Source organism: Channa argus, chromosome 17 (assembly GCF_033026475.1).
Source record: "Channa argus isolate prfri chromosome 17, Channa argus male v1.0, whole genome shotgun sequence".
NCBI lineage: Eukaryota > Metazoa > Chordata > Actinopteri > Anabantiformes > Channidae > Channa > Channa argus.
The window spans coordinates 14,672,857-14,793,250 of record NC_090213.1 but is presented as its reverse complement, the minus strand read 5'-3'; the positions used below and the strand labels follow the sequence as shown (position 1 = coordinate 14,793,250).

At 39.9% G+C, this 120,394-nt stretch overlaps 9 protein-coding genes and 1 long non-coding RNA gene across 21 annotated transcripts; 3 read left to right on the top strand and 7 right to left on the bottom strand.

The window, feature by feature from the left end:
- Positions 1-4,427: 4,427 nt before the first annotated feature.
- lrfn5b (leucine rich repeat and fibronectin type III domain containing 5b) lies at positions 4,428-16,442 on the bottom strand. 3 transcript variants are annotated; one of them, XM_067481006.1, is made up of 7 exons: positions 15,724-16,442; positions 11,524-11,727; positions 9,653-10,569; positions 8,677-8,851; positions 7,537-7,870; positions 6,286-6,586; positions 4,428-6,151 (listed from the first exon to the last, which is right to left on the bottom strand). In XM_067481006.1, exons 3-7 carry the CDS (start codon positions 10,541-10,543, stop codon positions 5,456-5,458), a joined length of 2,397 nt encoding a protein of 798 aa, XP_067337107.1. In that variant the 5' UTR covers positions 10,544-10,569; positions 11,524-11,727; positions 15,724-16,442; the 3' UTR covers positions 4,428-5,455. The 3 variants fall into 3 exon arrangements, with proteins under 3 accessions (XP_067337107.1, XP_067337105.1, XP_067337108.1); XM_067481004.1 differs by lacking the exon at positions 11,524-11,727; XM_067481007.1 differs by lacking the exons at positions 11,524-11,727; positions 15,724-16,442 and adding an exon at positions 10,906-11,504.
- Positions 16,303-43,093, top strand: entpd5b (ectonucleoside triphosphate diphosphohydrolase 5b). 5 transcript variants are annotated; one of them, XM_067481010.1, is made up of 17 exons: positions 19,268-19,491; positions 19,804-19,839; positions 20,959-21,033; positions 23,180-23,479; positions 37,376-37,623; positions 38,009-38,088; positions 38,360-38,503; positions 39,014-39,089; positions 39,578-39,613; positions 39,944-40,032; positions 40,127-40,209; positions 40,570-40,631; positions 40,988-41,089; positions 41,366-41,509; positions 41,805-41,861; positions 42,038-42,153; positions 42,520-43,093. In XM_067481010.1, the coding sequence occupies exons 5-17, from the start codon at positions 37,398-37,400 to the stop codon at positions 42,601-42,603; spliced, it is 1,299 nt and encodes a 432-aa protein (XP_067337111.1). In that variant the 5' UTR covers positions 19,268-19,491; positions 19,804-19,839; positions 20,959-21,033; positions 23,180-23,479; positions 37,376-37,397; the 3' UTR covers positions 42,604-43,093. The 5 variants fall into 5 exon arrangements, with proteins under 5 accessions (XP_067337110.1, XP_067337111.1, XP_067337109.1 ...); XM_067481009.1 differs by lacking the exons at positions 19,268-19,491; positions 23,180-23,479 and adding an exon at positions 16,303-16,434; XM_067481008.1 differs by lacking the exon at positions 23,180-23,479.
- Positions 16,490-19,071, bottom strand: LOC137102025 (uncharacterized). The gene is made up of 3 exons (XR_010911168.1): positions 18,812-19,071; positions 18,623-18,721; positions 16,490-17,610 (listed from the first exon to the last, which is right to left on the bottom strand). It is a non-coding gene; the product is annotated as an uncharacterized lncRNA (long non-coding RNA).
- On the bottom strand, positions 42,447-52,319 carry znf410 (zinc finger protein 410). 2 transcript variants are annotated; one of them, XM_067481013.1, is made up of 12 exons: positions 52,165-52,319; positions 51,713-51,801; positions 51,578-51,629; positions 51,315-51,447; positions 50,450-50,635; positions 49,389-49,610; positions 47,195-47,354; positions 46,314-46,495; positions 45,663-45,752; positions 45,398-45,517; positions 44,303-44,422; positions 42,447-43,420 (listed from the first exon to the last, which is right to left on the bottom strand). In XM_067481013.1, the coding sequence occupies exons 3-12, from the start codon at positions 51,608-51,610 to the stop codon at positions 43,311-43,313; spliced, it is 1,356 nt and encodes a 451-aa protein (XP_067337114.1). In that variant the 5' UTR covers positions 51,611-51,629; positions 51,713-51,801; positions 52,165-52,319; the 3' UTR covers positions 42,447-43,310. The 2 variants fall into 2 exon arrangements, with proteins under 2 accessions (XP_067337114.1, XP_067337115.1); XM_067481014.1 differs by having other exon boundaries at positions 46,404-46,495.
- A 3,584-nt stretch (positions 52,320-55,903) lies between these two features.
- On the bottom strand, positions 55,904-60,642 carry cipcb (CLOCK-interacting pacemaker b). Of its 2 annotated transcripts, none has more exons than XM_067481016.1 (4): positions 60,277-60,642; positions 59,469-59,651; positions 59,263-59,384; positions 55,904-58,419 (listed from the first exon to the last, which is right to left on the bottom strand). In XM_067481016.1, exons 2-4 carry the CDS (start codon positions 59,575-59,577, stop codon positions 57,508-57,510), a joined length of 1,143 nt encoding a protein of 380 aa, XP_067337117.1. In that variant the 5' UTR covers positions 59,578-59,651; positions 60,277-60,642; the 3' UTR covers positions 55,904-57,507. The 2 variants fall into 2 exon arrangements, with proteins under 2 accessions (XP_067337117.1, XP_067337116.1); XM_067481015.1 differs by having other exon boundaries at positions 59,200-59,384; positions 60,277-60,641.
- Positions 60,643-60,725: 83 nt separating this feature from the next.
- On the bottom strand, positions 60,726-65,908 carry pgfa (placental growth factor a). The gene is made up of 7 exons (XM_067481017.1): positions 65,563-65,908; positions 63,443-63,476; positions 63,162-63,358; positions 62,953-63,041; positions 62,821-62,850; positions 62,675-62,731; positions 60,726-61,807 (listed from the first exon to the last, which is right to left on the bottom strand). The coding sequence occupies exons 1-7, from the start codon at positions 65,641-65,643 to the stop codon at positions 61,771-61,773; spliced, it is 525 nt and encodes a 174-aa protein (XP_067337118.1). The 5' UTR covers positions 65,644-65,908; the 3' UTR covers positions 60,726-61,770.
- Positions 65,909-67,746: 1,838 nt separating this feature from the next.
- Positions 67,747-75,242, bottom strand: actr10 (actin related protein 10). Its single transcript, XM_067481487.1, has 13 exons — positions 75,025-75,242; positions 73,612-73,684; positions 73,440-73,522; positions 73,118-73,226; positions 72,866-72,973; positions 72,600-72,667; positions 72,330-72,409; positions 71,716-71,751; positions 71,237-71,316; positions 71,078-71,151; positions 70,194-70,275; positions 68,724-68,925; positions 67,747-68,415 (listed from the first exon to the last, which is right to left on the bottom strand). Exons 1-13 carry the CDS (start codon positions 75,099-75,101, stop codon positions 68,234-68,236), a joined length of 1,254 nt encoding a protein of 417 aa, XP_067337588.1. The 5' UTR covers positions 75,102-75,242; the 3' UTR covers positions 67,747-68,233.
- Positions 75,243-76,466: 1,224 nt separating this feature from the next.
- Positions 76,467-84,140, top strand: LOC137102223 (uncharacterized). 2 transcript variants are annotated; one of them, XM_067481486.1, is made up of 8 exons: positions 76,467-76,682; positions 77,546-78,587; positions 79,803-80,198; positions 81,057-81,206; positions 81,317-81,475; positions 81,626-81,657; positions 81,889-82,023; positions 82,177-84,140. In XM_067481486.1, the coding sequence occupies exons 2-8, from the start codon at positions 77,687-77,689 to the stop codon at positions 82,249-82,251; spliced, it is 1,848 nt and encodes a 615-aa protein (XP_067337587.1). In that variant the 5' UTR covers positions 76,467-76,682; positions 77,546-77,686; the 3' UTR covers positions 82,252-84,140. The 2 variants fall into 2 exon arrangements, with proteins under 2 accessions (XP_067337587.1, XP_067337586.1); XM_067481485.1 differs by having other exon boundaries at positions 76,468-76,682; positions 81,889-82,038.
- A 3,112-nt stretch (positions 84,141-87,252) lies between these two features.
- naa30 (N-alpha-acetyltransferase 30, NatC catalytic subunit) lies at positions 87,253-91,796 on the bottom strand. Of its 2 annotated transcripts, none has more exons than XM_067481488.1 (4): positions 90,720-91,795; positions 89,826-89,949; positions 89,445-89,500; positions 87,253-87,976 (listed from the first exon to the last, which is right to left on the bottom strand). In XM_067481488.1, exons 1-4 carry the CDS (start codon positions 91,575-91,577, stop codon positions 87,839-87,841), a joined length of 1,176 nt encoding a protein of 391 aa, XP_067337589.1. In that variant the 5' UTR covers positions 91,578-91,795; the 3' UTR covers positions 87,253-87,838. The 2 variants fall into 2 exon arrangements, with proteins under 2 accessions (XP_067337589.1, XP_067337590.1); XM_067481489.1 differs by having other exon boundaries at positions 87,834-89,133; positions 90,720-91,796.
- Positions 91,797-104,521: 12,725 nt separating this feature from the next.
- Positions 104,522-110,917, top strand: LOC137103039 (homeobox protein OTX2-like). 2 transcript variants are annotated; one of them, XM_067483045.1, is made up of 4 exons: positions 104,522-104,670; positions 106,947-107,063; positions 107,310-107,461; positions 107,891-110,917. In XM_067483045.1, the coding sequence occupies exons 2-4, from the start codon at positions 106,967-106,969 to the stop codon at positions 108,515-108,517; spliced, it is 876 nt and encodes a 291-aa protein (XP_067339146.1). In that variant the 5' UTR covers positions 104,522-104,670; positions 106,947-106,966; the 3' UTR covers positions 108,518-110,917. The 2 variants fall into 2 exon arrangements, with proteins under 2 accessions (XP_067339146.1, XP_067339145.1); XM_067483044.1 differs by lacking the exon at positions 104,522-104,670 and adding an exon at positions 106,668-106,783 and having other exon boundaries at positions 106,880-107,063; positions 107,891-110,916.
- The last annotated feature ends 9,477 nt before the right edge of the window (positions 110,918-120,394 follow it).

Sequence of the window (120,394 nt, the reverse complement as noted above, 5' to 3'; positions counted from 1 at the left end):
CATAAATTTGGGACCACTTAGAATATCTGTCAAATACACCCCCAATTCCAAGGGACACCCCCAAGGGACAAGGCCAAAGGTATAAAAACTGGATGCACATGATCTGTGGGCCATCAGGTGGCACTGCATTAAAAATGGGCATGATTCTCTACTTAACATCACTGTATGGGCTCAGCAACACTTCCCGAAATCACTGTGAACACTGCGCAAGTTCACTGCACAATACACAAATGTAATTTAAAGTTGTATCATGCAAAGAAGAAGCCATATGTCAACACAATCCAGCAACACCATTGTGTTCTCTGGGCCAAAGCTCATTTAAAATGGTCTGAGGCAAAATGGAAAATGGAAAACTGTTGTGTGATCAGATGAATCAAAATTTGAATTAGTTTTTGGAAAACATGGACGCTGTGTCCTGTCGACTAAAGAGGAGTTGGACCATTCAGCTTGTTGTCAGCAGACAGTTCAAAAGCCTGCACCTCTGATGGTATGGGGTGCTTTAGTCCCTATGGTGTGGGGAGATTACACATCTGGAAAGGCTCCATCAATGCTGAAAAGTACATAGAGGTTTTAGAGCAACATATGTTCCCATCCAGACGATGTCTCTTTCAGGGAAGTCCTTGTATATTTTAACAAGACAATGTTAAACCACATACTGCATCCATCACAACAGCATCGCTTTCCAGGAGAAGTGTCTGGGTGCTGAAGAGTCTGGGTGCTGAACTGGCCTGCCTGCAGTCCAGACCTTTCTCCAATAGAGAACATTTGGCTCATCATAAAAAGAAAAATCTGGTAACACAGATCCAGGACTGTTGAGCAGCTAGAATAATCCTGCATTAGACAAGAACGGGACAAAATTGTTCTCTTAAAACTCCAGCAACTGATCTCCACATTTCCCAGATGTTTACAGACAGTTGTTAAAAGAAGAGGGGATGCTACAACATGGTAAACATCACCTTCATTCAACTTTTGTGAGATGTGTTGCTGCCATTAAATTCAAAATGAACTAATATTTTCCATGAAATGGTAAAATGTCTCCGTTTCAACATCTGATATGTTGTTTATGTTCTGATGTGAATAAAATATGGGTTGATGAGATTTGCAAATCATTGCATTTGGTTTTTATTAACATTTTACACATCTTGCCAACATTTTTAGAATTGGGGCTGTAATATAGCCCATGACCTGCCAGCAGCATCATCATATCATCCATTACCAGAAGCCTGAAGCAATAACAAGATTAGCCTAAGCACTTTTATTAAGTCACTTTGAATGGGATCCTTGAAGAAGCTTAAATTGTCCCCTCTTCACTAGCAACTGGTAGCTAGTTATGAGATGACTAGCACATCTGCTTGGTTGCTGCACTGTTCTCTTAGTGATCTCCAACACTGGCAAATCAATCAGAGATCCATCATCAAGGATGCTCAGTGCACAGACAGAGAGCAAATCACTCCTACAAGCGATAGCAGCTATCAGGCAAATGGGCAGAAAATGGTCCCTAATGGTGCCTGGTATGTCTGGTATAAACTACAGCCAGCCTCTTTGTCGTCCATCACCCTGGAGCATATGTAACTGAAAAAGAGGAGGCGGCAGGAGAGGAAGTAGAAGAAGAAGCATCTGTTCGTTCAGCATGGGAACCCCTCAGGGGGGCAGTGAGATAATCTGGGTTCACGTCAAACAAAATCTTGTGTCTGTGCTGCAGGATGATGCTGTGTCACTTACTAAGTCTGCCTGTCAAACATTAAAAGTCACTCAGTCAGCACTCCCCCGTGTGTGACCTTCACTCGGCCGACTTCTCCACTTTCTAATGGGATTTCAAAAAACGCTCAATCATTTTCTGTCCCGGCTTTATCAAAATCCTGTTGGTAATTGAAGCACAGTTGACTCAAAAGCTGGGATGATAAAAAATGAATGACGCCAACTTTGTTCAATCCCCCTGAAGTGACAAAGTCAGGTGCAGGATAAAACTAGTCAAGAGAGTAGTAGGGTTGTTTTCAGTGTGTACAATTAGCATCATAAAAGGACACCTGGCAGCACTAGTTATCAGTCTTTAGTCATGAGTTTGACAAGACAGTAACAGTTGGTGCTGAGTAAACAAGGAAGTCTTTAGTTTGGATTTGACCATTTCAATTATCTCCCCCTATGCCCAGACTGCTGTTTTCCCAGAAACAGTGATCACATTCACTATTAATGAGCCATGATTTTCGTCCTGGACCCATTTACTTCTCTCAATAATGCATACTCTTTGGAATTGCCTGTGCATATTTTACACTGTGCCACCTCCCCTTGTGTGTGTTCTCCCCTGAGATGGACAGCAGTGGTCACATTTGCTATCTGGCCCCTGGCTCTCTCTACATATACTGCCAGGGATAATGCTTGCCAGGGAAACAATGTCTCATGTGTGATTCTGACTAAGACTGCCTGCTGGGTGGCCATAATAAAACACAGAGCTGCAGCATGTAGAGCAAAAGGTGCTAACACACTTGTTGAACAACCTCAGTCTTCTTTGATTAGACATTCCCATTACTCCGCTCCTAAGTGTGATTCTAATAGGCTCTTCAGTTGTTGAAGTAGGGCTAATGATCTCTTTAAATAAGACAACTGACCACAAATTGGACATATCAATGACCCACTGTAATTTTCTGCACATCATGACTGTCATTAAAGCACAGACAAAAAGTAGGGACTTGTTCTGTCAAAACCAACTAAAACTCACACAAAGGAACTAGCAATGACAGCAGAAAATGAATTTAATCGATGAAACATTGATGCTACTAGTGAGAATAGAGGGGGGGAAAGTCCCTTCTGACAAACAGTGGCATTGCAGAAGCATATCAAATCAGCCTGGACTGAGGAGGGATTTGGTTTGCCTGTTTGTAGAAGACAGGTCAGACTCAGGAAGACTGACAGATTCAGTTCTCAAGTGTACCAGTGGATGGGTGGGTGGTGTGGATTTGGAGGGTTGCTGGGGAGCACAGTGGGATTCTTGCAGCTGAGAGGAATGAGTCAGCATGATGCAAGACTCAAGACCAGATGTGTGGGGAGGTGGGGAGGTTGGGAGGGGGGGAGGTGGGGAGGTTGGGAGGGGGGGAGGTGGGGAGGTTGGGAGGGGGGGAGCTAGACCAGAGCCAGGAAACACATTGGGGTTTGGAAAGCAGGTCAGGCTCATGCAGTCTCGTGAAGGGGAATGTGTGGTTCTGATCTGGCCGCAGGACTCACTCCACTATGCTCGCTGCCAGACCTCCAGCCGAGGTCCATCACCCGCACTCACCCTACTGCTGGCCCTGCCTAAACCCCCCTCCCACCCTCTGGCCTTTGTGAAGGTGCAGTGAATACTGAAGAGCCGGAGGCTGCATGGCTCGCTTACAAAGGATGCTCTTTTCTCTGCCTGCTGCACTCCTCGTTCTTACTTTCAGCTCCCTGTGCCCTCTTACTCTGCTCTCTGTTTCTTAGTCTCTGAGCTGTCTCACTTTCTTCTCTGCGCGTCTCATTCTCTCTCTAATTCTTCATCCTCACCACAGCCTCCCTGCCTCCCACCCTCCTCGCTGTATTTGTTTCACAAAACCTTCCATCTACCCCTCTCTTCTTCGCCTGCTCTCCGCCCCTCGTTCTCTGTGTCTCTCTCTCCCCAGAAATGCATCTATTATTAACATACACCTCTGGCTCTCGCCAAAGACTAAACCAAGGTTCAGGCCAAGCTCCTCAGCATTTTAATCACTCATAATGAGCAAGAAATAACGAATAACAGTGCTTGCTTATGTAAGGCATTTGCAGCTCATCTTAACAGGTTTTTCCTTGTGCAAAGTTGTAATGTACTCAATATGCTGTATGCTTTGAGAGGCATATTATTGTATATACACTGTATAAAAAAATCAATCAGGGAGCATCAGACCACCAAAATACACAGTGAATAAGAGCTCAAATTCCAGCAGATAAAGCACATAATGACATGCCTCCTATCAGGGAGACGTTACTGTAACTGTAGAATCATTCGTGCATAGGTTCCCACTGCGGATGTTGCGTTTAACCTCTCCTGTGGCAGGTTTCTGCAGTGGCTGCCATGTGAGGGCACAGGCACAGTGCTGTCAGATGAGCACAGAGATGTGCTTTCGAGAGTCGTCCCTGGTGACTAGCATGGCCTCTTTTCATTGTATGCTTCCCTCCTCTCTTTGAACAAACACAAGGGCTCAGGTCTGGGATCCATCAGGGGTCCACCACTAACTGAGAAAGGGGAATAATGTTGCTGCAACACTAGCAAAGGCTCAAATTCATTAAGGTTTGGCTGGTGGAGCTTGCAGAGCTAAATGATGCAGCTTTTGTTTTTCTAAAACAACACAGAGATGGCCGTCCCTATTCCTGATGCTTTAGAGTGGGAAAAGATGGGCAAATTGACAAGGCAAGCTGGAAATAAAATAAATGTGAGTATGTCCCTTTTGTCACTGGTTTATTTATACTGGTAAACATCAAACAGAAACAACAGCAAAATCAAGAGCTGACGTCCTCCCATACTTGATTATCGTTTCTCTTACATCGACAAGATAATTTACAATGGTTGTCATTGGCGTGACATGATAACGTCAGCAAGTAAAAAATATGCAAATGAACCACTCCTCAGGACCTCATCCACACATAATATCAGATTACTTCCCTCACCTGTCATGCTGTTGGTGTTGGTTCAATTGTCGCCCAAATCAGTCATGACAGGAATCCTATCAGAGCTGAGTCTTTATGTAATTATGTGATAAAAATGTATTGATTCAAACCGGAGGGCAGTATTAGGCTGAGTCGACTTGTGCCACAAAAATGCTGCATTGTGCTGTGCTGGGAGTGTCAATGGTGAAAAGATGGAGTGCTATCTGTCTACTACATTCTGTTCCAACACCTCTGGGATGTAAAGCACATTCGTAAACTTCCCAAACTCTTGCCAATGTAATTAAGACATGTCACTGTCTGTCTGTAGAGCTGGAGTCAAGAATCATGTTTGAAGTCTACAGAGATTGTATCACTTTAAGTAACAGGCAATAAGACTGCAAGTATAATAATCACACCCAACCCCGCATGTATTTCTTTCTTTGTTATTTTACAGTTTGTCCAGGTTACTGCATTCAATACCACATGAATACTTATGGTTGTATTGAGATATACAGTATCTCAAACAACTAAACATTTTTATACATGGAGTTTTTTTATACATTGTTGTGCCTTTCATTAACGTTTGGTCAAATGTCATTATAAAGAAGACTTCGATAGATTATAATGTAGAAAATAAATGTAATGTGAAATGTTTCCCATAATGCTGTATGTCTGCTTTTCCCCCAAATATATGAGAGAAGCTTACAGCGCCCTCAATAGAGAGCACAAAAGCTCAAAACAAGACATAAAATCCCTGTCTGTTCCATAGTGGGCCACAAATCCAAACCAAGAAAACAAGAGAATGCAGGTCATAAACTCCAGATCATAAAGTGCTCTCCAGAAGCCACTCAGACCTGGAGAGCTTGTCCCTGGCACGGCGAATGTTTGTTGTACTCTCGAGCTGCGGCAGCTCTCCACTCATTGATAGGCTGCGCTTAGAGCGCAAACTGGCCCCAGTTTTGGGGTAGGCCACATAGCAGTGCTCCCTATATAAGTCAGCGTTGAGGGAATGCCTGCGGTTCACCCTCGCAGCCCCTGCTGGCACAGTCATGTAATGTCGAGGGGGCTGGTGGGGCTGTGGAGCCCTGGGAACAGAAGTCCACTTGATGGGCTGGCCAGGAACAGCCAGAGCAACGGCAGTGGCCATTTTGACCTGTGAGGAGTTGTTCCTGTTCATGTTATCGAGCTCAACATCTGCCTGAGCTTCCGCTAGGTGAACCTCTGAGGGTTTTGGTGGAGCACTGGAACGTTTGGGCCTCGGAGCGCCTGGGGAGGCCGGGTGCCAGCTGTGGCTGGCAGCAGAGGTAGAGACTGTGCAATCAGGGACAGAGGGTTTGGTGGTGGCTACAACAACCGGTGGGCGCTGCTTCGCTGGCTCTGGGGGCGGCAGGGCAACTCTAAGGCAGTCCTTGTCATTCTTTTTTGGACGTAGAACCTGCTTGGAGACAGACTTGGGAATCCCACAGCCCTGAAGCTGACCATCACTGCTGAGAGACCGAATATCCCCCATTTCTAGAGCCTAACATGGCAGTGGAGAAATATGGCAATAGAGGGGGAAGAATGAAAGTAATTGTATTAGACACCCCTGTCTCAATATCAATAAAGATAATAAACAAAAAAAGAACAAAGCAGAGGGAACCATGCCAAACTGACCTTATCTGTATCTCCTTGGTTACACACCCGGTAGCGCACAATGAGGAAGATGATAAAAGCTAGCACTGAGGCCACAATAATCCCTCCAATAATAACCACAATGGTGCCGCCAAGAAACTGGGACTGCATGAAATGGCATCTCAGGTACTGTGGCTCTGTGGTGAAATGGACACAACCTATCACCCTGGTAGCAGTTAGTGAGGTCACCTGGTCATCGTAGATAGCCAGCACACACAGGTCATACTGCGTACCAGCTGCCAGGTTGTTTACCAGGATGTTCTTACTGGTCGGCGGTATCATTCTATGAAAAGATGAAAAAAAAGAGCTTTGTGAGATCTGACATAGATTGGAAAGGGTTAAATGAAAGAAGACAGAAGCAAATCTGATTATCCAGCTTATTGTTTTGCAGGGATAAAATGATATGACACTCATTTATCTCTCAGGGGGCTATTTAAGATCTGTCTAGGCATAATGTTTTGTGACATTTGATTTATTCTCTCCAGCATCATTACTGATAAAGGGTTGCTTTCAATAGCTGGGGATGCAAGACAAATGTGTTTGCTCAGACTCAACTCTCTCAAGTTTATGTTGAATACAGTAGCTGCTGGCAAATACCACGTGTACTGTTAAATTCGAAGTTCAATTGGAAAAAAGTGATTCGATCGGATCTGTGCGCCGATCCTAAGGTAGCACACTGATTAGCACTAAATATCCAGTGAAAGAGAGGCTAGAGATGAAAGAATGCTGTGTGTGCTGGTTTCTCACATGGGCATAGACAAAGCTGCTACTCTGCTGCTTTTTGTAAGACACTGGCTTACTAGTCTTTCATCTTCCTATCAGTCCTCAGCTTATTAATGCTAACATTCTGTTTTGATTTTGTTGATTAGGCATTATCAAGGTTTTCCACATAGTATCTGGTACCCTCCAGTGAGAGGGGATTGTGATTCAAAGAATAAGAAGTCAGATACAGTGCATTAAATACAGACAGATACATCTGTCTTCCTGATAGGATTAATAGACACCACAAACAATTGTCGACACCCAGGTCCAGTGCTTGATGACTAAATATCCAATAGGGATTTTAGCTTTTAAAGGTAAAACTAGGGGTAATGGGAATGTGATATGGTTCCAGTCAGCTCAACATGTATTTACATACATTCACACAACAAAAAGAAAAGTACATTTTCTTTCCTGACTTATGAATCCATGCTTTGTATTTATATAGCAAGTGATGTGTGTATTTGTACTTACCTGTACACCAGTGAATCATCATAGCTCCCATTATATTGGATCTGAAACATGCGTATTCCAGGAATACTTCTCTGGAAGTTAAACTTGACCAGTGCAGAGGTGGATGTGGCCTCAGCAATTACTACTTTCTTCTCCTGGCTCGTCTTTGCATTGCCTAGAGGTACCCCTCCTGCTTCGGCCCCCGTCTTGGTCACTGTTGCAATATCTGATGATCCGGGGTCAGGCTCCTGCTCTGTGATTGTGCTGTTGGTGATATGAGGGAGTTTAGCAATAACCAGATCCACTGTCTGCTGGGCTTCACCGGCTGGGTTGGAGGCCACGCAGGTGAAGGAGCCTGGAACACAAAGTAATTAGATTATGTCCTTGCCTGATATTTGTCATTATGTAGTGATAAGTACTACATCATATCATATCCAGTCATCAAAAGGATAGTTTGACATTTTGGGGGGAAAGTATTTACTTTCACGCTGACATTGTGATGCAAATATTGATACCTCGTCATGTCTGCATGGGAAGTATTGTGTTTAGTCGAGAAAAGCAGCCAATTAACATAGCTAGCCTAGCTGTATCCAAGTATAACTAATTCCACATATCAGAATCTCTAAAGCACACTAATTAACACGTTGTATCTAATTTGTTGTGGCCACACAGAGACCTTAGAGTAAAAACAACAAATGCTGGTATTACTGGAATTTCTTTAAAACCACAAGGTTGCTCCCGGCTAAGAAATAGTCGTTGCAATTGCTCCATATAAAACAACAGAAATTTTTACACTTGTATGGATGTAACAAACAAGATGTATAGGTTGAGCCAGCTTTAGACTTGCTGTGTTAGCAAAACACGGTAAAACACTATCGTCCAATTGGAATCTTTGAGTAGCCAATGTGATGAATTCATTACTAAATCAGAAAAGCATGAGAATGCAACTTTGAACAGAAACTTAACCATCAAGGTTAAAAAGTCACTTTTTATTCTAGTGTGGCCTTTATCAGTGTACAAGCTGACACTCCTCCACACTCTAAACTTTATCATCTTGTGTGCCTGCAAATACTTCAGTCCTATAGGCTCCTGTGTACACAAGCAAACAACTAATTTTGTTCAGTCAACAATATAAGCACAGCCACCGGGTTGTAAACAAACCGGAGTCCTTGACAGTGCTGATGAGGATGTCCAACGTGCCATCTGTGTGGACCACAGTCCTGGAGGAGTTGGACATAAGGCGTCCGTCAGGGGCAATCCAGTGTATAATGGGGTCAGGGTCGCCCCTGGCCTTGCAACGAAGCGTCACACTCTGACCCTCCAAAGCTCGCAGTTCCTGAAACAGGCAAGGGGTGAGTTAGTGGGAGGACATATGTTAAATGCAGATACGCAACTTTTTGATACATGCGCTACATCCAAAAACTGTAAAAAACTTAAGACAAACACTACCAGTCCTCTGAGCTTCACCAAGACAGTCTGAATAACTGAGACATTTCATTCAATGGTGTTTTGATGATTTGTTTTATAAAGCTTTAGTCCAAGTAAATATAAACATCAATTGATCATTGTCATGGTATTGAATTAGCATGATTACTAAGGCAGAATAATCAATGTGGCAGTACATTGCAATGACATGATGAAAAGATAATTTTCTCTGCAATTATGCAAAAGAGGTGTGCTGAATATAAATGAGATTATATAGCTGCAGTTATGGGCAAGGATATGATCAGATAATTTTGTTTAGGTGCATGAATCAAGGGCTAAATCACTAAGCTTTCACTGTGTAATAAGAGCTTCACTGCAGATCCATCATAAACCTGCAAATAGCTTTATTAAAATGATAACACAAAATCCTATTAAAGAACTTCTCTTAGAACTCTCCACAGGCCTTGGTTTGATTACATTTTTTAAGTAAGTCCAATAAATTTAGAAATTTTGAGTTAGCCGTGTCCGGATGAGTCCCACAAGTCTTGTAAGTCTCTTCTGGCTTGCAAAGCTAATATTTAGTGTGACAGTCAGAGAAAGTACCAAGTGCCACCTTGGATTAACTGAGGCAGAATCCAATGTCTGGCTCAGAGAGTGTAACAGTAGCGAGTGTTATGTCTTAACAGTGCACAGCTCAATTCAGAAGTTATACCTGAGAGTGCCTGGTGATGAGAGGAGGCTCACACAGAAACTCTTCCTCTGAAACAGTCCAGAAATAGCGTCCAGAGAGGTGTTGCGGTGAAGCACAGGTCTCCAGATCATCCTCCCTTCGCAACCTCCGCAGCCAGAGCAGCTCACAGTTACACCTCAAAGGGTTCCCTCCAAAGCTCAGTGCAAAAGATGTAGGCCCCATTATCCCGGAGGTTGCCAGTACCCCTGCTCTTTGGAAAACAGGGTCAGGAGGCAGCTTCTGCAACTTGTTGGAGGTCACGTCCAGCCTTTTGAGCTTCTGCAGTCCGGAGAAGGTGCCTTCTGGGATGTAACTGAGCATGTTGTGGTCTAAATTGAGGGTGTGGAGGTTGGACATTCTTTGTATTGCCACCCATGGTGCGCTTTCCAGGTTGTTGTAAGATAAGTCCAGCTCTTCCAGTGCTGTCAGATCATTAAATGCTCCAATGTGGATGTGGGTGAGCTGGTTGTTGTTGAGGATGAGGTGGTGCAGCTTAGACATGCCACTGAAGGTGTCGTTGGTGATGCGTGTTAGTCTGTTGCTGTCAAGATGCAGGGCTCGTAGGTTCTCTAAGTCTTTGAAGGCATGAGGTGCAATGGTACCGATAGTGTTCCGAGAGAGGGTCAGGTCTACCAGCTTGGTCATGTTTGCAAAGTCTTTGCGTTTGATACTGGTTACAAAGTTATCCCCAAGACGCATCTCCACCGTGTGCCTGTCAATGTTTGGGGGCACAAACAGCAGCCCCTTTTTGTCACACAAAGTTGCCAGGTTGGGGTTAAGCACCTGGCAGACACAACGTTTGGGGCAGATTTGAACTTTGTGGGCCTTCACAGCTACCCCAAATACTATCAGATAGAGCAGGAGAGACTCCATTTTGCTTCTCAGTCAATTTAAAACACCTAAAAGTTTGGGGCAAAGAGAGAGAAAGAGAACCGTTTATAAAACACAAAAAATGCCAAACATGAAATCTATTGTTGCAATTTGTGTCAGCTTTTTGTAAGCTAATTTTGGAAGCTGTGTAATCACACATGCACTCAAAAAAACCCTCTTTAGACAGGGCACTGGGGAATTCTACTCTCTAAAGTCAAAGCTTTTACACTACATTTGCAACACTATCATTTGCAGTTCACAGCTAAGATTTACAAACAGTCCAAATTCTAAGCAGGAAGCTAAGCGAGTGAATGCCTGAACAAACAATAAATGCTGTGCAATTAGACATGAAACTAATTAGTCACCTGCCGACTTGAGAGTGAAGCATCCCCAGTTATCTTGTATGATTTTCATGACAGCTCTTCTTTTTACCCCCTGCTCCCTAGCTCGTACTTTTTTGATATGATAATGCCAGTCCTTTTATGTTTGTGTACAGAAGGATGAAAGTCTAGACTGGCAGTCCATGGCCTCATCAGAATTGGACTGATATCTCCCAGGATCATACTGCCAATAGGAAGGGATGATTGGGCCCAGTGCCTCTGTGAGGATGTGCTATGCCTTCCTATTGATTTTCTCTCAACTCTCTCTGCTGCTACTCTTACTTATGACACAAGTGAGATGGGGGATAAGGAGGGATCCATTTGATGAATCCTGAGACCTTGTCAGGGATATAGCATGTCATAAAACTAAGAAAGTGGAGATCAGATCACAGCTCTGTTGTTGTGCCAAACAATGTTCCAGAGCAACTGCGACATTAGCTGGGATTATATTTAGAGCTGAAATTTAGTGTCATTTTGGTTGAACATGCAATGTTCACCCCCCTGGGTGTTGAATTACAGCACACAGAAAGCCAAACCAATGAAATCAAACACAGAGAACAAGAGATTCAATCCCACAGCTGTAGTAAAAATTCAAAGGCTAACCTTTAAATACTGAAGAAAATGGCTGATGTATGATTATAGCTTTCTGTGGTTTGCTGGTAATACTTCCAATGTTGACGGTGGTTGTTGGAGAGTGTGCATTAAAATCTTGCCTCAGCAAAGAGCCTGCCAACCTTGTGCCTTCATACTTCAAACAGTTCGGTTGCATTAGACTTGTGGCATGGTGTAATAATCTTGTGTCAGAGTCTGAGGAAAAATGATCAGTTTAAAAAAAAAATCATCAGACAGGATGGGAATGACATGCTGCCTTGTAGAGGAATGTTTGTAACGTGAGAATGAGAATGGTGTCATCCACGGCTACATTTTGATAGCTGGGCAGAATGTATTGTAGCCTGACAAAGAGGAAGGAGAAAGGTTGCTATATAATGGCTCCTAATCGCAAGGGGGAGGAATGATATTATTCGAGGAAGCAAACTGGGTGTGACATTTTCATGATTATTGCTGATCAGGCAGCAATGCATCAATGTCTTTCATGGCCCACTTTTACAAGACACAACACAAGAGGGCTGATTTGACAATTGTAGTCTGGGTTGTAATGGTACAAAGATCTTGTGCTAAGAAATGGACTGTGGAAACATTATTATGTTGTCATGATTCTCTTTTAAGATGGCAGATGACTTGAGTGTCAAGCAGCGCTGCAGAGCTATGTGTTATGGTTTCAAAGTACCTGTGTGAAAAGTTATTCTATTTTTCTTTGTGTGTGTATGTGTATCAGAAGTCAGTCTCCAAAAACTGAGGTGTACGCTCGTGCTCATATCGGTGTACCTACCACCTTCTGTCCTGACACTGAATGGCACGGCCTCTGGATGTGCAATGAGCTGGAGAGGACCTGCTACTTCTAGACTCGAATAGCGCTGAAGACGTGATATTGATTCACTCTGTGGAGATGGAGCTTTTTTTTATAGCTGAAAACTCAGCCAAACGTGAAGAGAATGGTTGCAACTGTAATCCCTACAGGATTCATTCTGTGAGGACAAAAGGACAGCCCCTCACTGCTGAGACAGAGTAGGAAATATCTGTCGTCATTTCCCTAATTTGCATTTAATTATGGGTGTTCCATGTACATTTGCATAAAAGGTTGCACTCATCAGGTACATGAACAAATAAGTAGATAATCAATCAAAGCATTCATCAATCATCCACTTCATCTTTAAATGTCAGACCCCCCAAAAATCATTATCCTCCAGGTTGCGCTGTTCATTATAGTGAAGTGACTTGGGAGGGCAACAAATAAACAAGAAATTCGACTCTACTAATGCATTAACCATAATTTTGGTCTCAGTCAATCAAATGTTCGCTTACTACCTCTGAGCAGGTCGTTTCACCCTCAGAGAACAGAACAGACTGACAGCACACACCCACACACGCACACCAGTGGGTGGATTTGTGCCTAATAGAGGTACCTCTCTACACAACAACCCCCAGCTATGGAGACAGACATTCATGTACAGCAGCAACAGTAGCAGTATACTGTAGGAGAGGATATCTGTGGTCTCCCTGGGGCAGCATTCGCCAAGAAAAGCCTTATGCAGCATACTGCGTGCCAATCGGCCAGTGAGGTCATGGGGGATGTGTTTTCAGATGGTCTCACTTATGCTGTAGCTCATGTGAAGAAGCCTCTGCAATCCACGTTTGGGCAGGGTGTCAGGGAAAGCGTGCCTGTGAGAGGAAGTTAATGAGATGACGTCTGCTTGGTATGCCTCCACGCAACTTTACACAGTGGCAGGGTCTCGGCAGTGTCTTACCTGGGTTGGTTAGGAGAAAAGCAGCTGGACATGATCCTACTGCCAAAAAATATGCTCCGCTGTGTCAAGCGGGTTAGCTGATGCTGCAACATAAACGTAAAATGGCATCAACAAAGCAGTGAAAAGGGTCCTCAGACTGCCTTCTTTATGTCACCAAATGGAGCTACAGCAGCTGCTGTAGTGGATCATATTTTGACTGAGCGGGTAAAAATTCTATTGTGATGAGTAAATGCTCACGTAGCTCAAGTCCAAACATCCTGACCAAACACTGATGCTGCAATGGACTGTTCAGCTAACACATCTGTGTTTGTGAACGTGGGTATGTGCTGTGACACCCTTTTCCTACAGTCTGCCAATGTTAGAATGCGATAGCTCTTGGGTGACAGCCTTGATGCCATGGCAACACAGAAAACCTCAGTTTTGGGTGAGATGTAATCAGTGGCTCATTTTCAGATCACCTAATGATATTTAGAACAAAGAGTCCTTTTTGGAAGGAGGGACCTCGAGAACAGAGGATTTGGTTAAAGGCCGGAGCAAACCTGTTGTTTCTTTTATGACACTGTAGTGATGAGAAGAAAGCAGACTGTACACTCAGCCAATTGTATATTGGATTTAGAGTTTAGTGGGACTGAATTATTGCCCTTTTTCAAGAATGGCATGGAGGATAATAAAAAGCTAAATGACTTGATGGAAAACTGAAAAACAGTTGAAATTGTTTTTGAGTCAGACAAGCTTTTGTTTTAATGCGTGTGTGTTGTGCGTGTGTTTGTGTGTGCGTGTACCAGAGGGATAGCATACTAAGCAGACCCCACCGCATGAATAGAAGTGCTGTTCAACAGCATTTACAACTCCTCCGTGTAGTGTTTTCCCTCACACGGTATCATAGGGAAATTAGTGATACCTTGATGCTAGATACCTCATGGCCGGAGCACGAGTCCAACAAATAAACACACAGGTACATGCACACACTCACTCAAAGAACACTCTTCATATTCCAGAGGCTGCTGTCTTTTACTGAAGCGGGAGACAAATTTAGATGCTGATCACTAACTTTGGATCTTAATTCTGGCACTGTTGTGACGTGCCCTGATGTGAAGGGCTTATGACCTGGGATTTTCTTCTGGAAGGAGGAATGCAGAACACCACCACTGAATATCAATATGGCCTCCTCCCACATCACAGGGTCACAGGTCTATAGATTCTTAAATCTTAAATTCCCAAGTGCAATTTCAGATACAGGTAGTGTAAAAAAAAGTTAAACCCCTGCCTCTCTTTGTGATATACCATGCTCTGTTACAAGGTTTCTAGTTCCTGGTACTGTCTAGATGTGGAGAAACCAGACCAGCCAAAATGAAATCCACATTCAGTGCCTATTGGCTAATTTCTCCTTCTTTCAAAAGAGCCTCAGGATCATTTGTTTTATACCTTACACAGCAGCAAGATGACTAAATTATGTATAATCTTCTGTGTAAGCAGCACTCATACCCTGCACACACACACACACACACATGTGGACCAGGTGTGTGTGTTGTGACTGTCAATCTCACGGTTTCAAATCCTAATGAAAGCACTCAGCAAAAACAAAAGCTTATTCTGTGCCGAGTAAAAAATTAGGTCAGCGAACATGGAGCTGGTGTGCAGAGCAGCCTCGTTGGTGAGGAACCACATATCACTTCTCTGCTAGTGAAAGGTAGCAGCACATAAGCCTCATCACTGAGTGCATAAACATGGCAGTAAGAGCTAATAGAGGCAGCGAAATGAGGCGTGGGCCTGGTTTCACTGGTGTAGCAGTTACAATGGTGCCTCAGCCACTCATGAATAATAAGATATGTAATATAACTAACCCTCCACATAATACAAACTATTGTACCTCATCTGTTATACGAATTACTAAGACCATATTTCACCTGTCTTCATCAGTCACCTGGCAACGTGTCCCCCTGCCCACACTCTTATCTCTTATCATCAATTTTGTTACTGAGGCTAATTCTGACATGATCACAGCACACACCAGCACACAGCCTATCACTGGTTTTCCTGTAATGGTGAAATACACAGTAAAACACACCTCACAGTTGAAATCAATGTCAACGTGCACGTTATCAGAGAGCGGACTGAGTAACAGGCACATTACACTTGATTCTCTTTTTCACCTGTAGGAGAAAAACACAGAATGCAGCCAAGTGGGCTCTAAAAATAAAATTGCTATCTGACGGCGTTTCTTGGCAGACGTGGTGATTTTTTGACCTTGCGGTACAGTTCCTGGGCTGGTGGGTTACAGCCACAACACCTGTCACAAGAGAAAATCGGAACCCTTTCTGAGGGGTCCTAAGACAACTACTTCAAGTCAATATTGCGCCTCTTGTAAAACAAATCCCCAAAAGAGTTCAGAGGCTCCAATTCACATCATTTGCTGTCTATAAAATAACAAATTTACCTTGCAGATGAAACATCAAGTCAAGTCAAAGGAGGGTGGGTTTGAGTTTATTTCCTCTGAGGAGGGATGTGAGCATACTGAGAGTGGCTTTCCTAAAATGGGACCGACGGTGCCTCTTGGAGATAATTCAGGTGTCCCGAAACACGCGTCTTAGCTCCTATAACATGTGACGGCCTGCGAAACCAGCGATGCCCTTCAAGAAATCCATAGCCGGCAGATAACGGACAATTCCTCCGCGACCCCCTCACATCGGAGAACGGAACTCAGATTTCCCCTTTCGTCAAAAATGCTGGAAAACGCAAACTGAAGGGTCCCAGTGTGGCTCTGAGGCTGCAGCTGTGAGGGATCGCCTCTACTGCGCATCCGCCTGTATGCACCTCCAGAAGAGAAAACGCCTTTGTAGCGACAGGCTGCTTTAATATCTACGGCGCTGTGAGTGACTGGTGCTGTGGTGAATCCAGCCAGATGTTCGAATCGCTTTCACGGGCTTTTGCTGCCGACCCAGGGCTCAATGCGAGTTAATCCAGATTGACTGAAAGGTTGCTGCCATAATACACCCCCCCTTCAGCCCCCGGACTACTGTCAACCACCGACCCGGCTCCATTTCTGACCAGAGGTGCTGTGCTCGGAATGGTAATCGGTGCGCTCCGAGCTTCACAGAGACCATTTGTGTGCATAGACAGATGCAGTGCCTACCAGCCTATCTCACAGGCAAGCATCATAATTTATTCATGTAGGATGAACTCTACTGCATGAAAATGCAGCAAGTTTATAATGTTATCTAAAAATTTAAATCAATTTAAAAAAAAAAAGTCTGATTTAAACATGGAATAAAAATTACCATCATCGCTAAAGGTCTGAAGACCTTTATTGAAAATCCACCCATATGCTTAAGATAAAACCTTTTGCGGTTCTGTACATCTATCTGGATGAAGGCAATTTTACAATTATTACATAGATTACTGGCAAGAAAGTGTGGAGTTGGCAGAAATGGAAAGCCCTGGCTCCCTGTGGAGCTGCTTGGCACTTGACCCACCACTATCTGATGCAATGATCCTATGGCCTTTTGTGCAAGTTGGCAAAGCAGCGTATATGTGCTTAAGTCTAGGGTACAACGGGGCAATAGTCCTCATGGATTCGCAGATTCAGTGTTTTTCTTTATCCCCAAGAACAATCGCCTATACTGCTGCTGGGACCTCCTAGCACTTTGGAAATAGTTGTCTGTTGTTCTCAAGAGAATCATCCTGAGCATTTCTGCTTCAGACCAATAGCTCTATCCAGTTACAATGCAACTTGTGATCAATAGTAATAGCCTAAGTGGTTTAAGCACTCATAGTTGTCCAGAACAGAAATGGGATAACTTCTTTAAATCTGTTTGTTCTGTGCAAAAAGTCTCTGATATCATGTATGAAAAACTGTTCACTCACTTTATAAGACCTTTGGCCAGTTATTTCAGTTAATTTTCAGATTGAACACATGCTGTAAACCTGCACAAAACCATAATAGAAAAACGGATATATACTGATAACTGATATACAATAACATTAAAGCATTTTGTTGGTGGGAAGTGCAAATGTCAAAGCTTGCACATGACCTGTTGGGTCTCATCTGAGTCATCAGGGGCAGACAGTTGGTACTGTAAGATTAAATGAGAATGACATTTCTTGCTGTGCTCCTTTACTGTTCTGATTCATGTCGGACCCTATCACTCTCTTATTGATGCATGTCATCCAGGAAACGCTGAAAAGAGAGGTTGTCCGCCCGTTCACCTGTCCGACTTTTCTTCTCCAAAAACAGGCCCATGCTATCCCGCGGAGGGTCAGCGATGCTGCGACTCCACAGGGTCTCTGTAATCCCCAGTAGCTCACGCACATGAGCAGAGATGGCCTGCAGGGTGCACAGCAGGGTTGTGTCTTTTGATAAGGTGTATGTTTACAGTTTCTAACCTTTAATTCAAAAGAGACTGATACTGAGAGTGTACAGGCTTCCAAAATTGAGGCATCCTGATGCAAAATGTTTCAAGGGTTACATGCCAAAAAAACAAATGCACCTATGGGCTAAATGAATATAAATCTTATCCAAATATTTTATAAACAATTATTTACAGAGTATCTTAGTGTCAAGATCTTTAGTTTACGCTCACTAAGAGAGGAGAATTCACTGATAGGAACTTGATCCTTCTACAGTAACGTAAAAGTGAATACATAAAAGAGCTTTTAGCCAATTTAGCTTTGACCTCAGGGACAGATAAGAAAAACAATAGCTTTAACTGTAAACAGCATATGTGATACAGCTGATCTGAGGTGTTTGCTGGCAGGTTACAAAGCACAATATAATTGGATGTCACAGTGTTCAGATAAAAAAGTGTGCAAGTACCAAATGGGATGTGCAACTTTGGTGGTACAGACTAAATACCAGTTCTCTGGTCTTTATGAGCCACTTAGGGCTTAAACTTAATGGAGATACATTTGAAATACAATTAAATAGTGAAGAACTATCATTTATTCCTCTGGATAACCTCTCTTTTTTTTTTTAAATTAGTCTTTAATTAATATGTATTCAAAATAAGCAAAATCCAAAATGCCAAAAGTTGCTGAACTGAGTGGCGTCTCAAATGGTGAAAAACAAATGCTGCGTTCAGCCTTTTAGGAGAACTAGAATAATTACTTATCAAAATTTGAATCAATTAAAGCAAAGTCATTAAAGCAATAACAGTTTCAGCACCAGATGGTTAGAGCACGTTATATAAAGCAAAGCACTTAAAAGAATCCCATCATTATCTTGGTGCTCCTAGCGTTAAGCCTGTTTTAACTTTGGTAAGGTCAAAAGTCTCCATGATAAGTGCAATGTTTTTTGAAAACCAGAAAAAAGCTCAAGTTTTTGCCTTTAAAAAAAATACCTGCATATCTTTAAAATCTGTGATTCCAAGTCTTGGTAAGTAGATACAGTTTACATAAATGAGCTTTCTTCCAGTAATGAAGTTGTCCGTGAAACATGCCTGCGACAGCAACAAATAAGAAGGTCAGAGTTTCGAGAGGTGAAATATATCAGTTAATGTTATATCTGTTTAGTCTGAATGTTAACTTACTTTGTACTGTGGGAATCCCAAAGACTCAATCCATTCTGCAACATCATCATAGCTCCACTGCAGGAACGCCATGTTGCCCGCAAGCATGTTGCTATGGAAACGTTTACCTGGTGCTAGGTGTTAATATTTTTTTCTTTCATCCATTACAGTTCGTTTGAGAACATTTATACTGGTATGAAAATCGCTGTATTGTGGCTGCGAAGTACACTAAAACAGTTTGAAAAAACTGTTTGCACCTAAGTTCCCAAAGGGACTATAGAGCTCAGTGAAGCCACAAAAGGGTTGTTTATAGGAGCAGCCAATAATATTCCTGTAATTTAGGGCGGCTGGTAAATTGCGCCTAGTGATTGGCTTTGAATCGGGTCTGTTCCGCCCACATTGGACTCAAACAGCGAATGCCGTTTTAGGCAGTTTTTCACAGATTAACAAGTCATCTGCGCTGGTTCTAATCACCAGCATTTACTCGGAAGATGTTTTGTAGACTGAACCAAAGCGCAGCGTTCACTTCCAGCGCTCTGTGTGCAAACTTATGCTAGCTTTAGTTGTCTCTGCTCTCTTGTGCTTGGAGAGTGTTTCTCTTGTGCTTGGAGGGTGTTTTAAAGGTCTTCGGAGAAGGAAAAAGAGAAACTTGACTCTTCACGATGATAGCAATTAACCGCCGGTCTCCACTGAACAGGAAGGTAAAGCAAGTTAATACTCACCCTTTACGGTGTTCTTAGCCGTGTTTGAGGAAAATAAATCTCCAAATAGCTGGAAGCCTGGGTTGCAAGCTAACTATATTGCTGCTCCGCACAGTTCACTCGTCCTTTTTGAAAGCATTTAATATTTATGTGGTAGTTAAGCTTGGGGAGGTAAGGGCACGTATTATTTGCACCAGGTGAAAAGGGGTGACATGCCAATGCATCGCCCACCCTTTGTCTTTATTCATTAGATCCGATTAGCTTCGGGTAGAATTGAAGTCTACTAATGCCGTGGTGTTTTATTTCTTGCAGGACCCCCTCCAGCTGGGTGTAATCTCCTCGTCAGTGGTAAGAACTTACACTCACCAGCTTTCATAACACAGAAATGAATAAATGTTATGTATTCAACACAGCCTCCACACGATAGCATGACACGTGTGTGTGCTACATGTAGTTTCATTATGGATGTAATAGTTTTATACTATTATTATTGTAGGCACGTTTGCAGTGTTTGGGTTCTGTTGAAATAAACATTTCATGGGGTCATATGAAACTTTAATAAAGCTAAAACACTATATAGGCTGTATATATTGTCCTGCTATGAAAATGTTACCAGATTTAGACTTACCTTTGTAAACATTGCATCATAGACATTTGAAAAAATTACTACAGTTAGACAATATAATATATAAGTATGAAAACATGTCAACAGTATGCTTAAAGCTGAACATTATACATATATTAGGTGTTTATATGTTTTTTTCATTCACTTGTTTTTATCGATTATTCAGTTTATAAAATGTCAGCAGACATAAAGAATATGGTTCTCAGTGTCCAAGTTGATATTTTCATATGTGTTTTGTAAATCAGTGCAAAAAATAAACTGCTTTTGTACGTGATAAAGAACCAGTTAGGAAAGTTGTACTGTAAATGCAATACAGATTAACTTTTTTAAAGAGAGCTGTCAACAGAGTAGCGTGTTTGAAAGACAGATTGTTTCAAATGTCTTGTTTAAAATCAGAGATTACAATATAAAGTTGAAATTATAGAGTTGCAAAATTTGTTGAAATGTAAGAGACTGCAAATAGCAGTTAAGCTCTTTTTTTTTTTGTGCTAGGAAAATTTCGCAAACCAGTCGTTGATTATGGAAATAGTTGCTGATTCTTTCTCTGTTGCTTGATCAAAATCAACAAATTGTTGTGGTCCTAATCAATATCCAGACTTTGAAGTACTTTTGACTGACTTTCAGTGCACAAACACTGTTTTCTTAAAGAGCTGCTCAGGTCTTTATGATGTCATGGGATTGGGACAATTTATTGTGATACAGTGGGAACCAGTGAGGCTTGAATAGGCCAATAATACAACTCAGTGTACATGTTGTGGTGATGGATAGATATCTTCAGTGAACTTAGTAGTGATGTAACCAGACAGGGAGATATTTAATCATATGCTTCTCTGATCCTTCAGCCCACCACCAAGCTGTTCATTGATGGCAAGATTGTCGAGTCCAGCAAGACTGAATGGCTTGACATTCACAATCATGTAAGTACTCACAGATACATTACACCCAGCCAGCACAAAGGCTGCAGTAATGAGATCTGTACTAATGGCTGGCAGTGAACAACCAGTGCAACTTGGTATTTATAACTTGTGAACACTGGAAAGGGGAAATAAGTCTTGATTTGCCAATTTCTGATAGGCTAATTTGTAAAGTGAGAAAAGTCAGAGCCCACTTTTCACAGCCATTCATGTTTTGTATCTTTTGAAAAGGTCTCTCCTCTCCTGTCTGTAGATTCTTTAGTATGTGCCTGCAGCAGCACAGTGACTGCATTTGCATCCATTTAAGTAACCCTGTTTCTCAGGTTATCAGGGAACAAGGTGCCTACAGCGAATCTATCTATCTAGAAGATGTATGACCTTTTTTTTTTTTTGCACAGTTATAGACAAACTGCACTCCTTCTATATGGTGACTTCTCTGAATTTAAACTGAATTCAGACAATTGAATTTGTTTTAGTCAGCCTATACGTGCACTTTATTTAAAAACTCTTTCTCAGGATCTTTCTTTCATCCAGTAACTGCACTCTGGTCTGCTCCAGCCATCTGTCCAACACGAGCTCCTGTAAAAGGCTGTTTAGAAATCTGCATTCTCTAGGGGAAATCTACCTGGGAAAAAAGGTTTCTCAAATCCTATAATTCGATTATGGTAACCAGATTTCCCGTTTAGGTGACAGTTAAGAAATCAGCTTACTTAAGAAAGGCATGTAAAAACACTAAAAAAGGAGTGATTAATGCAAAATGCAAAAGCATCTATAACAGTCATCACATACAGTTGAAAAACTGTAAAAGACTGAAAAAAGCGTTTGGTTATTAATGAAATAATCTACTTGCAGTATTATTAAGTAATGATGTCCATTGCTGTGAACGTGTCTGCTCAGGCCTGTAATGAGGTGATGGGACATGTTCCCAAAGCAACTCAAGAGTAGATGCTAGCAGCAGATGCTTCAGAGCCTGTCATAGTCTAAGACCTCTATCCTCAGCAGGCAGCGGATTTTCCTGAACTACCATCAGTTTATCAAGGGCAAAATTGTAGGGAAATATGTCAGTCGGTGACATACTTCTGTCACGGAAAATGACTGAAGTTAAAGAACAAATTATAATGTGCATATTTTTTTGCTTTAGGAAGCTAATTGCTGATGCCTACATTTTATAATTTGTAATTAATATTTCAGAAATAATCCTTACCTTGGAGCAGGGCACAGCTTTTGCTGATGCAGAGGGAGATGTATTTAGAGGGCCGTGTAAGTAATGCATTGACTTGCTTTCAGCTGCATTATGGGGTTTTGATGTCCTGATTGGATTAGAGTGCTGGTGAATATATAGCAGAGATCAAATCCCCCTGTTGAAACTGTTGTCTGTATCTGTATCTCCTAATGAAAAGTCCTTAGCTTTGGAAACCCTTGATACTGAGGCTGGGGGAAAGTTTGATACTAAGTGGCTGCAAGGTGTCCATTATTTCTGTGCAACCAGACACTCCCTGCAAAAGTGACTTTCACTTTTAAATTGATAATGTGACCAATGTTTGGTCATATTGACATGCAGAAACTTGAAGTGCTTTTATTGAGGCTTTTAAAGTGTTTAGACTTAAGGTAACTGTATTTCTGCAACATTACATTGTTCCCAATGTTAAAGTGTGACTACCTAGTTTATTTTTCTGCCATCGTGTAAAGCTTGCTGCCAAAGATAATTATGCAGTTTACCTCATTTAGGTGTTAACTTTGTCAGTCTTGCATAAACAAGAGTGATGTTCAGAAAGAAATGAAGCTATATCTTAAATATTACAAGATGGGGTTGCCAAAGTATATTTGTAGTTGGATGCTGTTCCCTGTTTTGGCTTACTAACTGTTTAGCTGAAAGACAGCATATGTCTGCAAATGTTTAACAAGCATTAGCAATTTCTCAAAGTGCAGGAAACAATGGTGCCTAAAGTTTTCAGAAGTTCTGTTGCAGTTTAATTATTGCAAACAGAAATCAGTTAACAGTTTTTATTAGGTAGGAACTTAAGAATGTACATTGAAAATGCAAGTGGGAATGCGTTTTAATGTAGGAATTACAGTGTCTGTTAAATAAATTACCATATTTACACCCAGATGCATTCTTTTATTGCGTGTTCTGTATGTCTCCTCCCAGAGGTGGTTGAGCATGCCTGCAGCATTACATCCCTCATGTTGGGGAAAACCTTACCCTCCACCACCAACACATCGACACTTACTTCAATGGGCAGGTGCTACGTGTATGTGCTGGTATTGCCCATTTTTACTTCCCTACCATTTTTTCTTTATGGATGTTTCCTATTGGCATGGTGTGTGGCAACACCTACCTGATGAAGCGCTCTGCAGGTCCCTGGATGCACCATGATCTTGGCTAAAATGCTTTAGGATTCTAGAGCATCAGATGGTACCCTCAGCATTATCCACAGCTAGCATGCAGGTGTGTGTGTTTGTGGGTTTGTGTGTAACTGTGAGAGAAATATTCTTTCTGTTCATTAACAATAGAAATATAGTTGTTGTTGTTGTTGCATATACAAGTACATGCATTTCCACACACACAATCAAAGACATAGCCTAAACATGTTTATTCTTTCAACCATTTTTTTTCCAACTTGGTCACCATTTACTTTTCCTTTCTAATTTTTTCCCTAACAACTCTGTGCCATTTCTGTTTCTCCCTTTCTTCCTCTAGTCTAAACCCCTCTTTCCTGCAAACAATTTTACATGTTGTAGAAAAAAATGGAAATGCAACCCCTACCATGCAAACATGTTGTCAAGCTGCCAGCTGGCTTGCACAGCCCCTCTCTCATACCAACAGACATGCCGTTCATAACACAGACAGTAAATTTTAAAAATAAACAATGTTTAATTAACTCAGTGTTTTGAGTCATTGTCTGAAGTGATACTCTCACACACTTTGGCCCCCAATCTCTGTCAGATGACGCCTTACTCGGGGGACCCACGTAGTGTTTGAAGGCTGCATTAGCAGATGTGGGTTAAATCTTTAACTTATGAAATCCCAGCCTGGTGAAGCTGTTTAAATTGCTGGACAACAGTTGTGGCATTATTGTGGCGTGGTCGCTTCAGCACAACACCTGTTCTTGCAGGCCACTGATTTGTTTAAAACCAAAACACATTCAAATGAAGGATGTGGATTTACTGTTTTGCTTAGTGCAGTGTATTGCTTGTCGTCATTATGGTTTGTTTTTGCCAAGGTCATTTTTAGTACAGTTAGAAGCACATGTTAAACATGTTTTCGTCTTTCTTCATGCAGTCTCATCCACTTCTGCAGCTGAAGTCTAGTGGGAATGCTTCTCTTATTATTGTAGCATTAAAAAAACACATTTGAATAGCAGTGCTCGCACTTTGAAAATTGAGTTTTGTTAAATTGCAATATCGATTTTAAAAAGATTGTTGAGCCCTAATTTACAAGTATGTGGGGGAAGGTCCAAGGATGAGTCAAACACTTGATAGTTGCACCTAATATATGCAGCCTATATTGGAAATTAATTCATGAATGTTTGATGCAGAAAGATTTGAACCTCTGTATTCAAGGCCTCTGTGCTCTTTCATTCTGCCCCAAGGGTGCAGAATAAATGAAGAGATGGTTTACATTATCTGTTTGTATCATTTTCGTAGCGGTTAACTTAATCTGTGACCATTCTGCCAGCAAGGCCATCAACTTTGTGGGCTCCAACCAAGCAGGAGAATACCTCTATGAACGGGGGGCCAGGATTGGTAAGAGTGCAGTCCGACATGGTAAACCACAAATCACAGCACTCTAGTCTAATGCTGAGGTTAGTAAACATAGCCGAAACTAATCTTGGTTAATAAATCTTCACTATATGAAGATTAGCCTAAAATATTCGGTGCTTGTGGAAACTGTTTGTGAGATATGACAAACATTTTATATCCTGATAATGATATATATAACAATACGGCATATTTTCTGTAAATTTGTCTAAAGCTTATTTCCGTAATGTTTGACATGACTGTTGAGTAGGTGGTAGTGATGTTAGTCTGACAAGGGCGGAGGGGTGGTCCTGTTGGAGTGCAGTGATTATACATCTGAATCAACTCCTCTAAAAGTGTTTCTAACCAAACTGAACATGGCAACCTTCATGAAATGAGGATTTATTGTAAGAGTGTTCGATTAGACTGGCTTTGTTTCAGCTGGTAGGTATCCCTGAGAAACTGACTGCGGTTGCATAAATAAATAAATTTTCAGTTAAGTTAGAATATAGACCCTTAAATTAAACATACTCTGCATAAAATAAATATTAGTCCTCATATTGATGCTTGGGTGTCAATATTATTGATCCTTTTGTACCCCTCTGTATTCATCATTTGAGTTGTGAGCTGGTAGTCTACTTGGCAGTCTGGGCTCATGTCAGTAAGCATTATTCTGAGAGCTTACTTGTTCAACAGTTGGCACCTTATTATTATTCCTTAATGGATATTTGAGTCTTGGTTTAATGGTGTCTGTGTGCTATTTTAAATGTATAAACGAATGTCTTATGTTAATAGATGTGGATCTGCTTTTACCCAAAAGGAATTGCTCTTCTTCTTTTCCTTTCTGCTGTTCCCTTTCAGGGGTCACCAGATTGAATCATGTGCCCCCGTCTAACTATGTCCTCTGTATCCTCTTCTCTCACACCAACTAACTTCATGTCCTCTCTCACTACATACATAAATCTCCTCTTAGGTCTTCCTCTAGACCTCCTGCCTGGCAGCTCCAACCTTAGCATCCTTCTACAGATATATTCACAATCTCTCCTCTGAACATGTCCAAACCACCTCAATCTGGCCTCATTGACTTTATCTCCAAAACATCTAACATCAGCTGTCCCTCATTCCTGATCCTGTCCATCCTCATCACTCCCAAAGAGAACCCCAACATCTTAAGCTCTGCTACCTCCAGCTCTGCCTCCTGTCTTTTGCTTGTACTCTTTTTATCACACAACACACTGACACTTTTCTCAACCCATTCTATCCTGCTTGCACAGGAAGTAAGATTCAGTATGGAGACAAATAAAACAAAATACAAAATAATTATTTATTTATTATATATATTTTTTTATTGCGGGAGATTATCCAATTTAAAATATGTGTGTGTAGCAAAAATAAGTTACCCCTAGGGCTATCTGATTATTTAATGAGGAAATTAAAGTCAGAAATTTCATTCAATGGGAGGCATTGCTTTTATATGTATAAAAATAATTGGGGGCATTTACCGTTAGTCTGATCTTCACAACAGAGTTTAGACATCACCATTCGAGTTTCAGGCTGATCATGTACAAATAGGGAACATTCAAGTCCACTGTTAGCTCTCTCCAGGTGTAGTCAACTAAGAGAGATAACACTAAGAACAATTGCCATCTTAGTGATTGTTTCAGGGTGGATACTTGAATAGTAGATTTAAATGTGATATTTTTTACACTGAAAAAGGACACACTCACTGTGTTACTCCAAAAAAAACTCAAATAATGCTTTCTGCTCTTGTTCTTCATAGTGTAGTATATAGTAGGATTTCTACTGATCAGTGAAAGTATTAACACTCTTGGTGCTAATAATGTTATGGGGACTGCAGCTACGTCCCCTTATGTAGGGAGTAATACTTTCAGGCCATTAAATTCATGGATGTTTTTTTTTTTTTTTTGACATATCATGACTTTGAAAAGAGAGTAAATTAAAAATAACTAGAAAAGGCAATTTCCAAGGAAATTACGTGGGAGAGCTGTTAAGTCGCCCGGTAGAGGCCGACCGCTCAGAAGCTGCTGAGAGCAGAGGCGTTTGTACGTTCAAAGCCGCAAACGCTGAAGAGAGATAAATACAAACAAAAAGAGAAAGAAGAAGATGACAAGAAAAAGAAAAAATCCAAAATCCCAGGAAAAGTTGAATTCAGAAAAGAAAAAAAGTAGAAAGTAACAATGGAGGAAGTAAATAAGTAAAAAGTTGATATTTAAAGTGTAAAGAAACAGAAAAAGAAGCAAAGTAAAAAGTTCCTATTGAAAGTGTAAAGAAAAAAGTAAGAAGTGAAAAAGCAACAACTTGATTAACAAAAGTGGAAAGAAGTAGTAAGAAACAAAGGAAAAGGTAAATATTCCCAAAGTTAAAAGAAACAAAAAAGAAGCAAAGTAAAAAAGTTGCTATTAAAGTGTAAAGAAAAAAGCTAGAAGTAACTACTTAGAAATGAAGGAACCATTTTAATGCTGAAAAACTGTTAAAAAGTTGAAAAGAGCTTTTAATTTGAAAGTGTGTTTCCTGTCTGTGTGGTAGTTTGTGTGTCCACTGTAGGGAGACTTCAAAACAAACTTATTTTAGCATTTAAATGCTAAATAATTAAAATAAGAATGATAAAAGGCTTTTATTTTGAAAGTGTTTCCTGTCTGTGAGGGTGTGTGTAGGGAAACTTCACCACAAAGTCATTTTAGCATTTAAATGCTAAAAAGTGGATAAAATATTATGAAAGGCTTTTATTTTGAAACGGTATTTCCTGTCTGTGAGGGTGTGTGTCTGTGTGTGTCTCCACTGTGTATGTTGAGGGAGAAAAACTCAGGTAAAGTGTGTGGACACAGCTCTGAGGCTGATTACATTACGTCATGCAGCTGTGTCCGTTACCATGACAATGACTGCTGCCCGCTGCCTGCCTGCTGAGTCATGTGAGCCAAATGCAAAGGCAGGCTGGAAAAGTGCTGAGACTATGCCTCGCAAAATGCTCAAAATATGAAAAAGTATTAGTCCTATCGAAACAATCCAAAAACTGTGAGTGACAAAAGGCTTCAATGAACACACTGATGTACTTTATTTGAAGATACTCCATAAAATGAAGGCGTGGTGGCGATTTTAAAACAGCCCCCCGTTTGTGATTTGATTAGAATTTAAGAACCTCTGTTATAATGGGCTCCAATGGGAGTTTCAGACGGCACTCTCTCTGCTTCTGGACACTTGGTGAAAGAACCGTCAGTCCTGTCACTATGAGAGTTACATTTACTGAAAGAAGACAAAAATACCTACATTCTGATGTATAGTTTGTTTATGTAAGATTAAAGTTGACTGAAGGAAAGAAGGAAAAGAAGGAAAAAAGTTGCTAAAAGTGGAAGCTGAAAAGTTAGAGTGCGTGTGATGTCACCCACTCTAGCTGCTCCAACATTCCGCAATACACACTAATGGAAAAGTTGAAAAAGCTCCAAAAGTTGCCTAAAACTAAAACTGCGATTATTCAAAAAGTATAAAAGATACAAAGAAGCTGATCAACACAGAAAAAGTTGAAAGGGACTAGACCCGTATAAACTTTAAATGAAGTTTCTACTCCAAAGTATGACGACACAAGAGGCAGATGAAAAGTGGCAAGTTGAAGGGAAGTTTTAAGTGGCTTCCATTCATTTTCAATGGGAAGAAAAGTTGATAAAAAGTGAAATATAATAAAAAGTATAAAAGTTATTAATGAGAAAAGTAATAGCCCACATGTCCTAAAAGAGACCTACGATTAGGAAGTGGAACGGAGTTTCTACGACAAACCGTCTAGGAGGAGATAGTGACCGAAAAACGGCGAAATAAAAATAATAATAATAATAACTAGAAAAGGCAATTTCCAAGGAAATTACGTGGGAGAGCTGTTAAGTCGCCCGGTAGAGGCCGACCGCTCAGAAGCTGCTGAGAGCAGAGGCGTTTGCACGTTCAAAGCCGCAAACGCTGAAGAGAGATAAATACGAACAAAAAGAGAAAGAAAGAAGATGACAATAAAAGAAAAAATCCAAAATACCAAGAAAAGTTGAATTCAGAAAAGAAAAAAAGTAGAAAGTAACAATGGAGGAAGTAAATAGCTAAAAAGGTGATATTTAAAGTGTAAAGAAACAGAAAAAGAAGCAAAGTAAAAAGTTGCTATTGAAAGTGTAAAGAAAAAAGTAAGAAGTGAAAAAGCAACAACTTGATTAACAAAAGTTGAAAGAAGTAGTAAGAAACAAAGGAAAAGGTAAATATTCCCAAAGTTAAAAGAAACAAAGAAAGAAGCAAAGTAAAAAAGTTGCTATTAAAAGTGTAAAGGAAGAAGTGAAAAAGCAACAACTTGATTAACAAAAGTGGAAAGAAGTAGTAAGAAACAAAGGAAAAGGTAAATATTCCCAAAGTTAAAAGAAACAAAAAAAGAAGCAAAGTAAAAAAGTTGCTATTAAAGTGTAAAGAAAAAAGCTAGAAGTAACTACTTAGAAATGAAGGAACCATTTTAATGCTGAAAAACTGTTGAGAAAAAAAAGTTGAAAAGAGCTTTTAATTTGAAAGTGTGTTTCCTGTCTGTGTCTGTGTGGTAGTTTGTGTGTCCACTGTAGGGAGACTTCAAAACAAACTCATTTTAGCATTTAAATGCTAAATAATTAAAATAAGAATGATAAAAGGCTTTTATTTTGAAAGTGTGTTTCCTGTCTGTGAGGGTGTGTGTGTAGGGAAACTTCACCACAAAGTCATTTTAGCATTTAAATGCTAAAAAGTGGATAAAATATTATGAAAGGCTTTTATTTTGAAAGTGTTTTTCCTATCTGTGAGGGTGTGTGTGTAGGGAAACTTCACCACAAAGTCATTTTAGCATTTAAATGCTAAAAAGTGGATAAAGTATTATGAAAGGCTTTTATTTTGAAAGGGTATTTCCTGTCTGTGAGGGTGTGTGTCTGTGTGTGTCTCCACTGTGTCTGTTGAGGGAGAAAAACTCAGGTAAAGTGTGTGGCCACAGCTCTGAGGCTGATTACATGACGTCATGCAGCTGTGTCCGTTACCATGACAATGACTGCTGCCCGCTGCCCGCCTGCTGAGTCATGTGAGCCAAATGCAAAGGCAGGCTGGAAAAGTGCTGAGACTATGCCTCGCAAAATGCTCAAAATATGAAAAAGTATTAGTCCTATCGAAACAATTCAAAAACTGTGAGTGACAAAAGGCTTCAATGAACACACTGATGTACTTTATTTGAAGATACTCCATAAAATGAAGGCGTGGTGGCGATTTTAAAACAGCCCCCCGTTTGTGATTTGATTAGAATTTAAGAACCTCTGTTATAATGGGCTCCAATGGGAGTTTTGACGGCACTCTCTCTGCTTCTGGACACTTGGAGAAAGAACCGTCAGTCCTGTCACTATGAGAGTTACATTTACTGAAAGAAGACAAAAATACCTACATTCTGATGTATAGTTTGTTTATGTAAGATTAAAGTTGACTGAAGGAAAGAAGGAAAAGAAGGAAAAAAGTTGCTAAAAGTGGAAGCTGAAAAGTTAGAGTGCGTGTGATGTCACCCACTCTAGCTGCTCCAACATTCCGCAATACACACTAATGGAAAAGTTGAAAAAGCTCCAAAAGTTGCCTAAAACTAAAACTGCGATTATTCAAAAAGTATAAAAGATAGAAAGAAGCTGATCCACCCAGAAAAAGTTGAAAGGGACTAGACCCGTATAAAGTTTAAATGAAGTTTCTACTCCAAAGTATGACGACACAAGAGGCAGATGAAAAGTGGCAAGTTGAAGGGAAATTTTAAGTGCCTTCCATTCATTTTCTATGGGAAAAAAAGTTGATAAAAAGTGAAATATAATAAAAAGTATAAAAGTTATTAATGAGAAAAGTAATAGCATAGATCTCCTAAAAGAGACCTACGTTTAGGAAGTGGAACGAAGTTTCTACGACAAACCGTCTAGGAGGAGATAGTGACCGAAAAACGGCGAAATAATAATAATAATAAAGAAAAGGATCTCATAAGTGTGAGAGCTGTGCTTACAGCTCTCCCACTAATGAGAGCTGTGCTTACAGCTCTCCCACTAATAAAGAGAAAGGATCTCAATAGTGTGAGAGCAGTGCTTACAGCTCTCCCACTAATAACTAGAAAAGGCAATTTCCAAGGAAATTACGTGGGAGAGCTGTTAAGTCGCCCGGTAGAGGCCGACCGCTCAGAAGCTGCTGAGAGCAGAGGCGTTTGCACGTTCAAAGCCGCAAACGCTGAAGAGAGATAAATACGAACAAAAAGAGAAAGAAAGAAGATGACAATAAAAGGAAAAAATCCAAAATCCCAAGAAAAGTTGAATTCAGAAAAGAAAAAAAAAGTAGAAAGTAACAATGGAGGAAGTAAATAAGTAAAAAGTTGATATTTAAAGTGTAACGAAACAGAAAAAGAAGCAAAGTAAAAAGTTGCTATTGAAAGTGTAAAGAAAAAAGTAAGAAGTGAAAAAGCAACAACTTGATTAACAAAAGTTGAAAGAAGTAGTAAGAAACAAAGGAAAAGGTAAATATTCCCAAAGTTAAAAGAAACAAAGAAAGAAGCAAAGTAAAAAAGTTGCTATTAAAAGTGTAAAGGAAGAAGTGAAAAAGCAACAACTTGATTAACAAAAGTGGAAAGAAGTAGTAAGAAACAAAGGAAAAGGTAAATATTCCCAAAGTTAAAAGAAACAAAAAAAGAAGCAAAGTAAAAAAGTTGCTATTAAAGTGTAAAGAAAAAAGCTAGAAGTAACTACTTAGAAATGAAGGAACCATTTTAATGCTGAAAAACTGTTGAGAAAAAAAAGTTGAAAAGAGCTTTTAATTTGAAAGTGTGTTTCCTGTCTGTGTCTGTGTGGTAGTTTGTGTGTCCACTGTAGGGAGACTTCAAAACAAACTCATTTTAGCATTTAAATGCTAAATAATTAAAATAAGAATGATAAAAGGCTTTTATTTTGAAAGTGTGTTTCCTGTCTGTGAGGGTGTGTGTGTGTAGGGAAACTTCACCACAAAGTCATTTTAGCATTTAAATGCTAAAAAGTGGATAAAATATTATGAAAGGCTTTTATTTTGAAAGTGTGTTTCCTATCTGTGAGGGTGTGTGTGTAGGGAAACTTCACCACAAAGTCATTTTAGCATTTAAATGCTAAAAAGTGGATAAAATATTATGAAAGGCTTTTATTTTGAAAGGGTATTTCCTGTCTGTGAGGGTGTGTGTCTGTGTGTGTCTCCACTGTGTATGTTGAGGGAGAAAAACTCAGGTAAAGTGTGTGGACACAGCTCTGAGGCTGATTACATGACGTCATGCAGCTGTGTCCGTTACCATGACAATGACTGCTGCCTGCCTGCTGAGTCATGTGAGCCAAATGCAAAGGCAGGCTGGAAAAGTGCTGAGACTATGCCTCGCAAAATGCTCAAAATATGAAAAAGTATTAGTCCTATCGAAACAATTCAAAAACTGTGAGTGACAAAAGGCTTCAATGAACACAGTGATGTACTTTATTTGAATATACTCCATAAAATGAAGGCGTGGTGGCAATTTGAAAACAGCCCCCCGTTTGTGATTTGAGGAGAATTTAAGAACCTCTGTTATAATGGGCTCCAATGGGAGTTTCAGACGGCACTCTCTCCGCTTCTGGACTCTTGGAGAAAGAACCGTCAGTCCTGTCACTATGAGAGTTATATTTACTGAAAGAAGACAAAAATACCTACATTCTGATGTATAGTTTGTTTATGTAAGATTAAAGTTGATTGAAGGAAAGAAGGAAAAGAAGGAAAAAAGTTGCTAAAAGTGGAAGCTGAAAAGTTAGAGTGCGTGTGATGTCACCCACTGTAGCTGCTCCAACATTCCGCAATACACACTAATGGAAAAGTTGAAAAAGCTCCAAAAGTTGCCTAAAACTAAAACTGCGATTATTCAAAAAGTATAAAAGATACAAAGAAGCTGATCCACCCAGAAAAAGTTGAAAGGATCTAGACCCGTATAAAGTTTAAATGAAGTTTCTACTCCAAAGTATGATGACACAAGAGGCAGATGAAAAGTGGCAAGTTGAAGGGAAGTTTTAAGTGGCTTCCATTCATTTTCAATGGGAAAAAAAGTTGATAAAAAGTGAAATATAATAAAAAGTATAAAAGTTATTAATAAGAAAAGTAATAGCATAGATCTCCTAAAAGAGACCTACGTTTAGGAAGTGGAACGAAGTTTCTACGACAAACCGTCTAGGAGGAGATAGTGACCGAAAAACGGCGAAATAATAATAATAATAAAGAAAAGGATCTCATAAGTGTGAGAGCTGTGCTTACAGCTCTCCCACTAATGAGAGCTGTGCTTACAGCTCTCCCACTAACTAGAAAAGGCAATTTCCAAGGAAATTACGTGGGAGAGCTGTTAAGTCGCCCGGTAGAGGCCGACCGCTCAGAAGCTGCTGAGAGCAGAGGCGTTTGTACGTTCAAAGCCGCAAACGCTGAAGAGAGATAAATACAAACAAAAAGAGAAAGAAGAAGATGACAAGAAAAGGAAAAAATCCAAAATCCCAGGAAAAGTTGAATTCAGAAAAGAAAAAAAGTAGAAAGTAACAATGGAGGAAGTAAATAAGTAAAAAGTTGATATTTAAAGTGTAAAGAAACAGAAAATGAAGCAAAGTGAAAAGTTGCTATTGAAAGTGTAAAGAAAAAAGTAAGAAGTGAAAAAGCAACAACTTGATTAACAAAAGTGGAAAGAAGTAGTAAGAAACAAAGGAAAAGGTAAATATTCCCAAAGTTAAAAGAAACAAAGAAAGAAGCAAAGTAAAAAAGTTGCTATTAAAAGTGTAAAGGAAGAAGTGAAAAAGCAACAACTTGATTAACAAAAGTGGAAAGAAGTAGTAAGAAACAAAGGAAAAGGTAAATATTCCCAAAGTTAAAAGAAACAAAAAAAGAAGCAAAGTAAAAAAGTTGCTATTAAAGTGTAAAGAAAAAAGCTAGAAGTAACTACTTAGGAATGAAGGAACCATTTTAATGCTGAAAAACTGTTGAAAAAAAAAAAGTTGAAAAGAGCTTTTAATTTGAAAGTGTGTTTCCTGTCTGTGTCTGTGTGGTAGTTTGTGTGTCCACTGTAGGGAGACTTCAAAACAAACTCATTTTAGCATTTAAATGCTAAATAATTAAAATAAGAATGATAAAAGGCTTTTATTTTGAAAGTGTGTTTCCTGTCTGTGGGTGTGTGTGTAGGGAAACTTCACCACAAAGTCATTTTAGCATTTAAATGCTAAAAAGTGGATAAAATATTATGAAAGGCTTTTATTTTGAAAGTGTGTTTCCTATCTGTGAGGGTGTGTGTGTAGGGAAACTTCACCACAAAGTCATTTTAGCATTTAAATGCTAAAAAGTGGATAAAATATTATGAAAGGCTTTTATTTTGAAAGGGTATTTCCTGTCTGTGAGGGTGTGTGTCTGTGTGTGTCTCCACTGTGTATGTTGAGGGAGAAAAACTCAGGTAAAGTGTGTGGACACAGCTCTGAGGCTGATTACATGACGTCATGCAGCTGTGTCCGTTACCATGACAATGACTGCTGCCCGCTGCCCGCCTGCTGAGTCATGTGAGCCAAATGCAAAGGCAGGCTGGAAAAGTGCTGAGACTATGCCTCGCAAAATGCTCAAAATATGAAAAAGTATTAGTCCTATCGAAACAATTCAAAAACTGTGAGTGACAAAAGGCTTCAATGAACACACTGGTGTACTTTATTTGAAGATACTCCATAAAATGAAGGCGTGGTGGCGATTTTAAAACAGCCCCCCGTTTGTGATTTGATTAGAATTTAAGAACCTCTGTTATAATGGGCTCCAATGGGAGTTTTGACGGCACTCTCTCTGCTTCTGGACACTTGGAGAAAGAACCGTCAGTCCTGTCACTATGAGAGTTACATTTACTGAAAGAAGACAAAAATACCTACATTCTGATGTATAGTTTGTTTATGTAAGATTAAAGTTGACTGAAGGAAAGAAGGAAAAGAAGGAAAAAAGTTGCTAAAAGTGGAAGCTGAAAAGTTAGTGCGTGTGATGTCACCCACTCTAGCTGCTCCAACATTCCGCAATACACACTAATGGAAAAGTTGAAAAAGCTCCAAAAGTTGCCTAAAACTAAAACTGCGATTATTCAAAAAGTATAAAAGATAGAAAGAAGCTGATCCACCCAGAAAAAGTTGAAAGGGACTAGACCCGTATAAACTTTAAATGAAGTTTCTACTCCAAAGTATGACGACACAAGAGGCAGATGAAAAGTGGCAAGTTGAAGGGAAATTTTAAGTGCCTTCCATTCATTTTCTATGGGAAAAAAAGTTCATAAAAAGTGAAATATAATAAAAAGTATAAAAGTTATTAATGAGAAAAGTAATACCACCCCTGTCCTAAAAGGGACCTACGTTTAGGAAGTGGAACGAAGTTTCTACGACAAACCGTCTAGGACTAGATAGCGACCGAAAAACGGGCTATAATAATAATAATAATAATAATAATAATAATAATAATAAAGAAAAGGATCTCAATAGTGTGAGAGCTGTGCTTACAGCTCTCCCACTAATAATAAAGAAAAGGATCTCAATAGTGTGAGAGCTGTGCTTACAGCTCTCCCACTAATTATAACATATGTACTGGAAATAAAGTGGTTGTAGGTAGGCTGCAATTAAGTAGCATTATGTAGTTGACATTCGTTCATCCAGTGTATTTGAACCAGTTAAAACTTTGTCCCCTTGCCTTCTCTTGGGTCTTGTGGTTGAAGGTTAAGATATCTGGGTATTTTAGTTTGTAATTCACGTTTTGAAAAAATAGATTTGACTCAACAGAGTTCTGATTAGTTTCAAAATGGTGATCTGCTAACATTTCTAATTATTTATTTATTTTGTAGTTGCTGTTTACAAAAAAGACAACTTAGTAGGCTGTGTTTGAGCTTGAGTTCTTCTGGTTCAAGAAAGCACTGGTTGAATATCACTGTCTGGTTTTGTTTCGTAGTCAACATCTCTTATTTTGACAGTCAGCGGTGAGCGACTGAGCCGTGACGACGTCACGTGCAGTCATTCAGAAAGAGAGTAGCGCTACCGCTATTCGACATCATGGTGAGACTAAACTGTACTCAGCGTTCAGAAAATGCTTTGTTGCACTAGCTTGTTTTCATTTTTATTCAGTGTCATCGTTGAAGTTTCTTTTTAATTTTTCGCTCTATAGGATATTGATAGAACTTGCGGAAGCTAGCATTAGCGAAAGTGGGCTAAGTTGTTTTCAAACTTCCCCGGTCAGCGACACTAACTTAGCTATTAAGAAGCTAAACTGCCGTCACCGCTTATCTGCATTTATCTGCTCCACCAAGCAGTTTTCTCTTGATATATTGGGATATTTATATTATTCACCAGAGCAAAAAGTTGGCCAATATTGACTGTAAATCGGTTTCCTCTTCTAGTTAAATTGAACCGAGGACTAACGTTACATGTTAGCGTTTTATTTATAGTCAGAGGTATCGAAAAATCAGCCAGGGAAAACTGGTGGCGGGTAAAGATCCTGTCTGCAGTATGTGCACGGACACAGTTCCAATGCATTACTGGCTGGATTATTCAAAGAGAAAAGAATCTGCTGTTTGAATGGCGCTAAAAAACTTGACGTTTTGACACATATGTGTCACGGACCAATAACCTGAAACATACAATGCATCTTATACGGCGTTATATTAATAGGCCCAAAAAAAAAAAAAAAAAAACGCTAACAAATGTATAATCCTTAATTAGAAATTACCAAATTTTTCGCACATGCAGTCAATTTGTTTGTAATTGTGCAGATGCCACTTAGTACCGTTTAAATTGCGTTGAGCCTCATAATTACTGTTATTCAACTATGCAGCACTGTGGGAATCTGACCTTAGGAGCAGAGTCTCATATGCATTTGTGTGATGGCTTCAGCCACCAATTTTAAATTTAAGCTTTGTTTACAGACAGGTTTTTTTAAAAAGCACTGATTAAAATTAACTTGATTGTGAGGTGACTCCAGTAAATTAAGAATTTTGTCTTTGTTCTACCAGGCAGCCCAGGACAGTTTATTTTTTGGGGGGGTTAGCTCACAGCAAACAGTCCCTTTTGCAGCCACTGACTTAACCTCATATGAGTCACTAAAGAAAACCGTAAAAGCACATTTAAGAACAATTCTTGAATAATACAAGCAGTTTTCATATGTATCAGAATGTTATGTAAAATCTCACATATTCAGAATGTAAATGTGTGTAGGCTGTTGTATTTTGACGTTAAATTATTATTATTTTAAATTTCTTGAGACAGTAGTGCTATTGAAATCCATAAAATGTATATTTTAATTGGACTTGGAAGGACTGGAAATGACAAGTTTTCTATATTATCTGCAGAAGCTGACTAAGCAGTAAGAGGTTGATTTTTGGGACGTGTCCCTGTGGTTGGTTAAAAACTCTGACTGGGTGTGGCCAAATTACCTGGTGTAAATAACATGATTGCTTCTTTCTCCTCTGTTGCTTGTTATGATATATTTTAGCATCTCCCAGTCAGTCACATTAGTCAGCAACATTGGAGCGGTTTTCTTTAACAGTTAAAAACTATTAAACTGAATTTCACCTTTTCAGAGTTCTCATCTCCAGAGAGAAGATGAAGCCCACCGTGATGCTTGTACTCCTGATCCTGCTTGCGGTTGCAGGACTGAGCGAAGCCCAGGTCAAGAACTCTATCTTGGATTGGACCAACAGCATCAAGAGTATCCTGCCAAGCCTCAGCCGTCCAGCGAACCACAGCCGCATCTTCTATGCGGTGATGTTTGATGCAGGGAGTACTGGGACACGCATCCATGTCTATACCTTCATCCAGAGTGACTCAGGTAATGCGGGGCAAAGCTGGACACTGATTACTGTGTGCTTCTTTATTCCTTTAATCATCAGCATGCAGGAAACAGCTTTTTGGATTGTAAACCAGAGTAACAAATAGATTTCAGATCTTTTTTTTTTTTTGCTTTTTTTTTTGCTTTTCTCTCCCTTCTCTTGGCCTGTCAGTTCTTAAAACCTGTAAATTCTGTCAGAGGACATAGGCTTTATTTGACTTCATAATTTTTTTAGTAATAATCGCTCTTTTGAAAGAGTCAAGTCAATGTAACTACTTTTGAATAAGGGGTGTGTTCTGCATATGTATGCTTAGAAGATGTAAGCATCGTAATACTTTTAATAGCTGTTTCATATTTGATGTGGATGGATCTTGTATCTTTTTAGAAAAGCTGCCTGTATTGGACAATGAGATGTTCCATTCCATAAAACCTGGATTGTCAGCATATGCTGACTCCCCTGAAATGGTGAGTAGTTCATTGGTAAATCTAATCAATTATATTAAGCCAAAGACAAAAGGTCCACTGGCTCTACTTCGTATTCAGAAATACTGCCAATGGCATTTGTCTGTGAGAAATCATATTCCTAATGAAAGTAAGTAGGAAGTGAGAAAAGCAAGATGACAAACAAGTGAAGATTGTTACTGTGTTCTCACCTCTAACCAGTCGCCCTGTTCTGCAAAGTGCTGTTCAGTAGTGAACATTGTCTCTTTTTTTTTCTCTTCTTTTTTTTTTAAAGGCAGGACACACAGTGAGGATGTTATTGAAAGTAGCAAAGAAGACTGTGCCTCGCTTGGAGTGGAAGAGAACTCCAGTGGTTCTCAGAGCCACAGCTGGACTTCGACTGCTGACCACAGAGAAAGCTCAGACTCTTCTGGGCCAGGTAGAAGATTAAACTGATGTTTAGGACTTGAAATGTGATTGAGCTCTTGAGGGCACCGTTTACACAATAACAAGATTCTGTAGAGTGCCGTGCTTAATCGTAGGTGGGCTGTTAGGTGGTACATTTTCAAGGGAAAGCACAACCTATCCCATGAAGGGGCAAGTAGAAAAAAAGAGAACACTTAAGTACAATGAGAGGCAGTACAGAGACAAGAGGAAAAAACTATTGTTATCAGAGTAGTATGAGCTTAGTGAGGAAGGCTCTTGTGGAGGGGATAAAATAGTAATGGATGGCCCTGGGGCACCTTGGAAGATAAACGATACTTTATTAATCCCCCTGAGGGAATTAATTAATCCCTTCAAGCGGGGGGCACCTCTAGATGAGCTACCATTACAGTAGATAACATTAAGTCCATTTCTCTGCTGCTTTCCTTGGCTCCCTCATGCTCTCCCAATCCCCCATTTTCTCTCCCTGACTCACCCCTCCTCCCTCTTTTGTTGTTCCCATTAGGTTCAGCATGTGTTTGATGAATCTCCTTTTTTGGTCCCAGACAACAGCGTCAGCATAATGAACGGCACCAGTGAAGGTAACGACTGTGCACCCTCTGCCCTGACAAGCGGCATATCTCTCAATTATTATAGCCATGTTCTCGTAGTACTTCTTTGTAGGTGGCGTCAGTGATACTTCTGCCCTAGTTTTAGTTTGCAGTTCAAATTCTAAAAAGAGTTTTTTTTTTTTTTTTTTACTGCAGACCTTTAACTACGTTGTTGTAAAGTATTTCTGCTGATGGCACTTAAAAATATGAAATTACGTTTCACCACAAAGTTGTGATCTTAAAAGACTGTAATTACGTGGTGAAAAAATGTTATTGTACCACAAGTGTAATTCCTTTGTCAGCATTTCACCCTTATTTTTGCAATCATAATGCTCACTCATATGCTTGTAGGCCCTTTGAGCATAGTAATTTCTTTGAAAATTTGTCGCCATCTTTTCTAAAATGAACTTGTGTGTTTTACCTAAAATGATTGTTTGTTTTGTTTTTTGTTTCTATGTTTGCTAATTTTATAAATGTAGGAATCCTGGCTTGGATATCTGTAAACTTTTTAACAGGTACGTACTGCCTGCAGCATAAAACGAAATATTTGTGTTGATTACATTGTTTTCTGAGCTTATCTACACAGTAACCCAATTGATCTCAGGAACTGATATTGTCAAAGGCTATTTTTATAGAACTGTGTTCCCAGACAGAGGCTGAATGTACACTGCTACAATCTTTTTGCCTAAAGGGAGTTGCTCTGATCGTTATCAAGCTCAGAGTGGGGATTTTCTGCCTTTGGGTTGCACATGTGCCAAATAGGCCCTTTGAAGATATCATCTGAGGTATAACTGATTAGCACGTCTCTGTTGTGGTTGCTGGATTAAAGTAGGAAATGTTTTCAGGTCACCTGAATGCACAAACCAAGAAGACAGTGGGGATACTGGATTTGGGAGGAGGATCCACGCAGATCACTTTTCTTCCAAAACTGAGGGTCTGTGGTTTAATTGCATATGCAGAGATGTTGCAAAATAAAGTGAAACCTTTAGTGGTTACTAACCCACTATGTTCTTTATATTAACCTGCAGAAAACCATTGAAAGTGTTCCTGTTGATAATTATATTGCCAGATTTGACATCTTCAACTCAACATTTGAATTGTACACTCACAGGTAACAGCAAATGAAACATAATACTACATTTGAATAGTGTATGTCTGCATCAATTAAATTCCTGATTGAATTTTTATTAATCATTCATATTTAATAATAATAATAAAAAAATTCCATGTATTTTATACATTTAGGCCTCAGATATTGACTGCTGAGACTACAAATGCTGCCAACATTGTTGTTTTAACTTTATTACTTGGATCTGTTTTTAATTGGAAAAACTTCTATTATCTGCTTAGTCATTAGCACATGAATAATATGCAGACACCAGTTGTTTGGCCTATTTTCAGAGTGTGCCTTATTTGCTACATAGAGTCTGTTGTTACTTTTGTAGCATAAGAATCTTTTTACTCTTTTCAGTTACCTGGGAAATGGACTCATGGCAGCGCGATTGGCCACACTTGGTGCTTTAGGTGCAGAAGGTACTGTACATTACATGAAAAAGGATACTCTGCTGCCCTTAGGTTTGGGTCAGTGTTGTTCATTGTGCATCTCTAAAGGATACTAAGACACAGCATTAAATCAATGCTGTAACAGGTCTTATTTTTTTCTGTCCTGCCTTTTGATCCTGAGGGACACTGAGAGAAAGGTAACAAGAGAAGGATGTTTTGTGGAATGTAGTCAACGTCCTCTTTTCTAATGAACAATTCAAGCGAGACCCTCAAAAGAATAACAGAAGGGCTTTAGAAAATATTGTTAGTTCCTGAGTCTGTGTCCAGCCGTGTCTAGGTTTGATGCTGTTGAGCCAGTTAGATTAAGTCATTCTGTGCTCTTGCAGGGCTCGAGTGGCGGGTTTTTAAAAGTTCGTGTCTTCCAAAGAAGTTCCGAGATGAATGGAGCTTTGGAGGGCTAACCTATCATGTGAGCGGGGACACAGATGGTAAGATCTGTTTAAGTAGAAGCAGTCAACAGTAGAACAGATGTAAAGCTATTGTTTGGTGAGCAGAATATTTTGAATGTTTGTCTTTTTTTGTCCTTTCGGCTTATCCTGTAAATTCAGTATTGCCACAGCGAATCAGTGAATCGTCCTTCAAAATTCTCTTTCTTAGAAACTTTGCTATGGCATTAGCAAGGATGTTAGCATGGCTTATTAAAATTAACTTAGCTGAATTACACTTGATTTCATAATGTTGTTCCAATGCACTTATTTCTCCAGGTTACTCGGGATACAAGCTTTGTTATCAAGAAGTACTCAAGGTGGTGAAGGGGATCATTCATCAACCATATGAGCTCAAAGACAGCAATGTTTTCTACGCATTCTCCTATTACTTTGACAGAGCTGTGGATGCGGGCCTTATCGGTGAGTACATACGCACACACTATACACACCTTACATAATTATATAGAACCAGCAGGATGTTATTCCAGCACTAGACAGAAGCAGACAATGTGAGTCATCTGCACCTGTCTCAGTGGATTTGACAAGCTATAAGTGTGTAGTTATTAGAGAAATTGCTATCTTCTGCCAGTCGAACATGAAAGGCCACAAGCTCTATTATCATTATTATGGAAATGTGCATGTACATGTGTTCATATAATAATTGGTATAGCATTTAAAATATGAGTAAAATGACCCTGGTATCCCCTTGTTGCAGATGGAGTCCACGGAGGGATGTTGGAGGTCAGAGATTTCAAGAAGAAAGCTAAAGAGGGTGAGCTGAGCAAAGCAATGTATTGTTACCATGACAGATATGTGGCTCACTGTGCATCTCATTACTCCGAAGTTGTGTCCTTACTGATATCTCAAATCCTGCCCTCATCCTCTTTGCAGAATACAGATGACTGATTATCTAACCTAACAGATATGATTCCCCTTTTCTCTGCTCAGTGTGCTGTAAGATGGCCAAGAATCCTCTCATCACTCCTTTCCTGTGTATGGACATGACCTACATCACTTGTTTGCTCAGAGATGGGTTTGGGTTCAAAGAAAGTACGATGCTACAGGTGAGAAATTATTGTACACTATAATCCACAGGTTTGGGATGAAAACAGAATAGATGGGAAGTAACATTTTTGAAATGGTTGCAAGTTGCTATAACAAACTTTAAGTATGAAATAACTCACATTTAAAAAAGGGCATGGTTAAGTTTAAATTGGCTTCCCCTGAGCTCTTTGTTAACTAATGGGATACTTCTTTCACCTGACTAAGAAAAAAAAGTACATGTTAAGAAATCTATTACAGTGCCTCGTTACAAGGGGCAGAGTTTATGCTCTGACATGAATGAAAAGGGAAATCCTACATTAAAAATGTTTATTTCAATTAATACAAAAGGCATTTGATAGGTTTGGTGTTGGCTTTTTCCCTCTTAGTTGACGAAGAAAGTGAACAATGTGGAAGCAAGCTGGGCTCTGGGTGCCATGTTAGACCACTTCCACAACCTGAAGATCCACTGAGATGTGTCGAACAAACAGTAATGTGCACTACTTTATCAGCCATCTGTTACTTTTTTCATAAACTAACCTTGTGAGTAATTAATTCTTTTCAAAAGCTATTGTTCTGAAGTGTTAATATATTGAGCAGTAAATGAGCAATGTGTTGCCTTACTCAGAACTGTGGAGTGGAGCACTGGAGGTTGACATTTGAGAGAGTGATATAATTAACAATGCAGATTTTTGGCATTACTGGAGAGACTACTTGATAAATGTTTTACTCAGGCTGGTAAGTGGTTTGGTTGCAATGTGATACTATGTTAACTGGCAAGTGTTTTGTTATTACTAATAAGGACAAGAGCCTATACACACTGTCTGGTATATTTCAATTTTATGGTCATAATTATGGGTAAAAGTAACTGGGGCTCACTTCTCATTTGAGACAACTGTTTATAATGATCATGTCAGATTTTCATAAACCTTTAAAACCCGTCTCAGTATGTCTTTGGGAGTATTTGTTTTTAAAAAAACTTGAGAAAAAAGGCTGTACAAACTCTGCCATTTTACACATGTCAAAATAAAACAATCATTGGTTGCTAGTTACAAATATCTACAGGAGTTAAAGTCAGTGATTAACCTATTTACAGATACTGTAGATGTCTATGTATAATCCACTATGACTAAGCCTAGCACTGCTAAAATTCACAATTTGTGATGTTTGTCATGTTAGACTACAGCAGAGCCACCACATCGTCTCCATCTTCTCCATATGCATGGCCCTCTGTCGTCATGGTCACCAGTTCATGTGGCTGGGAGAGAACTACCACTGAGTCTGCAGAGCCTAGAGTAAGGAACACACACAAAAGCAGGTTCAAAGTAGACAAACTGCCTAGTGACATGAATGCTTCTTAACAGTAACACTCAGTCAACCTGTGTGCACCTACAGGAAGGTCATGTTCACATATTGTGACATGAAACTCCTTTTGTTCCAAACCCTCTATGCTAATACATCTGTTAACTGTTTTGAGGCTGTCACACAGTGATTAGTTGAGTGTGTCAAGCCAAAGTCCTGATTGTTTAATATTTCCAACATATACACAAGACAGTGCCGGTCCAAGCCTGGTAGAAATTGGGGAGGGTTGCATCAGGAAGGGCATCCAGCGTAAAATCTGTGCCAAATCAATATGCGGACAGTGATCCGCTGTGGCGACCCTGAACTCACGGGATAATTCGAAAAGATTAAATAGAAATACCCAAGACAGAATTAACACCTTAGTAAAAATTTGTCGCCTGTATACACAAGCAGCTTATCTTGTTCTACCCTAATATAATTTATCATTGCCACATACTGAAACACACAGAAATCCCTAAAAGCCACTGTCTGAACTGGTGGTCTATTTTTCCCAAGTGCAAAAGAAACTGGTCCAAGTCAAGACAACTACTGCTAAAGAGAAAAAGCAATTAACACATTAGCACCACAAGTTGACAGAATATTATGAGCTTCACTAAATTAGTCTTTACTTCAGGACTAGTGTCTGTTTCTGTCCTGTGTCATACACCCACTGGCCACTTTATTAGGTCCACCTGTACAATCTAGTAACAGTGGAATTATCACCTTTGACAGTTTCAACTTGATTCATGGCAGAGCTGCTGTATTGGATTGCATTAGTTTGTACAGGTGGCCCTAATAAAGTGGCCAGTGAGTGAGTGTGCATATGCCTACCTGGCGATCTCAGCATAGCATGATGAAGATTCATGGGTTGCACAGTTGTTGCCATTGTGACCATACTATTGCCATTCTCGCCATCTGCCTCCAGCAGGCTGCTCTGTGTCAGAGCTTCTCCTGTAACAGAGAGCATAGTCCTAAACACAAAACAAGTATGAAGTGGAGTGACACACTTTGTACATGATCCACAACCTTTGGGTTTAAACATTGTTTTTAATGTCTCCCCATTATTTCTGACTTTTTAAAGTTACTTTTTGACCCTTGACTATTAGTGCATGGTTTTAAGGGACTGTTCCAAAACAGTTGATTAAATTATTCATCCAAACGCACAGAAACGGCCCCTCTGTTGTGATGCTGCATCTTTCTTTGGTCTGCTTTTACAAAAGACCAGCCTATTTGAGGAGGCTGACCTGAATAAATTCAAGGTTTATAATTAGAGCTTTGACAGCACTTCCTCTGTGGTTATCCACTGCCACAGGAATGTAACAAGCAGGTAAATGTGCTGTCTGCTTTGATGGTTCCATACTAAAAAAAACTAAACAAACTAGTTTAAGATAATTTTCAACAATTAGACCATATGTTGGACTGTAATAAGCTCACTGAGACACATTTTAATCTGAAGAGGTAATGAACCTCCTGCTAAAAATGGACACAGGAGTGTCTGTAAATTTCCTACAGCTACAGTGGACTATTTACTCAAGCATCCACTTGTTTATCTCAGTAATTTATAAGGAGAGGGTAAAAGTGCATTTAGGAAGGTCAGGGAAAATAGTTACTGTGGCTTTTTAACTTGGAGATTACATACAGATCCCACCACACCCCACTTGACAGACCTGATTCTGCTGTAAAGTTGTGCTGTCTGCTCAAAGATATGGTCACTCTAAAGCAATTCAGTTACTTGCACAGAAAGTTAGTATTTTTTAATTAGGTTACTCAATTCAGCAAATGTTAAATATACATTAACAAATGTGCATAGAGTGGTGGTGTTTCATATGAAGACAAAAATATGGATAGAAAATTTCCATATCCGCCTATTACAATGAGTCTTGGTGGATGGGTGTGTGAGGGGGGGAAAAAAAGGGAGCAAGATACCAGTTTCTCTGCTTTCACTGCTGAGTCCCTCTTCTCCGTGTCTTTTTCTCATGTGGACATTTCTGCTGCCAGACTGAGAGAAAGTCTTCCCACAGATCCCACAGTGATGGGGCTTCTCACCTGAGAGACAGAGACTTACTATTCCATGATCCCTTCAAAAGTGGGTGATTGCATCAAGTCATTGCATATGATACAACACTATTTCTGCAGCCCAAGCATTACAAGGAAGTACTCAAAGTGCAGCTGTGAACTCTGCCTCACTCACCAGAATGTACAAGCATGTGTTTTCGTAGACTGGAATACTCTGCAAAGGATCGCCCGCAACCATCTGCTTCACAAAGAAAAGGCTTCTCTCCTGGAACCAGCCAACCCACATGTACATATTGTTTAACGCCACAATAAAACAGTCCAAGGAAACTCATTATGGTACAAATGAATTAAGTATTAGTGTCAGACATGAATGTGTTGAACGTGATGATTTCAATGGCCGAATAACACTCTGGAAGTCCTGAAAGCAGATTATCCTGTTTTCAGCTGACTGATTATGATGCACTAGAATGTAAAGAGTAGGAAAAAAATTTTCAATGGAACTTTGTGGATATTGAAGCTCTTCCAGATCTATGAGCAAAACATAAACACTGAATACTGTGGCGGATCTGCTAACTGGTCTCAAAATAGAAGCAGCAGGCTGTGGAACAGGCCTTCAAAAATCTTAATGCCACCCTAAATAAAATATGACAGAGTACTGTTACTCATTGCAGCAGGGAATTGGAGGCACCAGTTCTGCTGACGCTTCAATTTGCTAGCCTTGACTGCACCAAGGAAGCATTAAATGAGCACAGTCAAATGGTCTGAGTCAGTTATTGCTTCCAGCATGTTTTGGGCTTCTATACACAGATATCTACTGCTCCCCCACCTGTGTGTATGCGTTTGTGGTTCTTCAAGTTTCCTGCAGTGGTAAACTTCTTGCCACAGTTTTTTTCCTTACAGATGAAGGGCTTCTCACCATTGTGAGTCCTCATGTGAACCTGCAGCCTCTGCAGCACATAGAAGCTCTTCCCACAGCCCTCTGCACCACACCTGAACATTCTGTCATTCCTGGGAGTCAAGACAACCAAAACACACAAGCCTCAGTGTCTCTTGTGCACATGTTTCATTTTCAACAGCCCACCATAAGGTCAGACAGGGCAACTGCAAATAGATTTCCCAACAGAACTCATGCAGTACAAGTGCACATTTCCAAGTTTCAGCGTTGTTGCTCCTGTTGCCTACTCTCTCTAGCCTCCACTATAAAATAACCAGTGGTAAACACTAACGGAGCTGTGATCAATTAGTTTAAGTCCCAAAAGCCTTAAAAAGAAGGCAAGATGAAATGGATAACACCATACTCTGTTTTATCTGGTTCTACATGTCAGTGACACTGAATTCTGTTGCACACAACAGGTCCATAATAAAAACTGGATGTAAGCCCATGTAATGCAATGTTTAGGGTTAATGGAATAAAGCACATTAAAATTACACTTAAGTGTTTTAGACTTCAAATATTTTTGTAGGAGTTTGGTTCTACAGATAATGATGGATTAAATTTCAGTCAGTAGCTAAGGTTACACAGTACATAGCTACAATGTCTAATGTTTTGTATTAAAAATTGGGCACAGGATTAGCCTGTATGCTTATTATTATTAATCTAGAAAATGTACCCACATTAGCCAGGATTGCACAGTGATGCTTTGGCAATAGCATCTTCATGGGATTGCTGCCTAATTCCAATATCTTCCACTGCTGTGTGAGACTTACCGGTGGGTTTTGAGGTGGTATTTGAGATGAGCCGGCCAAGTGAAAGTCCTGCAGCAACCTTCAAATGAGCAGCGCAGGATCTGCTTGGAGAGTGGGCGGCTGGTCCGAGACGACAGCTCTCGCTTCTCCCCATCTGCTGTCAAACTGTGTGTGTGGTCACCTAGGCAACCAGAAGAGCAGAGTGAACATGGTTGTTCAAAAAACAATTCAGGCATGCCAGGTGGCCGGCCTCTGGAGCCCAGTCATATAAAAGCTAATCATGGAGTACTGACTGAGACCTCCCGAATAACGGTAGCCAAAAGAAAACAACCCGAAGCTGTATGCAATCACTTTCTCTAAACCTGCCTCGACTCCCTACTTTGAATGTCTTTATCAAGTCAATTTGGCTTTGCCAGAGTAATGCACTTATAACTGACACCCCACTGCTGAAGGAAACTTGTCTAATCTAATGCAAGTTAGTGGGAGGGCAGACATTACACTTGCTTTTACTGCCATGCTGAAACTAGTTAAGGGCGGCTGCAGATATTTTTATTAACCATGTACAAAATATTTTAAACAGTTTCTTAACTGGCACACTAGCATGAGTAATTATATTTCTCAGTATCCCCTTTTTGATTTTGGGACATCATGTCAAAGACCTTCAGGGTTGGTTTTACAGTCAAAATGTCTCATTTTCCCTGTCCCAACAAATTTTACTTGCAATATAATGAGGCCAAGGACAAATGGGAGAAGAACATTTGTGTCTTACGGGTTAACCTGATTATACAAGGTCAGTCTGAAACATCCAGGTTTCAATACTGGATGTAAGAATAGCTAAATTTTGCAAATACACATTACTTGCATTACAAAAAGAAAGCGGCTTTTCTCCACCAACATGTTAATATAGACAATGCATGTACATTTCAAGTTACTGACTGCCTCTAATTAAACATAAGTGAATTTAAAAACTTTCAGCAGGTAGAATAAAGGAGCATTTAGGTACTGTAGATAATCCTGGTTGGGACTGTGACCAAACAAACTTCTCTGCCATATCACTTTTTAAACCAGGAGCTCCAGCTGACCTTTCAGTCAGAAGGGGTTTAGAGATCAGAGAGGTAGCTAGGAACCCTACTGCCTTCAATGTCATGGGTAAAATCTATGAGGCTGCCTGCGGAGGGGAGTTAAAATGGGTTGTGATGTGGTGCTGATTCCTGGTGTGGGTCAGCAGCTTGCTAAGGCACTTTGTGCCACAGCAAAGACATTATTGACAGAGTCAGGAAATGAGGCTTTAGATTGCTGTAACCAAACATGGTTTGAATAGCTGCATTTGTTGTGTCCTGACATTTGTGACTGTTCAGTTTCTATGAGACCAGAGGACCAAGTACATAAAAAAGAACGAGGACATACAGACAGATTTATAAAGAGGTATATAGATTTTTATTTAACTTTATCTTTCCATTTATCTCCCAGCAAAAAAGTGAATGATATTTTCAAATAAAGGCTGATGTTTTCCTTTAAAAGAACCACTAGTAGTATAGACTAGTGGCTAGTCTATACTTCAAAATACATTTCCTTGATGCCTTTGTGTGCCCCCCGTCTTTCTGGTTACTTCTCTGCTGCTCTCTTTCCTCTCATCTAAACCGGGTCTGTCTTTCTGCCCACTGCAGCCTTCTGACCTTTCTCTCAGGCCTAGACTACATTAGCCATATTGCTAAAAGCACATTAAAATTACCACAGACATAGCACACCAATATGCACTGAAGCAAGATCAATGTTTCACAATAACATAGCCTTTGCAACTCCTCTTGATATTTGCAATCACACTTATAAAATATATCTGGACAAAGCTACAAATTGTTTTTGATTTAAAGCATTATGAGAAGTGTAGGACATAGTTTGAGTCAGTGCTGTTTACACATACATTCTTATTTTATCATTGGCCTCGTTTCTCTTCAGTTTTATTTTTTATTTAGAAAATAAGTAGACTAGCTAATGTTAATAAATCCTATCAGAAAATGTGCTCATTCCTGTATAAAACATTAAAATTTTTCTTGTTTAGCTTTTTTTAATGTTATTCTAAATCTTGACATTACCTCACAGACAGCTGGTGGCAGCACTACAAACCTACGAACATTAACATAGAAAAGTTAATCCCGTCAGGTTTGAGTTAGTATTAGTCATTTCTACCTGTTGACCTAAGACAAAGTGATTTTACCATTAGTGATGCTTGCAGCTCTAGCATCTTGGCTGGCCTTGGCATCTCTTGCAAGCTGTGCCCTCGTGGCGGCAATCAGACTGTCATGTGCCAGCTCCTGTACCCGTAGATACCAGGGAGCACTGCCGTCCATCCCATACTCCCCTGATGAGACACCCTCATCATCATCCTCCCCAGCACCATCGGCGGCAAAGATCAGGGACTCTGAGGATGCATTGATGCCTGAGAAGGGAGGAAAAACAGAATAAGAATCACAATAAATGCAATATTCCGCAAAATCATTAGTAAGCTTAGTCACTCCAGGTCCCATTTCTAAATTTAACCTTCTCACTCAGCAATTTTGGATTCAACCTTATAGCTTTAATGTGTGTGAAGTTGAGATGATGCTGACCAGCACACACAAAAACAAAAGCTCTTTATTCAGGATTTCAATTAAATGTCACATGAACAAATTGATTCCTTCAAATAAAAATTTTCTGTCCTTCACATCTCTCATTAAGCTGCAGACAGAATATTACACACTGCACAAAAGGTGTATGTCGGGAGACCAAAATTAATTTTATGGTCCTCCTGCCAAGCTTATGAACCAAGCTAATTTACCTGCCAAGGATCATTTTTTTCCAGCCACAATAATTTGCACTTTTTCGTAAAAACATGTCATCTCATTTCTATTTAGCACTGTGTGTAAAAGCGTTGTAAGAAGCATCTTGCAGATTTAGAGTTCTAATGTCAAACATTCTCACTCTAACTTTTATTAGAAAATGACTACATAGAAATAGGGGGCTTTAATTATTTTCATTATTATTATTTTTTTTTCTTTTCAATTGATCACTTAACCTAGAAAATGTGACTTCATAAAAAAAAAAATACGTTAATAAATTTATACCTTTTCTTTAAAAAAAAATAATGTTGACTTGTTCAATGCCACTGTGAAAATGTCAGCATTCAAATAATACCATCTTAGAAATTATAAATATGATGCAATTTAATGATTATATAGCAAATACTGCAACATTTTATTTAAAAAGGGATTAATTTCAAAAAGGTTAGTGTTGATTTACCTTTTGCGAGGTTCAGCAGGACATAGGACGTGCTGTCTGACTGCTGCAAGTCATGGAGGATGGGTGGGGGGCTTGGTGAGGTCCGTGGATGAGAATGTGTCTGGACCACCAAGGGGCTTCGCTCTGACACACCTCCAAACTCTGACAGAGAGGGAGAACTCTCAGGCTCATGGCTCAGGCCTCCATCTGCAGAGAAAAATCAGATTTTGTTTGCTTTTCCCCCCCATGTCAAAACATGGGATTATTTGCAATTGATTCCCCAAACAATCAGAGGAAAGTTTACGCTGTCAGACGATATAATTGCAAGGTGCTTGTTGCAGTCTGGTGAGAGTAGACGCAGATGTAGTGAACATGTAATGTTTCCTGTGTATCATGTTCGTCAGGATGCATGAAAAACAAAGCAACTTCATAATACTGAAATAAAGATTTAACAGAGCACCTTTAGCATCCAGTACATACGATAAGATCCATCTGCACTATCAAATGTTCTACAGGGACTGGCACAGACATATGCAAATCATGATTATGGCTTTGAATATTTAGATTCCAACTTGGACATAGATGTAGGTTGATAATGTGACTCAGTTCAGCTTTTTAATCACTAACTTATGCGTGTGGCTTATGACAAATATGTAACAAAAAATGTTAAAAATCCAATAGACTGATTACTGTGCTTTTTTTTTTAATGATTCATTATCTTGGAGTCATGTTTATTCCTCAGTTGCACATAAGTTGTCTTTGTCTACAAACATCAGAACTGTTTGTATTGTGATACCACTACCATTAACATCAAAGAACAAGCTACAGTACCTCAACACTTTTGTTGTGCTATATAAAAAAAAAAAAGGGAGCAGTAAGCTCTGACCTGCCAGCTCCAGCGGGCTGCACAGTGAGCTATCAGCTGGAGCCAGTAGAGGCAAGCAGGAGTGTTTGGATTCTGAGTCCTCCAGACCCTGCACCAACGGGATGGACGCGTTCTGCACAAACTGCACCAGCAGCTGAAAGGACAAACCGTGAGACAGGCATCCGGATATGAAACTTATGTCTTATAATTAGAAGACAAAGTTCCAAGTCAAAACTCGGAACTTTGTTTTCTGAATCTGCAATAAAGAGGCTGTGATGGGTTACCTCTGGTTTGGAGTCAAGCTCATCAGAAAGCATGGGTCACCGTGTATGGAGCCTACAAAACAGTAGGATCTCACTTATTCATCATACGTACCCACACTTACTACCACTGGCTCCAATTTATTAAAATCCATTTACCTCTAATTTGACCTGCGAAATATGAGATTCTCAGACGGTCATAGGTTCAAACTGCAGGTCATCTTTGAGTCAAAGCCATCACACAAGCTCTGCAGTCAAACAGGACAAAATGTCAAATTTATAAGTGAACGCATCGGTTTTGCTAGCTGACACCAGGTCATTACAAGTTAATACTAAATAATTAATAAATAAGCTAAAACCATAATGTAGCTAGCGTTAAAACAAAACCCTAGATTACAATCACTAGTATCACGAATACTCCCTCTTAACTGTGGTGGAAAGAGAGAAAAATGGCAAAACTTGTTAACGTAGCAAGGTTAGCAGGTGCCACAAGCAGCTATCGGGGCTACTAGCCAGATGTTAGCTGTCGGGTGTCAAAGCCTGGCGGCAGGATACACGATACACAAACATTTAATGCCATTACGTCTCCAGCATCAGACTACTCCACTTACCTTGTAACAGTGTCTAACAGAGTTATGGTGTGAGAGTAGTGTGATAATTATCTAAAAACAGAGCAGCAGGTTTGTTCTACGGAGTCTCCGATGGAACAATGTTAGTGCACTTCCGCGTTTCCACACACTGGTACTTGTATTATTGACGCCATCTAGTGGTCAATGTGCAAAATACATAAGGTCAGGTCAGGGAAACTTCACTGCTTATTTTTTAACCAAATAAATCAAACTTTAAAGAAATAGATAAAGAGCACGAAAAACCGAGAGTCACAAAGGGTCATACCAACTACAAAGTGTGACAAAAGTGGCCACAAAAGCTAAACACTGCATCCAACATGATATGCAGTACTATTTTTACTGCAGTGCTTTGCACGGTAAGGAGCAAGGATCAGTTACAAAATGACTTGTGACCTTGGGTTAAGGGGTCATAGAGTCAAAGGACCCAAAGCTGGCAACTATGTAATAAATGCAAAAAAATCTTAAGATCACAAGCACACGTTTTAGTACATAGGCAGCAGTATTGAAATTACTGGAGTGATTTAAATTCACCTTTTGCTTTCTGCCAGGGTAAAAGGTAAAGACACAAAAAGCCTTATTAGAAAGGGCACAGCACAGAGATCCAACTGTTGATTGGTATGCTGGCATTAAAGCAACCAATTACTAAACTATTAGCAATTAAGAAAACCACCACAGGTGTTACTGATGTTATACAGTCTTGACAGTGGAGGCTTGCATTTGTTTGGAAGTTATTCTGGGTTCTTTATCCACCGTTTGTACAATCCCTCGTTGTAATTTTTCATTAATTTTCTTCCCTCCATGTCCAGGGAGGTTAGCTACAGTGCCATGGGCTGTAAACCTCTTGATATAGCGCACAGTGGAAACAGGAACATTGACATCTCTGGAGATGGACTTGAGATTGTCCATGTTTTTCCTCAATTTCTTCTCTCAAATTCAAAGACCCCTCTTTACACTGCTTTCTTTTCTCCATACTCAGTTTCACACAACACAAAGGTTGAGTCAACCTTCCCCATTTTAACTGGTTGCAAGTGTGATTACTATGCTGCCCACACCTGTTACTTGCCACAGGTGTGTCTAAATACAAATTACAGGAGCATCACATGCTTGAAAAGCAATTCTTACAATTGTGACAAGGTGCCAATAATTTTGTCCAGTGCATTTTGTGGGTTCTGTGTGGAATTGTATCAGATTTGACTTTTCTTCTCTGTTTTTTGTGTTGTTGCAGTGCAAACAAAAACAATAAGCATGTGAATACCAAAACATTTGCAAATGGAACAATTTTCTGAGAGAATTGCCAGGGTGCTGATATTTTTTGCCATGACTGTACGTCCTTGTGTCCTTGAAGGTTTTGTGTAAGACATGAAACTGATGTTTTTCTAAATACTAACTAGCAAGTTCAAACAAAATTGATACAACAACAAAAAAACATTTCTGCATTTACAATTTAGCTGAAACACTATTAAATCACTTTTCTTCCTTCAGAATTCACCTAGTGATTAGAGTATCGCCTTAATGCTACTATCATTTGATACAATTTTGGCATTGCTAAAAATAGATAGATGAAGCCCAATTAAAGAAATCAGAGATCAATTACACATTCATTTACTTATTGTGAAAAATGACCCAATCATAAACATCGGTGTGTGGCACAAATATGTGATACCAATCCTCCAGTAATCAGAACGACCCCCCTTTGGATCAATAACTTCAAATAAAGGTAAACTGTTTATCAGACCTGCTCCTCAGCTTGCAGGGATTTTATTCCTCCTTACAGAACACCTTCAACTCAGGGGTGATGGTTGGATTCCTGGCATGAGCTTCCTGCCTAAAGTCCTTCCCTCTTTAGGGTTATGGTCAGGACTTCATTTGGTCATTCTAAAACATTGAATTTGTTCTGCTTTCACTAGTATTTGGTAGACAGACCTGTGTATTTAGAGTTGTCTTGCTGAAAGATCCCCTTTCTTTTGAGCTTCAGTTCACAGATGGATACTGGTACATTTTCTTGTAGCTGTAAAAATCAATTATGGCTCTATCAGTGAAACAATATAATGGCAAACTATCCTGAGGCAGTACAATAGGCTCAAAACATCATACTGCCACCATATATTACAGATGGGATAAGGTTCTTGTGCTGACAAAAAAAGTTTGGTTGTCACCAAACATAATATTTCTCATTAAAGATGAACATTATACTTTGGTCACATCGACCCACAGAAAATTCTTCCCAAATACTTCTTATTAAAATGGCCTTGAGAAAACTGTAGATGGGAAGCAGTTTACTTTTTGGAGAGTTGTGGTTTTCTGCAATGCACATCATTGTTGTTTGATGTTCTCCTAAATGGTGTAGTCAACACTGATAGTAGCTACTGCAAAACAGGCTGTAATCTTCCTTGTGACCTCATATTACACGCCTTGTTCTATGTGGGATATTTGTTGGCCAACAAATACTGGGAAGGTTTACTATGTTTTCCCTTTGTGCTCAAACTGCTAAACGTTTACTGGTGGAGTCTCTAAATCCTTTTCTGTAACCCTTTCCAGCCTGGTGAACATCAACAGCTCTTCTACGTCTTCAGGTAACAGGTAAATGTCATACAGACTAGCAACATGACATTAGATTCCAGAGCAACCAGAAAAAAGATAGACAGTAAAACCATGAACTCTAAAGGCCCCGAAATAAATCCACTCTCCCTGCTCAAAGCAGCCCTCCCTCTCCCTGCTCTGCTCCACCATGTTTTGCACAGGCCTTCAGGTATTAGTCATTTTCAAATTACAATAAAAAAAAAAAGTCTGCAAAGTTCATAAGCAGAAACTGTTACAATTTTATGATTTGTTATAAGGGCAGGTTCAATTATAGGAGTACCTCTGCCCTGCTCCCAGTTTTAGAGAAAGTCTGTATAAAGTGTAAATAAATTACTTACTGTAGCTGTAAGTTTGTTACTGATTTCATGTGGACAAAACAAAGGGGAGGGGGTTATGGCGGGCAATCAAACCATAATGTCAACAGGTATACATTTACCTGGGAGATATTGAGCTGAAAATACTGAATAGCACATTTGGACCTTTTTCCTGACAGTGGTGCACGGCAGCAATGCGTGAGGTATGTTAGATGACCTCAAACTACACATGAGGGCTGAATGTTAGACTGCAGGGTTTTGCAGCAGCACCTTAAATTTGGACAAAGCCATTAATTATTGCAGTGTCTGTCTGTTTACAAAATAAAGGCTTCAAGTTAATCAGTTTGCCCCAAAAAGTTTTAAGATAATATGAATCTGAGTTCAGCTGTACGTTAAGATCTTAGATAGAATGCAGAATATAAATGATCCATTATTTTAGATTTTGCTCATTAGGAAAATTAAGTCAACATTAGCACAGCAACTACACTATCAATAAATTAAAAAATGCAAACGTAGAAAATGTGCAAAAATATGAACTTACTGGTAGTAATAGTCATTTGTGTGCTCATGACTCACAATGCATGTTCACCAACTTCACTTTAAGACCCCCCACTAGAAAAAAAAGAAAAACTAATTCACCTTAAACAAACAAGCACAGCTGGCATTTAAGTTTTGCCCAGAAATTGATTTAGAGCTACTCTTAAATTATTTTAGTACAAATACAAATCTGTTACTTGCACTGGGTTTGTATATTAAGGCCATCATTTATAAATATACAAAAAGATAATAAGCAAAAACTTAAAAGACTAAACTACTGGTCAAGAAGGTAACCTTGATGGGTTTTCTTAAAGGATTCTATAAAGTTGACAGAAGAATTTTATACACATGGAAAACAGAAAAATTAAAACAGTAAAAGTTCACACTTAAATTAGATAACAATGCCACATCAAATTACATCCATGTGTAAATATTTTTACATAATGACAGATACACAGATACAAATAAAAGAATACATACAATCAGTCATAAAACATGGTTGTACTACAGGATTAATTATTTTACACTGTGGTGTTATTGGGGACGTATCTAAATGTGGCTGTTAGGAGCTTTAATTTCTTACAGCTGCCATCCACATGATTAGAATATTAAAGTTGCAAACATCGACAGGCGGCGCCAAATCTTCACCATTTTAGGCACATATTTGTCTGGGAGGAAACAATGCACACATTCGACTTGATTTCTTCAAGGAGGTCATAATCATAGATTTTAATTTCAAACCCATTCACTGTTTGTATAACTTACTGTGTTGCAATTCCCATTTTGCCCATGAGTGCCAATTAAATAATTTAGATTATGTATATCTATGTTTAAACTTTTAATTAGGTCTGTTTAGCATCACTGGAATGACCCACCATTAGGAACCTGATGTAAAAATGTGTAAACAATAAAAAAATGACCTCATTAAATTTCTATAATGACTGTTGTCAGAATATTTACTATACTGGTGTTTCAGCTTTATGTGAAAACACTCTGTTGTGAGGTGTTAAAGTTTGATTCTCTGTTGTGCACGAGATTGTAGTCATGGTCAGTAAAAGGGTTTGACAATAACTGTTTTGCTCACCAGCCACTGTGGGCTAGTCATTTTTTGCTAGTCACAATTTCGAGATACTTTGATATTTAAAAATCAGATAGAAATAGAGGTATTGAAAATCCTTAAAACAAAAGAGACCACCCTCCCCTGTTCACTGCCATGCATCCTCAACACACCAAGCCAACATTTGTCAACCAGACAGCCCTTTAAGTGTGTGGCTGAGCACTGTACACATCATTTACTGAAGACACTACAAGGTTCACATTCTGTATGTGACTGGACCTCTAAGCTTCTTGAATCAGCAAAAGAGGTGATTAGTAAGATTCACCTAATAAATCATCTGCAATGTCTCACTTAAATGCCAGATTAGGACCATTAAGTACAGCAATATTTGCAGGCTCCTTTAAAAGGCCACATCAGTATTCTCTCCATGTGATAAGACCACCTAAGCAAATTGAGTCATGCTGTGCTTCTCTTTCTGTGATGGTTTCTGAACTACAAATAAACTGCAGAGTAAAATATTACCTAAAACTCAGCTGCAGAACGTATGTGCATGTTGGTGGTCAACTGGTCACCCGCTGAAGTCGGTCAACTTTTAACAGAAGACATCAGGCAATGAAGAGTCTTCATCTCCAACTGTCTGAGGCTGGCATGGTGTGTCAGGGCCCCGAGGCAGATGGCAGAAAAAAGTAGGACACAGCACACTGTCTGGGTGTCAGTATATATTGTGGAGCACATTACTTTCGGTCCATCTGTCTCTGTATGTTTCAACCCCCAACCCTTGTCTTCCTTTCCCATCTCAGCCTAAAGGGCTACTTACTATTAAGCACTAGTCTAGGTCTAATCTCCAGTCAAGCTGCTCTGAGCAGCTCTCTCCTTCTCTCTCTCTTCTTCCTGAAGCCTGGCCTGCAGCTTAACAAAGAAACAAGTGTCACCGGTCCTCAGAGCCTGAAGGAAGAGGTCTGTGTGTTCTTTTAGCCGGTCTATGTCATTCTGAGTGCGGCGGTTCTGCCTGAGGAGCTCCTTCGTGCGGAGTGTTATGTCTAACAGCCCAGATTTGCTCAAGATGTTGTAGGTGTTGCAGAAGCGCTTCCTCTTTATTTCGGGATCACTGTGGTCTTGGTCTCCCAGTGAGGTATTCTCCTGAGAGACCACCCGGGAAACAGGGAGTGTCTGGTTTTTAAAGCCACTGGTGTGAGTTAAAGAAATTGAGGTGGTAAACTCCGACTGGCTGACGGCTGATGAAGGTTTTTCCTTCGCAGGACTACTGCTGGCACTTGTTTCTGGTGTGGGGAGAGACAGACTGCTCTGGAGCAGGGGAGACCTGATACTGGTGTTATTTGGAAGACTGGTAGTGGCTGAGGCAGAATTACTACTGCTACTACTTGGCTGCTTTGCTCTTTGACACTGTTCCAAGTTGTTGGAGGTCAGACTGCTCCCTCTATCTGATACTGAGGAAGAAGAGGAAGAAGAAGAGGAGGAAGATGAGGAACCAGTTCCTCTTCCTGAGGAACTGGAGCTGTCTCCTGGATGTGGAGCAATCTTGGGGTAGGATTTCAGGATAGGAAGAAACTTCTTAGGGCGCCTGTGTCTAGAAGTAGCCTCTTTGGAGGCCGAGGAACCTCGATGAGAAACCACAGGCTGGAGAAAGACCACCTGAGGCTGCTGGACCACAGGATGAACCACTGGCTGAACCACCTCCACTGTGGGACTAAACCCCCAGGGCTTCAGAGCAGGAGAATTGTCTCCAGGCTGCAAAAGCAATTAAAAAAACACAAGTTTTACAAAGTGTGTCACTTTTCTAATTATGTTCACTGCTACCAATGTAAAATATTACAAGACAATATAACACAGGTTCAGACATTAACCAGTTGGGTAACGGATCGCAGTTGATCTATGATCCACATAGACAATATGCACAGCTCTTTAAGTATGTGTCGTTATCAAATTAAAATAATGATACTTTTACTGTGTTTACTTCCACATTGCAATAATGGTTAGATGCTACATAGCTATGCCCAACAAAGTTCTCCAAGGGAGGGGACAGGGTCTGAACTTTATTAACCCATAACACAGAATTGGCAACAAATAAATAAAATACATTTTACATTTATTTAGTCATTTGGCTTTTATCTAAAGTGACTATATAGTATTTAAATAATGGTACCATGATGAAAGTAAAGTACTTCTTTTCATACATAAACAAAAAACGTTTATCACAATAAATACATACTGGTAACAGGTTTAGAACACTGCTTTGTTTTGCAAACTGTGGCCAAATATTTGTTATTAAATTAGAAATAGTTCGTTACAATAGCATGAAACAAGTAAATATTGTTTGTAATCATTGTATAATCTTGTTTTTCTATATTAATTTGTAATAAAATCTGAATGTAGCCTACTTTACTTTTGTCCCTATGTTTTTAGTTTGGAAGTATCCAAGACTAAGGGCAAAACCTCTGAGCAGAAGTGTATCAATAGAAAACATATGTGGAGGAGTTTATGTTTTAGATTTAAGAATTTAATGTGTACCTGCTTTAGGAGGACATTGTTCATGATGATCATGGGAGAGAGGTTGGAGTAGGAGCTACCCACCACAGTGAGCGGAGAGGGTTGGGGGGCCGTACCACTAGCTTGTGGAGCCTGTTGCACAGCAGGGTGGGTTGAATCCTCGGAATCTGTGTTGTCTACTGTGCCAATGTGCTCCGAGCTTGCATCTAAAGACCATGAAGAAGATTAATTGGGGTTCCACGATGCCTTATAAACAAAGCATTAAAAACGGTGGTGAAAGAGGGTCAAACCTGAGAATCCAGAGTCTCTCTCCGAATCAGCACGGGAGTCTCCAGACTTCAAGATGTGCGGTCTATTTGCCCCCCTTGAATGACTCACCGCCTTCCTCTTGGTGCTCATCTTCTTTCCGGCTGTAAGTTACTGACAATGTCCTTGGTTGATGAGCTCTCTCAAAAATACCAGCATAACAAAGGCTAGATCGAGAAATCAAAGAATAAATATGTTCCAACTGTAAAATAGTAATCCAATAAACATGTGTCACCCTGGTGTGATTGCAATACCCAGGACATCAACATCGGGTTTTTCTGAATTTACTGGACAGTTCCAGTGTGTGAAATAAACAAATAAGGTCTCATGTAATATACTATTTCGTATCTTTACAAAAAAATCATATCACCAAATGTATTTTATTATCATTAACGAATACACATACAAATTCCAGCTATTCTACACAAACACTGACAAAGTAACTCACCTACCCAGTTAGCTTAAATGAAAACCATCCTGAGTTTCAGTTGAGTTTGCTAATAATAGGTAACCTTACAATAAAATTACGGTGGTAGTTACTTAGTGTATAACAGTTGCTAGCTGAACGCTAACGTTAGCGAAAAGCAGCTGAACGCTTCAAGGCTATGAACAAGTAGAGAGCTTTATTTAGAGTTAGCGTTAGCACTTGGGTTAGCTACGTTACGTTACGTTACGTGTTGGGAATAAACAACCGAGACTGGACATTAGCTCGCAAACAGGCGATTCTTAAACAGTAACGCTAAACGCATAAAACACACAAAGGGTTACGAGAAACACAATAAACATGCGTACACTTTGTCCTTGGCGCTCCAACGACGTTATTTTCAAAGGTGAGGGAAACGAGTGTGTTCAGGCGTCTGTAAACGGGTGCGACTCCTTTTCCTCGGCGTGGCCGTCGCTGGTGTCCAGCTACCTTGACAAGAACGCCGTGTTCCACGGTAGTATACACGAGACCGACCGCCCCTCCCCGTCTGCTCGGTCACATGCAGAACACGGTGGCAACGTCGTTAAACTTTAATTGTCCTTTGTGGGCGTCAGCATGGTAAACTGACTATCGGCAGCCAAAACGCTTTCAGTCATCTACTGACAATTGTCCCTGGGCTGCAAAAACTGCAAGGAAAAGGGTATTCGTTGCAGCTACTCTGCCATATTTGGTAGAAAGGGGCGTGGCCACGTTGAGCGGTACCGGACACGTCACAGCCCTTAGACTGCTAAGCCCGCCCACCTGGTAGATTTCCAGGCCTCTGATTGGTCGTCCCAGCCAGCAGCTGAAAAACGTGACTGCTGCCAAATATGTGGCAAGTTCAGGACATTGTGTTCATTGTGCGGCTCGGAAGGTGTGTAGTACATTATTGTACAGTCCAGATATCTCAGATGTACCACTGGGGAATTCACTTACGTGAAGTTTCGTGTATTGCTCTGCTGTATTGTATATTATCATGATTGTCATGTAGCTAACCTAAGCTGAGTTAGTTCTGAGTTGCATGGTTCAAAAAGCAGAACTACCTAAACTACACTACATTTACTTGTAACCCAAGTGATACATGGGTACAAAATACATAAATTAGGATGAGATGGCTAGATTTTCAATGGCAACGTTTGCATCTAGTAAAAAAAAAAAAAATCAATGGAAAACAATAGCTCCCTGTGCTTTGTTAACAAATGTGCCTATTACAGAGTCTTGCCAGATAAAGAGCTTGGAGTGTTCTCAAATATAACAGACCATAATGATCTACAAATGACAGCACAGAGGTTCACTGTATTAGGAATACATTTTATTACACAAATGTACTGTACCCCATAATTTACATAAATACACTTTAGATAGATAAAGGAAACCATGTCTTATTCAATGTTTATAGCTTTGCACCTTAAATATACTTATGTCATAGCCACATAGACACTCTTCAGAAATCACAGTGAATATGGAGCCTCTCTGTAACAACTGCTTACATTTACAGTAACTTCACTGTGTGATGATAGGAGGCTTTAATTAATTTGCCTAAAGCATTCCAGGCATTGTCTTGACACCTACTCTGTATCTACCATTGTTTTCTATGCCTATTTTTAAAAACTGGCAAGAATGAAGTTTGATTGAAGTTTGATTTCATACTGACATTGTTTTAAAAAAGAGAACATCACAGACAAGACAGACGATCTGATATCTCATGTATGCACTGGATAATGAAAACAACAGAACATGAATTGTCACATGTTATTAAATTCATAGATTTGTTGCTTTGAAGTAGTCACACCTCCTAAATAAAGTTTGGACTGATGTGTGAATCAGTAAAGGTCGACCCTCTTTTTAGGGTCTCGGCATCTGGAAAGACAAAAATAACAACTAAGTTGAAATTGAAATACAGCAAGTCTAAAAGATACCTGTGTCTTTCTCTCTGTCTGTTTAACCAGACATGTTTGATTTCTGTTTACTTTCATGTCTTCCAACCAAAGTCTACTGCAACACAGCATTTGGTGTCAATTATATTTTTTTCACAAGTTTGTTTATTGTAGGCCATTCTCCCTCTACCAATAGAGTTTTGACAGCCCCAAATTACGTGTTTTATGTAGTAAGTTAAATTCCAGTGTAGTTTATAGTCAGTATTGACATCATATAATTTTGTCAGTATACTGAGAGAAATTAAATTCCCCTGCAACTGTGTGGTCTCTTGACCACTAAATATGAAGTGCAAGGGTTATGAGATAATGGCCTTATGGTTCAAAGATAAAGTTTACAAAGGAAAAGGCACCCAGTCTAATTCATATAAAAGAGTTTTGATGGAAATTATGTAATCCGTGCTTGACATGGTTTATGTAATGTGGCTGCCTGTACTGTGCCAGAAGACTTTAAATGCTCCATACTGAGCCCTACCACAAATCTTTACACTTATTATTTCCTGTTACTCGTTTTTCATCAAGTGAATGTGATTATTTTCAAACTAGTTGTAGATTATCATGCTACAAATGCTCTGTGTCCTAAAACAGAAGCACAAGCTCATCATAAATGTTTGTGGATTACAGGTCTGCCAGAAAGAAGAGCAACACAGCAGATAATGTATTGTTACATTGTTCAATCTCATCTATTCTTGGTAGTCTGGCAGCATGGAGGAAACAGTGATTACATTTAACTATAAACATTATGAAACTGTTCATTTGTGCGAGCACTACATGGGGAGAATCCATCCCTTACTTGCCGGTAGTTTTCCTATCGTTCTTCCTCCGAGGTTTAGTCTTAATAGACACAGCTCTGCAGTGAAGGAGAAGCAAAGTAAAATGAAGATGCTGATATATTTAAGTCACCAGATGAAAGATCAAGACAAAATGTATTCTGCTAACCTTTTCGGCTTTTCCATGTTCTGACGATCTCTAAAAACAGGGGGAGGGGAAACAGGTAGGTATAGCAATACTACAAAAAAATCTCAATTTGAACCTGGGGATTTCAGAAAGAATTGTCTATCAGTGATTTACCTGTATCCACATCTCTGATGCTCCACAAATGTAAGTTCCACTTCTTGTTGGTTACTAGGAGGGTAAGCTGAAGAGATAACCCTCTTCAGCTAAGAAACGATGCAAAGAGGAAGATTAAATGAATCTAGGACCGTATATATCAGGTAATCAGAAAGGGCATTTTTAACAGTTGCCTTTGGTGAAATTTCTGATTACAGATTTTGCCATACCTGTAAAGTGATGTTGCTTTTAAGGGTAGGATAGCATTCCTTACGTTCATCCCCACAGAAACCAGAGCATCTCTTAAGTGGGACACAATCAGGTATGTAGGTATACTCCACTTCTCCAGGGAATTCTTGCACCAAATTCACCAACTGCTCCATAGGCTGACATACACTCTTTGCATACACATCCATGAACTGTATCACTACAGGGCAAGTTGAATGTCAAAATAGTTAGAAGAAGTGGGAAAGTTTATTCAGTGGGGTATAATTTAGAGCACAGCCCTTACCTCTAGGAGAATTCTCTTCTGGAATGGGTGTAATCTGCAAAATATTTGGGAAAAGAAGTATAAAAAAAATAGCATCTACAATTATTTTACATTTCATTTGATAGAAGTCATAACACCAAATAAATGTGAGAGTAATGATGTAGAACCTGCAGACAATGAGATTAAAGTGGTTACAGCAGGAGTTTTGTTCTTTGAATAGTTGCAGAGCGCCCTCCTGAGGCAGAGAGAAAGTAGTGCACAGACAATGATCCAGTAAAAACAGTGACACTGCATGTCTTCAGAGGTGTACCACTGTGCTGCTGTTTGCACATCAGCAAAAAGCCATTCTACAAGCCCCCCAACAACAAAACCACATTTGATTTCTCAATTTATTGTAATTCTAGAAGGTTTATTTTCACAAGAAGTAAAAACCTTCAAGTATTCAAAGAACAACAGCAAAGAATAGCTACTGCCCCATCTCGTGGGACAGAGTTAAAACAAAGAAAGAAATGAAAACTATCATGACACAGCGTGAATTTTGTTAAGTTCTCACAAAACAGACTCCCACTCACAATGGCAATGTTCCCAATTATTAAAAGAGAAATTGAGCATAAACATCAGTGCAAAGATTATCTTGGCTCTGTTTTCCATTTGAATATCAACCATCTCTTCCTTGCTCTCCTCTTTTTGAGAACATAGTGATCAAAGTTAAAGCTTGGAAAACAGTATTTTTTACTGTGGGATTTTTATGTGTGCTGTAAGTTACTTAATATTTCTTTTAAATTCAATACAAATCTTGAGTCCTTGAATGTGCTACATCATAGAGTACAACAAATTAAATCCATACAATGTGATGTTGAAGTTGACACAATTAGCACCATAAGTCCCGAAGTCGAAAGGGACTCAACAGCTTGTCGTGGACTTCAAACCCGCAGCTTTCTGCATCCCAACGCAATGCTCTACCACTGAGCCACCAGGCCCCAATTAGCACCATAACTGACTGTATCTAAAACAGGTGGTAAAAACAGTCTACTTTTAATGACCCCTCTCCTCTCTCAATTATTCCACTTTAAATTTATAACTTCAATAATGTTTCATAGGGTAATGCAGAATGCTTTTCATTTTTTGTATTTTGGTGAACCATCACAATTATATTCAAGTTAAGTAAATGCACCAAACAGTTTCATTAGAAATTTAAAATCAAATCATTTGCCTTGTCAATTTAATCATCTTGGAATTTGTATTACTATTTGTTGTGTCATTTTAAACAGTCAAGAGAATAAAATCTTAGGGAGAGGAATGGATTACTATTATTACTAAATGCACTGCACACTATCTTAGAGGTGCAAACCCATCTGCAATCAACACTCCTGTGAGAATCATTCTGGACTGAACTCAGCATTTAAAACATATGGTCTTAATACGCAGTTCATATGAGAGGCACTTTTACTGGTTACTCAATTCAAATCCCATTAATAATCATCTGGGCATTCACTAATGTGTCTCCACACAAACACTGTGCAGTCAGTTCCCTGCTAGGGTAAACTGGGTTGTGGGTCTGTCTTGCCTGCAGTCAGATGCCATTACACCAAGAGGAGGCACCTGTGCAAAACCAGAACCAGTGTAAAGATTACACCCTTAACACTCGAGCTGCAGTGTCTTCTCTGTAACACAACTGCCCACAACTTTCTCCAAATTACTGATATATCTGTGGTTGAGCTCTGAGCTCCTCACATGTAGCTGGCAACTGTACATGTAAACATGTCTATTCCCAAACCCTTTCTTGTCAATGGCATCTTCATGATGAGGCACAGCCAGACAAAAAACAGTGTGTAAAAAAGGCTGGAGCGTTGAACAGAGTTATTTCAAGGCTTTATTGTTAGTTTTGCTTGAAGTGACTTTTGGGAGTCCGTAAGAAGAAAAGTCTTCTAGACTGTTAAACATTCCTTGGCGTGCAAAATATCACAATATAAATCAAATTTCTAAACTAATCACTTTAATAAGATACAATCAAATTGGCTATTGCACTTGAATACAAAAGCAAATGCTTCCAAAACATGTGAAAATTGAACTCTTAATGAGAAAAGCACGGCGTGGCGTTATTACAAATAGCCCACTGTGTGGCGTGTTGGCGGAATTACCTGCGCAAGGACCGGCTGCAGCAGAAGAATCAACACAAGATGCGATTCAAAAAAAGATGCGAGTCCGTTGTAAACCTGCATAGTGGCGGGATGAGTAATCGCCTGTGGTGTCGAGTTGGCCAAAAGGGAATTAAAAAGTTATAGAGATTGTCGAGCGGTTGGAGCTTAGATTGGAGCGTCCTTCCGTTGCGCATGTACCGAGCTGGTATATAGAGCGAGCACCAACATCACTGAATATATACTATGATTAAGAGGAAACACTATTGCAAAATGCGTTCAGAGGAAAATGATAATGACTAAAAGCTGTCTGCCACACACGCAAACACAAACCAAAAGGAGCATCACATGTGCATGTCTTAGTCACACCGCTGTGCATTACTTATTTTTAATTATATTTATTAAATAATTTAATTATTTTATTAAGCATCCATCCATTGACTTTTGTAATTAAACTGCACTTTCTCTGCATAACTAAACAAGTGCTTGCAAATACATTTTCAAATAAGATAATTTAATATAAACCACTGAATCCATAGAGCTCAGACTTGAATATCACTGTTATGAATTGTTAGGATACTCAGCTAATTGAATTGTATACAGTATAGCAATGAATAAATGTTAAAGTATTTATATTTAGCAGAAATATAAAAAAAAAAACGAAAATATAAAACAGAAATGGTTTTAGGATTTCCCTTCATTTCTGTTTTATATTTTCGGTTTTTTTTTTTATATTTCTGCTAAATATAAATATTTTCCTTCATTTCTGTTTTATATTTTCTAAAAATTAACAAAAACAAGAAAATGGCTCCTTATTTAAATTCCCTTGTGCTGATTATGGTGGGAATTTACTGGCTGACGGTGAAAGGCCACATCACAATGAGCTGTCTGTTTCTCTGTGCTAACACAATCAAACAACTACTTGGAAGTGCCAACTTATTGACGCACTTAGAACAACGCGATACCTGCCTTCTTGTGGTTTACAGGTCATTTAGAATTTACACATATTTCCAATTATGTTCACTTCCCAAGATATGCAGCTGTACCAGCTAAATTACAATTGTTGTTGTCTGATTCTGCAGAGCATGGAGAACAAGCACCAAAGTGGCCTTTAATTTATTAGAATGGCCCAGATGTGTGTGCCACAACCAGAATAATTCATGGAGCAATGGTGCTGGTGTGTCTTGAAGACCAGCATCTGTGGAGGAGATAACGTGATGGATGATGCCATCCCTCTTGCAACCTTAGTTTGTACAGGCTGTAATGAAGGCGTAGTTTGGTGCTCACGTTAAAAACAAATCATGTCATCTTGAACATGACATTAATAATTCTAAGAAATGAGAATTCTGCAGTATTCCTGGCACAGAAGTGTAGAAGAGAAAAATGTTACTCAATCAAGAACAGAGAGCTGTGGTGCATCTAACTGTTAAAGTCAAGCATGCAGATATTCTTAAATTATCTAATGCAATGCTACGTGCTTATTCTCAGCCTTTAATATGGAACATTTCCCACCATTCCCCTTCCCTGTCTGATTACGTGAGATCAAACAGCTGCTGTTTCCTGTTTCTGAGAACCACACCCAGTTTCAGTTCTCACCTCCATTAACAGGAGCAGAGGGAGCAGGTGGCACTGCTATGCTCTATAGTAAGGTCCAAAACAGGGTCATTCAATATGTCCAGTTCCTTAGATGTGTACAGTTAAATAAACAGAAAACAATAATCTGCATTCACAGTAATTTGAGAATATGAAAATTAAAGTAACTAAACTTCCATTTTCTTTTTCAAAAACAGCTGGGGTTCAGTTGGGTTGTCAATGAACAAGTCAAGAGAGGAAAAACCTTTCTAAATATAATTTACACTTTGAAGATCTCGTGCAGCATCACAAATTAACCCAATCTATAGCTTTTACAAGTAGGTTTGTGATCCGTTTCTTGATTAGGGATACATGAAAAAAAGACTGTTCACACTTTGTGGCTGTGAGCTTACTGCAAACAAACAGAAGCTATCTCCCAACAGTGTGTTTTTATTAAATCAATTACTAATTTTACTATCTATATATTATTTACTTGCTGTAGGAGGAAAACTTATTTTTTTCCCAGCTTCAACTTGAGAAGATGCTAATTATCACAAATAAGTGCTGACACAAGTTTGAGCTGCAGTGTGTGTTTAATACAGTACAAACAATAAATAATTTTTTTCTTTTATTGAAAAAGCTCATGGGAAATTACCGGCATTGTCATGTCACTCAAACGTAGCAATATTTTGTGACTCAGCTATTTTTCTGTAACATTTCTGCGGAAGCAAATGTTTTACATTTTTAAACAAAACTAACTGGTGAGACAGTGAGAGTAAGCACGTACAATTTTAGCGTCTTGCTCAATGAGACTTTAACTTGACATGGCTGCATGAAGCACAGAGTTTTCACACTGAAATATTGTAAAACCCCAATATGAGCTCCATCTGCTAATGTCAAAATCCAGCCAAATCAAGTCCACAGTCCCTTAATGTAAAACATAGGTATGAATACTAGACAAACAATTAGAGTAAATTACGTGGTTACACTTCTGAAGTACATTAACCGGATTTCTGTGGAGATATTACAATAAAGATTACCAAACTATTCCATCAGGCAGAGGAATGGAGAGTACACTGTTTAAATTATAATGCAGGATATTCTACTTCTCTGTGGAGAAGGCTCTTTTCATTAGTGGAGGTGGGGTCTTCCCTGCTTCGTACACAGACTCTGGAGGAGGAGAACTCAAGCAGCACCAATCTGGGATACGACCCGTCTGGTTGTAGTAGTCCCGTGACACTGACCTACTGCCAAGGATGTCCTGAAGAGCCCCAAAGATTGCGCCTGTTGAGGAGAGGACAATATGAATGAACAAAAAGGGGTTTTCAAATGACATAAGAGGGGGCAAAAACAATCTTTCTACATCTTCTCAACAATGCTAACAGGGTGACTAGAGAGCAACTCTGTGTGTGTGACTGAGAATCGGTGAATGCGAAGCAGTGTAAAGAGCTTTGTGTACCAATGAGGTCAAAAAGCATTATAAAATGCTGACCGTTTACTGTGGTATTGAAGAGTAATGCTGGAGAAATACTTCTTTCGAATGTTGAATGGAAACTTTTAATTCAGTAGGCAGTGATAAACCTTTGTCTAACCTCCAAGCCAGGCAGTGCAGTTGGGCTTCGCAGGTGGAGTGTGTATGCGGAAGTTCTTGCTGGCTAGCACATTGCTGTACTTCGGTTTCTCCACCAAGAGGCGAATCTCTGACAGCAGACGGTGCAGGAAGCCGGGCAGCATGGCCGTGCCACCTATTACTATGAGGTTCTCCGAGAGCACTTTACGGGTGTCAATTGGGCACTATAGACAAACACATGACACACATTTACCAAATTTAGCGATTGGGATTATCATCTGCTTTTTTGTACCCTGATAAGATAGATTAGCTGGGAAAATGAATGAAGAATCTGACAAGGTAAAGTGCAATGGTTTACTTTTTTCATTCCATTATGCATTATTAGTAAAGAAGACAGCTTATATAAAAATGATGAAACCAAACAATAATCCACCACTTATTTAAAGCTCAATTTAAGTGCTGCAGGAGAAAAGATGAGGCCTAAGGACACCCTCCTTTAGTTTGTCAGGACAGATGCAGAGTAAAACAAAAAGGAAAGTTGCAGTGGCGAGCTTTCCTGCAGGGCCTTCTCTGATTGTAGAGCTCCACAGTTGACTGTGGCGCAGGAAGGTAGAGCGGCTGTCCACCAAACTCGCAGTTGTTGGTTCGATCCCTTGCTCCTCTTTTCAGGGTCGAAGTGTCCTTGAGCATGACACTGAACCCCCACTTGTAGTTGCTCCTGGTGAGTGGTGGCCAACTGCATAGCAGCTGCCCCATCGGTCAGTGTGTGTGTGTGTGTGTGTGTGAATGGGTGAATAAGAAGCAGTGTAAAGCGCTTTGAGTGCCCATAGGTAGAAAAGGGCTATATAAGTGCAGAACATTTACCATTCACTGATGCCTCAAGAGAACTATTGTGTTTCAATACATTCTGAGTAAAATACTGCAGACTGTTTTTAAACATATTGCTGTTGCTGTATATCTGACACTGTGTATGTATGTGCTATACTGTTTGAGATTAATTAAGGCTGCCCTTGGCTGACTTCATTCTCACATGAAACAATAAAACTGCCCCATGATTTAAAAGCCCCCGCTGAGTGTTACAAACACCAAACTCAGTGGCTGTGACATTTGAACTGAGGGATGCATACCTCCGATGGATACTGAACAATTAAAGCAAAATACTTTGGCATAAACTAAAACAAGTTAAGGTTAATGAGCAGCTATAAGGCACATAAAATGGTGAATGCTAAAATAAATGGGGTGGACTATATAAACACCTGGCAGTGTCTTGCAATTCAATAATTCAATTTAATGGTTGTTTTACAGTTTTTTGTGTTTTGTCAACTTCTATTTTTGCTTTAAGATGTGGCTGAGCAACACTTTCAATCCAACCCAAACTTTATAAAATAAGCAAAACAATTATATTGTTTTCCCCCAAAAGTGAGTAGTAGGCAGCTTCCCCAAAACACCTTGCCCTTGCACATTGAATATGATATGAATGACTTCATTCTACCTTGACCAGGCAGTCAAGAATTAAAGAGGCCACACTCTTCTCCTCATTGTCCTGTTCAAACAGAATCTCCATCACAGAGTCTCTGGAGAAAAAAAAAACAAAAGAAAAACATCATGAGTCAAAATGAAACTGCTTAATGATTGACATTACAGAAAAGACACTACATAAATTCTGGAAAGAAAAGAAAAATTCACATTCATTCCCACTCATGAACAGTGGGGCAAAAAGTATTTAGTCAGCCACCAATTGTGAAAGTTCTTCCGCTTAAAATGACAGGAGTCTGTCATTGACATCATAGGTACACGTCAACTGTGAGAGACAGAATGTGGAAAAAAAAATCCAGGAAATCATATTGTAGGATTTTAAAAGAATTTATTTATAAATTCCTGGGTGAAATAAGGATGGTGGAGTTTGGAGTCTGACTGTTTGAAACTGTGGTAAGTCGTCTTTTATACAGATAACAAGTTCAAACAGGTGCCATTAATACAGGTAATGAATGGAAAGAAGCACTTCTTAAAGAAGAAGTTACAGGTTTGTGAGAGGCAGAAATCTTGCTTGTTTGTAGGTGACCAAATACTTATTTTACATAGGAATTTATATATAAATTCTTTAGAAATCCTACAATGTGATTCCTGGATTTTTTTCTCTCCAAGTTGAAGTGTACCTATGATGAAAATTAGAGACCTCTATCATCATTTTGAGCGGGAAAACTTGCACAATCGGTGGCTAACTAAATACTTTTTTGCCTTACTGTAATTATGACACAAACACACTTACACAATTAAGATAATGTGTGTTTGTGTGTGTGTTAGACTTTCTAGCTCTATGGAGAAATACAGAGGAAAGCCAACAGAAAATCGAATTTGAATATTTTGATAGACTACCTTATTGATCCTTTGACATGGAGAATTTTCGCCCCATCTAGAGGATAATCAACATCTGGAGGAGGAGCTGGACGCTACAAACGGATACAAGAGAAAGTGGAGTTTCTCAACGATAGAGGAGGATAACTGAGATACCTAATATGGGATCATATCACTCACCTGTGCTGTACCATCCAAGTTAAATTTGGCTTCCTGGATCTTGAGACCTCTCTGCAAGTCACTCACAAAGCATGTTCTCACTGCAAGAAACAAAACATAATTATACACTCACTGGCCACTTTATTATTATTATTTTTTAGGTACACCTGTAGAATTTAATCATCAGCTGTGCCATGAATTCTACATTTACAAAAATATACATATACTTTTGACAGAGAATAAACATTTAGAATTTGTTAATTATAGTATAAATTTTGTGGGCCCCTTATATTCTTGTATCAACAAAAAGGATAGCAGCCTATAGATAATACTATCAGGAACAAAATGATTAGGTTGCTCACACATCCTGAAAACACAGTTAAGGGGAAGAATGATTAAACAAATAGTTGTCACAGTAAATTTGTAAAGTAAACATGTCCCAATAATATTTTTGAATCATTTATTTTCATCTGCGCATTATAAATATCCGTCAAACCTACCCTTTATATCCTCTACAGTCTCTTCTGGGATGGTCCCTGAGAGGAAAAAGAAAGAGATAGAAATTTTAAATAACTAAATCTTTTTGGGTGGACTTATGCACATATCAGTGATTTCAAAACTCTTCAACTTTGCCTTTGAAATTAGAATTATGATGAGGCTAAATCATCTTTTGAAAACCGTAGAAGTTGACACAGCGGCTAAAGACATTCGTTGGTGTAAAAGAAGCCTGGTCCATTCCAGACTGCAGACTTTCCGTACTAACTGCAGAGATGCAGTTTGTTTAACAGTCTAGTTAACTGAATGGGCCTGCTGTTGCTCTTAATTATTAATGTATCTTTTCTCACTCAGCTGCAGCTGTAGACCTCATGGCTCAACACTATAATGTGATTTGTTACATCAAGAAAAAGCGTGGAGAAAGAAAACTGAGAAGGGGATTGAAGTTCACTGAAACAAGTTTTTACTATAAACATTAAATGAAACATTTACAACTGCATCAAACCATTATATTTTTCTGCTCATAGCTTTCCAAACCAAATCAGACATCTATATCAGAGTTACAAATGGTACCATATAAGATATAAAGACACAGTGTATCGTATTTTCTTGCAATTACCAATGACAACTGGTACACTCTGGCCAGTGGTGTTGTCTGTGTCCACAGTGCACTGCTCCACAAGAAGCCCATCTAATTCTCTACAACAGAGAAAGAAACAGGGATGGGAGGGAACAGGCACATCTACAAATGGTTTCATATTACAGTCACAAAGTTGAAATGAAATGCAAAAAAATGTGAAATAGAAGTTTTCTTCAACCACCAAGTGTACACAAAATAGGACAACTTCATGCAGAGTCACACACTGCCAAATCTGTTAAAGCTACTTACTTATGGATGGCTTTCCCTCCCAAAGGCAAAGCCTCCCAAGTTGGCAGAACAGGAGTGCACTCATAAACCTGACTTCACTGTTAGGTTGGCAACATATAATAAAGCTGAGTGTTTACACTAACACTATACACCTTTGTCATTTTAGCCCACAACAGAAATAGAAATGTTTCAATTGTAAAAAAATTCCATGTGCCACAGTATCCAATTATCTATCTTCTCAAATTCGATGTAAGAGTCAAAGACTACAAATCCACAGGAAAGGATACAGGCAGCACAAGTGTCTCTGTGTATCCACAGTCCATCACCAGAGCAGAGTTAATGCCTAAAGTCATTATAGCCATGAGGTGACTTGGAGCAAACAGCACAGATGGCACCTAGAAAACACCATTAAAGATTAAAATTCCAAAAACTCACCACAAACTGCAGATTGTTTTTATCTTTTTATCTTTATCATTTACAGACATATTCTACATTGGCTCTTTTTCTTTTGTAAAACACTGACTTGTCTGAAGCGGTACCTCAAACTGTTTGAAGAAAACCTTGGTGAGAGTCTCCCTGAAGTGAGATGGGCAGAGGATGGACTCGATGATGACCACCCTTCTGTCGCGAGGGTTCACCAGCAGGTGCCTGTTTGAGACAAGAGGGCAAAGTTTATTTCATGAGGGTGAATCATTGCTTTCAGCTAATAGCAGTATATGTTCCATTTATCAGTTGTTGTTATTAGACATATTTTTGCCATTAACAGTTTGACTATAAATATTAACCTCCTAATTCATAAGTATCAACATATTATTACTTAGATGCTTATGATGATGTATACCAAAAGTAGTAGAGTCTTACCTGAAGTACAGTATATGGATAAACTCTTTGAGGATGACATAAAGCTCTTCTGTGTTGATGTTGTACTGAACTACTTTGATGGCCTGGAAAAGAGGACATCACAACCATGTTAAAACATTTTGTGTTTCCCACATACACATGATCAAAGTCAGCAGAGCTAACAGTGCCTCACCTGCTGCTCTCCTGGTTTCTGGATCTCGCTCGGAATTATGAACCTGGGCCCAGTTTCCCCTGCAAAGCCACATCTGCCAAAAAAGTAAACTTTCAGCTGAGCTTCAGTACTGAAGGATGTGCAGATGATATAAATATTTTGATTTAAGATCGTTAAAATGTATCATAAAAATCAGAAAATAAATCAACAGGAGTAATGATTTCCTACTTTTTTCATTGGAGGCCCCCAACCCATATTAAGGAACTGCTGAGCATCACACATGCAAACACCAAAAGAATAATAATGATTGATTATGAGTGTTAGCACCCAGACGTGGAGTACAGCTCTAAGCTAGATTTCCTGCAGATCAGATGAGACAGGGGAAGTTTGTTGCATATCCAGATCCAAATGCATATCATGTGAACATTAGTTTTGATACTGCTATGATTCTGTATTTTTTACATCAAGAACAATCAATAACTTATTTTTCCATTTTCTTAACAAATCAATGACCACCTTGGCCTGACAACCTCACACCCAAGACCTTTATGCCCCCCCCGTGATCTTTGGTGCTGGTTTGGGAACCATGGCTCTATATACAGCTATCCAAATACAACTTTCCCATGGGGATGAACTTTTCTTATTATTTTCACATTAATAATGCAGTGCATGAGAAATTGTTCTGGGACAGCAACAGAAATAAAGACATCACTGTTGGGACTAACCCTTTCTCTTGATGCCCATGTGACTTGCCATTGGCCATTTTTCCCCCTCTTCCTTACTATTTACAAACTTTGACTAAAATTACAGCAAGATAACACATATTATGAACCAACAACAAACAGAAGCAAACAAAAAAGAAACGTAAAAAATAATCTTGAAGTATGCTAACTGCATAACTTACATATGGAAAGATGTGTATGATGAACTGAGTTGTAATATCCGCTTCAACATTACCAGATGGCTTTATTAAACTATTAGGGTCATATAATAATGAAATGCTCGTCAAAGTGTGTGAAAAAAAAATGTTAATAAGCGTAGGTTTAGCATTAATTGGGCTCGTTGCAAAAAAATTTACTCATATTCGCTTTGTACGGTGTTTAATTAGTTTTTTTGTTGCTAAGGCTTTCTTACCTTATTGAATCTTAACAAAATTTGGCATTAACCTAACTAGCTAACGTTAGCTGAACAGTGCCAAATCAAATTAACAATGGCTTAGCTAGCATGGATTTACCAACTAACAATCCTACAGTATTTACGAACAGAATATGCCCTTAGCAAGCCCTTATGGGCATTATACCTCTGTTACAGACCTGAAGTGCTAATACTTTAATATTTAACGTAACGTTGGATAAGACAACACAACACATACACACAGTGGAGTATTATGCTAACCTGAAGGCTGCGTTAACAAGGCTAACGACTGCTACTCACTTTGTGTATGCTGCTCCTAAATCGATGACAATCGCAGTCTTCTCTCCTCCACTTCCCAACCCATCAAAAAAGGGCATCTTATCAATACGTTCGCCTCTGGGCGACGAAAATATGAAGAATTATCAATAAAATTCCTAAACTAGCATCTTCTCAAAGCAACGAGCAATGAGTTGTTTCTCTGTTAGGCTGGGCTGGGTTTTGTCGAGATGACGTCATAACGCCGCCTGATCAAAATAGTGCAAATCTCGTGGGAAACAACTGTCAGACTTATGGAGACATCTATTACTACATAATAATAATAATAATAATAATAATAATAATAATAATAATAATAATAATAATAATAATAATAATAATAATAATAATAATAATAATAATAATAATAAGCTATTTGATTGTCATTCAATATAGCCAATTATTTTTGTATATTGCATATACAAATTTGCTCTGACGTTTTCATATATGAAACACCGAAAGCTCTACACCCTGCTCTAAAGAAAAAATGAACGGCTTTTGACTTGTCCCTTCAGGGGTCGCCACAGCGGAACATGTTTAGGCTTGTTACCGGAACCAAGGTGGCTCTTCACACCTGGTTGGTTGGGATTCGAACCCGTGGCCTTCACCCGCGGTCTTCTGGTCTGCTCTGAAGAAAAGCTGTATCCCTAAGAGTTGCTGTGAACATTTTAGTATGTTGGCTGTTTCAGAGTTGACCAGTTATGCAGAAAATGAGTAGTATACATGTAAGAACTTGTGATTATATGTTAATACACAGCATCTAATTGTGTACCAAGTCTACTGTCCACCGGTTTCTTTATGCAAGTACTACAAGAGCATATATTTGGTCACAATATCGAAGCATTATGGCATATTAAAGCTTAGAATGCATATGTTAAAACCAAGTGCACAATCACTGACACCTTCTTTGCCCCCTCCTTCTTTCCTAATATAATTTTCATTTACACCAAAAAGAGCTAAATAACTTTAATATATCATATAGTTACTCCTCATGGTAACGTTTAATTTATTAACCCTCTTTTTGCAGGCTCTTTTATTTTCATTTAAAAATATGAGACACACGAAGTCATGCTGCACGTGCTTTGTCCAAAATACAACTGCAAGAACGCAAACTCAGAAAGAACATTTGTATGTTTAAAATCAGAGGTAGTTAGCCTTGACAGCAAGAGTGAACGCAGATAGTATGGATACTTGTACATGTCATGTAAATGTCATGTCATTAATTAAGAAAAAACAATACGGTCCTAACGTATTGTTTTTCATTTTTGTATTTGTATTTGTATCTTATATATATACTGTATATAAAATGGAAAAAAAAACCTCTTCAAGTAGGCAGTGCAGACGAAAAATACGTTTCTGATTATAAAATAAAGGATAGACGAACGGATTTGTACAGCTGTATTTTTAGTAACTCCTGCAGATCTGAAACATTTGGTTACAGCACATCAGGAGCAGGCGGACATACGTAGAGAAGACAGCGACTTTCAGTTAGTGACGCTGAGCTGCACCACAAACCTTTCCATCAGCTTGCTTTCCACACTCGTCTGCCCTGAATTTGTATCTGTACCAAATGCATTTGTTTGCACTCTGCAAAAGAAGCTCCACGTCCTTCAGGCACAGCAATCCGTCATGATCTCTGTAAGGTAAAGGCAGCTTTATATTCAGAAATGTGCGACTTTAATTGTTAACTTACGTAATTTACGCTCTTAGTACCAGGGTGCGTTTGGTGATGTGATGTAGGAGACGCATTTTAGTCTCTGTGAGGCTATGATTAGCTCAATCATGGTCATTCTGTGCAGTGAGATTGGCCAAATATGATCAACACTGCAGTGTGAATTTGTGTACAATCCAAATGTCCGAGCGATTGTGCTATCAGGTGGTGGATTGCGAGAGCATGCTTCCTCAGTGTATTTAACTGTATTGATCACAGGGGCGGGGTGCTGGCAGGAAAGTGGGTTACATTGTGACATTGTTGGACTGTGCATCATTAGGGCAGGATAATGATTTCTCTTAGACGCTTGCCCTGTTAACAATGCTTGTCGTTTCTCGTCATTTTTTTACTGCAGTGATTACTGAGTTGGCATCATGTAAAACAACAAATGCGCAACACATAGTTGTGTGATTGGTTTTTAATCCACTTTATAACATGATTATGCACGTATCACACGTGCAAATTGGCCTGAATTTAGACAGATTCAGATATGTAGAATGTAAAAACATTCATGCATTATGTTAGAGGATCCTAGAGGATAAAAACCTAGTGCTATTTATAGGTGAAGTGCGGAGGGGTGCGAAGGATTGCTGTGTCAGATTCCCTCTCCCTCTCTGTCACTTTCCCTCTGTGTGTGTGTGTGTGTGTGTGCAACTACAGCATCAAAGCAATGGAAAGCATAGAGTCTGAGTTAATCCTGTTGTATGTAGTTATCACAGGCTATATGAGGTTCCCATTCAGTCCTTGAATTTGCAGTTGCACATCTTGTTCCTTGTCACCTGTCTTCCTTCTCAGGGACCACCACCTCTGCGTTGTCTCTCTGTCCACGTCTCCTCAGTGACAAAGCATAGAAGCTGCAGATAGGGATTGCTCACACCTCAACAACACCATTTGTCATCTGTATTGACTTCCAGCTGGCACTGAAACCCAACAGAAATGCAGATGCTCCATCAATTCCTCTTGGCTGCAACCTGTTTATGCATCTATGGAACCCCTGTCCATCTCCCAACCATCACTCCCACACAGGACAGTCGCTGTGATGGGCAGTGTGTAAGCTCAGTAAAAACTGTTAGGTTGGTGCATAGCACATATATAAAGTCTAGACCATCAGATTCAGAACATGTGACTGGCCTGAGTTTGAATATAGGTGTAGGAGGAGCAACTGGCCCACAAGGACGACCTCAGGGGATAAATCCAGTGACGCACACAGAAAATGGGGACAGCCTTGATGACAGATTTGGGCAGGGTGAGGGTGGCAGAGAAGTGTGGAGCAAAAAGAGGGAAGTAAAGAAGGTCAGGAGCAAATCTAAGATGGGAGATGCTGAAAGCCAGTCAGAGGTTGCTTCAGTACTGTCTGTGGAATCGGAGACTACTGAGGAGGCTGTACCTGTTATCAATGAGCAGAAATCTTCATCTACATTTGGGAAAAAACAGAAGGACATAGACAAGAGTACCCCCAGATTGTCTCTTGGGAAATTTTCAGCTTTCTCTTCATCTCTACCAGAGTTAAGCATAAACTCTAGAGAAACAATGGACAGAAGTGAGGAAGAGAGATCAAGACTCCATGGTGAGGGTGATTCCCACTACGGTAAAGACCCAGAAACAAGTTTGCCGTCTTCAGAACCTCCAAATCCTTCAGCTCGGTTCCACAGAATGACATTTCATAGCTCCACCCCTTCCTCTATGTTTATCTCCACACCTTTGACAATTTGGGGTCATGATGGACCTACAATATCTCCACTCCCAGACCTTCTGATACCTGAAATTGGACCAATCCTGATGCCCAGAGAGGATGGACCAGAAAGCCTGTGGACTGAGGCAGCAAGAACTGATGGAGGTAAGTGTGAAAAATTAAAAAATAGATTGATAGGACACAGACTTTTGTAATTATTAATTGTAATTAATCTCTTGTGTGCAAATTTAAGCCCATTGTCACGCTATACAAATTCCTTCCTCAACAAACTGCAGTTTCTCGTTTGCTAGATTTTGTAGCAGTTCAGCAGGAAGCGTCATTAAAAAGTGCAGCAGAAATAAAAACAACACTTCTTGCAGCAGAGATCGCCTTTGATGATCACTAAAGAAGGCTTCCGCTTTTTCACACTCCACTTTGAACCCCAGCTGGGACCCATGGCAGTCTAATTACTTTCTATTCTTGAGTTGAGTTAAAAAAAAAAAAAACGGAGATCACAAACAAGTGCGGGGAAAAGGCTGGTGGCAGAGTGTGTTATAAAAGCCTTTGGAGGATTCAACCCTCTTCTCTTTATTTCTTTACACTACCACAAACACCTTCTCTATCTTTCCCACCAGTCACACTCCTCTTCCCAGACTATTGTAAAGCAGCAGACAGGTTATTATTCAGTAAGGCAAGAGACGGAAATGGATTAAAGGAGTCTGTCTGAGCCAATATGTGTTCCTGCTGTCCAAATGGGGATTGTCTGTTTGATGAAGATTCTTCCCAAAAAAAGAATGTAGGAAAAAAACTCAATTCCCATAACAGCATTACGTAAAAGGATCGTAGTCTTTATAAGCATTTTGCAGACTTCTTTCAAAATGCTTTGGACTAAAGAAAATGTTTGAAAGATATGCAGTATCAGTTTATCTGCTGACAGCCTGCTCTTATCTAGAAAGAACCCTCTTTTTAAACAATCGTCTTTACATTGTGTCTTCACTGCGAACTTGGCTCTGAGAGAGTAGTGTTAATAATGAGACAACTGCATGTGTGAAGAAGTACCCATTGTAAAAAGCTGCATGTTGTCATAAATAGTAAATAAGCTATATGCTGAACAGACTTTCTGCTAGAGAAAAAAAATTATAAATTTTTCATATTGGCTGTTGGCAGTTTCTTTATGTTGTGCATAAAGAAACTGCACGACTCCCAATGTATCACTATTCATTTGCCCAAGTTTTGTTCCTGAATTCCACACACTGTAAATAAGCTGCAGAGTTCACTGACTTTCACCATAAAGTCCAAACACATCTGTCTTTTCTCCTTCTCATGGTATATTTCATGACCTTCATTCTGTATCTGTGCTTGTGTTGACACAACTTGCAGCAGACACTATGGTCCCGCTGTCCCAGGATGAAGCCACCGAGGGCACCATGTCATCAGAGGCCTTGCCCCTCATTTTTGAGCCTTTGGAAGATGTCACGCTAGAGGGGGCTGCAGCAGCGGCAGTGGTCACACTTATGCCCGGCAGTATGCAGCCTCCCGCTGCCATGGCAACCAGAGGAATGCCTGTGTCAGAAGTGGACCTGGACCAGCTGGTCCCTGTGGAGACAGACAGAGATGGTCCCACACACACCCAACTCCTGCTGATGCCAGACTGGACGTCACCTTGGCAGACATCCGGCGCTGAGCTCCTGGAGCCAATCAGCTCCTTGGGTCCATCTGTTTCACAAAGGCAAGCAACAGCTGAGCCAGAGGATCACTCTGAGAGTGGTGACAGAGGTAGTGTGACCTTTTTACTAGTGTTTTACAATCTGTGTGTACTTTACTAAACATTTATTAATGTGTGATACTGCTACAAATTTCAAACATTTCAAGCATCACTAACATTATTCCCACCAGGCATCTACTGCTTTTACTTCATTTTAGCAGAAATTTGACACTTGTTTTTAAATACTGCTGGTAATATAAACCAGCATTATAGTGGACATTGGCATCAAACCCTTAAAGTGCTTAGCCTATCATTTTCAACCAACTAACTCTATGACTTCAGAGTAAGTTAGATAACAATAGTGTTTGTGTTTCTTTGGCTTTGACTGAAACTGACATTTCCCACTAAAACCCTGATTACCTGTACTTGTAAATGTCCAATTCACTGAATTACCACAAAGGCAAGTCATGCAAGCTGTAATGAGTGAAAGTCTCATAAGGTATTTAATACAATCTCTCACACATCAGATGTTTAAATGGCAGCTTCACTGATTTTCAACTTACTACTACTAATGGTTTTCGATTAGGGAAAACATATATATGAATAATATTTAACATTCCTTTGCCTTGCATATAACAAAATATCTCTCTGCCTCTAGCTGAAACACTCCTCCAGATTATTTCATTTGTCTTTATACAGAGGTTTTAGATCTTGGTAAACACACACCTTGTCCAGATGTCATCCTCTGAACTGAAAAGTCCTCTAGATTATGTCAGTGATGTTGTACTTGCTGAACTAAAACCACATAAAGGAAGTTGTAAATTAGTAAAATCATCCTTTAAGTGAGTTGTGAAAAATCTGCTGGTCAGCACTATGTGACAGTCTACTGTCTTGCTTTCTCCTTGTGCTATGTGATTTGTGACATGTAGTTGCTGTCAGGACGCAAAACCTTGTAGACAACTTGCCCACCAGAGGCCCCTCTCGATCATCTTTTCAGCATAGTATGACAACAGTTACCATGACAACCCGTCATCCTGAGCATAAATCCAGAACAAGGTTTGACGAGATGGAGTCTGAGGGTAGGATGAGTTTTATCATTTAGGGCAAAACCAATTAATTTAAAATTGTCTTGTTTTTCCCCCAGTATGAGACTTATTTGCTGCTTAGTTAATATTTTCTTTCCCCACAGAGGAACCTGATGACGATGAGGAGGAAGAGAACTCAGAGGAATCTGTGGAGGAAGAGAGTGAAGAAGACCTAACCGAAACACCTAAAACTTCCTCAACACAGCCCCCGTATAGCTTCATCCCTCCACCTCCTGTCTGGGTTCAACGCAACCAGGGGCTGAGTATGACAACATAGTTTCTAAATCAGCTATTTGTCACAGCTGAAGCATATCAGATTAGCGCTTTACTTAACATTACATCACAAAACTAAACAACATTAAAAATCGTTTTGTATAATTTTGCCCCTCTAAATCTATGACTGCTTTTTCTAGTGCGTAGCTGGGTCGAGCTAATCAGAGAAAAGGTAAGACTGCCACCTGCTGTCCATGAAAGGTCTTAGTTGTTAGTCTAAAAAGGGGATTTAGTTTTGAGTGGTGTAACTCATTTCTTTCATAGCATTTGTTATCGATGATCAAAGTACAGACTTAATCTTTAAGGGCTGTTAAATACAAGTAATAAGAGGGATGAAATTAATTTATCTTGATTGGCCATGTTCCAGTGTGACTTGTGACTTGTGTGCCTCCACCCTCTGCAGGCGGGATATGTGTCTGGGATGTTGGCCCCTGTGGGCATCGGCATCATGGGGGCCCTGCTAATCGTTGGTGCCCTCTACAGCATAAGAATGATTCACCGCAAAAGGAGGAACAGCTTCAAACACCAGAGGAGGAAGGTCAGACAGCCAGAGGTCAATACCCTATATTGTATTAATCACTTATTCATTTGTTATTAAAGGCCAGTCACAATGCCACCAGCAGGTAATGTGGTCAATAAATGTGGGTCTCAAATGCACTAGGTTTAGCATTTTGTTAATTTTCTTCTCCAGCAACCTCGAGAAACTGGCATCAGCCAACAGGACCAGGCCATGCTGCTGGCTGACAGCTCTGAAGATGAATTCTGATGAGACCCTTGTGGGCTCGTTTCTGTCAGTGACCAACGGCCATTCCTCCTGTAATGGAAGCTCGACGAACATTATCATTGCTATGACTACTCCAATCACCCTGGGCTGTTTGGCTATGACTCATCAAATTCACGGAGTGTAACAGAAGTTAGGGCACAATTTCAACAGGCTGTTCAATGGTCGGCTTTGTATTCCGATCTTTTCTACCAACATGAGGGTTTTTCTGAACGATTTCAGACTATGTTGACTGTAAATGCCTAGCAGGGCTGGTGTGATGCACTTGTACATAAAAATGTGCAAAGTAGTAAACTAGTAATATTGCTGCTCGTAAAAACAAAATGCATTTGCACAGACCTGGCAAGTGTTGCTGACAAAGAGACCATGCAAATGTGGACCACTAGATTTTCTGTTAAATAATAAGAGCTGAGGAAGGTGCATTACATAAACAGTGTAAATATATGTACTGTATATCTAGCTGACTTGAGGTCAGTTGAGTTACTGTAAATAAAGCTTTTTGCTAAACAGCTACGATAAAAAACTCAAGAAATTGTGAAAAATACAATCGATATCACTATTGTGGACCAATATATTTGTTAGCTGGAGCTAGCAGACTACTATCTTAACTTAAAAATTCATCCACCTCCAAGATACTAAAATCTGCCTAATACATTAAACATTACTCTGTAAATAAAACTGAGTCTAAAAATTACAGGCACTGTTGGGCAGGTTTTATTACCATGAGGTGACAGGCTCACCATTTTTCCAAAAGTCTTCATGCGGAGCTCTGACATTAGCTTTATACAGTATGTGTAAGTGGTATCAGTCTAAATCAACGGCATTTGGCTTGTCTTTTCCTTGGTCACCACAGCCAAATGTGCTCTGCACGTTGATTTAGTGTGAGTGTTCACGTCGGATTCCCTTCCTGCCGCAAAGCTCCCATTTTTTTTTTCCTTCTATGGGCTCCGGGCCAGTGACAAGGTTACCCTTGGTGGCTGGGTGGGACCACACCTCATGGGGTGGGATTAGAACCCAACCCAATGCTCTGCCACTGACCAACCAGACCCCCTTTAAGTGGTATCAGTCTGAATACGTATATTCTGCAAACTGTCAAACCATTCTTCCTGCGGAAATTTCCACCCATTTAAGAAACTGTCACAATTAATCTGATTTAAGTTGGGTTAAATATAAATGTTGTGCAAATGCAGTTATTTTAATCAGTCATTTGTTCATAAACATGAATATAAAAAGCACATGTGAAATAACATCATCCTATGAAAGTAGGCTATGTAGCATTTAACAGATTTTGATGTACAGCGTAAGTGATGACTTCAATATTTGGCACTTGGAAATGTTTTTTCTCTACACGCATGAAATCTATTCATTTGAAGACCTATTGCTAGTGATTCTTTTGGCAGGAAAAGCACAAACATTTAACACTGAGGCAGAAATTAATATTTTCACAAGTCAAAGCTGTTTTTAACTAGCTCAGTTTGCACGTGTTTTCTTTGTGTAGTCTGGTTACAAAAAGGGCTGATAAAGGAGACATTTTGCCCAGCACCGTTTACCAGGGAAGTCCCATTGTCTAGATGCAATGACCTGTAATCAGATCAAGTTTTGCAATTTTACTTTTTGATAGGATTCATTTGATAAAGTCTCTGCTGCAGTCTAGATTGATGAAATGCAAGTATGAGAACACTATTGTTAAATTATTATCTCTTTTGTTTATAATAAATATTTTTTCAGTAATTTTATGAGCCATCTGACATGCTTAATGTACAACCCGTTTATATGCAATAATAGTTTTAGGATGTGATTTAAAAAATAGTGACATTTTTGTCTCTTTGTGTATGTATGGAACAGGATGTGACCAAATAAACCGTTCTTTCAGACTTTTGACTCCGACTCTTTCCTGCAATATTAAATACTATGTTCATTTAGAATGAAAGCCATTCCAGACAGTAGACAACTCAGTTTACAGCATTAAAAAAATCAAATAATTTATTTCTGTGTTTTTTTTTTCTCCACATTAAATAAAAGCTATTGGACATTTCCAAATCAAAATCAAGAGAGGGGACAGGGAAGAGGAACAAGGGGAAACAGAAATCTGACATGCAAATAAACTTTCTGCTCTCCCCTTTGCACACTTTGAAAATGGCGTTGGAGGCCGTGCTGGCTGCCCCAAAGAAACTGCAACTGTAACTGTGGCTGGTTGCAGGGACCACAGTGATGACAGCCAAGACAAATGTGTCTGGGGGGAAAACAATCATAAATGTAGGTGTCACCCTAGGTGAGGATGAAGATTTGGGTTTGGGATTTGTTTTTGTTTTAACAATAAGCTACCTAAATGGTCCGTTTGTGCACGATGAGGAAAAGACTGCTTCTGACATCTGAACACTGAGCTGGCATGTCAAGTCAAACCTGATTCCAAAAGCTGGGTACCACCCATCACCACAAACCGTTGCCATTACCTGTTAATAATGACAAAGCCCTTCTGCTTGTGATCATAATTCAAATGGAGCCCATTGGCTCACTGTAGCAGGCTGTAAGCAGTTTCACAGGATTAAAACAAAAAACAACAGACCTTATGCTGCAACATCTAAAACACTTCTGCTTGGTGACAACTAATTTAAAATTATAAGACAGGTTAATTTGTCAAGATGAGTGTATCAAAGAAGAAAAGGTCCAGACAGTGAAGGGACACAGAAAAAGGAGAAACGAGCATCCTGCACAAGGACTGAAGTTTTAATCCCCCAATACAAAGCAGGAGGAGTTTGAATGGGGTGATAATTGAAATCCAGTCACTGTCAGATGAGCAGCAAAGATAATAGTTGGATAGTTTATGTATGCTCGTCACTCTTGTAACACCTCTGGATGATCTTAAGCACAGAAATTAAAAATAAAACTAAATCAACCAAAACCACTCCCTTCCCAACAGGTGATTCACAAGAAACAAACAAAACAAAAACACATGCTCTCAAAATATCCTAAATATAACAATACTTGTATACAAATCTGAAAAAATAAAATAAAAAAATAAAAACAAACAAACAAACAAACAAAAAACAGATGATTTCATCTATTGTTCCAAATGCACACAAACTTGCATACACAGGGTGTTTTTGTGGATTTAACTGTAAACATCTACTCTCCCTTCTAGCCCTGGGCTCCTGGGATGAAAGATCTCAGCTGAAAGGGAAAATAAATCTTAAGTAGGAACAGTCCTAGCTACAAGACTAGGACCGTCATTCAGAGAGATTAGGTCATCCGTCCTTAAATTCTTAATTTGGTCTGCAATTTTTGTTTTTCAGTTGAGCGCACACAGCAGGGTCTTTCAGTGCTTTCTAGTTTAAATATTGTATACAGGATAAACTCAAACAGCTGTCCAATTGCATAATTTTGGCTTCAATGAGGAAAACCAAAAATAGCATTAATGACCTGTGATGTGGGTTGTTTTACAGTTTAGCTTTGATGATTTAGGTTTTATTGTCCCCTACTTCAATCCGTCTCCTCATCCAATACCACAAACAATCTAAATCCTGGAAAGCTTAAAAGAAAATAATAATAATAAATTAAATTAAAAATGTTTTAATTAAATATAAAAAGTGTGCTCTTGTTCCTTCCTATTATTACTTCCTGTAGTCCTTAATAGGCCGGAACAAAGGCAACACCATAAAGGCTCTGATTTTACTGTAAGGGGGCTTCTGAAAGTAGAGAAATAAAAGTTTATCAGAACAGATCCACACCATTATCAAATAACAGGACAGACACATTCATACATACACATAGACAGTGCAGTAATTTTCCAAAGAACTACACCCGACACTTTGTTCATTTTACTTACAAGAGAAAGAAAGTGGCCAAAGCCAACTGTTTGTTGCCTCAATTAGTGTGAACTGAAATGTCTGAGTGCATCTATGATGTATTCCAGGCTAGAAATCCTAAAATGTTAGCGAGCTGGGTTGTGCATCGAGTTTGGGCACCTGGGAAGTGCATTGTGGACTCAGCTGCTTTCAGCAGCATGAGGTTATACAGGTGTATTGTAGTAAATCTAAATAAACTGAAAGCAAACAAAAGAATAAAATATAATCTGCTAAGAATACTTTTCTATTTTCCTTTTTTTTTTTAATTAGAGAACACACACACACACGCGCACACACAATGGTCATACAGGATCCAGCATATGTAACACTTCACCTCTAGTCTGGTGCCAAGGGTAGACCAGATGTGGGCCAAGGCAGCAGTGCAGTCACCTGTAACTGTAGTCATGGCTCTAAGTGCCAATGGCTTGAGGAGCACTTGTAACGAGGAGAAACAGACGAATAACTGAAATGTAGTAAATTGAGATGATTAAGCCATGTTTGACATTTTTGAAAGACTCCATTTTCTCCTTTTCGCAAGTTTTGCATCTGCAGGCAGTGCTTTTAGGGAAAAAGTTCTGATCTGCAGGACAGGAGAATACAATGAACTCCCCCCCCATATTCTGCCAGGGTTTGCCGAGACATTTAGTGAAAATGCTGAAAAAAAGGGTGGTAAATCCACCAACTGGTCAAAATTTGAAGTTCATTTGGAGTGATTTGTTTGGATCAACTGCTCTGCACCAACATGCGTACAACAATCAGAGGAAGGTGTTTGGAGGACGAGCCTCAGACTGGGTTAATCAGCTCTTCACGCTTATTCCCGCACTCACATTAAAATAAATGCATGCATATCTTTACAGGTTTCAGTCCCTGGAGGCTGAGGCAGGTGATGGAAAAAACAGCAAAAGCTGCTGCACCCACCAGACAGGGTGGGAAACAAAAGCACACAACAGTAAGCACAATTCCAACCAAGCATGCACTCAGTCACAACAGTCACTCTCACAGATTCACTTGCTCACAGTGATACCAACCACACCACATTCATGTGCACACAAAAACAAGCCACCCCTCCCCCCCAAAAAAGAAAATACCACAAAATATGAGGCCGTACAAACACGCAGTCATACTATAGCTTTTTCAATCCCCCGTCCAATTTACAATTTTAAAAAAGAAACACAAAAATAAACTCCACAGATATTTACTTCCCAGTCTGTTTTTATCGCCCGCTCTCGTTTCAGATGGTGTCTTAGTTCTATTTTGTCCTGTGTTCTGCAGGAGGATGTGGTATGGTGCCATGTCTTCTTGGGTTTGGAGGCTTGTCCTCACCTGAGCTGCTTCACACACACCCTGCTTGATGCTGCATCCATGCTTGAAGGTCAAAAGGTCAAGGCCCCAGTCAAGGTCATCCCAGAGACCACCCTCACATGCCCCTTTCTCATCACAGGAAGTATCAGGGGCCTTTTGTGAAAACATTAGGTGGGCTTTCAGTCTTTTTGTCTAAACAATGGTTCAGAGGTTAAGGACAAAGAGTGTGTTTGCATGTCTATGCATACCTACATGCATCCTCCTTATGTTGTACACAGGTGTGTGTCTGTGTGTGTGTGTGTGTTTGTGTGTGTGTGTGTACACAAGTGTGAAATGGCCAGGGCAGAGCTGGGGCTGTCAAGCAGACAGTGTTCGAGGTGAACAGCACCGACTGTCCCATCCTCCCCTGTCCCCTATTCTTTCCTCTAGCGTAGCCACAGTTTGAGCCGCAGTGCGTCTACTCCGTTCAGGTAGTATCTGAACAGCCGCTTGTCTCTGACAAAACCCAAGTTCTCATAGAGCTTCAGGGCCGATTTGTTGGTGATCTCAGTCTCCAAGACCACCTGGAAACACACAGATGGTCATGTCAGGGCTTTGTCTTGTAAGTGAGCAGACTGAAAGATCCATGATCGGTTTACTTTCCAGTACCTGATACAAAACATGTATTTGGTTGTTCCTAAAAATAATTATTACATACTTGCAAAAAGTGTACAAAGCAAGCAAGGTTTCCTGTAGCCAACTGACTTTTTAGATGATGTATAGTTTAATAGTTCAGCTATTGTTGGTCCAGAATAACTTCAATTAGTAAGCTTGCTAGTAGTGACACCACCAAGTTGCATGTTCTATTAATAAGTGTGCCAAATAAACACATAAAACATGGAAACATGATAGGTTCAGGAAATGCAAAAAAATCCTTGACTGAGAAAGGCTTGCTGTTCCTTCTTCCAGTCTTTATGCTATAGGTGTGTACGGGAGGCTAAATTAGTAAGGTAACAGCTGTATTTAACATAGGAAAAGGAAGTCTAGTTTCCCTACCCGTCACACAACATTACTCACTTGATTTTTATTGTATTTACATCTACTGGGATTTAACCTACTAGTAAAGTATAACTAAAAAAGCTTAAGAGCATCATCTGAGCTACAAACAAATAGCAATTTGATCTGTAATTTAAGCAAATGCATATGCTTTGGTAAATAGATGGCAGCTATAAGCATAAGGGTATTCTATTCAGCTTTGAGCAAACACATAACAGTGGTGCCTGTATTTTCGCTTCCAGAACCAAATCATGGTCCCTTGTTAGGATACACTTAAAAACAAACTTAATCATCATCATTAAAGCTGAAAATGCAGCTTACAATACAATTACAGTGTTTGCATTTGAATAATGGATAAAGAAAAAAAAAAGCTTGAGCCAACATGAAAAAATGTTATGTATCACAGTCAGTCCCCTGGTCTTTGTCAACAAAGAGGTTGGACTAACACCAAATGTCATTTTATTCACAGGCATCAGCTACTTCTCTTCAGAGATTATTCAGATTATTTAAATAAAATCTACTGTATATGTATGTGTGTGTGTGTTTGTGAGAAAAAGCAAGTGAAACAGTTTTGAGTAGATCTATATATTTTACAAAAAGGCTTGTAGTAGCTGTAAACCAAGGTTACTTGTGAACTCTGATAAGTGAAGGAAAGGGCAGGAAAGAATATTTATAGAAACAAAACCTAAAAAAGAAAATAAAAACAACAAAAAAAACAAATGTCATAATTATGCATCTGTTTTACACAAGTCCTGTTCCAATGTATAGTCATTTTATGGATTACAACATTTATTAGGAATTTCTGGAAAAAGCAAGACTGCCATCTATTGTACGTGTTGATACAGACTTTATTCCTGATGGTGGCATCAAGTCAGTGCATGGTTGCAGAAATACATTCACCATACTTTATTGAAAACCTTCATCCACTGGATAAATGTACGGTATCAAAACGGAAGCTGTGTGAAGTCAAATGAGTACCCCCTCTACAGATCTTACCTCATCACAATCACCTTCCACCATAGCATAGATGGCCTTTTTCACCAGATTAGTACCTGGAACAGAGTAGTGTAATTTAATAATGGCACACAATAAAACAAAACCTATTTGCTGTAAAGAAAGGCAAACCTGCATTTTCTATTGTTTTTTTCTGATGTTTGACATCAGAATGAATGTAAAGGATTAACTACCCAGCTATAGGTTTAGAATATAATGTAACACTTCAGGTCAGAGTTTAGAACTTGTCTAAATGTCATATTTGCATAAATAGATTTGGTTGTCAAAGGGAGCACTACGGAGCACAATTTGAGTCACAGTGTACTCTGCATTGTGAGAGGACTTGCTCTATAGAGTATAGGTGCATCGGTGCACAGATCTCACCGATGCTTTTCCTTCTGTGTTTTGAGTCCACGGCCAGCATGGCAATGTAGCCACGACGAAACATCTTCTTGTGCATGTCAAGCTTACACACAATGGCTCCAACGCACTCCTGCTCCACCATGGCCTATGACACACATACACACATATTAGGACCCGTGAGTGTCTACTAGTGTAGCTGACGACAGCCCAGCAACAGATCTTATACAGTTCCTGTCATCCAGTCAGTTCTCTGAGCTGACTCCTGAACTATATGTCATGGCATCTCCGCTTGTCACGTGCAGCCCTGCATGCAAAGTGGAGTAGAGTTTACTCAACAAAAAAAGTAAAGAACACAAAATAAAAAACCCTGACTGGATATTGTTGGTGCAAGAAAAATACAACACATACTCGAAGAGCATTGCCCTGCACTCAAACTGTAAGGTAGGGGTTTTGAATCACTGCTCACCCCTACATTCCTCTGCACAGATAACTTGACAACAGACTCACAAATATCAAAAATGAACATGATCGTGCCATTTCTTCATTTGACAGCTGTAACTTCTGACTGAAATCCACCAAGCTAACAAGGATAAATAGGGCAAAAGTAGCTATAATTGGACACATGAACTAAGACTATATAAAGTCTAAACTAATGTGCTGTTACATTTATTTATGTGTGTGCGTGTGTGATTAGCCTGAGCGTATGTACAGTATTTTCAGTACATATCACATAACACTCTGCTGCCTTTCAGACACACTGACAAATGATGCAAAGTACTGAGCACAGCGTCACACACCCAACCCCAATAATACCAAGAGGCTCACACTTTAGTATAACTTGATGAACAGTCATCAGAACAATTAAAAGATTTTAGAATTTTCATTACATTGATAAGGTTTCAGAGTAACACTCACCAGAAAGCAGAGCTGCGGCCAGTTGTGGATGAAGTACCTGTACGTATAAATTGAATAAGGCTCAGATAAGTCCTTGGTGATCAGCCTCATGATCCACGGCATCTGCAACTCGGACTCGTAGCGGACATATCGGATACCGTGGCTCTTCTCTTCAGCACGGGCGGGAGAGCAGCTCAGATCTAGGCGAGCCAGCTCCGCGGTTGGCGGCTGCTGCGGGTTAGCGTGGCTCTCTTCTCCGCCGGGCCCGGCACCGTCGGGCGTTTCGTCACTCGCCTGTCTCAGTGGCACCGTGTGGTCAAAGTCCTCTTTCCCTTCATCCTCAGGATGATTTTGGGCGGCCTCAGTTCTTGTGAAACTCGGCATCCCGTTCATGCTATTGTTAACCAGGGGCGAGTGATTGCCGTTTTTGGAAAAGGGACCGTGGCCTTGGTGTTGGCAATGCTCACTATTGTTTCTAGCGGCCGGTGCCCCCTCACTGCTGCCACTGCTGCTGCTGTCACAGTTGTCCACGGACGGTCTCGGATTGTCAGGCCGGTTTCCTGTGTGCTGGTGGCCGTCAGCGTCCTCTGAAGGGCTGGCCAAGCCGTTCAGCTGCTGCTCTCGTGCTTGCATTTTGAGGTGCAGCGGTGCCGGGCTAGCTCGCGCTAACATGTTTTTCTGCTTCTTCTTGACCGACCTTTTGACTTCCCTCACTGGCTGCGACTTCTTCCCTGTGCCGGCAGGGACACCGTCCTCTCTATAGCAGTCCGGTTCTTCGTCTTCTCCCAAAAGCTCCGTACTCCCAGCCCCGGGGAAAGGAGGAATTTCAGTCGGGGATGAGGGCAGTGCGCTACTAGGCCCAGGCGTCACTGTAGCCATCCCACCGCATTAAGGTGGAGATTCACGCTTGGAAAACGTCGAACACAATCTCATCCACAAAGCGAATGGATATACAAACAATATACAAGTTAGTTCACCGAATTATGTGTAAATCCAAGGATTGTTTCAAGCGATAACGTATCCGCTGGCGACGTTTGTCGCTGCTTTCTCCTCGATTTCCCTGCTGCCGCAAAGTGCTGTCGCAGCAAGCGCCATTGCAACAGCAGCTAGACACGTTTTACGACAGTAGTGTAACGCATGACCGTTGATGTTCATGCATGGCAGATGCAAGTTTTTCTTCAGATTTGAGGCCAAATTAGTTTCTGTAATAAACTTACAATTTGCATACGTAAATATAATGTCTTCCCTTTTAGACAAATGAAATTAGTTCTATTTAAAAAAAAAAGATAATTGATTTCAACAACAAGACAATAGTGAGAACAAAATCTCTAGAGGCTTTTTGCATAAAGGCTTTAAGTAAAAGAAAAACAAAACGAGGACAACTAGGCACCACCTTTAACGCCTCCTAGATAATCAAATTAATTAGTTTGCAGCATATTTACAACAACAAATGCATGGCATTTTTAGATTTGTGAAAAGTAGGCTAATTTCTGGTTTGCACAACATCTGAATTTATAGACAATAAAAAAAAAACGTTGCCTGAATGAATTGCACTTAATGCACGGACCTTATTCCATAATATATGTGGAGTCAGTTTAAACTGTATCATGTACTAAATATTTAAAACATCAAAAGTGATTTAGGACTTTGCTGAAAAGAAAAGTTAACTCCTCTGAAAGCAGTGTTGATTTTTCCACTTTCTTACCAGTAGATGATGCCATTGTGAGGATTTCAAAAGAATAATTTCTTTAAACTTGCAAAAATGCTTTAGTTTATCCAGTAGGTGTCGCAGAAAGATACAATCGGTTGCCCAGTCCTTATGAGTTCACTGCTTCATCCTGCACACTAAGCACAATTTTCTTTTAATGTACAATGTGTAATTTTTGTTTTTGCAATTAATACTTCCACCGTACTAATTTACAGAAAAATGTTGCACCTTCCACTCCATCAATTAGGGGATCTGACATTTGTACATAAATGTTAGGCCTATTTGCTGACTAAGGTACCAGTACCAGTCTGCTCTTGAAAAAATCTAAATACAATAAATTTGGGATACAGATAGAAAATAAATAAAACAACAAGAAGAACAATTACACCACATGGCCAGTTGACTTTTTTTTACATATTATTCCTGAAAATCAGCTACATGTGAGTGGATTTAACCTTCAAGATCAGCACAGCAAACTTTAAGCATTACTGATTTGTAGGCAGGACATCCGATATATCTAGGTGGGAGAATTGCTCTGTTTTTCTCAAACACTTCAATGAAGTTTGAGGATCACCAAACACGCTCTCTAAATGTGTGAAAGCAGAAGAGAATAGAACATATTTCCTCCTGCCCGTTTTTCTGCCCTACATTCAGGTACTATAATTGTGTGTGATTTTTCTACATGGAAAGACAGAGAGATAGATTAATAGAAACGACCCTTTGAAAGCTAATTCTCTAAGAGCGGGAATCAGACACCATCAGTTCCCCTTTCCCAATCTCTGTTACATGCCTCTCTACTTGAGCAGCATTCTTTTAATTGCTTTCTCTATCACTTGGCAAACTGGGCATGAGACTAGGCGCAGCCTTGTCATTGTTCTTGTTGAAATGCTCCAGTTAAGGAGTCTTTGTGACTGAAGCTCTTGTGCTTGTGACTGATGCTCAAACAAGTTCCTCTTGCTTCAAAATCACAACAATCTTGGCTTCATCACCTGTCTCTATCTTATGCAGGCTTACATTGCGGTGTTACACATGAGGTCATAGTGTGTTTTTTGTCCTTTCAGCTTATCCTGTAAGTTCAGGGTCGCCACAGGGGATCGTTCGTCCGCATGTTGATTTGGCACAGTTTTTTACACTGGATGCCCTTCCTGACACAACCCTCCCCAGTTTCTAATGGGCTTGGGATCGGCACTGCATGGCTGGGGATGGGCTGTTGGGGGTTCAGTGTCTTTCCCAGGGACACTTCGACATGTGGTTGAGAACAGCAGGGCGTGAACCTCCGAGCCTATGGTCGATATAGGTGGCCACTCTACCAACTGAGCCTGAGCTCAGAGTGTGTAACTTTTCTAAATGTTATATTAGGATAAAGATATCTGGTTGTCAAAGAAAACCCAAATTGGTGTATGCTCTGCATTGTGACAGCACCGACTTTATGATTAGCCTTCATGGGACTTTCATTGCAGAGATCTTTTCTCTCTGAGGACACATGCCAGCATGGCAATGGCTTTTTTTGTCTCTTGCCAAACACATTTGGCTCATTTGAACACACATTTATATATCTTCTTTCCCAAAATCCCATCCCATACCTTTTCTCCTTCTCCCCTTCTCTTTCTCCTCCTCCTCCTCCTTTTTCCCTCCTGCATTCATTCTACACTGCTCTTGCCTCTCTGATGCTCTCTCCATCCTGTCTCTACCCTTTTCCAAATATCTCCAGGGTGTCAGTTGCATCATGTGACTGGTGTGCTTGTGATTACAGCAGTTGGCACCTGTACTCATCTTTGAAGAAAAATCCAAAATACCTTGAAAAAGACAGAATGTAAAGTAGTATAAGGTCAGTATGGAGGTTGGGACATGTAACAACATGACGGGCCAGACTGAAAAAGTATGACCCTCCTCCTTCAAATCTCTACCTGTTCCTGTCTGAACTGAAGTTAGAGGATGAAGGGCAAGCTTTGCATCTCTATCCCCCCATTTTATTTCTGCTAGTCACTTTGGCTGCTATCCTGCTTGCTCCTATGTGTCCTCTTTCTCCTTCTTCTTCTTCTTTATTTGACTGGCATCTGGTCCACTAGAGCTGTATTTAATTAGTTTCTCTTGGGTTAATTAGAGGCTAAAGTTAGGGGGTCGGACGAGAACAAAAGCGGGTCAGACTGGACGGATGCAGGTGCTATAGAGTGGTTGCCAGATTCCACCGTTCAGATTAAGATGGCTGCAGATTGTCTAGAGTATTGGGGAGAGAGAGAGAGACCAATGAGAGGAGGGAAGCTTTTCACCATACATGGAATTGGAGCTGTTTACAGTAAAATATATGTGCATTCTGGCATCACTTTTAATTTTTGATAATAAATTTCAACATGTACTTTTGTACCAGAAACAATCATATATTCACACAGTTTCAGTTTCTTTCAAGTTTTTTTTCTCATATTACATTGGCACATGTCACACTGAGCTGATGCAATATAGGGTGTGTGTGAAGCCTTTGCCAGTCTTTTCACCATTGCCATACAAGGTGCTGTGTAGTAAGTTCCCATTTCTATCACTCCCAGCACTCACTTTCCTGTTTCATCCACGAGTGGAAGATATACCCTATTCCCTTTGCTTTGTTGGTTGGATGTGTAGGATGAAAAAAGCATGAGGCGGACATCAAATGACCTAACGAGACAAGTGAAGTAAACATAAAATGGATAGCTCAAGCAAGTGAAGTGTACATCAGTTGCTTAAATGTAGTGATCATATAAATGAAACAAATGAAAAGAGTAGATGCGTCGAGAAAAGCTCAAGGCAGCAGCACTTTGAAGGTTACCTGTTAAAACACTGACTTCTTTTACAGATTACATGAGGAGAGCAGAAAAAGACCCAACTTGACCTTTTCTTATACCCTGTGGAGATGAAGACAGACTGATATGAGCCGAAGAGGATAGAAGAGGAAGAGAGGACATCTTTGGCATTGCAGGAGCCTCCTCAGTATGTGTGGGTCCTGGGGCCCTTTAGACAGGCGCCAACCCAGCAGGGAAGCAGAGACAATCACCAGCACCAGATTCAATGCAGAGAGATGGAGGGATGAAGAGAGATGAGGCGACACAGAGGGGAGGATTGAGGGGGAGAAGGTGGTGGCACAAAGAGTGCTGTTGAGAAAGGTGGAGGACGCAACAAGGAGACGAGCATCGTCCAGGTAGAAATAAAACAGGTGAAGGGAGAGAGAGGGAGAACATGACAGTGGAACTCAAGAGGAGCTGAGTGGAGAAAGAGTGAAATAAAGAAAGAGTAAGCCAGGGAGAGATACCATATATTCCCTCTGTAACAGTCTTTATCACCAGCCCAGATCGTGGCGTATGAACAGTGATCCAAGTCAACCATCTGCTGAGGCTAGATAAGCCTGAGAGAGCTGGGTATTGAGCTGTCACTCAGGGAGGAGCGCAGAAAAATAAAGAGACGAGAGGAGAGAGAAACAGAAGAGACATAAAGACAGAATTCAGTGAGAGAGATCAGTAGGGAAGGAGGGAGGGTCTGTGCAAGGTAGGGAAATTCAAAGCAGAAGATTTGTGCAGACTGGAGAGCGATCGTCTTGTTAGAGAAAGACTTAACGTCAAATAGATGTCCAGTCCTGTCCTGTCTAATCTTGAAATACTCCTTAAGCTAATGAGAAGAACAATAAACCAAGGCTTTTTACTATTTCTTATTTTTGCCAACCTATATACATATATACACACAGTGTTGTGCAGACACATAGATCCCTTCACGTCATCATGGCTTATCATAGCACAAATAAGTTATTGTAGCAAAACGTGTGTATAGGGGGGTTGTCTCAGTCGAATAGACACCTCTGTTGGAGAGGATCCCTAGAGTGGAAGAAGGGTTAATAGTTGATTAAGGTGATTAAGTTAAATCCCACTTAAACATAGACCGCTAAACCACTTACCAAAAAAACTATGGATGACATTTTCTCTTGTTGGTGTGTGTGAAACAGAGACTAAGAGTGAGAAAAAATATCACAGGTGACACTGGACTTTTTCCCAGCATTCAACCCATACACTATGTTTTTAAGCCCATCTATACAGGAATAAATCTGTGTTTATAGTGTGTTACTGTGGTAGTACAGGGGCATGAATTAAGGCCGGGAGGGGGTAAGGCCTGGGAGTGGGGGTTAGAAGGGGATTAGCTGAGGCCAGTTGGATCATTTTACAGCCGGAGGACCCCCCCACCCTCTGCAGTCTCCTGGACAATGAGGATTAAACTCCTCTTGTTCCTCAACTCCGAAAAACGGCAGGATGACAAAGACACTATTCCTCCTGGCTCTCCGAGCTGTGGCTGGAAGCTGCAGAGGAGGAGAGGAGGGAGGAAGGGAGGGAAGGAGTAAAGAGGAGGAGGAGGGGGAAGGTAGGAGAAGGCGGGGGGTCCATCATAAAATTAATCCCTTCACAGTTTTCTCTGGGTGCAAAGTGAGATATGAAGCAGACATGTCTAATGAAACGCTACAGTCATCTAAGGGCAGAGCGATAAAAGCACATATTAAACTAATGGAGCTTGTCATTAGTGCCTCTATTAAGTGGATTGAGAAGGTTGTGTTCTTTTTTGGTGATGATCAGGAAAGATTAATCATTTCCAAAAAAATGTTCCTTCCCACATTTTCCTCATTGCTGTGTGTCAATATTGTAGCTCACTTATTTAGAGTTATAACTATAATCGATCTCTATTGGTAGTGTACATAAAAAGAATAGTTTGATGTTAGAAAATATTTGTCTATGTTTTCTTGCTGAGACTGTGATGACAAGATCAATACCACTTTCTGGACCTGTCCAAAAGAACATAGTCCACTTAGCAGCTGTGGCACAATAATTAGCATATTATAGATTGTTTTTTTAATCCATACAAAAGTGCCATGTAAAATCCTAAGTGATGTGCCAGTCTTACAATTATTTCTTTGTACACATAAGACAAATGTGACGTATTGTGTTATTTTGTGAGCATTACAGAAGCTTGTAGGTGAATTGTGTTACCTGTGTTTGAATAAGCATATTCCCCACTTTTCTAGTTATGTCTCTATTAGTGAGCTCGAGGGTTGTTATAAGCTGATCTTGTTACCTCTAAGCAGAGCAAGTCTTGCTTTTATCTTTTGTCTCTAGTCTTTATGCTAAGCTAACCGCCTGGCTGTTTTGCAAAAATGTCAAACTATCCCTTTAAAATTATATTTTATGGCACAGTTGCCTCCTGCAATGAATTGCTTGGGCACTCTGTGAATAAGAACTATCACAAGCTTAGAAAATTGAAAGATAAGTCCTGTGTAAAAGCCCAGTGCTGAGTAGTGTGCGATCATAGCCCAAGGCATGTCGATTAAGTGTGTATGTGGCAAAGTGTCCACCTAAAGACGTAGAACTGGCCTCAGTTTGTGCCAGCCTAAGGGAAAGAGATGGATTTGGATGCCCTCAATGTCTGCAACTACAATTACTGGAACTGCTACTTATAGGGACAGAGGACAAAAGTATTTTTTGATGTTGTAATGCAGAGGATCAGATTTACTGTATCCAACATATATGTGAGCTAAACAATAAAAGAGAAAGACAAAAGAAACAGAGGTCCACTGGTTTTAATCTGAGAATAAAAAATGAGGGAGTCAACACAGGAACATAAAGGGAAGTGAAACAGAGAGCTAAGGGGGGTGAGCAGCGCCACAGAACCAGGGGGAGTTAGAGGAGAGAGGAGAGGAGTGAGCTTTTTATACAAAAAGGCTCTCTTTTATTTATAGAAAAAAGAGAGCAAAAGAAAAGCTTCTTCTCGCCTCCTGGATGCAGTGTCAAACCCAATCAGTGTCTGATTTGGCAGTGCTGATCGTCTCCCAGGCACCGGCTAACAATGCAGGGGAGCCTAGGCCGCCACACCTCTCACTTCCAATCTGCATCCTCCAGGACAGGCCTGAGAGCAGGGGGCTGTGGGGAGTGACAACAATGCACCTCAAATGTTCAAATTCTCATAAAAAATCTTTGTGTAGTAAGAATTGAATTACCTAGAAAAAACCAAAAACTCTTCAAGTAGCTTTAAATCGGTTCGTGTGGATTTAGGCAGCTAATATCTGTTTTTATTGTTGAAAAGCTGGCATAAGTGTGCTTTTGGATAAATCGCTGGGTGTAGGTAGTGGTTTTGTTCTTAAAGAGTTTCAAACCAGGTGGAAAGAATGGGACTTAGTGTCAGGGTGTATGGCCATAAAGCCAAACACAAACATGGATAAACTGCTCAACGATTACAACGACCAACAATCCCTGAGCTGTAGAGTCCCGTGCTAATAAACGTGAGCAACAAGGCTTGATCCTCAAAAACCTCACCACTCAATAAAAAATGTCTATCTTGAATAGACACCCCCATAAATCACATTGTTGAGCAAATCCCGCATTTAACATGGAAGAGTTACTGTGCATTTATACTCTTGAAGACTTTAGTTAAGCCAGCGCCTTTGCCACTTTGCAGCTTCATCCAGACGGAGTAAATCTGTCTCTCAATGGCGATTGGCTGAAGCCAAAGGGGCCATCTATTTCACAAGCTTCCACACCACCACCACCACCACCCCACCCTCAGCTAGTGTTTACCCGTCACCAAACAATGGCTCGATACTGGCAATTAAACAGCATTTTTCTGAGGAATCCGTGGCACTGGTCTAATGGCATTACTGTTGGATGATTCAATCCTTGAATAGTCAACAGGATTTTGCCTCTCACCAGGAAAATACTGCTTCATCGAATTACCCGTATTACATAGATTTACCCAAAGCTTATGATTCAGGGTTCACAGATTACTGCTCTTCTAAAGATGGCGAGAGAAAGGGAGATAGGCCAGGAGAGCGATGACTCCAACGCCACAGCGCTGCTTTAACTGACACACTAAAGCTGACCGTGGATTGATCCAAAAGCCTTTGTAGATTTATAGATTATTAATTTACTTCTTTTCTTGAACTGTTCTTTGTTTTTCTGACTTTAATATTCCCTGATGCAAGTCTTGGAATATGGTTTACAGCAAAACATTTACAGTCTCACACACATAAACACACAAACATATAGGAGCCAAACTGCACATTGTGCCCTTTGACCTTCCATGGGTCGAGTCGGGCTGGGCAGCTCAGGGAACCAGGAAGACCGGCCAAGTCCATTATCTTACAATGAAGGGCTAATTACTGGGCTTGCAAGCCTCAAATCACACGGCAACAGACTGCCTGTCTCTGTCCTTCGCTCACCCAACATTTTAATTGCTCTTTTATTCTCTCTCTGTTTTTACTGTGCCTCTCTCCCCGACTTGCTCCTTCTCTCGCCTCAGCCATTTTCACACATAAAAGCAAGATGCTAATTGCCTGCTATGGAAATATTGGGCCTGTGATTAGCCAGGCACAGGGTTTGGCTGGCCTGTGTTTTTCCCTGTCTGTATGAGGCAGCGTGGAGCCAGCACGCCAGGCGTAAAAATAGGAAACTGCGGCTGGTGCTGGTGAAAGGAAATTAATTTTGTGCAAGCGCGAGGACCGTCATTGTGCTCCAGTGGCAATTTGTCAGACAGTTATGTTGGCAAAATGTTGATAGAAAAGCTGCTTGAACAAAATTACAGGAAAATTAGTTCAGCTACTTTCAGGCAAAGTTGGAGTAGCATTGACATTAATGTGAGGCCAATTATTTATGTGCCTCCTTGTAGTTGAAATATCTGGACTGGCAGTCTGCACCACTAACTTTCGATCTGTCAAATACAAACCAGAATGATCAAATGCTACTAAAATACAAAACCTATTGCAAAATAGGTTTGCAATCTGACTGATGCATGTGACTGGTTGATGTATTATTAATTATTTATTGTGTTTTATCCGTTACAAGTAATTACCTAAACCCTCCTTATATTCTCCGCCCTGACCCTTTCCTATAATCTCAACACGTAGCTAACTTACTAATAATGGCTGCAAATAATCATTTAACAAGACAACAAGGGTTTGACCTAATAGAGTCCATCTTGAGATGTATATACATGGAAATGAGGCCCAGTGGGGGATTTTTTCTGCATTTCTGCTTTACGGATTTCACTCTTTTCGACTGTGCCTCTGCTTATTTGAAAAAGAGCTGCTTTTTCTGTCAAACGATATTTTCTCAGCTTAAATGGAAAAACTTTTGACCCCGCTGTGACTTTAGTCTCTTTTTCATCCAGAAAGTTTTCAAAGTGTTCACTTATATTCAGTTTTCAAATTTGTATCTACAACACAATCAGCAGTAAGTCCTCGGGTCATTATTTCTGTTGAAAAGGCTCATTAATCTCCAGCTCTTCTCTACACACTGCAGTTGATAGTCTCTTATTTTACTAACTTTTCAGTCACCTGTCATTTGACCTCGGCCTTGTACCAGTACCAAACCAAAGCTTTTTGAGAGCCCTAGCAGATATTGAAAACCTTTTTCAGACATTTTCCCTTGCAGTGGTTTCTCGAGTGCTTTGTCCAAGCTGTAGGACAAGATGGAGAAGCCTGGTTTTCCCAATGGTGGGAGCAGTGAAGTGTTTGGGCAGCGCTGTGATTAGAGGTGGTGGCGGTGGAGAGTTTCAGGGCCAAGAGGGGTGCAGGTCGGCTGTTCAAAGGCTGGCTTTTTGTATTGTTGGTCAGTTGGGGATTAAGGTCCTCTGTGCAGCAGAATAGTCCCTCTAATTAAAAAGGATAAGAAGGTAGAAAAAATAGCGAGAGGCACGGGAGAAAGCAAAGAGAGTGGGAGAGGGGAAAGCAAATTTGTAGAGAAAAGAAAGAAAAGAAAAACTGTTTTCAGTGTCACTCCTGCAGCCGGGGCCTTCAATTCAGACTGGATTAACTTTACACTCCTCCTCCCTATTCCTCTCTGTTTTTTCCTGTCACTCATTCCCTCAGTCTCTTTCTGCCATTCTTTCTATCCTGCAATTTCCAAACCTTGTTCCCTATGTGCACTTTATTCTCTTGAAAGTACAGTTAAACAATGCATTCAAAGATGGTTCTACACGGGGCTACATCAGTATACTCTGGGGCTACTCTGTCTTTGATTGGTTGCAGCTATGGACAAGTGACAACTCAGTCATTACTTTTCAGCTATTCGCAGTTAGCACCAGAAAATGTGTCATTCTGTTGTAGGTTTGTGAGCTGTACATTTTTGGGTAAGGTTACATTTTATTTATTTTTTGTCCTTTCGGCTTATCCCATGAGTTCAGATTCACAACAGCGGATAATTGTCTGCATGTTGATTTGGCACAGTTTTTTCGCTGGATGCTCTTCCTGACACAACCCTCCCCAATTTCTACCGGCCTTGGACCGGCACTGCACAGCTAGGGATGGGAATGGGCTGTTAGGGGTTCAGTGTCTCGCCCAGAGACACTTTGACATATAGCCAGGAGCGGGGATCGAACCAGTGACCCTGTGGTCTGCCTTACCAACTTAGCTAGCTATTAGCCGTTAGCACAGAAAATGTTTCATTCAGTTGTAGGTTTGTGAATTTTTGGGTAAGGTTGCATGTTGTTGCATAAACCCAGCCACTTGCACCAGTTTGAGTGTGTGTGCTGGTGTTTTTGTGTGTGCTGCTCTGTATTTGCAGTCATCAGAATGAGAATAGAGGGGCTATGTGCTGTGGCCCAGATGCTGGCTGACAGTAGGTGGGCTGTTTGCTGTGGGGATGCCTGGTTGTGTTTTTGTTTGGCCCTCCTCTGTCCCGCCTGTCTCCCTCCCCTCAACTGGTGGGGGGTCCAGGGCTCCTGGGGCTGGTCCCTGCTGACCAAGACCCAGGTATGAGGCCTTACAGTTTGGCTAACACTAGCCACAGGCTGTGGGAGGTTAACGAGGTACCAGCAGGGACAAGACATGCAACTCTCCCATGGGCAAACCACAAGTGGTGAATGTATCTCAATGAAGGTTATGAATATGATATGATGAGCCAGTGGTGGGCTCAAAGGGAACTAAATGGTAGTAATACAGCTGGTGCAATATATACTACATAACACTGACCCTCACTTATCAAGGACAAACTCTTCAGCAGGTAATTTTATAGTAAGATGTCTCCCACTGAGACTCAATTTCCGCAATGTTGTGAAAAAAGGTCCTGGGGAAGTAAACACAACATTACTGGGAAAACAGGAAGGAGCTTTAAGCTTTTGTAACTGACTAGTAAGCAACATTAAGTTCAAGCTCATTAGAGTTGTATCCAAGCTACAGTAGCTGCTGTAGCTGAAGCCCATGTCAGAGAGCTTCTAGCATCATCACATTCAGAAAGACTTTAGCTGTGCGACTGCAAGGAACTACCGCTGACGCTTTGCCATAACTGCAGCCAGCTTTGTTTGTGTTGTCTTCCTCAGAAACACCTGCTTCCCAAAGCTTATTTGGGCTCTTCTCTTAATACAGTAGTTCAATACCAGTGGAGGCTTCCTTTGGTTTAGTGTAGAATTATCAATAGGCTACATATATGGCTTCTGCCAACATGCTTATCAATAAATCTATCGGTGTGAGGTAGTGCAGACGGCATAATGACCAATACAGGTCTGTCTGTGTGTGTGTGTGTGTGTGAGTGTGTGTGAGAGAGAGTCTGCCTAACAGATGGGGTTAGTAGAGTGGGCCAAGACATTGATTTGACCTTGAAATGGACAGCTAAAATTATGAAAGGAACAATGATTGGTATAAGATACTAGATAGATAGATAGATAGATAGATAGATAGATAGATAGATAGATAGATAGATAGATAGATAGATAGATAGATAGATAGATAGATAGATAGATAGATAGATAGATAGATAGATAGATAGATAGATAGATAGCAAAGCAAAGCATAACAAAGAGCTGTTAGAGGACAGAGGACACATCATGCTTTGCCACTCAGTATTATCCTGTACACTATGACAGAGGCCAGTCACACGATTCTTTTAGCTTTTATTTCTGCTCCCTAACAGCAGGAGAAACCGTGACTTTGTCGATTGGCCTGGAGACAGGGGGAGGGCATATTGCCACAGACATTAACAAACGACTTTACCTTTTTACAACCATGGCCCGTTTAGCTCAAATGCTCCCCAGGGCTATTAGATATTTTCCGATGAATTATATATCAGAGCTGAAGATGAAAGACTCTGTGTGAGCCAAGAACATAGCTGTGGGACAACAAGGGGACCAGATCCTTAAGCCGGGTCGGGCTGTTTGTTTTACTGTGATCGCTGAGGGGAAATGGGAAAACTCTTTTTAAACCCTTTTTTTTTGACCAAAGCAAGAAAAATAAGAAGAATTAGGAATATTAAGGTAGAGAAAAAAGTTTACAAATATTTATCTTTTTAGTTCTTTATGGTCAAAAATAATTTGCATGCCAGGAAATGATGCCCCTGCACTTCATCACAAATAATAAAATGCTTAATTCTGTAAATTATTTGCTGCAATATCAAGTATATAGGTGGCATTGATTTCAGGCGTGTCTAACAACCCAGCACTGTTCCTCTGGCAGTAGACTCCCAATTAGTTCTCTAACTTGCAGCTCGTTTGGGGTCACTGATCAAAACCTCCACTCATTGCTGAGACCAGGTTTTGCCAGAACAGGACTGAGTCCGTTAAACAAATTTAATTATGGTTAGGAGTTGGATGTGACATTTTGAAAAAGAACAGAGGAGAATTAGCTCTATTGATAATCCAGCACAGACGTTTTCTAATCCCGAAATGCAACGCGCCCTCTGAAGTTGTATAATGGTGGATGAGGGTGAATAAGAAAGTACATTTTCACGTATAATATTTGGTTTAACCCAGATAACGAGATAAGCTAAACTACATATAATACATTAAGGCTGTTGATTTTTAAAGAAATGTGTAAATTATATTATACGGGCCACCTATTTCTTTTTTTTTTAATCTTCAGTTTACAAGATTATACAGAATCAAACCATGACAGATCCGCACGAAGTTATGTCAAATGCTTCTTGCATCGATTAAATTTTAACATTTAATACAAAGTTGTGTTAGTTCCATCGAGGCGGTGCCAACGTATTGCTGATGTTGCACCACAAGACCAATTCACTGCTGCATCCTCTCGCACCTCTGCCCATCACATTTTCTCTCATTTTCATTGGCCGCTAAAATTCCTCTCAGTGTGTCTCTCTCTCTCCATAAATACTGAACATCCCCCGGTTAGATCCGCATCAAACAAGCTTATCCGAGAGGAAACTAATCAAACCCGCTTGATAAACAGTCTCTGCTGAAGAAAAAGCGTTTTATTAAGACGCATCTAAAATCAAGACTCATACATATGAAGGAAGTGACTTATTTAACCTCTGCTGTGTAAGTAGTCTGTTTTTCTTTTCGACTTTGGCCGCAATAAAAATGCAGACAGTCTTTACAGGGAGATAATTGGGGAGGCGTGTTTAAAATGAAACTTTTCCCCCGCTCGTCCCTGTGGGCTGCGTGAACGGAGCAAAGGGGCATTCAGCCGATTAATAGCAGTACACTGGACCAGTCCACAACTCCACATAATACACTCCACTGCTGAGCATTTGACTATAGACGTCGGCTACTCAGGCATGTAGAGAAGGGAGGGGAAAGCCAGCTGAAGGAAAGTTATCGTCACAGATTTGTTTTATTTTAAATCACTTACCGTATTAAACATGGTAAAAGGCTCCAGTTATGCCTAATGAAAGGAGAAAAAGGTTGATTAAAAAATAAAAAAAAGCAAAACATAACTTCAGCATCAAATACACAACAACAACAAGAATTTAATTAATAACATCAACAACAACAATAATAACATAGATAATAATAATAATATGTATCTGTTTGGGAAGGTAAGTTTATGGTTAGGAGTGGGATGGGTGGATGATGCGGGGTGGTTGTCTGGCAGTCAGCTGGTCTGATAAATACAATGCCAGTCTTTGTTTTATTTTCGTGACGCAGAAAATTAAGGAGGCCTGAATGCGAGTCCTGGTTGGCGTCCTGTAATCAGGCCAGCGCGTGCCGTCCGGATTATCTCGTTAATTTCTCACAGAAAGAAGAAGAAAAAAATCTCCGGTAGCCAATAATAATTAAAGGCTGGGCAGGATTTTCTTTTATTATTAAACGGATGTCAGGCAATCAGTAGCCGGGGTGGAAAAAGTGACAGATTGAGTATAGGGGTGGCCGTTATTGGCTCTATAAAAAACAGGGGTCCGGCCTGAGACAGGAGTACCCTGAGGTCCTGGGAATTTTATTTTACAGGTAGGTATCAGTGGGCAAGTTAGGACAGGCCTATTAGGTTTTAATATTTCATTGTTCGGTAGGTTTTTCGTGTTAGTCCTAATAACAGCGCCATTATAAAAACAACAACATAGATTGAATATTCTACTTTCTTGTCATCAGTAACACTAATATTGAGCTTCTAGTTAGACTATTATAAAGTCTAATTTTTTAATCTCATTTATTTATAATTTATTTTTCTTAGAACTAGTTTTTTAAATTTAAACTCGGATGTGACCCTATCGTTCTTCAGTCATACACAAATATAATTTACGAAAATTACATTTATTGTTTTCTTTTATTTTGTTGTTTATTTTCTGTCATCAGATTATCTGAACTGTTATTTTAATAAGGTGGTAATATTACGTATTACGTATTTATCTAATAGACCAATATTTTAAAATGTTCCTGCAACACGTCTCAAAATATTTGAACACAAAAGTCCTGGGCCATCTCCATGTTTATTTTGAAAAAAGATTAAGTGCTCCTCTCTAATCAACACTTTCCGACAGTCTCACCTTCCAAATCTAATTACCGGGAGCAATTCATTAGTGAAGGAGGAGGAATCGCTCCGAGAAGTGTCAATAATATGTCAGGATTCGCCTTCCCTTTGGTGGAATGTCTCCGTGTTTTTAATTATTTGCCAAAGTTGTTTAATGTCGTTACATTTGAATGTACAAAGGTTTACGTGGAAACTAACAATGGGCCCGAGATATAGAAATGAAGATTCTCAGTTGTATTTGAATGAGCATTATTGGCTGCTTTGTTTGTTTCCTAAAGTCTTTTGTTATCAGCATTACTTATCGGTCAACAGTGGGCTTTGTTTCTATAAATGGCCCCCCGATCAGCTATTTAGCTTCATCTAACCTGTGGGTATATGCTAATTGAGATCCCGGCTGGGGCCCAAGTGTGTGCGCATTTTAACGACAATGTTTTGTTTTGGTGGTAGTATGAGAGGAGGTCTGGAGTGTGTTTGAGGGGCTGGGGTGGGGGTACGAAGGGGCGGAGTAAAAGTAGCGGTTAGTGTGTATGTGTGTGTGTGTGTGTAGTGGTGGTGGGGGGTGATGGCGTAAACGCCTGTCAGCCTGACAGAGCATCCTCAGTCCGGCAGGGACAGCTGGGGGTCTCCACTCAGCTTTAAGAGATCTGCAAGTCCGAGGACGCCCACTTCATTAAACCGACCGCGGTGCGTAAAGACTGCGCGTAAAAACCAACGGACAGAGACAGATCTATACACCCTTAAAAACCTCAACATTTGTTCCTTTCTTATGTCCTGGTTCAGATTGACCTGGACAAACTGAAATTACAACCGGAGACGGAGGGGATTACACCAGTATTTTCTGCCTTAGGTTTAGGTCCGGCCGCAAGAATGATGTCCTATTTGAAGCAGCCACCGTACACGGTGAACGGACTGAGCTTGTCTACCTCAGGAGTGGACCTGCTGCATCCGTCAGTGGGATACCAAGGTAATACACCCCAGGGTGCAAACGTTTTTGTTGGTAAAAACTATCAACTGAGAATAGACTGAGTAATCTGAATAATATGATCTAAATGTTACAAAAGAAATTATATATCTTAAACAACCTGAAATTCTCCAGTTTGAATATCTGAATTTCCACCTACATCTATAGTTAAATATCTAAGTGTAGAGAAAGTAAGTACTTCTTACTATTTATATAATAATTTATTGTTTTTTTGCGTCTTTTTCTCAGCAACTCCTCGCAAACAGAGGAGGGAGAGGACGACATTTACTCGGGCCCAACTCGATGTGCTGGAGAATCTGTTCGCCAAGACTCGGTACCCTGACATCTTCATGAGAGAGGAGGTGGCCTTAAAGATCAACCTCCCAGAATCTCGAGTGCAGGTGAGTCGCGCAACACAAATACCTACATTTCACATACTCTACATACATCACTACAATGCTTGTTAATTTGTCCTTAAGAGGTGAGATACTTGACACTTGCAAAGTTTCAGCTTCATTGTTGGAGAAGCGTTAATTATCTAAAGTCGCCTCTTGAGTCCCGGTGTGATTTGTTATGTATTCATACAAGTTACACAACTTTTATTTTAATAAATGTTAGATAAATGTATATCATAACAATTATGTAAGGGTAAAATAATGCTCCACACATGTGGATAACTGCCATATCTTTTAAATAATATAAACGGTTTTTTACTGAGGTTTTTACTGAGATTGTAGAGTATTTTTATTTTTAGAAGCACAAAGATTTCATAACCCCAAGTTGTCTTGTATATTGTATATCTATACTAAAATAATATTAATTTATTCCAGGTATGGTTCAAAAACCGACGAGCCAAACATCGCCAGCAGGCCCAGCAAACCCAAAGTGGAGTTCAGAACAAAACTGCCAGCAGGCCGGTGAAAAAGAAAGCCTCTCCAGTCAGAGAGGCCAGCTCAGAAAGCGGAGCCAGCGGCCAATTCACGCCGCCCTCAAGCACCTCACTCCCGTCTGTGAGCAGCAGCGCGGCGCCTGTCTCTATTTGGAGCCCGGCCTCAATCTCCCCGCTCTCTGACCCACTGTCTACCTCCTCCTCCTCCTGCATGCAGCGCTCCTACCCTATGACCTACACCCAAGCGTCGGGCTACAACCAGGGCTACAGTGGATCCTCGTCCTACTTTACCGGGATGGACTGCGGCTCCTACCTTTCACCTATGCACCACCAGCTGTCCGCCGCCGGCTCCACCATGAGCCCGATGGGCAGCAACGGAGTATCCAGTCACCTGACCCCTGCGTCCTCTCTCTCCTCTTCGGCGTACGGAGCGGCGGGGCTCGGCTTCAGCAGCGGTGCAGACTGCCTGGACTATAAGGACCAATCTGCCTCGTCTTGGAAGCTCAATTTCAACGCGGACTGTTTGGATTACAAAGACCAAGCAGCGTGGAAATTTCAAGTGTTGTGAAAAGAGAGAATTTAATGGACAATCTTCACAAACTGCAGATCCCAAAGTTGGAAGCAGCAAGTGCAGTGTTTTTCACGACTACAGGCCCTAAACTCTACCTCGGGCAGAGCGGAACAAGACTGCCAGCCGGATGTCTCACTTGTTGGGTTAATTTATTGAACACTCAGACTGACATCTCTCCAACTTTGATCAAGGACACGGAAAATATTTGTTGACCAAAAGGGAGAAAGGATCAGGAGAGATCCAAGCCTAACTTGGTTGAATTTGAGGAGTAGGTCAGGGTTTCTTCTAAGCTCCTTAAAGACTCCCCTCTCTTGTCTCTTTTAATTCGTTGGCACGCTAAGGGCCCCTTTGATCAAAGCGTGCGTAAATGCGTGCGTATAGAGAATTGGTGTGAAAGGGAGCAGCTCCGACATGGACCTGAATGCACTATTTAATTTATGAGAATTATTTGTTTAAAATTAGTTAGAAAAGACAATCAGTCGGTTTGCGTCTGCTCATAAATGTCCGTTATGTGTTTTACACTTATTTTCTCCCCCGTGCTAGTTTTATTTTTATTTTGTTTTCATTGTGAATCTTTGTATTACCTGTATGCAAGTTTGCTTCAAGCAACAGGCTTCAAATGCCACAAATCCAGCTGTGAATTTGATTATTTCATGTCTCACGTGTTAAATGATTAATTATTATATTAGTATGATCCAATATGAGGTTCATGGTAAATCAAGCCAGCAAGACACAAAGTCCATTTAAGCTGTAAAGTGCGGTACGAAGGCCACAAACACACTAAAAAACAATAAAAACCACTTGATCTGACCAAACTCTGTGGCTGCCTGTGTGAATCCATCTACACCGTCTGTGTTCATTGAAGTTTCACCTGTTGCTCTACACAACACAGCACAACATGTCAAGATGTCTGAGCAAACTAATCATTCTTAATCATTAGATTTTACACTTTATCGTTTGGTTTGTTCCAGATGTGATGCTTTGCAGGAAAAAGCCAATTATTTGAGTTGTGGTAATTACAAAATGCCATTTGATGTTCTCCACTTTATATCACCACAGCCTCTGAAGTCTGTGATTTCTCTAACAACTGTCCAGGCGGCCAGGAATGTGAATTCAGGGAGAGCTATGTTAATCCGTCTCATAAAGAGGATAATCCAGCATTTTATCGAGGGCTGCTCTTTGGTACAGGGGCTCACCACTGACCAGTTCACAAGGAGTGATGCGTGAATGTGCAAGAAAACATGAATTTAAACGCACAAACAGAATAAAACAGCAGGTAAAGCAGGGGGCCCTGTCGAGGCCTTTATTCTGGGTGATCGCCTTGGGAAATGTTGATCATCTGCACATTCATTTAAAATAAAAATTATATTTGGTCTCATCCTGATCCACACATGATAAATCAACTTAGCAGCAGGCATCTGTTGCAGAGATCATGGTGCATGGGACATATGGATATGGATGTAATGGACACACACCCAAGCGGCCTGAGCTTATAGGAGGAGGCATCATATGAGCCCGACCCTGCCGGTCCTGGGGCTCGTGCACGGATTAAAGAAGGCTGGTGCTATTGGGCTAATTAATGTGACAATAGAGACTACAAGGCTATTGAAACTCTGCTGTGACTGTTTGCTGCCCAGTTAGCATTGATTGGCCCACGCAAGTTACAGCAAACGACCAAAAAAGCTGTGTCAAAGGTGTGACATCCTTGTAGATTCAGGAAGTTATACTTATTTTAAAGGCGAAACTGTTAAAACCCCCAATCGTTTAGATTAAAAGGATTTGGTGATGGAACCATGCTAAAACCTTAAACTAAATATAGAAAAATAAATAAACAAATGAATAAATCAAGTAAAATAAGAAATAAATAAACCAGCTGAAAAACTGGATTATTAATGTAATTAATTAAATCTGAGCAACAGTATGGATGTAATTTATGGGGGTGTCCTTCCGATTTAGATGCAATACAATCAAACAGAATGTGTCTATAATTTAAAGATTTGAACGTTTCTGTATAAATCGTTCACAATCTTAGCCCTCAATAAAACTGAGATTTAAATACATTTCACCCATGTGTACATTTAAAAAACCGAGTCAACGCTTCAACAGGTTAAGTAATACATGTAAGCAGAAAGTCAGTCTTCATGCAGCAGGAGGACCGGGGCTCGGGGTATCCATTCGATTTTAATTAAGCACAAGCGCCACTAAAGGGGACATATGGGTCCGACAGACGCGCCTCATTAATCCGCTCATCGCATTTGAAGATGTTAAACAATAAAAAGAGCCTCGAAAGCTTCTTCCTGGCTGAGCTGACCGCACATTTCGTAGACCGTCGCCCTGAGGCAGGGTTTTCCCCAGCACATCACCGCGAACTGGGATTTCCAGGTTTCCCCGCCGGCGAAGGATGGGCGGGGGGGGGGGGGGGGGTCCGACAGACGGGGCGCCTCGATCCACCTTCATGGGATGGTTTCTTAAAAGCCCCATAAATTGTTCTGTTTTATTGGCAACAAATGTAACGATAAATGCTGAAAGAGTTAGGATGGTCTGGGAAAATATAAAACTGCTGCTTTTTTAAAGTTGTTTTTTTTTTTTACCTCACTATGCAATTTATCTACGGGTTAGAGTTTACTTTTAATATCTCAGTAGCCAATAATATCGATTTTTATTTGCCAACTAATATGCTGTAATGTTGTATTAATTGTGTAGATTAAGGTTTCAGTTCAGTCTTTATTCAAATGTATTTTTTATTATAGTTAGTTCAAAAACTGTTAAACTATTAAACTGCAACATCGCACTGAGATTATTAAGACTAACAATTATGTAATAATCACAAGTATTAAAGCATATTTAAGCACACGTCTAAAAACTTCTTTGTTAGAAATGAATAAAATAGTCTAGAGTTAATATGTTAGCCTGTTAATACAAAGTATTTTGAAAATCATTTAGTTAAAACAACAACAATCACCATCATAAAAATCATCATCACATTGTTAAAGGTACAGCAAATATGAGTTTTACAAATAAATGATCCATATCATTTACTAACCTAAAACCATCAAAGTTTGTAACAAAACAGATCATTAATATAAAAAGTGTTTCTAAGTGTAATTTCTGCCCAAACTCACCAGGGCCTCAAACAGGCCTGGGAATTGACCAATAAGTCAATTACTGTCTAGGAAAGACCTGACACAAAACATATACAAATGTTTATGCTGAACAATATATTATTTTCAACAAGCCAATCAGGATCAATGTAAATAGGTTATGCTATAATTGAGTGTACAATATCACTACAGGGAATGTGACTCTGCATTTAGTAAAGTGTGATATGTACCTGATTTCACAACAGCAGTTGCATAAAATAAGCATAAGATCAAGTGAGTAGACTTTCTGTAATGAAGCAAAGATAAACGGCCAGTTTGTTGGTGAGAATATAACCGAAGACTATTGTCATGCATAAGTATGTGGCCTACATTCCCAAAGAGAGCGTGTCTATTACATATCAACACAGTAGCACATACATAATTCATCTGCATCAACAACAACAACAGTCATGGAATCTCATTTAAATTAATGAAACAATAGTGTTTCTGTACTCCCGTGAGACTGGCCGTTGAGGAATATGGTAAATGGTTAAAGCAGTGAGTGTTAACACTTCATGACCCTTTCTATCCTTGTTAAGCCGCATAATGTTTAGAGTGATTTCAGCTCATGGATTAAACCATTTGATGAGTCTAAACTCAATTCTATCAAATGCACACGCTAAATATTGTCATGTGATGTTTTAATGGGTCTTCAAGGGGAAAGAATTTTAGTTTAATTGCTCACTCAACAGCTCTTAACTAGGAGTTATCAGTCATTTTTTTAGCCCTTCTAATGCTTCAAAGAGAGTCTTTTAAATGGTCAAATAGGTCTGTGTTATTTGTATCTGGACAGTGACCACACAGATCATGAAATGTCCTTTGTAAAACACACATACATAAACTCAATTGTGTAAAGCCTAACTTGTCCCTGTATTATAATTTGTACTGTTCTTTAATTGTGAGGCTATTTGCTTTAAAAGACTCTTTTATGACTTTGTCTTCTTCTATGCCAGGTTTAGTCAGGTCCCCATTGAGGAGTTTGGTGTCACTGCATATAAAATGAAGGCACTAAGGATTTGAAGCATTTTTTATTACATTTGGCTCTTTTCCAAGCTGGGATGGAAATTGCTGCAGAAAAATGCTCACTAACTGGGCCTCCTGAGTGCAGCTTCAATAATAATAGCTGCTTTCACCTTCTGTTGATGCTATTTTTGTAGCACAATCATGGAACACCAGGGGCATGTTTTTCATTTTCCAGATTATTTTGACTAACCCGACACTACCTTCAACAAATATGAAATACTTACTCCCCCCCCCCTTTTTTTTTGGAGAAACAACTTATGCTTCTTTCTAAAGGCCTATTTACAGCAAAGCCAACACAAATTCTGATTTAAAGAAGCTTTAATACAAAGAAATCCCACAACAACAGATTCTATGATAAATACAGGCCAACTCCTGAATTATAAAAATGTATCTGATTTGTATCTTAATATTAGTCAGTAATAACTCAGTTTATGTAGAATGAAATGATTTTCCAATTTTAGGACTTGAACCTCATATAATGAATTTGATGAAATGTTAAACTAAATGACTTTTATTGGTGCTAAGATTAAATCTGGGTGTCTACACCATATAGCTGAAGTTAAATGTGAGCTAAAATGCTCAGATATTGTCACTCATAGTGTAGCACTGTACATGTTTATAAAAACACATATGTTGCACACACAGAGGATTACAGATTTAAAGAAAATCCAACATATGTAAAAAATGAAGGGCCATTACGGAATTAATGCTTTGCTTATGGTTAATGCCTAGTTAAGTTTCTTTCTCTCCATTTTTTTTTTAAGAATCCATTTAGCATCAGGAACATGGATTACTGTATATGTCAACAGTGGACATTGAGCCAACAAAGCACTTCTGCCCTTATGAGAACAGACCATTAGCAGGAAAAAACATAAATCTACTTATAAATGCAGATGTTATAATAACGGATTACATGTGTTTAATGGCCAAGTTTACATCCATAAGCTGAAGCTAAAAGCTGTCGGTGCCAACAGATGACTGAAGGAAGCTTCGCAGAGAAAGCCACTGCACAGGACAATTAATAAGGAAACCATGATCAAATCAACAAATTACTGTCAATCATAGTAGACCATTGCCACTTTATTCAAAAAGTTTCATTTAAATAACATTACTGCATGCTGACTGATACTTCATGCTGATTTAGTTTTAACAGCCTTACATAGCGTATAAATCAACACTGAAAACAAATTAACCTAAAATCTGTTGTCACTGGAAATGTGTACTTATTAATTCATAATGTTCCTTTTCTAGAAGAATTAATATGTTCAGGTTTTAATACACAGTCTTGTCAGACTGTGATCAAAAGCTCAATACGAGAGGGTCAACAGTTTTTCCTAGATGTTGGTCAAGTAAGCAGCTAAACAGGAATTATCTAAAGCAGTTTGTAGTGGTAAAACTAGTGGTAGTGGATGCAGCAGGATTGGTTTGGGAAGTATATGTCGTCTTTTATTTAATTAAAAACCATGACTGATGTTAATTGTAGCTTGTTTAACCTGCTGTTTCCTCCTCAAATAAAGTAAACTAAAACCTCTAAATGGAACATCAATTTTCTCAAACATCTCAAAAAATGGGGCAATATATGCATATCCATTATGTAAATAAATGTTGTTTTCATTTTTTTCATACAAATAGTTGTACACATACCTCTTAATAAGGTCACAGGCAGAGAGATTAATGCTGTTACAATGCAGAGGTCAACGTTTAACCAACAGTTTGGTACAAAAAATCTGATAAAACCACACACAACTCTAGTTCATATGTTTTAGACTCGGAGCTAAGTGGGACACAATTCATAGAGATGAATACAGCCGTTTAGCATCAAGAGAGGCCCTAATGATTATAGATTCCTAATGTGCCCTGCTTTGTTGACATTTTTCTTCAATCTGTCATTCTTGGAGCAGAAGGAGAGAAAGTACAGTGGACCAGCATGGATGAAGTTTGTTGACAGATGTCACCTCCCCTGCCCCGCGTCCTCTTGGCCCACCTGTTTAGGGAAAAGCAGTAAAGCAAGCCTGCCTGTTTCAGATGCATGTAGGGCTAAGGTGGCCGGGGAGGGACAGTGCTGGAAATACTGGCATGTGCCTGCCTGTGAACATCTTTGTTCATCTACAAGTCTCTTGCAACAGGGGCTCTGTGTGTTTGCATGTACTTGTGTCTATCAGGTGTGAGAAAAACCAGCACAGGTGTGTATCGCTATGTGTTTCCTCTCCCCTGTGGTAAAGGAAAGCACAAAATGTGGAACAAGCAATGTGTTTATGGGTGTGTGGATCAATCATATGTGTGTAAGTGTGTTTGTGTGTGAGTGTGTTTAGGGTAGCAGGAGGAGCGTGCCCTCGCTGCACCCCCACAGTCGCCACACGCCTGGCCACCTGCTCTGGGATTAGAGAGCATGCGGATTACACGCGTCACAATGGAGATACACAAAATACGCCTTTGGGCAACAAAAGACACACACCGGACAGTCTTACCGCTAAAAACTTTTAGAATCTTAATGCTTTTAATCTTTTGGGAAATTATGACTCTGAATGGTACGCAAGATACTTAAAAGTATGAGGAAAGTATATCAAACTATTCACTTTATATGTACATTCTGTTGAGTTTTACCATATGTGTGTGTAAAATTCTGCTACGACGTGACCCAAACAGATTCCCTGCCCTACTTTCTGACCATCACAACACTGTGGTTTTACCATGGTGAAACCACCGGGTGATGTTTACCAAGAAAGGTCCTAAAAACCGTATGGACAACATAAACACAAGCCAACAGCTCAACAATAGACGTCAGTTCTTGTCATTTTTTTTTAGAGCCTTCTAAATTCATAAAGAGACATTTACTAAAAGCTAACACACCCAACAGACTGATTTTGTCACATTTACAATTTACAACTACATCCACTTAGTCATCTTAGGGATCTTGCTGCTCTTCCTAACCTCCTTTTGTCCCACAGGGTCGGTGGTTCTGTTTTGCTAATGAACCCATCCCGTTATGACCTCATTCATTTTGTGCTCAGTAACTGGTGGCACACTGACAAACTGCAATGTTGGGGGAGGGGCTCACACATCTTAGAAGGCCATTCCATTGTAAACATTCTTCCCTAACAAATAAGGTATTGTTATTGATGATTAATGGCAATTAAGGGGTAGTGTCTGTGTGTGTGTGTGTGTGTGTGTGTGTGTGTGTGTGTGTGTGTGTGTGTGTGTGTGTGTGTGTGTGTGTGTGTGTGTGTGTGTGTGTGTGTGTGTGTGTGTGTGTGTTTGGGTAAGGAAAAGTATAATAATAGGGAAAATGCATTTGGGGATAATTTAGTTGATGAATGATGAGAACAAGTGTGGTGTTACCACAGATTAACCTCAGAGGAGAAGTGGCAGTGGCTTCATTGGTAACTCTTTGTTCCTCCTACCCCTCTCACTGCCTAATCCATTACACTTTATATTACACGTCATTTCTTCACCCACATTCTTGTTGTGTTCACTATCTCACCTATGCAGGAATTTGCTTGCGGTCTTCTTGGCTTGTTCCACCAACATGGAACCAACCAAACAAAAGAGCTTTGCTTGGGATTGTTTGTTCTCTAGTGTGGAGACCACCAGACAGCAGGTGAGGGGGATTGTAGACCTGCAGCTGATTGCTCAGGTAGGAAGGGGTTGTTGAGTTGACCACTCTGCGGGTCAAACGTCAGACATTTGTACTTAATGTGGGCAGCCACTGGAAACCAATGCTGATTTGACATGTGTCCCTTTTAGTAAATCAAAAATGAGAATCTGCCGCAATGTCTGCTGCATTTGGGATCATATGGAGATGTTTGCATGCGGGTAGATATATTTTGGTGATTATTTCATCTCAAAATATTAGAAACATGTACATACTGTAGCTTGAAGCAAACTGAGGTAAGAGAGTTTTTGCCATCCTCTGATAATGGAGACACGTCCTACAAGGAACCTGCCATTCGACATTGTGTTCCCAGGTGATGTTGATGTTTTACGGCTGAGTTCGATGTGTCTTTTTCTGACCTGGGAGTAGAACATGTAGTAGAGCCTGTGTAGGTAAGCATGTGTCCTGCGCTCTTACTACATGGTCAGTCTGTCTGAGTTTGTGTTGATATTTTTGTGAGTGTCTTTCCACATGATGCTCAAAATTATAGCAGACATCTCTTGTACAGGTTTATTGCTCCATACTATAATGTCAGGAGAAAAATGGTCTCCTGACATGATGATCCATGTTTTTCTGATTGGTATACATTCGATGGTGTAAAATAGGACTTCTTGAGTCTGTGCTTGACCAAATGCAACAAGGGTGCGGTACATATCTTTCTCCACATATTAAAGGCCATTATATACAGTATACTCTGACAAGGTTGTTCTAGTAAATTTTTCTGATAACACTTTGGTCCCTCTAATTTACTGGAAATATGAATACATGATTCTTACTTGTCAATTGTGAGCTTTGCTACTTTTAGGGAATGTTTTTCATCCACTACATATATGTAACATCTATATATGAAGCACTGATGTGCTGTTGGATACAGTCACTATTAATTAGAGAAGTGAATGAGTTCCCATTTTTTCCTCCACCTCTTTTACCAAATTGTTCGTATGACTCGCAGATAAAAGTGTCCACTTCATAGATAAAAAGATTGCTATTAGGCTTGGCACAAAATCATACCCTCTAGACGTGTGTGTGTGTGTGTGTGTGCGCTAAGTGGTTGCATATCTCCTAAGAAAAATGCCTCGGGTCATATATCTTTTTTATTGTACATGTATACATAGCCTCAGTTGAATATTCAAACCCAGTATATCAGCGTTAGTTATCATTTACAATGTAATTGAGTATGTAATTACGTATTACACTCCCTGTAATTGAAGAGCATTTACAAATTGATTATTATGTATCACGTGTTCTATTAAAGTGTGTGTCACATGAACAATGAATTTGTCAGGTTAACAACTGTGTCTGCTCTGCAGGGCCCCCTTCCCTGAACAACTACAAAAAAAGATGAAAATTGCTTGACACTGCGTCTGTACTTCTCTGTTTTTAAAAAACAATGCCCCAAAATAGCCACAAAAGCAAACACATATATGTGTATATCTTTCTCTTCAACTTTTAGTGGGTGGTAGTGAAAGTCATCTTTGCTACCAGCTCTCCCCCTCTTCCTCACTTCTCCTCTCCCCTCCTCTCCTCATCCCACTATCACATCACACAGGGTCTACTTATAGTACCACGCCAGAGAGGAGAGAATGGGAAGAGAAAGGGTATTATGACAGTGAGGAGAGAAAAGAGAGAGAGCGAGAGAAAAGAAGGGCAGACAGGGTATTATGAGAGAGAGGGATGAGAGCAGTGAAGGCATTTCGAGTCTTTATTCGCCTTCCTAAGCCACGGGCTCCGCTGCCAATCCGATTGGTTGATACGGCCAGCCATGTAAATGAAATGCAAAGAAGAGAGACCCTGACTTCCTGTTGCCAGATTGTGGGGCCTTTTCTCTTTTCCCCTGCCGATGGTTTCGTTCTATTATCAAACTGTGTTTTGCTCACAACGTGATGCCTTTCTTTCTCAGTATCACTCTCTGCCGCCTTCAACCTCTGATTCTTCTTCTTTGCCTGGATGATAATGATTTGCCTTTTTTTCTGTAAGGGCTGAACTCTGCACTTCTTTAATGTTCAGCTCCAAAGGACTTAATCCACAGAGGCTTTTTTTATTTCCTGGGAACCTCCAGTGGTGATTAAGCATATGCTCTTTTGCATGTGCGTAACTTTGTATGAGTGCAGAAGCATACACACTGTATATGTCCCCCTGTCCTCTTTGCATAATGTTAGATTTGAGTCCATTAGAGGTTTTTCACTCTTCATTTGGAGATTTCTTCAGCAGCATTAGGGTATATGGAACAGGTCTAATCTTTGTGCAATATTGTTGTTTGTTTTCATACAAATACTTACAACTCCCTAATGTTATATGGACATTCATCAATTGTCTATGACGGACATCCTCCTACATCACTGCAGAAGAGGGTGTGTTGACACTAAACTCTTCCCAGGGGGTAGAGTAGCACTAATGGGGGGTCAGGCCTCATAAAGCTGCTCATAGCTCCAGCTGTGAGGGTTAGATTGTTGTTTATTTATTTATTTATTATTTTAAAGAGTCTTTTTTTTTTGACAGGATGGGAAAGAGCAGGACTGATGACAGCTTTAAGTGCAGACAGTGTGTCCCAGATTAAAGCTGCCCACTACCAAGGGTAATCCCTGTAATAGTGCCAAATTGGTATTTCCTTTCCTTCCCTTTGCTCAACTAACTGGTGCTGAATGACCAGAGACTGAAACAGGAAGGGAATGAGCATCACATTGTGAAATGTACGGTCCAACTAGACTGAACTTCCTGACCTCAATTTTGGATTGACTAAACTTCCCACTTAATTAGCCAGCAAAAACACAGTTTATGCCAAGAAGTATTCCTAGAAACTAGGTTCAGTAATTTATTGAATGGGTGCTCATGCATTCTGAGATGTGTGCACAGAGCTCTAATGCATTTAACACATTTTTGGAAGCAAACAATTATAAATAGATGATTACTATAAATCAAAAAGACACACAAATTATAGCATATTATCAGAATAGGTTCAAATGTAACAGTCGGGAGCAGAAACAAACCCAGGCAGGACAATTGGTCAGTGGTCATCTGTCAGACTGTTCGGATCATTATGCAAACACTGCCACCTGCAGGTTGCTCTTTAAAACACAACTGGGTTACAACATATTAACATGAACAGAAAAAGAAATAAAAAGACACAAGCACAAAACCATTCACAGTTAGGTAAACAAATTCTTCTTTACCCATTCCTATTTTGAAATGGCAAAGAGAGTAAAGATTTGTTTAATCAACATAAGTTTCCATGCACATTTAGTGCACATTTAGTGCATAACTGCCACCATAAAATTAGTAAAATAAAATAGTTTTTGTAATTTAAAATAGTTTTTCTTATTTACTAAGTCATCTGTGTCCACTCTGAAGTCAAAGTTTAAAAGAGTTAAAACTGGACACAACAAAAGCTCACTGCCCAAAATAGCTCATTTTGTTCTTCTAAACATACGAACATGCAACAAAAGCATATTGTTTTTTCCTGCAAATAACACAACTTGTAGTCAAACCTTTACACTCTTTCAATCAGTCACTAAACACTAGACAAGAAAATACAAAATAAATCCATCAATATCCCAAAATCCCAGTGGTAATTTTACAACAAATCCTGCTACAGTCTGCATCTGCACTTTTGTGAGATGGCCTTTCAAGTTACAGTAAAAAGTGAGTTTCTAAGAAAGAAAGATGAATTCCCGTGTACAGGTTTTCCTACACCCAGCTGTCTTTGCCATTAACAGCCCTAAAGTGAGCATCTAGCCTAGACCAATTCAGACACGCAATATAGCACAGAAGTTGTGCTGTTTTCTTTTTTCAATCACCTAAAATTCAATAAAGTTTTGGGTCACGGGATGATAATGATGTGTGTTAAATGTTTTGAAAAAAGCTATAACAAATTTGGAAAATGTTTGGAAAATTTGCAAAAAACTATGTGTTTTTGATTCCGTCATCCACCACTGTTAAATTGTGTGAGGTGTTTTGACAAAATGAGCCTGCTTTTAAAATCGTGCTTAGTGGCAATGGTGTTCAAAACTATTGAACACCATTGCTTTTAAATAGCAGGCCCAGTAAGCAATAAAGAAAAAA

Bases quoted from the DNA above. Each gene is read 5' to 3' on its own strand.
- lrfn5b (XM_067481006.1), bottom strand. From the start codon at position 10,543: ATGGAGTCTCTCCTGCTCTATCTGATAGTATTTGGGGTAGCTGTGAAG. The intron at 7,871-8,676 runs GTTTGTTTACAA...TTTGTGTTCCAG, and splicing joins CAGCACTGTCAAGGACTCCG to GCTCCTTCACCTGCGTGGCC. The intron at 6,152-6,285 runs GTCAGTTTGGCA...CTGCCATGTTAG, and splicing joins ACCAAGGAGATACAGATAAG to GCTCTAGAAATGGGGGATAT.
- entpd5b (XM_067481009.1), top strand. From the start codon at position 20,981: ATGGCAAGATTGTCGAGTCCAGCAAGACTGAATGGCTTGACATTCACA. The intron at 40,632-40,987 runs GTACTGTACATT...GTGCTCTTGCAG, and splicing joins TGGTGCTTTAGGTGCAGAAG to GGCTCGAGTGGCGGGTTTTT. The intron at 41,862-42,037 runs GTGAGCTGAGCA...TTCTCTGCTCAG, and splicing joins CAAGAAGAAAGCTAAAGAGG to TGTGCTGTAAGATGGCCAAG.
- znf410 (XM_067481013.1), bottom strand. From the start codon at position 51,610: ATGCTTTCTGATGAGCTTGACTCCAAACCAGAG. The intron at 46,496-47,194 runs GTAAGTCTCACA...CTTGACTCCCAG, and splicing joins TACCACCTCAAAACCCACCG to GAATGACAGAATGTTCAGGT. The intron at 43,421-44,302 runs GTAGGCATATGC...TCCTTACTCTAG, and splicing joins TGCTATGCTGAGATCGCCAG to GCTCTGCAGACTCAGTGGTA.
- cipcb (XM_067481015.1), bottom strand. From the start codon at position 59,577: ATGAGCACCAAGAGGAAGGCGGTGAGTCATTCAAGGGGGGCAAATAGA. The intron at 59,385-59,468 runs GTTTGACCCTCT...CATGGTCTTTAG, and splicing joins GAGAGACTCTGGATTCTCAG to ATGCAAGCTCGGAGCACATT. The intron at 58,420-59,199 runs GTACACATTAAA...TTGCTTTTGCAG, and splicing joins ACAATGTCCTCCTAAAGCAG to CCTGGAGACAATTCTCCTGC.
- pgfa (XM_067481017.1), bottom strand. From the start codon at position 65,643: ATGCAGGTTTACAACGGACTCGCATCTTTTTTTGAATCGCATCTTGTG. The intron at 62,851-62,952 runs GTAAATCACTGA...CCCTGTTTTTAG, and splicing joins CATCAGAGATGTGGATACAG to AGATCGTCAGAACATGGAAA. The intron at 62,732-62,820 runs GTTAGCAGAATA...CCTTCACTGCAG, and splicing joins AACATGGAAAAGCCGAAAAG to AGCTGTGTCTATTAAGACTA.
- actr10 (XM_067481487.1), bottom strand. From the start codon at position 75,101: ATGCCCTTTTTTGATGGGTTGGGAAGTGGAGGAGAGAAGACTGCGATT. The intron at 73,523-73,611 runs GTGAGGCACTGT...CCTCTTTTCCAG, and splicing joins AGAAACCAGGAGAGCAGCAG to GCCATCAAAGTAGTTCAGTA. The intron at 68,926-70,193 runs GTAGAATGAAGT...GTTTGTCTATAG, and splicing joins TTCTTGACTGCCTGGTCAAG to TGCCCAATTGACACCCGTAA.
- LOC137102223 (XM_067481485.1), top strand. From the start codon at position 77,687: ATGCAGATGCTCCATCAATTCCTCTTGGCTGCAACCTGTTTATGCATC. The intron at 80,199-81,056 runs GTAGTGTGACCT...TGTGACATGTAG, and splicing joins CTCTGAGAGTGGTGACAGAG to TTGCTGTCAGGACGCAAAAC. The intron at 81,658-81,888 runs GTAAGACTGCCA...CACCCTCTGCAG, and splicing joins TCGAGCTAATCAGAGAAAAG to GCGGGATATGTGTCTGGGAT.
- naa30 (XM_067481488.1), bottom strand. From the start codon at position 91,577: ATGGCTACAGTGACGCCTGGGCCTAGTAGCGCACTGCCCTCATCCCCG. The intron at 89,950-90,719 runs GTGAGTGTTACT...TGTGTGTCATAG, and splicing joins GGCCGCAGCTCTGCTTTCTG to GCCATGGTGGAGCAGGAGTG. The intron at 87,977-89,444 runs GTAAGATCTGTA...GTGTGTTTCCAG, and splicing joins TGGAAGGTGATTGTGATGAG to GTGGTCTTGGAGACTGAGAT.
- LOC137103039 (XM_067483045.1), top strand. From the start codon at position 106,967: ATGATGTCCTATTTGAAGCAGCCACCGTACACGGTGAACGGACTGAGC. The intron at 107,064-107,309 runs GTAATACACCCC...TCTTTTTCTCAG, and splicing joins TCCGTCAGTGGGATACCAAG to CAACTCCTCGCAAACAGAGG. The intron at 107,462-107,890 runs GTGAGTCGCGCA...AATTTATTCCAG, and splicing joins TCCCAGAATCTCGAGTGCAG to GTATGGTTCAAAAACCGACG.